The sequence below is a fragment of the Podarcis tiliguerta genome (genome assembly GCF_965153285.1).
Source record: "Podarcis tiliguerta genome assembly, chromosome: 12".
Classification (NCBI taxonomy): domain Eukaryota; kingdom Metazoa; phylum Chordata; class Lepidosauria; order Squamata; family Lacertidae; genus Podarcis; species Podarcis tiliguerta.
The window spans coordinates 54,223,904-54,368,082 of record NC_139545.1 but is presented as its reverse complement, the minus strand read 5'-3'; the positions used below and the strand labels follow the sequence as shown (position 1 = coordinate 54,368,082).

General features: G+C 47.7%; 1 protein-coding gene across 1 annotated transcript; it reads right to left on the bottom strand.

Moving 5' to 3' along the window:
* Window positions 1-75,367: 75,367 nt before the first annotated feature.
* Window positions 75,368-132,793, bottom strand: WNT9A (Wnt family member 9A). Its single transcript, XM_083406729.1, has 4 exons — window positions 132,609-132,793; window positions 86,698-86,957; window positions 85,369-85,631; window positions 75,368-77,960 (listed from the first exon to the last, which is right to left on the bottom strand). Exons 1-4 carry the CDS (start codon window positions 132,716-132,718, stop codon window positions 77,487-77,489), a joined length of 1,107 nt encoding a protein of 368 aa, XP_083262855.1. The 5' UTR covers window positions 132,719-132,793; the 3' UTR covers window positions 75,368-77,486.
* Window positions 132,794-144,179: the final 11,386 nt, after the last annotated feature.

Here is a 144,179-nt window from a genome sequence, read left to right as displayed (position 1 = left end):
GAAGGTTAGCCACTTTGAGACTCCTTCGGGTAGTGCTAAAGCGGGATATCAAATCCAAACGCCTCCTCCTCCTCTTCTTCCTCTTCTTCTTCTTCTTCTTCTTCTTCTTCTTCTTCTTCTTCGAGAACCAGGATGATGGACTAGATGGGTCCTGCTCTATTCCATTCTTACATTCCTAGAAGTTGGCAGTGAAATCTTCCCTTGGTCATGAATATCCTCAGCAACATGCCGTGGTGGAAACCAAGCCCTCGATGTCATGATCTCTAGTACAGGGTTTCCAAAGTGTGGTCCCTTGGCCACCAGTGGTCCATGAGCATCATTCAGGTGGTCTGCGGTGGTGACTTTTGCATCTAGCCCAGCATATTCCCATTAAACAACAGGCAGAAAAATCATTAGGTGGTCTGCCAGTAAGCCAAACTGTTGGCAGGTTGCACAGTGCCTGCTGTGGTTGTAGAGACCAATGCAAGAGAGAGACATGTTTCATTGCAGCTTGGGCGTCCAGTTGTTCTGCTGCAGATGCACCATGGCATTTCTTCTCTCTATGGTCCTCCCAGTGGTCATTCCTCTTCTGGTCACTGCTCTGGATGCATGACTTGTCTGCCTGTCTCCAGGCACAGCAGTCATCTGCAAGGGATTCCCATAGGGTGAGGTTGATGTTGCCAGCCTTCATGTAGCATTTGCAGACACCTTTGTAACACTTGAGTTGGTCTTCTGGTGCCTGAAGCGAGTTCCCTGTGGAGCACATCTTTGGGGACCCTAACATCTTCTATTCTTTGGACATCACCAAACAAATGTAGATGATGTAAAGACAGGAGTGTAAGGCTACTTCTTCTTCTTTGGCAATCATTCGTAGCCAAGTAAGATTGTCTTCCATAAACAAGGTTTTAACAATGAGTCCATAAGTGACTGTGGAGCCCAATTCTGGATCCACACGTCCTTCCACAGTGGGGACACTGGTTTCCGGGTGGGAGTCGATCACATGAGGGTTTGCCAAGTGTGCCTTCCTCTTAGCACGTTTCTCCCATGCGTCCTCAGTTTGAGTGTCTTCAAAGCCCATGACACCTTTGGTAAAGGCTGTTCTCCAACTGGAGCTCTCACAGGCCAGTGTTTCCCAGTTGTTGGTGTTTATACTACATTTTTTTAGATTTGCCTTGAGACAGTCTTTAAGCCTCTTTTGTTGACCACCAGCATTACTCTTTCCATTTTTAAGTTGGGAATAGAGCAGTTGCTTTGGAAGACAATCATCAGGCATCTGCACAACATGACCAGTCCAACAAAGTTGATGTTGAAGAATCAAACACTGGTGATCTTCTCCCAGTACACTGATATTAGTTCGCCTGTCTTCCAAAATGATGTGTACAATTTTTCGGAGACACTGTTGATGGAATCTTTCGAGGAGTTGGAGATGGCGTTTATAAGTGGTCCATGTTTCACAAGCATATAGTAAGGTTGGCAGTACCATAGCTTTGTAAACAAGCATTTTGGTTTCCCTTCAAATACACACAGAATGTGTATTCACACACACTCTAAGCCACCATGAAGACTAGTAACTTTTTAAAAATGTATTTTTCTTGGTTTGCAAAAGTATGTGCAATGTCTCTTTCTTTCTTTTTCAAGTAAAATTTTTTAACAGATCAGTTTCATTTGTTGAGGCATTAGGAAGAAAAGGGGGAAAGAAGTGGAGGGGGAAAGGTGAGTGGGGGTGGGGTCGGGTGGCGATGTTTCTATTTTACTTAATACAATGCAATTCTGGGCTGCATCCATAGGAGTATAGCATCTAGATCAAGGGAAGTAATAGTGCCACTGTATTCTGCTCTGGTCAGGCCTCACCTGGAGTACTGTGTCCAGTTCTGGGCACCACAGTTCAAGAAGGACACTGACAAACTGGAACGTGTCCAGAGGAGGGCAACCAAAATGGTCAAAGGCCTGGAAACGATGCCTTATGAGGAACGGCTAAGGGAGCTGGGCATGTTTAGCCTGGAGAAGAGGAGGTTAAGGGGTGATATGATAGCCATGTTCAAATATATAAAAGGATGTCACATAGAGGAGGGAGAAAGGTTGTTTTCTGCTGCTCCAGAGAAGCGGACACGGAGCAATGGATCCAAACTACAAGAAAGAAGATTCCACCTAAACATTAGGAAGAACTTCCTGACAGTAAGAGCTGTTCGACAGTGGAATTTGCTGCCAAGGAGTGTGGTGGAGTCTCCTTCTTTGGAGGTCTTTAAGCAGAGGCTTGACAACCATATATCAGGAGTGCTCTGATGCTGTTTCCTGCTTGGCAGGGGGTTGGACTCGATGGCCCTTGTGGTCTCTTCCAACTCTATGATTCTATTGATTCTATGATTCTATATGGGGTTTTGTGTCAGCGTCGCATGTGCAGGTTCTCTGCTATTCACTCGTGTTCCTTTGGTGGTGAGAGAGGTTGGGGTTGGCCTAGCGGGTGTGGGTGTTTGTTTGTGATTGGCTGTGGTGATCTTTGTTTTCATGTGTGAGTGGGAAAAGTAACCCCTTGAACCCCTTAGACCAGTGATGGCCAAACTTGGCCCTCCAACTGTTTTGGGACTACAATTCCCATCATCCCTAGCTAACAGGACCAGGGGTGGTCAGGGATGATGGGAATTGTAGTCCCAAAACACACACACACACACACACACACACACAGCCACTATGAGGACTAATAACTTTTTAAAAAATGTATTTGGAGGGCCAAGTTTGGCCCTCACTGCCTTAGACCTTAATAATGTCTGGCATACCGTCCGCCTTTTCGTAGCCCACTTTTTTTTCTCCGCTGCCACGCTGGTTGTTTTACCCTAGCCAAAATTGTTAATACAATTATGAATGAACTAAACTAGCAGGCAAGTGGAGTGGCAGGGGGTAATTCTCGAGGCCGGGAGTCGACAGGCTGGAGGTACTGCTTTATTTCCTGAAACCTTTAATAACAAGTTCCTGGCAAGGAGCTTGATCAAAAACACCCAAAGCCCAAATCCTCTCTGGGAAAAGAAAAGAAAAATATGAGGCTCTCCATATTCCTTGAGCTCGGTTTATTAGTTCGTATCTTTACGCAGCGGGGGTCTGGCCTTTCATCTCAGCTACCCTACTTCCTCATTAGAGAGGGATCAGTCGTATCACATCAGCAAAAGGATCTGACTTTCGGCGGCTACCAAAGGAAGAACTTACAGATAGGTCCAGGAGGTGGAAGACCAAAGTTGGGCTCTGCAATTAATTCGATCTGGATGGAAGTTGGCTGTTTCCATGGCTGGAGGGGGAGGAGGGCGGCCGTTCTGCATCGACATTCTTCCTTGTGTTGCCTGGCTCTCGCTTCAGCATTCGCAAGGCTGAATTGTTTTCAGAGCTTGGCATGGACTGCGACGAGCCTGCAGAATTCTCCATAGCCTGTCCTCAGCCCAGTCGATCGGGCTGAGGATCAGAAAACGGGTTCCTGAGATGACATTTGAGAGGATGGCTGTCCATTTGGATGAGGTCTGCATCCTGCTCCTGGGATATCCGTTTCCCTCCAGTATGTGAGCGCAAACTGGGAAGGTAGAATGGAGAGTCATAGAATTGCAGCGTTGACCCAATGGTCATCTAGTCCAACCCCTTGCAATGCAGGAATACAAGCCCAAGTATGGCCATCCGACCTCTAATGAAGGAGACCTCCCATGCATGAACTTTACTCAGGAAGACAGATCCAAATGATACTCTGGATGAAGGTCTGGCTTGTGTTCCTGGGAGCAACTAGAAAGCTGCTTGCTTGCTTGCTTGCTTGCTTGCTTGCTTGCTTGCTTGCTTGCATGTTTATTGCATTTGTGTCCTGCCCCTAGAATCATAGAATCATAGAGTTGGAAGAGACCACAAGGGCCATCGAGTCCAACCCCCTGCCAAGCAGGAAACACCATCAGACCACTCCTGACATATGGTTGTCAAGCCTCTGCTTAAAGACCTCCAAAGAAGGAGACTCCATCACACTCCTTGGCAGCAAATTCCACTGTCGAACAGCTCTTACTGTCAGGAAGTTCTTCCTAATGTTTAGGTGGAATCTTCTTTCTTGTAGTTTGGATCCATTGCTCCGTGTCCGCTTCTCTGGAGCAGCAGAAAACAACCTTTCTCCCTCCTCTATGTGACATCCTTTTATATATTTGAACATGGCTATCATATCACCCCTTAACCTCCTCTTCTCCAGGCTAAACATGCCCAGCTCCCTTAGCCGTTCCTCATAAGGCATCGTTTCCAGGCCTTTGACCATTTTGGTTGCCCTCCTCTGGACACGTTCCAGTTTGTCAGTGTCCTTCTTGAACTGTGGTGCCCAGAACTGGACACAGTACTCCAGGTGAGGTCTGACCAGAGCAGAATACAGTGGCACTATTACTCCCCTTGATCTAGATGCTATACTCCTATTGATGCAGCCCAGAATTGCATTGGCTTTTTTAGCTGCCGCGTCACACTGTTGGCTCATGTCAAGTTTGTGGTCAACCAAGACTCCTAGATCCTTTTCACATGTACTGCTCTGAAGCCAGGTGTCACCCATCTTTCCAAGGTGGTGGAATGTGGTTCTACCCCTTCTCATTCAATCCCCACAACAACCCGGAAAGGAAGGTTATGTGGGAATGTTCAGGGTGGCAGGAGAGGATATTTTTTTTTTAATATCCTTCCTAACTTGCACTAGCAAGTTCATTTACTTAGCAGAGTTACGTCCCCCTTTCTTACATGCACAGCATATAGCTGGTTGCAGGCTCGTGTGAGCCTCTCACTATTATACAATTCAGTCTGTCTTCAGATTGAATTGTACGTTCCTGGTAAATTCCCTTGAATCCCTCTTAAAAGAATAAAGACACCTCAATCTTGTGTAAAGTTTATAAAAAGAAGTATACTCACATCAGTTCACAGTTGGATTCCTGAAAGCAGACTTAGTTACAAATATGTACACGTAGATCTACCCCATATGTGGGAATAATCCCAGTGCTTCTGCTAGCATTCATGAGAGTGCTTCATGAGAGCTAGCAGAGCAGTCCTAGCTAAAAGCTGGTCAAATGAAGAAGGAAGTCAAAAAGAAAGGGAGGGTGCTGTGTGATTCGTCCTTTCGTTACCTGGATAGGTTAGGTCACGCCCACCTTCTATCACATGCAATAGGAAGGATGCTCCAGCCAGGAGGAACAGGAAGTTTCAACTGGCTGGACCAAACATTCCCTCGCATGTCTTCTCTAGCATTTCAAGGAACTTTGTACTTGACTGCTTCTCATGGATCACATCCCACAGGTTAGGCTGGGAGGCACTGAGTGGCTCAAGATTGTCCAGCGAGGTGGTCTTGTAAGATAGCAAAAGACTTGTGGGAGATGATGTATAATGAATTGGAAAAAATGTTGAAGGTAACTTTTACCAAAACAAAAACAAAAAACCACCCCAGAATCCTTTCTTTTAGGGATAATAGGACAGGGGATACCTAAAGACTGAGGGGGGGGGGGTTGTTTTATGTATGCAAACCATGGCTGTCAGAATGCTTTTTGTACAGGCATGGAAAGAAAACTTAGCAGGTAAAATGAATGGATTACGCAGAAATGGCAAAACGTGCAGGAAGAATAAGAAATCAAGAAGACAGAACTTTTAATAAAGAGTGAGGGAAATATGTGGAGTGTATGAAAAAAAATGTAAACATTTAACCATATTAGCAGGATGCACTTAAAATCAAGCAGTTAAAGAGATAACTTATAGAAGAATTAGAGAGTAACTAATGGAAAGAAATTGTGCGGGAGATACTGTTTTGAAAATGAATGCAAGAGAAACCACAAACGGGAAGTCAATATAACTTGGTTTTATTCAATGTTTGTTTTATTCATCCTAATGGATGACTGAAAATTGGAAAATATTTTTTTTATTAAAAAAAAAAGTTTGCCCAGTGAGCTTCATGGGCAAGTGGGGATTCAAACCCTGGTCTTGCAGGTCCCAGTCTGACACTCTAATCACCAAAGTGAATGCTTAGCTGGTTGCCAGGTGGTACCTAGCTGTTGCTGATGCAAGACCTCACCCTGCTCATCCTTAGCTGGACAGCTCCCCTGCTGCCTTGAAAACCCTGGCTCCTGACCTACTGGACAGCTCCTCAGCTTCGTTGGCAAGATCAGGATCTGAGCCACAGCTGTGGTTACTGGACAGTCCGGTAGATTCAGTGACCTAATGACCCTTCACATTCCAAGCACTGCTCATAGACCTTGGCCAAGGTTTGAGGCCGGTTGTTCAGCATGTTGGTCTAAGGACAGAGGTTCTCAAGCTGTGGGTCCCCAGATGTTGTTGGACTACAACTCCCATCATCCCTGAGCTCTGGCCTTGCTAGCTAAGGGTGATGGGAGTTGTAGTTCCAACAACATCTGGGGACCAACATCTGGGGACCCACAGCTTGAGAAAGGCTGGTCTAAGAGGAAGACCTTGGCACATCCAAGAGAGGGTATGCCAAGCCTCTGCCAGGTTTGCGGAGGTTCCTCTTGGACCTGCCCCCTTCCTGTCGCTCACTGTTGCACAAATATCTTCAGCTGTAAGAAGAAGGCAGGAGAGGCTGGGAATGATGGGAGTTGTAGTCCACTAGCTTCAGGAGGATGCCGCGTTGGGTAGAAAATTGGACTGGTGTGTTCCATGCAACCCGTCCAAATAGAAGTCTGGATATAGCGTTCTTTAGACCAATTAAGGTTTCTGAGGACTCCACAAAGGCAGCACATAGAGAGTGTATGAGTTATGGTTGTGGAGACAAGTATTTAAGGCAAGAGAGTATGAAAGGCAAGAATTGCTTCTTGGGGTTCCTTCCAAATATAATTCTGTGACTCTACTAAAACAGGCAGGCAGAGCTTCATGAAACCTACATTGGTCTTCTACTGGACTTCCAATGGTCCTTATGTGGACCTTGAAAGTTCCTCGCCTCTTCTTGCCTTATCAGCTGAAGTTCAACAATATCCATGTCCAATTTACAGAGCTTAAATATGGCTTTGCTCAGAACAAAGCATGACCATCACTTGCTTTTCTGTACAGGGTGAGACTCTTCATCATTGACCACTGGGCCTGTTAGCTAGGGATGATGGGAGTTGTAGTCCCAAAACATCTGGAGGGCCAAGTTTGTCTATGTCTGTCCTAGAGCCCTCTTGTCTCCTTCCAAACCCTGCGCAAACGCTAGGCTTTGGGAAGGAGGAAGGAGGACTCTAGGGCCCTGTCAGAGCCCTCATGCCACCTTACTAGGCTTTGGGAAGAAGACAGGAAGGGACCCTCTCTGCTCGGCGCCCTGTGCAGGGCAACCGGTCATGCTGTCCTCAATCCACGTCTATTTATGGGTCTGCAGCTAGACCAGCAGAGCAGTGAAAGATGGGAAGAGAGCATGAGGTAAGGAGGATTGTCCAGCATAAAGCAACACTCAGCCGTTTCTAAGGTGGCTTCCATGAAAGGCAACATTCTCTTAAGCCTCTTGCTGGGTTTGGGCTTCATTCCTCAGCGTTGCAAAGGCAACACCAAGCGGTTTGGGGCAATGCTCAATGAATGCAAGCCTCTCTCTCTCTCTCTCTCTTTGTGTGTGTGTGTGTGTGTGTGTGTGTGTGTGGAGGCACCACAGTCTGAATGGCCGTGCCAATGAGGCCCTGTGCATGTGTGTGTTCTCCTCGCAGGAGGTGAGCAGAAGGCCAATTTCCCCTCCCCTTTCTCAAACTCCTTTTCAAAAGACTTCTGCAGGCGTGAAGAGAGACCGCTGTGCAGCAAATGACCCCAGCAGCCCCCACGGGTGCCAGCTATGCTATTCTGCTCCACAGCGCTATTGACTGCCCATGCCAGTTCCCGGCTGGGTGGCCTGGGTGGCATTGGCTGGAGCCTGAAGGTTGTTAGGTGAGTGCATTCGATAGAACCAGTTTCCTGACGTCTTGAACTCCTGCCTGCAGCATGCAAACACATTCTCGCTTCTCCTAGCATTAGCAACCTGGGAACGATCACTCCAGCCCACAACTCCAGGCACCAGCCGAGCAATTATGTGAGGAACTGGATGATACTGATTTGATTTCATATTTGCATCTGGCTTGTCCAATGCGCCTCACCTTCAGAAGCTGGCAGGAGACGCATGATCACTTGTTCATAGCTTTTGTGCATTCTTGGACCCCAATATCATTCTAGAATCCTCTAGTTGTGCCTTTGGTGGTGGCGCTGTGGGTTAAAACACAGAGCCTAGGACTTGCCGATCAGAAGGTCAGCGGTTTGAATCCCTGCGACGGGGTGAGCTCCCGTTGCTCGGTCCCTGTTCCTGCCCACCTAGCAGTTCGAAAGCACGTCAAAGTACAAGTAGATAAATAGGTACCACTCCGGCGGGAAGGTAAACGGCGTTTCCGTGCGCTGCTCTGGTTCACCAGAAGCGGCTTAGTCATTCTGGCCACATGACCTTGAAGCTGTACACCGGCTCCCTCAGCCAATAAAGCGAGATGAGCGCCGCAACCCCAGAGTCGGCCATGACTGGACCTAATGGTCAGGGGTCCCTTTACCTTACCTGCGGTCGGACATGTACCCTTGCAAGCCTCAAACAGAGCCTTCTTTCTTAGAGAGAAGAGCCTCTGTTGTAGCGTTTCTTAGAAACCCATTCACGTAAGCAGGAGTTTTCCGGTTGCTCCCCAAATTGTCTTCTGCGTGGTGGACACCATGTTGGAAAGCCCTGAGAATCCAAGATCATGCAGTGGCGGCAGCATCTGAGGAAGAGGTCCTCTGCTTGGCTGGTCATTGTAGGGTGAGGGGGGGGGGACCAGATTCTCTCTTGGGATCAATAATAATAATAATAATAATAATAATAATAATAATAATAATTCATTATTTATATCCCGCCCATCTGGCTGGGTTTCCCCAGCCACTCTGGGCAGCTCCCAACAGAATAATAAAAACACAATAAAACATCAAACATTAAAAACTTCCTTAAACAGGGCTGCCTTCAGATGTCTTCTAAAAGTCAGGTAGTTATAATCTGACTGGTTATAAATCAAGGAATTCATCAGTGGTAGAGAGTACTGCTTCCTTGGCGGGAGAGTTGAATACCTTCTTTGCCCGATTTGTTTCCTGCTTGGCAGGGGGTTGGACTCGATGGCCCTTGTGGTCTCTTCCAACTCTATGATTCTATGAGGTGACACCAACAGTGACTCCAACAGGGATGCCAGAGCTATTGGCGTCACTACCTACAGGAAATGCTGCCAGGGTGGAAGAGGGAGAAGTGAGGCGAATATTAAAGGAGGTAAACACGAGGAAGGCTATGGGCCCGGATGGGGTGGCTGGCAGGGTGCTAAGGATTGTTTGGACCAACTGGCAGGAATCTTTACGAAGGTCTTTAACCAGTCTCTGGCCCAAGCCACTGTTCCACCCTGTCTGAAATCCACTACCATTATACCCCTGCCAAAAACATCAAAGATAGACAGTCTGAATGATTTTCGCCCTGTGGCGTTGACACCCATTATAATGAAATGTTTCGAAAAACTGGTGAGGAAGCGCTTCTTATCTTGTCTGCCAGTGGGACTTGACCCTTACCAGTTTGCGTACAAGGCAAAGAGATCCACAGAGGATGCTGTGGCAATAGCTTTACATGCTGTCCCGACTCATTTGGAGAAGCAAGGGAACTACGCAAGACTGTTATTTGTAGACTTTAGTTCTGCATTTAATACCATTCTTCCGCGTAGATTGGTGCCCAAATGATTAGACCTGGGACTTCCACCATGTTTGTGCAGGTGGATATTAGACTTTCTATCAAACCGTTCCCAAAGGGTCAAGTTGGGTTCCCACGTCTCTGGGGATCTCATCACAAATACGGGGACGCTGCAGGGGTGTGTGTTGAGCCCGCTTTTATATACGCTCTATACAGCTGACTGTGCCCCCAAATACCCCAGTAATAAGATCATTAAGTTTGCAGATGATACAACGGTGGTTGGTTTAATCACAGCTGGAGAGGGGGAGGCGGCCTATAGGAAGGAAGTTGAGCAGTTGGGGGAGTGGTGCAGGAAAAACAACCTACTCCTTAACATAAATAAAACAAAAGAGATCATTGTGGACTTTAGGAAATGTAAATTGAATATTCAGCCACTTATTATTGAGGGGAAGTGCGTGGAACAGGTCTCGCTGTTTCGATTTCTGGGAATAGAGTTGAGAGACGACCTAACCTGGGGAGAGAACAGCAAAGACCTGGTAAAGAGAGCACAGCAGAGGTTATATTTTCTGAGAATCCTCCGGAAAAACAATCTCTCAAAGGACCTGTTGATGGCATTTTACCATTGCACTGTGGAGAGCGTACTAACTTATGGTCTGTGTGTGTGGTTTGGGAGCTGCACGGCCAGGGAAAAAACAATGCTATACAGGGTTGTAAAGACTGCAGAGAGAATAATTGGGTGCACTCTTCCCACCTTAGATCAAATCTATGCTGCCAGGTGCCATAAGAAAGCAGCAGAGATAGCACATGATAGTACGCACCCAAGAAATGATCTCTTTCAGCTTCTGCCTTCTGGAAGAAGGTATAGGGTTATAAAAGCCAGGACTAGCCGCCTGAGAAACAGTTTCTACGCTATTGCAATTCTGGTTCTAAACGCAGCATAAGGGGTCTCTGTAGTATAGTGTATTTTAAAATGGGGTTTTAGAGTTTTTAGGGGTTTTTGAATGTTTTATGTAGTTTTTTATATAGTTTTATGTAGTTTTTTATATAGTTTTATGTAGTTTTGTGGTAGTTTTATGTAGTTTTTATGTAGTTTTATGTAGTTTGTCAATTTCATTGTTCCGCAAGTACAATGACAATAAAGATATCGTTATCGTTATTTCCTTGATGGGAGGGCGTTCCACAGGGCAAGCACCACTACCGAGAAGGCTCTATGCCTGGTTCCCTGTAGCTCACAGTGAGGGAACTCCCAGAAGGCCCTCGGAGCTAGACCTGAGCTAGACCAGGTAGAATGATGGGGTTGAAGACGCTCCTTGAGGTATACAGGGCCGAGGCCTTTTAGGGCTTTAAAAGTCAGCACCAACACTCAGCAACGTAAAGGTAAAGGTAAATGGACCCCTGACGATTAGGTCCAGTCGTGACCGACTCTGGGGTTGCAGTGCTCATCTTGCTTTATTGGCCAAGGGAGCCGGCTTTTGTCCGCAAACTAAGCCACTTCTGGTGAACCAGAGCAGCGCATGGAAATGCCACTTACCGTCCTGCCAGAGGGGTACCTATTTATCTACTTGCACTTTGACCTGCTTTCGAACTGCTAGGTTGGCAGGAGCAGGGACCGAGCAACAGGAGCTCACCCCATCACGGCGATTCGAACCGCCGACCTTCTGATCGGCAAGTCCTAGGCTCTGTGGTTTAACCCACAGCGCCACCCGCGTCCCGCTCGGAAACGTACTGGAAGCCAATGTAGGTCTTTCAGGACCGGTGTTATATGGTCTTGGTAATACGGTCTCCAATTCATGCACTCATGGCATACTCCATTGAACCTTCAAGTTCGTTCTGGCTTTACCTGAGGGATCTAAGCAGCCAATTCCTTTGCCGCTAGCACTTCAGACAACTGCCCTGTGCAGAGAAAGCTGCCTCACGCTTTTTTTTTCACAGTAGGGCATTGGCACGTCCCAGAGAGCTGAGAATATATTACTTCATCACCTCCGCCACACTAAAAATTAATATCCGCTCTATGACTACTTCCCTCCCCATCTCCCCGTGGGTTAGACCTTCGCCCTCCGCTGGTTTACCACTCACTTTCATATTTTCCTTTGCGCTCTCGCTAGCTTTCCCCCTCCAGATGTCCTGCAATGGTACTGGGGCAGCGATGCACAGCCCTGCTTTCCGTACCATTTGAGCCTGCGAAGGTTTCGGGGAGAATTTATCCTGCTTCGTTTCCAGTCAGAGTGTGAACCTGAAACTTCCCGATGGAATCCTGTCGCTTTATATCCCACAAACGTTCTGCTTTACTTTTTGTCCCACTTTTGATGCATCAGTGTAACCAAATTATTATTATTTTATTTATTAAATTTATATACCGCCCTTCTGGGATGCGGGTGGCGCTGTGGGTTAAACCACAGAGCCTAGGACTTGCCGATCAGAAGGTTGCGGTTCGAATCCCCGTGACGGGGTGAGCTCCCGTTGCTCAGTTCCAGCTCCTGCCAACCTAGCAGTTTGAAAGCACCTCAAAGTGCAAGTAGATAAAAAGGAGACATCACCTTGCCAACAAAGATCCGTATAGTTGGTCCGTATAGTTAAAGCTATGGTTTTCCCAGTAGTGATGTATGGAAGTGAGAGCTGGACCAAAAAGAAGGCTGATCGCCGAAGAATGGATGCCTTTGAATTATGGTGCTGGAAGAGACTCTTGAGAGTCTCATGGACTGCAAGAAGACCAAACCTCTCCATTCTGAAGGAAATCAGCCCTGAGTGCTCAGTGGAAGGAAAGATTCTGAAGCTGAGGCGCCAATACTTTGGCCACCTCATGAGAAGAGAAGACTCCCTGGAAAAGACCCTGATGTTGGGAAAGATGGAGGGCACAAGGAGAAGGGGACGACAGAAGACGAGATCGTGGGACAGTGTTCTCGAAGCTACCAGCATGAGTTTGACCCAACTGCGGGAGGCAGTGGAAGACAGGAGTGCCTGGCGTGCTCTGGTCCATGGAGTCATGAAGAGTCGGACACCACTAAACAACTAAACAACAACAACATTCTATTTTAACCAAATCAATCTTACATCTATATTTCCCTCCACGGAATTATAAACAGCTGCGCTTACTCCAAACTGACTAGGGTCTTAACATTTTTACAATCATTTTTCAGATCATCCACAAATGGTTTCCAGTCTTCTTTAAACCTTGTCTCTTCTTGGTCTCTAATTTTGCTTGTTAGATTTGCTAATTCCATTTGCCATTCCTCCTTTGCAGGGACATCATTTTCTTGCCATCTTTGGGTGTATAATATTCTCGCAGATGGGCCATTGGCCTGATCCTGCAGGCCCTTCGACTGTTCTTAACCTGGCTGGCGGAAGCTGATGGAAGTTGTTGTCCCAAAAACAATGCTGTCCAAGGTTGTAAAGACTGCAGAGAGAATCATTGGGTGCACTCTTCCCACCTTGGATCAAATCTATGCTTCCAGGTGTCATAAGAAAGCTGCAGAGATAGTGCAGGATAGTGCGCACCCCGGAAATGATCTCTTTCAGCTTCTGCCTTCTGGAAGAAGGTACAGGGTTATAAAAACTAGGACTAGCCACCAGAGAAACAGTTTCTATCCAAATGCGATTTTGGTTGTAAACACAGTGTAAGGTGGTCTCTATGTATGGAAGTGAAAGCTGGACCATAAAGAAGGCTGATCGCCGAAGAATGGATGCTTTTGAATTCTGGTGCTGGAGGAGACTCTTGAGAGTCCCATGGACTGCAAGAAGATCAAGCCTATCCATTCTGAAGGAAATCAGCCCTGAGTGCCCACTGGAAGGACGGATCCTGAAGCTGAGGTTCCAATACTTTGGCCACCTCATGAGAAGAGAAGACTCCCTGGAAAGGACCCTGATGCTGGGAAAGATGGAGGGCACAAGGAGAAGGGGATGACAGAGGGCGAGATGAGTGACTAGTGGGGTGCCACAGGGTTCTGTCTTGGGCCCGGTCTTATTCAACATCTTTATCAACGACTTGGATGATGGACTCAAGGGCATCCTGATCAAATTTGCAGATGACACCAAACTGGGAGGGGTGGCTAACACCCCAGAGGACAGGATCACACTTCAAAACGACCTTGACAGATTAGAGAACTGGGCCAAAACAAACAAGATGAATTTTAACAGGGAGAAATGTAAAGTATTGCACTTGGGCAAAAAAAATGAGAGGCACAAATACAAGATGGGTGACACCTGGCTTGAGAGCAGTACATGTGAAAAGGATCTAGGAGTCTTGGTTGACCACAAACTTGACATGAGCCAACAGTGTGACGTGGCAGCTAAAAAAGCCAATGCAATTCTGGGCTGCATCAATAGGAGTATAGCATCTAGATCAAGGGAAGTTATAGTGCCACTGTATTCTGCTCTGGTCAGACCTCACCTGGAGTAATGTGTCCAGTTCTGGGCACCACAGTTCAAGAAGGACACTGACAAACTGGAACGTGTCCAGAGGAGGGCAACCAAAATGGTCAAAGGCCTGGAAACGATGCCTTATGAGGAACGACTAAGGGAGCTGGGCATGTTTAGCCTGGAGAAGAGGAGGTTAAGGGTGGATATGATAGCCATGTTCAAATATATAAAAGGATGTCACATAGAGGAGGGAGAAAGGTTGTTTTCTGCTGCTCCAGAGAAGCGGACACGGAGCAATGGATCCAAACTACAAGAAAGAAGATTCCACCTAAACATTAGGAAGAACTTCCTGACAGTAAGAGCTGTTCGACAGTGGAATTTGCTGCCAAGGAGTGTGGTGGAGTCTCCTTCTTTGGAGGTCTTTAAGCAGAGGCTTGACAACCATATGTCAGGAGTGCTCTGATGGTGTTTCCTGCTTGGCAGGGGGTTGGACTCAATGGCCCTTGTGGTCTCTTCCAACTCTATGATTCTATGATTCTATGATTCTATGAGATGGTTGGACGGTGTTCTCGAAGCTACGAGCATGAGTTTGACCAAACTGTGGGAGGCAGTGGAAGACAGGAGTGCCAGGCGTGCTCTAGTCCATGCGGTCACGAAGAGTCGGACACAACCAAACAACTAAACAACAACAAGGTAGTCTCTTTGTGAGTATATTGTATTTAATTATGGGGTATCAGAGTTTTTAGGGGGTTAATCAGGCTGGGATAGCAGGCTTGTTCGTTTTTGAATGTCTGGTGTAGATTTTTCAATTTCGTTTACGATAATAAAGATTATCGTATTGTATCGTATCCAGTGGCGTAGCGTGGGGGGTGCAGGGGGGGCCGGCTGCACTGGGTGCAACATCTGGGGGTTAGGGTTAGGGGGCGCAAATCCACGGGTTAGGGGGCACAAATTACTTGCCTTGCCCTGGGTGCTGACAACCCACGCTACGCCACTGATCGTATCATAAACATCTGCAGGTTGCGCTAGACCATAACCAGGGGAACTGGGGTTGGGGTGGGGGGGGGAGGTCAGCTAAATAAATCCGCACAGCTCTAACTATAAAAAGCGGCCGCAATCCCCACCCCGAATTGTCCCATTGGCATCCGCCAAGGCAGAGAGGCTGAGCGAGATGATGGCAGCAATTACGCTGCTAACCGAACTCTAGGGTGGGGATGCAAAGCAGCCGAGGAGGAGGAGGTTGCTATAGGATGGAACTGAGCTATCCAAAACAGGGCAATTGCATCTGCCAAGAAACAGGAGGCTTCCCGTTGCTTCCATTTAACTGAGTGGCTGGGGAGGGAGGGGGGTCACACAGCGAGGTTGTGGTGGGGGGGAGAGAAGGCAGGGAATATCAGAGCTTTTGTTTCCCCTGTGAAACTTAAGCAGTAGAAATTTTAATTGTGGATCCTTGCGGACAAGACTCTGAAATCCTAGACGGCCGGTGGATTTTTTGGGGAACTGGCTGTGGCTCCCGATCTTGGCTTCCAGTCCCAGTCGCTCGGTTCCTCTTTCTCTCCCCCCCCCCAAAAAAACCCCTCCCCACCATCCAAACCCTGCAAAGGGAATGGATTGAGCGTTAACTGTTTGTTAGCGATGACAGGTTCAAGGCTAGCTAGCCCAGGCCTTGGGCTTAAATGCAGGCGCATGAGAACATCAGGAGAGTCTGCTGGATGGGGGCAATGGGCCATCAAATCTGGCAAGCAGGATTCAACAACAACAACAACAACAACAATAATAATAATAATAATAATAATAATAATTTATTGTTTGTGCCCCGCCCATCTGGCTGGGTTTCCCCAGCCACTCTGGGCGGCTTCCAACAAGGATTTAAAATACATCAAAATGTCACACATTAAAAACTTCCCTGAACAGGGCTGCCTTCAGATGTCTTCTAAATGTCAGGTAGTTGTTTATCTCTTTGACATGTGATGGGAGGGCGTTCCACAGGGCGGGGGCCACCACCGAGAAGGCCCTGTGCCTGGTTCCCTGTAACTTGGCCTCTCGCAGTGAGGGAACTGCCAGAAGGCCCTCGGCACTTGACCTCAGCGTCTGGGCAGAACGATGGAGGTGGAGATGCTCCTTCAGGTTTACTGGGCTGAAGCCGTTTAGGGCTTTCAAGGTCAACACCAACACTTTGAATTGTGTTGATTCATGCACAAGAGGCCACTCTGCTCTTGCAAATTCCAGCTTCTGGCATTCAGAAACATTGCTGTCTCCAACCGTGGGGCAGAGCAGAACCACCCTGACTAGTAGTCATTGGTAGCCTTCTCACCCTCAAATTTGTCTAATCCTGTTTTGAAGCCATCTAGGTTGATGGAGACCACTTCCTCCTGTAGCAAGAAGTTCCATAATTTATCTCCGTGCTGCAAGAAGAAGGATCTCTGTTTCTGTTTCCTGAATCTTCCCAGTTGTCCACAAGTTTGAGTGTTATCATCATCATCATCATCATTTTTAATTTGTATGCCGTCTTTCTATCTTGAGGTGGTTTACAAGCTGAAGAATCAAAAAATGTACATCTTAAAATGATCTAATGCAATACGAAAACGCGATAATAAAACATAACTTTAAATTGTCAAACCTTAATATTCCAATCTTTTGGATTGACTTCTGTCCACCACCTCAATTTGAGTCATTCTTTTATTTCCTTAACTGCCTTCTTTAAATGTTTCCCATTTCTTGGTATTGGTTTATTTAATTATGATAACTGTTTTGTCCTTTGCAAAAATTAATCAAAGCATAATAAAGGTTTTAACTGGGAACAATGTTTTTCTAGGTAATTTTTATAACACTCCCATTCCTTATTGAACTTTTGGCTTGTTCTGGTCCTCATTGCCTCTGTCACTTTAGCCAGCTCAATATATTCAAATAGCTTTACAAGCCACTCCTCCAGATGTATATCAACAGTACAATTATCATCATCATTGCCATTTTCTCAGCTCCTGGAGAGAGAGAGAGAACAATTGTTTTTGTTTCTGCAAAATGCCCCCCACATGAACTTCAGTTTAATTAAAAAAAAAATGGGGGGGGAGCCATTTTGCAGAAACCAAAACAATGCAATCTTTTCCTTTTCCTTTTGCTTTTTGCCCAAGGGAGTCTCTATATCCCCGTGGCAAGTGCTCGCAGCGATTCCCTCGCTGACTGCAAACACCTCCTGCCCCAAATTCCCCATTGTCCTGATTCTGTAAGCCCTGGCCATAAAGGCAGGTTTCTTCGTTGATCTCCCTCTTCACCTTTATAGGTATTCCTTATGGTTTTCTATGTTTATTTTTAATCAAAAATGCACCTGGGATGGGGGGTGGAGGGGTGGGGAGATGGCCAAAGACCACCCGTTTGTGAGGGTCCCATTTTGCTAGCCTGTAAGTGGGCCCAAAATCAGTTGTGGAGGGGAAGGTGTTTTGTGTCGCCATAAAGGAAGGGGGGTGAACGCAATCTGTAGGCACTCCAGACGTCTCCCCCCATAGCTGTGCTAAGGTGAGACCTGTTCCTACGGCAACCGAGGGGGCATGAGGGGAGGTGGAATCACGCTTCAAACTCTAGCTCATGGGTAGGCATACTAAGGCCCGGGGGCCAGATCCGGCCCAATCGCCTTCACAATCCGGCCCGCAGATGGTCTGGGAATCAGCGTGTTTTTACATGAGTAGAATGTTTAGACCACAGCACCACCCGTGTCCCATATTGTAAGTAGCTTTGTGTAATCTTGGTATTAAAAAAAAAAGCAACCAATACATTATTATTATTATTATTATTATTAAATAATATTTTATTAAGTTTTACAATCAATAAACAGAAAGAAAAAACACAATACACATTAACAAATAATACAAAAAAGACAACACAACAACATACAAACACCACACAGCAAAAAATGTTTAAAAAAAAAGAAATAAAAAATATTAAAAACAATCATTATCTCCTTATAATCTTTACATTAACTTGTTTCTGCGACTTCCCCAGACCTTCCCTCTCTGTATTCCAGATCTTATATTCTGACAGTAAATTCCTTCCCTCAGTCATATTTTAGATTCATCATAATCTTAGTGTCTTAATATAGTTACATTTCCATATATCTTTAAACTTATTAATCTTTCTTATTAAGTTTTTATACTAATAGTCTTTTAGATTCAATCTGGTGTCATCAAACATTCATTATCTTGTAGTGTTTCTGTAAGTAGTCTTTAAACTTCCTCCAGTCTTTATTATTATTATTATTATTATTATTATTATTATTTACAATTAACCCTAATATAATCACATGTTAAAACTACACACCTGGGTAAGCTTGCTGAAAGGAAAAAATGATTTTACCGCGAAGGTGCCCATCTCATAGTAACGGGCATTCTTTCGTCAGCAAACAAATGTGCAATAGGATTTTCTTTTTTTAAAAAAATTAGATCCTGTGGAACATATATGAAACTCAGCATAGCAGGAGGAGGAGGGGACGGAAAAGCATCTCCAGAGACATTTAAGATCTTTAACCAGGTCATCCGCTGGCTCTGGCATCCCGGCGATATGCTAAACACATACCGTACCACCTTGTTCTGTGATCCTATCTGATTTCACGTGCTAAGTAGGGTCAACAGAGGTCGCAACCCAGATGGGAATTCTTGACATTGAACCTTCCTGGCTTCAGGAAGTGCTTTGTGGGGTCGTTCACGAGGTGGCGCTCTTTTCTCCAGCAGTCAAGAGCCAAGCCTTGGTGTTTGTGGGAACGCACAGAAAAGGGAGACCCAAAAACGTAAATGTCACTGTCTTAGCCAGTAGTCAAAAAAAAAGGGGTCATCAAGTCCATCTGTTTTTGCTACTTTTCTCCTTGGCATACAGTATGAATGAACGAATCTTTATTTGCATCAGCCATAGGCCATAGCAATAAAAACAACAATACAATATGCAAAGAATAGAAATAAAAAGTCAATTATATAAAATGCATTTTAGGGTTTTGAATCAATAGTCAAATAGTGGATCTTATTCTGATTGCCCCGGCTGAAAACCTTGCAACCTTTTTTTATAGCTGTCAACTTTTCCCTTTTCTTGCGAGGAATCCTATTCGGAATAAGGGAATTTTCCTTAAAAAGGGGGAAGTGTTGACAGCTATGCCTTTGGTGTCACCTGCTCATCTTGATCTGCCAAGAAGAAGGACACTGTGGCAGTGGTTGGGCAACCCAGAATGGACAGTAAAAGAGGGTAATAATCTCATTCCTCAAATCTTTATAAAGAGTGCAAGCCAGAAGGGGTGTGCCACCGATTTGGGACTGCCATCTCCACAGGGACATAAGCGGTTTTCGTGTGGAACCTGTTGGAATCATCCCTCAAGAACAGCCCTCAAGAACAGCATTGGGGGGGGGGAACCTTTGGAGGGAGCACTTTGCACATGCTCAAAGTTGCTCAGTCACTACATTTTGTTTCTTTTGAAGGGAATTACTAGGATCAGCAGCACTTGGTCCTCAGATCCAGTGGCGTAGCGTGGGGGGTGCAGGGGGGGCCGGCCACACCGGGTGCAACATCTGGGGGTTAGGGTTAGGGGGCGCAAATCCACGGGTTAGGGGGCGCAAATTACTTGCCTTGCCCCGGGTGCTGACAACCCATGCTACGCCACTGCTCAGATCAGTTACAGAAATTGATAACTGCCTAAGGTTCAAAGATCCGACATGTGTTCTCAGCCATTTAGGCTCAGGAGCCAGAATTTAATGAGACAGGGAATAGCGACTGTTAACACTGAACACCTCTGGATTTGGTTTGCTCATGCCTCAGATGGACCCAAAGTTCTTTGGGGCACAATGACCCTATCAGCTTATTTTGTTGTTGTCATTCGTCTGTCAATGGAGTACACCTCTGGGGGTGAAGACAAACCAAATTGACCTTCCCCAGGTGCAAGCCTGGGCAGTGTGTATGGAGGTCCTGGGCTGCCCAGGCAACAAGACCCCCCTCTCGACCTCGCTTAAAGGTAAAGGTACCCCTGACCATTAGGTCCAGTCGTGACCGACTCTGGGGTTGCGGCACTCGTCTCGCTCTATAGCCCGAGGGAGCTGGCGTTTGTCCGCAGACAGTTTTCACAGGTCATGTGGCCAGCATGACTAAGCTGCTTCTGGCAAAACGAGAGCAGCGCACGGAAACACCGTTTACCTTCCCGCCAGAGTGGTACCTATTTATCTCCTTGCACTGGCGTGCTTTCAAACTGCTAGGTGGACAGAACCAGGGACCGAGCAACTGGAGCTCACCCCGTCGCGGGGATTCGAACTGCCAACCTTCCGATCAGCAAGCCCTAGGCTCTGTGGTTTAGACCACAGTGCCACCCGCTCGGTCTGGTCCAAAAGAAAGCAGAGCAAGACATTGGGCACCAGCTTGGATTCAGGAGTTGCGGGAAGGAAGCGGACAAGGTGCCATCCAACCGTCTTAGGGACTACACTCCAGATTTCTGTAGGGTTTACTCCTTAGCCTTTTCTTCTTCCAAAGATGTCACACAAGGCAGCGGAGGTTTAGGAACTTCTTCTTCTCCTAGATGGGCTGCCTTGAAACCACCTTCTTGATTATTGGACACACGCTTGGTCTCATCCGCTCCATCCACCAGAACCTGACTTCGCATGTAATAGTAATAAATAATAATAATAATAATAATAATAATAATAATAATAATAATAATATATTACTTATATAAAAAACATAAATAATGAAAAACTTCCCTAAACAGGGCTGCCTTCAAGTGTCTTCTAAAAGTCAGATAGTTGTTTCTTTCCCTGACATCTGATGGGAGGGTGTTCCACAGGGCGGGTGCCACTACCGAGAAGGCCCTCTGCCTGGTTCCCTGTAACTTGGCTTCTCGCAGGGAGGGAACTGCCAGAAGGCCCTCGGAGCTGGACCTCAGTGTCCGGGCAGAATGAAGGGAGTGGAGACGCTCCTTCAGGGGAAGTTCATGTAAACTTTGGAAATAAAATGAAACAAAAAGTATCACGGCTGCTGCCTCTGAGAATGTGCAAAGTGCTTCTCTTTCCTCAGCGAATATCCACAGACAACAAACAAAGGGGAAAGGATTCCTAACCAGAGAACATAACATCTACAGGGAATAGATGCAAAGGAATAGGTCATTTTGGGCAGGTGTGGCTGTAGGGAAGGACTCAGAAATGCTCTGCCCGCCTCAGCTGGTGCTCCTTCGACAGTGTCTTTAAAAGAAACACAACCCCAGTGTTCACTTTACAAGGGAATGGCTCACCTAACCAGTGGCTTAAGTCCTCAGGAGAGAAACGTATATGAACAGGTTAAAAGGCACAGGTCAAAATGTGAATCTTTTGGGGAATCTGTTCTACTTCTCTCCATTTGGACAACTGCCTATTTATTCCTAGAGACATCACCTTGTCAACAAAGGTCTGTATAGTTCAAGCTGTGGTTTTCCCAGTAGTGATGTATGGAAGTGAGAGCTGACCATAAAGAAGGCTGATCACCAAAGAATGGATGCTTTTGAAATCTGGTGCTGGAGGAGACTCTTGAGAGTCCCATGGACTGCAAGAAGATCCAACCTCTCCATTCTGAAGGAAATCAGCCCTGAGTGCTCACTGGAAGGACAGATCCTGAAGCTGAGGCTCCAAGACTTTGGCCACCTCATGAGAAGAGAAGACTTCCTGGAAAAGACCCTGATGTTCGGAAAGATGGAGGGCACAAGGAGAAGGGGACGACAGAGGACGAGATGGTTGGACAGTGTTCTTGAAGCTACCAGCATGCGTTTGACCAAACTGCGGGAGGCAGTGGAAGACAGGAGTGCCTGGTGTGCTCTGGTCCAGGGGGTTACAAAGAGTCGGACACGACTAAACAGCTAAACAACAACAACTGTTTATTCCTGCTCTTTGCCTCCTGCAACTTAACCAATTCCCGATCCACACGAGCACCTCTGCTTTTATTCCTTGACTGCTAGGCTTACTCAGGAGTCACGGGTGAGGTGCTTTGTCCGAAGCTTTGTAAAAATCCAAATGCACTGTGTCAACCGGATCAATGATAGGCCCTGCCACGGCACTGGAAGCCCCAGCAGCTGCCTGACAATGTCACTCAGATGTAAAAGTGGTATATAAATATATTCTTGAGTCACAAACCCAGCAAACCTTTTGCGTGTGTCATTCCCAGGCTAGATCGCTCATCATCAGCAAGCGGCTCCATCCGCCATCTGGCTCAGAGCTGGTGAAATCACAAACTCTCCAAGCCAGCTCATTATCCTGGTAAGCCTTCAGAAATGCCAGCCGTTTTGCAAAGGATCAGCATCCTGAACAGGGAGGGAATTTGCTGGATGGATGCAGGAAGCCAGCTGAAAAATTGTAAAAAATAAAAAATTACGAGGTGGTTATTAAACTATCGTGCCATGCCAAGTGTTCGGCGAGGTTGCCAGCTTGTCTGCATAATGGCTGATCCTTCTCTCCTCGCCATCTGCAGGGTTTCATCATCCTCGTTGCGGTTGGCGGAAAGATTGTCCCGGCAGCCCCACCCGTTGAGTGATGCCTCTTCCAGATTGGGTGTAGAGATAATTCTGTGGTGCACACAACCCCTGGGATATTCTGGATGCTTCGAACCACTGCCCCCATCTCAAAAAGGACACCATAGAGCTGGAAAGACTGCGGAGAGAACAATTGGGTGCACTCTTCCCACCTTGGATCAAATCTATGCTTCCAGGTGTCACAAGAAAGCTGCAGAGATAGTGCAGGATAGTGCGCACCCCGGAAATGATCTTTTTCAGCTTCTGCCTTCTGGAAGAAAGTACAGGGTTATAAAGACTAGGACTAGCCGCCTGAGAAACAGTTTCTATACAAATGTGATTTTGGTTTTAAATGCAGTGTAAGGTAGTCTGAGGGACGCAGGTGGTGCTGTGGGTTAAACCACAGAGCCTAGGGCTTGCTGATCAGAAGGTCGGTGGTTTGAGTCCCCGCGACGGGGTGAGCTCCCGTTTCTCGGTCCCAGCTCCTGCCAACTGAGCAGTTCAAAAGCACGTCAAAGTGCAAGTAGATAAATAGGTACCGCTCCGGCGGGAAGGTAAACGGCGTTTCTGTGCGCTGCTCTGGTTCGCCAGAAGCGGCTTAGTCATGCTGGCCACATGACCCAGAAGCTGTACGCTGGCTCCCTCGGCCAATAAAGCGAGATGAGTGCCGCAACCCCAGCGGGAAGACTACCCATAAACATCGGGGTAGTCTGCCCTAAACAAAATATGTTTTCAGTAGGCGCCAAAAAGAGAACAGTGAATACGCCTGCCTGAAATCAAATAGTCCAGACACTGTCGGAGTTAATGATCGAGCTCTTACAAATACAAAAAATCTTCTGCCTACGGAATCAGAAGGATTCCCGAATGCTGTGGGATGTTTTTGACTGACCCTCCTTTCAAGCCTGTGGTCTTACCACTGAAGGACAAGCTGGTCAATGCTCTCAAACTGCTGCTCCAAAGAGACCTCTCTGCACCTGGTTTTTGGGTGGCATTGTGCCCTGTCTTTTAATTTTATTACCTTGTATATTTTTTGCAAACCGCTTTTCGGTTTTGGTTTGGACCAAATTTGGCACCGATTTCATGACCTGAAGAAATAAACCTTTCCGACAAACAAACAAATGCTAAATATATAAACCTGCCCTGAATGTTTTGCATAAGCAGCTGTGTGAACAGGACACCCTGAAAAACAGGGAACAAAATCCTCACCAGAATCGGTGATGGATGGTGGGGGAAAGGGAACCCGTGGAAGAAGGATATTACATATGAGTCCGCAGAGAATTCTCAGTACCAGGGAGTGCAATAGCCTCCTGGCTTCTGAGCAGAACTGGATGCCAGCGGATTTGATGGGAATGTGGCGTTGATGTTGGGGAGGGTGTTAGACCGGGATTAGTAACCTGGCGATGTTTTGACTGGCCCAGAATCCATGTTTTGACTATGACCCATGCCACCGGGGAGCAGGGCTGCTGCATTTTCACTAGAAATGCCTCCGTAGCTTTCAACACCGGGTGTGGGGAAGGCAGTTGGCTGCAGGAGAGGGCATTCCTCTGACACTCAATGCCCTTTTGCTCCTGCCATGGGCACCCTCAAGGCGTTGGGTGGACGTGCAAGAGAAATTCAACGTCCTGCAGCTTTTGACAGACATTCAGAAGACGGCGGTCAGTGCAGGGGCCGACATGGCGACTTGACAATGGAATATAGTGCTGGGTGGAAATTTTATTCTGCATCCCTCCCACCTACCCCATCTCTATGTTCCATAATATGCCAGGTAATGATAATGATAATAATGATAATAATGATAATAATGATAATAATGATAATAATTTTATGGGACGTGGGTGGCACTGTGGGTTAAACCACAGAACCTAGGACTTGTCGATCAAAAGGTTGGTGGTTCGAATCCCCATGACGTGGTAAGCTCCGGTTGCTTGGTCCCTGCTCCTGCCAACCTAGCAGTTCGAAGGCATGTCAAAGAGCAAGTAGATAAATAGGTACCGCTCCGGTGGGAAGGTAAATGGCGTTTCCGTGTGCTGCTCTGGTTCGCCAGAAGCAACTTAGTCACGCTGGCCACATGACCCGGAAGCTGTACGCCGGCTCCCTCGGCCAGTAAAGCGAGATGAGCGCCGCAACCCCAGAGTCACCCATGACTGAACCTAATGGTCAGGTGTCCCTTTACCTTTATAATAATAATTTATTATTTGTACCCCGCCCATCTGGCTGGGTTTTCCCAGCCAATCTCGGTGGCTTCCAACAAAGATTAAAAATACATCAAAATGTCACAGCCCCTGAACAGGGCTGCCTTCAGATGTCTTCTTAATGTCAGGTAATTGTTTATCTTTTTGACATCTGATGGGAGGGTGTTCCACAGGGCGGGCGCCACCACCGAGAAGGCCCTCTGCCTGGTTCCCTGTAACTTGGCTTCTTCTCACAGGGAGGGAACCGCCAGAAGGCCCTCGGGCTGGACCTCAGTGTCTGGGCAGAATGATGGGGGTGGAGACGCTCCTTCAGGTATACTGGGCCAAGGCCCTTTAGGGCTTTAAAGGTCAACACCAACACTTTGAATTGTGCTCGGAAACGTACTGGGAGCCAATGTAGGTCTTTCAAGACCGGTGTTATGTGGTCTCGGTGGCCACTCCGAGTCACCAGTCTAGCTGCTGCATTTTGGATTAGTTGTAGTTTCCGGGTCACCTTCAGAGGTAGCCCCATGTAGAGCACATTGCAGTAGTCCAAGCGGGAGATAACTAGAGCATGCACCACTCTGGCGAGACAGTCCACGAGAACAGAAATTCCATTCAGAAGTCATCCAAGGAGGAAGAAAACCTCAGTGAAATCCCTGCCAAAATTAAATTGTGGAACTCACTCCCACACCAGGCAATGATGGCCACCAACTTGGGTGGTCTTAAAAGAGGACTGGGCAAATTATTGGAGGATAAGTTTGATAGTGGCTACTAGCCGTGGTGGGGGCCATGCTCCACCATCATGGTTAGAGGCAGTGACGCTTTTGGAATATCAGTTTCTGGAAACCACAGAAAGTGATGGTGCTTCTTGTGCTTAGATCCTGTTTGTGGGTTTACCGCAGGCATTTGGCCGCTCACTGTAAGATCAGGAAGCTGGGCCAGAAGGGCCATTGGGGCAGGGCTCGCCAGGGTTGCACACTGAGCAATGCACTTTCTTTCTTCTTAAAAAATAATTTTTATTGATTTTCTTTTCTCATAACAAACATTCAGTATCATCAGTTAACATCCATTTTCTTGTTTCCCCAATCCCCGTCGACTTCCCCCAACTTCCATTTCTGGTTTATTACACCAAACGTTACATTCTGCTGTTTATACATAATGTTCTGTTATCACTAATTATGTTTCTTGTTCTCTGTAAATAAAGCTGCAAATGTTTATTTAAATCCTGCCAACGAGTCCATTTTTCGTTTTGTTTCTGCAAGCGTGTTGTAAAAGGTTCCCATTCTTTCCCAAAGTCACTATTGTTCTTTTCACACAGTTTGTCCGTTAACTTTGCCAATTCTGCATAGTTCGTCCATTTTTCTTGCCACTGTTCTTTAGATGGTATTTCTCCAATCTTCCAATTTTGTGCTATTAGAGTTCTTGCTGCTGTAGTAGCGTACATAAATAACGCCCGATTTTTCTTCGGCATTTCTTGTCCTAAAATACCTAACGGAAAGGCTTCTGGTTTTTTCACAAAGGTTATTTTAAATATATTTTTCAATTCGTTATATATCATTTCCCTTTTAAAAAAACACAGTGGTACCTCGGGTTAAGAACTTAATTCGTTCCGGAGGTCCGTTCTTAACCTGAAACTGTTCTTAACCTGTGGTACCACTTTAGCTAATGGGGCCTCCCGCCACTTCTGCCACCGCCGTACAATTTCTGTTCTCATCCTGAAGCAAAGTTCTTAACCCAAGGCACTATTTCTGGGTTAGCGGAGTCTGTAACCTGAAGCAAGGTACCACTGTAATCTTACAATCCCACCACATATGATAAAATACACTTTCTGCCCCTCTACACATTAGCCGTCCGCATGGAGACCACACCTGGGTAGAACTTATGGTGGAGACCAGTGGGGTGGTTTTGTGCCGGTAAGGCCAGGGAGAAGGCATGTGCTCTGCTTCCAGATTTCCTGCATTCCTAAGCTGAAGGAAATACGGCAAAGGCGGAGGGGGTTGAGACGTTCCGAGAGGCATATGAATGCCTTCCCAGGAGGTCCCACACTGATTTTTCCACGGTTCGTGGCCCCGTCACTGAGAAGCCTCGAGAAATCAATAGAGAGCCTTGCTCTGCCTCCTAGCTCAGCTATCCTCCCCAACGTAGCACTTTAATTACTCGCTGCCTCCTGTGCATTTTGGACACTGAAGTCTATCACCCCTTAAGCTGCCCGCCCGACTCCTCGGTTCGCAAAACAAGGTAGACACCAGCTCAGGCGGCCGATGGCAAGCCGGTCACACAAGTATTATGTTTTTCCTCTCGCGGTCTACAGTTTCACCACCGTCGGAATTATACGGCCAAGACTACCCTAGGAAGAATGGCTCCATTCACTTTCCCCTGAGACCAAGTCTAATGCAGATGGCAAACACCAGAGCGGGGGAAATTAGCTTCTTGTTTCATGCGACGACTCCCATCCAGAAGCAAATTTTGTTTTTGTTTACTGGGTAGGCCCGGCCGTGGCTCCAAAGAATGCAGCTGTCTGTCTGAAGGAAAAGGAGAATTCCACGCTGGTGCCTTATGAGGGGAGGCATTCCGAAGTCACATCGGGGAATCTGGCAGCATCTTGAGAAGTTCGCCTCTCATTGTTCCTTCCTTTTTTATTTTTTAAAAGCAATTTTTTAGCCCTTAAAGCTGTGGGGGTTAGTTTGGAACTGTGCAAGCGAAGACAGTTTCAGGTGGAGGCTGAGCGGAATTTCCACAATCTGCTTTTGTTCGTTTCTCGGGGGGGGGGAGCAGAATAACTTGTCCCAAATGAACCAATATTTTACAGATTTGCACCATGTGCCTGATCTATCCATGTCTGCAAGTTCGGCTCCCCACCCCACCCCATAACAGTTGTGGGTGAAATTAACCTCCAGCAGATCAGAGCACTTCACCTGTGCCTTTCGCAGAATATCAGGATGCGTTCCCGATATCAGTCTCCATCAGAAGCAAAAGGATCCCTGAGCGTCTAAGTCAGGCACCCCCAAACTCGGCCCTCCAGATGTTTTGGGACTACAATTCCCATCATCCCTGACTACTGGTCCTGTTAGCTAGGGATGATGGGAGTTGTAGTCCCAAAACATCCGGAGGGCCGAGTTTAGGGATGCCTGGTCTAGGTTGTAAGAACATACACACTCTGGAGAGCCAGCGTGGTGTAGTGGTTAAGAGCGGTGGACTCGTAATCTGGTGAACTGGGTTTGCTTCCTCGCTCCTCCACATGCAGCTGCTGGGTGACCTTGGGCTAGTCACACTTCTCTGAAGTCTCTCAGCCCCACTCACCTCACAGAGTGTTTGTTGTGGGGGAGGAAGGGAAAGGAGAATGTTAGCCGCTTTGAGACTCCTTCGGGTAGTGATAAAGCGGGATATCAAATGCAAACTCTTCTTCTTCTTCTTCTTCAAGGCCTGGTCAGAAGCCTCTTTGAGGATGGGAGGCTCTGAGGACACTGACGAGAGCATACCCTCCAACATTTCTTCAATGAAAATAGGGACATCCCATTCCATAATGATAATTTTACTATTTATACCCCACACACCTTACTGGGTTGCCCCAGCCGCTCTGGGCAGCTTCCAACATACAGTGGTACCTCGGATTACAGACACTTCATGTTACAGACACTTCGGCTTACAGGTTGCTCCAGGTTAAGAACTTTGCCCCAGGATAAGAACAGAAATCTCACACCAGCAGTGCAGCGGCAGCAGGAGGCCCCATTAGTGAAAGCACGCCTCAGGTTAAGAACTGTTTCAGGTTAAGAACGGATCTCTGGAACGAATTAAGTTCTTAACCCGAGGTACCATTGTACAGCGGTACCTCGGAAGTTGAACAGAATCCATTCCGGAAGCCCATTCGACTTCCAAAACGTTTGGAAACTGAAGTGTGGCTTCTGATTAGCTGCAGGAAGCTCCTGCAGCCAATCAGAAGCCGTGGAAGCCCTGTCGGATGTTCAGCTTCCAAAAGAACCTTCAAAAACTGGAACCCTCACCTCCAGTTTTCGATCATTCGGGAACCGGAACATTCGACTTCCAAGGCATTCAGGAGCCGAGGTACAACTGTATATTAAAACATTATAAAATATTAAACATTTTTTTAAAAAAAACCTTCCCTATACGGGATTGCCTTCAGACAGCTTGGGAGTCGAATAACTCCATACTCTCCAACATTTCTCCAATGAAAATAGGGACATCCTAAGGAAAAGCGGGACATTCCGGGGTCAAATAAAAAACTGGGACAGCTTCTCTAAATCCAGGGCGTCCTGGAAAATAGGAACACTTGGAGGGTCTGCGATCGCTATCTTTTAGTTATAGGTTGCTCAGCGATTGTGTGAGGAGGGTTTATCAGCTCCCCTTTGCTCTAAAAATCAGAATACTCACCCTTTGCTTTACTTTTCCGCCTGGCCTTTGGCTTGGAATCAACTTGATCCCCTCTCCCTCTTTCCTTTTCCCTTTCTCCTCCTGTGATGGAACTCCTATTTGGGGACTTCCCTGGCTTTTTTATGGCCCACATAGGACCAGTCTGGATAGTTGGCCTTGGTGAAGATTTGACGTTTTCATCCCCCAAAAAGTTTCTGATTTGAGTTTCTACTGAAATGAGGCTGCATTTTAATGTTGTATTTTAATCTTGTTTTTAAGTTGTATTTCAATCAATTGTTTTTATACCTGGTGTTAGCTGCCCTGAACCCAGTCTTGGCTGGGGAGGGCAGGATATAAATAAAAATTTATTATTATTATTATTATTATTATTATTATTATTATTATTACTTGTGATTGGGGCATAAAGGTAAAGGTACCCCTGCCCGTACGGGCCAGTCTTGACAGACTCTAGGGTTGTGCGCCCATCTCACTCAAGAGGCCGGGGGCCAGCGCTGTCTGGAGCTTCTTCTGGGTCACGTGGCCAGCGTGACGAAGCTGCTCTGGCGAGCCAGAGCCGCACACGGAAACGCCGTTTACCTTCCCGCTAGTAAGCGGTCCCTATTTATCTACTTGCACCCGGGAGTGCTTTCGAACTGCTAGGTTGGCAGGCGCTGGGACCGAACGACGGGAGCGCACCCCGCTGCGGGGATTCGAACCACCAACCTTTCGATCGGCAAGCCCTAGGCGCTGAGGCTTTTACCCACAGCGCCACCCGCGTCCCTGATCGGGGCATATTCAGGTTTAAACAAGCAGGCCTGCTGCCCCAATGATGCATTTGAGCCTCTGTCAAACTACATTGGTATCAGATGCTGCTACCAGGTCATGGAGGTCATGGAGGTCAAACGCAGCCTGTCTTCTCAGGTGTGTCAAGGAGAGGTCAAAGAGGATAAGGAGTGTGTTTGTGTGGGTTGCTAGATACACTCTCTTGAGTTACTTGAAAAATGCAATACAGGAGGGCCTTCTCTGGTGTAGGGGCTTCTGAACATAGGAAGAGCCTGCTGGATCAGGCCAGGGGCCCATCTAGTCCAGCATCATATTCTCACAGTGACAAATGCCAGCTACCTTGGCCTGAAAGCGAGATGAGCGCCGCAACCCCATAGTCACCCTTGACTGGACTTACCGTATTTTTCGCTCCATAAGAAACACCTGACCATAAGGCGCACCTAGTTTTTAGAGGAGGAAAATGAACAAAACAGTGGTTGTATGATTTTTGTGGTCCATGCTGTAGCCACAGACATGTGACCTGATGGTGAATTTGGGGTGACCCAATGCAAAAATCCTGAGGATCCATGTGGATCCATGCTTTGTAACCACATTGTTGCACCATTGCAGCCCCAGGAAACAGCGGGTGCGTGATTTTTTTGGTGCAGGCTGTAGCCACGGACATGCTATGTGATCTGATGGTGAATTTGGGGTGACCCAATGTAAAAATCCTGAGGATCCGTGGGCTTTTACCTCCCCCCCCCCCAGGCAGCCTCACTAGCATCCCTTATCTCTCTTCCGATCCCACCGATCAGCTGTTTCCTTTCAACACTCCCATCCCTCTTAGTGTCTTTCCCCTTAGTGTCTTTTCCTTAGCTGGAGCAGTTTTTTGCTCCTCCTTTTCTTCTAATTTCTCTCCTTATTGCTTTAGTCTTCCTGTTTCCCCCCTTTGCAAGTTTACTGTCTTTACCTCCCCCCTCCCAGGCAGCCTCCTTTATCTCTAGCGTCCCTTATCTCTCTCCCCGATCAGCAAATGATCAGCGGCTTTGTTTCAACACCCACTTCCCTCTTTAAAAAAAAAAAAAAGCATGATCTGCTTTTTGCCCCTGGGCAATTTGGCTCCAGGGACCTCACATTTGCTCCATAAGACACACAGACATTTCCCCTTACTTTTTAGGAAGAAAAAGGTGCGTCTTATGGAGCAAAAAAATATGGTAACTGTCCAGGGGTCCTTCACCTTTTTACCTTTACATTAGGAAGGACCATAGCTCAGTGGCAGAACACCTGCTTTGCATGCAGAAGGTCTCAGGTGCAATCTTTGGCATCTCCAGTTTGGACTGAGAAAGCCCTGCCTGCAACCCTGGAGGCTGCTGCCAGCCAGTGTAGACAGTGCTGAGCTAGACAGAGCCATGGTCTGACTCAATGCAAGGCAACGTGTGTTGCAATGTCAGAAATCACTGCTGAAAAATGCCCTGGGGAGGAGATTCCCCCCCCCTTGTTCCTCTTACAGATCTGTGTGTAATGCAGACGTTGGCCGAAGGCCGGCGATTCCACAATCACTCCGACCAATTCTTCACGCTTGCGCTGCCAGCTCCCGCATCACCCTGAGAAAACGCCTTCCCTTGGCATGCCCTTGCACTTTCTTGGCATGGCGACCCCTTCCATTTCGTTAGAGCTTTTTGCTTTTTTAAAGAACGATGAAGAAAAAAATCTCCCTCGTATCAAATCGCAACCCCAACATCATCTTGCGGTGAGAATTCAATCCCTCCTTTCCCTCTTTTGTTTATTCTGTGGTTAGTGGAAGAGCCAGCGTCCCCTTCTCCTTGACGCTCCCGGCATCCCATAGATGATCCACGCCCCTCTCTCCGCAGAGGACGGCAGAGCAGAAATTAAACGCTTTCGGCCTGCGCTTGTTTACAAAAGCCGAGCTCTGAGAACAAATAGCTCCCTTCAGCCAGCTGCAATAATCATATTTGTTTGCGCTTGGCACGTGTCCTGTCGCCTTGAGGGCAAGTTCCATAGCTGTCAGGTGTCCCTTATTTGAAGGGACAGTCCCTTATTCCAGCGCCATGTCCCGCTGCTGTCCCTTATTGATGGATGTCCCTTAAATGTCCCTTAAATTTCAAAGGAAGCAGCTCCTCTCCCTCCCTCCCTGCTGGCCAGGGAGGAGGGAGGCTCCAACTGTGTTGCTTGGCTGTGTTGCTCACCCAATAAGAAGTCTAAGAATGACTGGGGGTTGGAGCTTGCATGCCTTGTGCTGATCAAATCAGCTGCATTCCCTGGGGACTCATCTTTGCTCAGCGCTTCCCAGCGGAGAGGTGACGGTGGTTTTGTTGACTTGAGGCTTCGTTTGGCTGCTGGCTGGGCTTTCTGCCTTTGGCTCAGAGGGGCTCAGAAGTTGAGCATACCTGTGCTCGGATCGGAATCGGATGGATATGTCATTGACGGTCCACTCACCCTTGCCAGCGAAAAGGTCTGTCTGAAGTGGGGGCATTTGGTGGGGGGAAAGGAAAGGAGATCTCGTGTGTGGCTAGTTAATGCAAGCTGAGGGGTTTTTTGAATGCCTGACGCCATTTTGTTGCACGTGCTGCTGCAAACTTTGCAGTGCAAAGCCAGGCTGGGGAGCCATCTTAAGTGGAGGCTGCATAGGCCTTGTGATGCATGTGATTCAGATTCTATTCAGTTGAACCTCTGGCTACAAAGTTGGTTGGACAGTGTTCAGACTGCAGGAGGACAGGAAGACTGGAGTGCCTGGAACAGGTGAGGCTGCAGGTCCCTTATTTTGGCCGCTGGTCCCTTATTTTCAAGGCTGCTGTTCCCTTATTTTCAAATCTGTAACTTGACAGCTATGGCAAGTTCGCCGGGGCTCCCGAGACTTTGGGAAGGACCTGGAACCAAGGCGAAGGGGGAATGGGCAGAGGGTTTTTCTGCAGGGACATGCCTCTCAGGATGGCTTCAGGACAAGAGCATGGAACTGGTCTGCGTCAATATGCTGCATGGATCCATGTACAGTGGACGCTTAGGTTGCAAATGTGATCCGTGCGGGTTGCGATTCGGCGCTTCTGTGCATGCGCAAAGTGTGATTTAGCATTTCAGCGCATGCACAACCGCCAAAACCCGAAAGTAACCCATTCCAGTACTTCCAGGTTTTGGCGGTCTGCAACCCGAAAAAACGCAACCTGAAGCGTCTGTAACCTGATATATGACTGTAGTTCATGCATTGAACATAAGAATGTCAGAAGAGCCTGATGGATGAGGCCAGTGGCCCATCTAGTCCAACGTCCTGTTCCCACACTGGGAAACCAGATTCCCTAAAGGGGAACCCACAAGCAAGACCTGGGCACAAGAGTCCTCTCCCCTCCTGAGGTGTCCACAACTGGTCTTCAGAAGCACTGCTGCCTCTGACTCTGGAGGCTTAGCATAGCCAATGTGGCTGGTAGCCATTGATACCCTGCTGTCCCATCAGCTTGTCCAATCACTTTGCTAACTGTTGGCAAGTAACTTCTGAGTCTCCTCTCTTATGGTTCTTTACCAGGGGTCAGCAACCTGTGGCCCATGGGCCACAAGCGGCCCACAGGGGTTGTTTAAACGGCCCACAAGCCACCCCTGAACCATGCTGCCTGCTTGGCGAGTCCCCACACGCTGCGCTAAACCGGTGCAGCGCAGAGCGGGGACTCGCTTCCGCAGCGCTGAAAATTGCATCTGTGCATCCACCGGAAATTGCATCCGCGCAGACACCGGAAAACGCATCTGCGCAGACACCGGAAAACGCATCTGCGCAGACACCGGAAAACGCATCTGCGCAGACACCGGAAAACGCATCTGTGCAGACACCGGAAATTGCATCCGCGCAGACACCGGAAAACGCATCTGCGCAGACACCGGAAAACGCATCTGCGCAGACACCGGAAAACGCATCTGCGCAGACACCGGAAAACGCATCTGCGCAGACACCGGAAAACGCATCTGCGCAGACACCGGAAAACGCATCTGCGCAGACACCGGAAAACGCATCTGCGCAGACACCGGAAATTGCATCCGTGCAGACACCGGAAAACGCATCTGCGCAGACACCGGAAAACGCATCTGTGCAGATGCGATTTGGCCAACAAAGCAATCTCCGCAGGCGTGAACTGGCCCAGGTGAGGCAAACCTTGCCGACCCCTGTTCTTTACCATTAAACCAGACAAACCTTAGAATAGAGGATGCTCTCAAAGGTGGCTGCCATTTTATGGCAGTCAGTGTGGTGGAGTGGGTTGAGTGTTAGACTAGGACCCGTGAGACCAGGGTTCGAATCCCCTCTCGGACATGATGCTCACTGAGTGGCCTTGGGCCAGTCACTGCCTTCTCCCAGCTTAACCCACCTGATAGGGTCATTGCAAGAATTAAAGGAGGAGGGGGAGAACCGTGTGCGCCACCTCGATGGAAAGATACAACGACCAAGGCATTGTGGGTAAATAAAATGGTGGCCTTCCGAAGAAGCCACAGAACTTATCTCTGCTGCAGCTCCCACTGCCAGGGAGACAAAAGACACGGCCTGCCAGCACCCAAAGGCACGAAACGACCTTGACAGATTAGAGAACTGGGCCAAAACAAATAAGATGAATTTTAACAGGGAGAAATGTAAAGTATTGCACTTGGGCAAAAAAAATGAGAGGCACAAATACAAGATGGGGGACACCTGGCTTGAGAACAGTACATGTGAAAAGGATCTAGGAGTCTTGGTTGACCACAAACTTGACATGAGCCAACAGTGTGACGCGGCAGCTAAAAAAGCCAATGCAATTCTGGGCTGCATCAATAGGAGTATAGCATCTAGATCAAGGGAAGTAATAGTGCCACTGTATTCTGCTCTGGTCAGACCTCACCTGGAGTACTGTGCCCAGTTCTGGGCACCACAGTTCAAGAAGGACACTGACAAACTGGAACGTGTCCAGAGGAGGGCAACCAAAATGGTCAAAGGCCTGGAAACGATGCCTTATGAGGAACGGCTAAGGGAGCTGGGCATGTTTAGCCTGGAGAAGAGGAGGTTAAGGCGTGATATGATAGCCATGTTCAAATATATAAAAGGATGTCACATAGAGGAGGGAGAAAGGTTGTTTTCTGCTGCTCCAGAGAAGCGGACACGGAGCAATGGATCCAAACTACAAGAAAGAAGATCCACCTCAACATTAGGAAGAACTTCCTGACAGTAAGAGCTGTTTGACAGTGGAATTTGCTGCCAAGGAGTGTGGTGGAGTCTCCTTCTTTGGAGGTCTTTAAGCAGAGGCTTGACAACCATATGTCAGGAGTGCTCTGATGGTGTTTCCTGCTTGGCAGGGGGTTGGACTCGATGACCCTTGTGGTCTCTTCCAACTCTATGATTCTGTGATTCTGTGAAATAAAACAAATGGTTATCTTGAATGGGAGTTCAGAAATGCCTATTCATTCATCTGCACAATCTTTTTGGGACAGATGAAAAGTGGACCAAAAGGGGAAGCAAGAATAAATATCGACAAAAGAAGAATGGCAGACAAAATTAATGGACTACGCAGAACTGGATAAAATGACAGGAAGGATTCGAAACCTGCGGGACCTGAGATTCACAGAAGATTGGAAGAAATATACGAACAATTTGAAGAGCAACTGTAATCAACAAATTACGCCAGTAGGACTACAAGAAGTTTTGTAAGGAGAAATATTTGAAATATTGCAAAGAAGAGAAAGGAGAGAGATATTAGTTATGAGTTTTAAACGTAATAGTGAGAATAAGAAATGTTAATCAAGTAAATAGGTTGGAAAATTTTCAGATGTGATTGATGGAAGTCAAAAAAAATTGTATAAGATGTTAAAGTACGTTTAATTATTGTTGAAAAAGATATGTTGAAAATTAATTTAAAAATTATAAAAAAGAAAAGTGGACCAAAAGTGGGCCAAAAAATTGACCCTATGGCTCAATTCTACCTTCACTTCAGATGTTTTTAAGTAGACCCTCAACAGTCGTCCATCAGGGGCTTTGCAGCAGCGAATTTCTCAGAAATTCCGGGTCCCTTCCACCTCTGTGATTCTGCAAATGTCAGTCCAGACAAAGCTGCCTGAGAAGGCCACGTGGCCTGACTCTGTACCCTCCGTGTGTTCCCCTCACAGAAAGCAGATTCCTCTGAGCTCGCAGGCAGCCCAACAGTGCCCCCTGTCGCCGGTCATCCCACCCCACAGCAGGCTGTCATCTGGAAGGAGCCTTCGGACTTTGCTACGGACAGAGACAGCTGTGGAGAGAAAATGCGCCACGTCAGGCCCGAGGCCTGCTGGGTATTTGCCTGCTTTCTTTAGGCACAGAGTCTGAGGGCTGCACGGAATTTGTTTGGGACGCATCCCTGGACATTTGACCTGCCTCTTGTTGAGTGAGGAAACATCAGCTCTGGGCATGCTGGCGATGATCTGCTCTTTGGGAAATGTTCAGCGGAGATGTTGAACTTCCTCCCGGATGGACACCAGAGAGAGGTTTTGGGTTTAATGGCCCAGATGGAGTTACTCATAGCGTAGCTTCTTGCAAGGGTGGGCAGGCAGTGGAAGGGAGGCCGGTTGGGGGGGGGAGGAGAAAGTCCCAACTATTTAGCTTGCATTGTATCAGTGGGGTTGTATATCTATTATATGAGCGCGTTCCGCCAGACCGGCAAGAATAGAAATTCTATGCTGGGGGACACTGAGGGATGGAGAGAAGTGCCTTGCCCCAGGGCAGCGAGGGAAAACCACTTCCACTTACAAAAAAGGTGGTATTGCGAGCTACATGCCCCCAGCACGCGCACGGCGGCTGGCTCTCAGCCTCCACTCGATTGAGGGAATCCCCTGCCGCGTCATCCCCTGAACAGCCAATCGGCTGGCTCAGGGGGAGTGGCCTGCTCTATTTAACGCAGGCGCGGCCGGGGATCTCCCTCTTTGGCCGCTTTCAGCTGCTCCAGTTTCCCACCCTTTAAGGTTTTCATTTTTGACCTTGCTATGGACCTTGGTTGGTCGCCGTTAAGGAGCCTGGTGGGAATTTTTTCCACTTGGCAAATTGGCACCAGCCAATTGGTTTTTCACCTACCTCATAGCAAATCGTCTGGGTATTGGCAGTTAGGCATTGGTATAGTTCTGTAGATGGAAAAAGGGGTGGTAGCGCCATCAACTGCCCCACATATTGAAGGGTAGTATGATAAAGGATTCCAGGGGATGTGGCCCTGTCCGAAGCCTGGGGAGGTGAGGGCCTAAGGCACACCCCCTATCAGTGACTCCAGGGGAGAATTCCTAGTTGATGTGCATCAGCAGGACTCCCCCTACTGGTGGTTAATCCTTCCTGGACTTCAACCGGATGGCTGAAGCCGGATAGTCGGTTAGGATCAATGCCTAAGCCAATACCACTCATCACCTGTAACCAATAAAGTTGTGGCCATATTTAGCCCATTAACCTTAAATAATTGTGTCATGTGTCTTCATTTCCACTGGGGGGGGGGGGCGGGAACTCGCCACACAATACTTAGTTCTCCTTTGGGCCCATTAGGCCCATTTTACAGATGGGGATCACTAAAGCCAAGTAACTATAGCCATGGCAGGGGGTTCTTATGCTGCCCAAACTGAAAGCAGTCCTTGTTCACAGCATGGATTGACTTTGTTTTAACAACAACAACACAATCAGGTGTTGTCTTAATTATATTTTGGGTTTTGAATATTTTTTTAAAAAAGCAGTTCCTTATACAATATCTACATGCCTAAGGCTGTAATCCTGAGTGCATACAATTACCTGACAGTAAATCGTATTGGACTCAGTGGGTTTACTTCTGAAGTCATATGGATACGGTGGTGTTGTAAGCGACCCTTTAAGTCCAGCTGGTTTAAAATGGTATCTGACAGAGCAAGCCTGTGCGTTGTTTACTCAGGTGTAAGACCTGCTGAGTTCAGGGAAGCTTTCTTGCAGGGAAAATGTGCACAGGATTGCAGCCGGAACTTAATACAAGTAGCTCTATTCAAGGCTGTATTCATAATTTCTAAACTTAATCCGCAACTCGCTATGTATCAGACACGTTGAATTTGAAGTCTGCTTTTCTATACAAAGAAATAGTGAATTGGGGGGAGAAATGCCCAACTCTGGAGACCATTATACATACGACACAATGGACCTCAAACTGCGTGTATTATTGTGTAAATTATGAATATTTACACCCCATCATCCAAACGACACTCACTTTCAATGGATATAAAGGCATGTGGAGTGGGGAAATGATTAGACCAGGCTTCCTCAACCTTGACTCTCCAGATGTTTTTGGCCTACAACTCCCATGATCCCTAGCTAGCAGGACCAGTGATCATGGATGATGGGAACGGTAGTCTCAAAACATCTGGAGGGCCGAGGTTGAGAAAGCCTGGGTTAGAGGTTTGGGATTATACTCCCAAGGGCCTGTTAAGTTGCAAGTAGATGTGTTTTAGTTGTTATAGCCATTGGTTCACAGGTTAAATAAATGATATGCATTGTGTCGGGCTGAAAAATCCCATTTTGCACGGTGCAGCCTTTGTATCGCCTGGGTGCAAAACTGTCCTTTTAGTTAATTTTTGCGTGGGTGGCGTTCTCACATCCAAGTGTAGAAGCTGTTTGACAGTGGAAGGGAATCCCTCAAAAGGTAATGGACTCTCTTTCCTAGGTGGTTTTTAAGCAGAGGTTGGATAACAACAACAACAATAACAACAACAACATATTATTTATACCCTGCCCATCTTGCTGGGTTTCCCCAGCCACTCTGGGCAGCTTCCAATGGAATATTAAAATACAATAACCTTTTAAACATTAAAAGCTTCCCTAAACAGGGCTGCCTTCAGATGACTTCTAAAAGTCTAGTAGTTGTTTTTCTCTTTGACATCTGCTGGGAGGGAGTTCCACAGGGCGGGCGCCACTACCAAGAAGGCCCTCTGCCTGGTTCCCTGTAACTTGGCTTCTTCTCACAGGGAGGGAACCGCCAGAAGGCCCTCGGCTCTGGACCTCAGTGTCCGGGCAGAACGATGGGGGTGGAGAAGCTCCTTCAGGTATACAGGACTGAGGCAGTTTAGGGCTTTAAAGCTCAGCACCAACCCTTTGAACTGTGCTCGGAAACGTACTGGGAGCCAATGTAGGTCTTTCAAGACCGGTATTATATGGTTTCAGCGGCTGCTCCCAGTCACCAGTCTAGCTGCCGCATTTTGGATTAATTGCAGTTTCCGAGTCACCTTCAAAGGTAGCCCCACATAGAGCGCATTGCAGTAGTCCAAGCGAGAGATAACTAGAGCATGCACCACTCTGGCAAGACAGTCTGCGGGCAGGTAGGGCTCATCCTGCGTACCAGATGGAGCTGGTAAACAGCTGCCCTGGACACAGGATTGACCTGCACCTCCATGGACAGCTGTGAGTCCAGAATGACTCGCAGGCTGCGCACCTGGTCCTTCAGTGGCACAGGGACCCCATTCAGGACCAGGGATGGCCCTCTGCCATGGATTCCCCATTGCTGGAGGCAGCAAGGCTTCTGAATCCCAGTTGCTGGAAACCACCGGATCGGAGAGTTGCTACTCAGCTCCTGCTTACTGGTTTCCCACTGGGTTCTCTGGTTGGCCACTGTGCAAAGACTAGACGGGCCATTGGACTGATCCCAGAGGCCCTTCTCATGTTCTTAAATAGTAGGGACAGTTCCTGGAAAATAGGGGCTACTGGAGCACGTGCAGTGCAGAGACCCCACCCCATCTAATAGCATCATCGCTTTAAAAAGAGATGACTCCTTTGACCTCCCCCATCGGCCTTGTCTATCAAGTTCCTTATAGCCTCCATCCGGCTGCTGTTTCCATATCCCGAGCAGCGAGAGAGAGTTTGTATACAACACTGTCAACACCCGTACGAGTGGGCGGATTTTCCAAATCATCAGTAACCCGAGTGCCACTCCGAGCCCGAATTCTTTCTTCCTCAGTGTCAACAGCACACGGCCCCGGGGGTATCCCGTTACAAATGATCTCCCGTCCACTTGATGGGCAGAAGGGAACGCTGCCAGCAGTAACTGTGACAGGCTCGGGTGTTTTTATAGGCGCGGTAGTTAATAGGCTGGATAATGTGAAGGATTATCCCCTTTAACCCCAAGACGTCGGGGGCAGGGGCAGTCGAGGGAGAACCCTGTCACAGAAGCCCCTTTAAGGAAGTGGTGGCCAAAGAAACTTCCGCTCCCAAGTAGGAAGGGGCGAAATTCCCGTTTCAATTTCACCCAGTTTCTCGTTTTTCAGATCTTAAATTAGGTCCTTCATGTTGCCACGCTAGTTTTTTAGCCATTCGTTTTTTAAAAAAAATGTGTTTTATTGTTCATAAACATAGTGCAATATGCAACAACAATAGCAGCTGGTCTGTTGCTTCTTCTCATTCCATTCGTTTATTTTTAAAGTCCTTGTGAAAGTTCGTCAACATCATAGTGCGAGTTTTCCCCAATACAGTGGTACCTCGGGTTAAGTACTTAATCTGTTCCGGAGGTCCGTTCTTAACCTGAAACTGTTCTTAACCTGAAGCACCACTTTAGCTAATGGGGCCTCCTGCTGCTGCCACGCCGCTGGAGCACGATTTCTGTTCTCACCCTGAAGCAAAGTTCTTAACCCGAGGTACTATTTCTGGGTTAGCGGAGTCTGTAACCTGAGGTGTCTGTAACCTGAAGCGTATGTAACCCGAGGTACCACTGCATACACTATTTTTTTCCAGGGTGGCGTAGTGGTTAGAGTGTTGCACTAGGACAGGGGGGACCAGGGTTCAAATCCCCATTTGGCCATTGGGTGACCTTGGGCCAGTCACTGCTTCTGTCAGCCCAACCTGCTTCACAGGGTTGTGGGGACTGAAGGAGAACTTGAGCTCCTTGCAGCATCTTAAAAAGCAGAGACATCACCTTGCCAACAAAGGTCCGTATAGTTAATGCTATGGTTTTCCCAGTAGTGATGTATGGAAGTGAGAGCTGGACCATAAAGAAGGCTGATCGCCAAAGAATGGATGCTTTTGAATTCTGGTGCTGGAGGAGACTCTTGAGAGTCCCATGGACTGCAAGAAGATCAAACCTATCCATTCTTAAGGAAATCAGCCCTGAGTGCTCACCGGAAGGACAGATCCTGAAGCTGAGGCTCCAAGACTTTGGCCACCTCATGAAGAATAAGACTCCCTGGAAAAGCCCTGATGTTGGGAAAGATGGAGGGCACAAGGAGAAGGGGACGACAGAGGACGAGATGGTTGGACAGTGTTCTCGAAGCTACCAACATGAGTTTGACCAAAGTGCGGAAGGCAGTGGAAGACAGGAGTGTCTGGCGTGCTCTGATCCAGGGGGTCACGAAGAGTCGGACACGACTAAACAACAACAACAGTGAGCTCCTTGAATAAAAAGCTAGGATATAGATGCAAAAGCTAAATAACGTGCGTTTTTTGTAAAGCGATTTCCCCCGCATGCAATACATTTTTCTATGCCATTGTCACAAATTATATTCGCTGTTCATGCACACTTGACCCCAGTTCAATGCAATCTGTGTTCTCATTACTTGGCCTTGTCTCTTCCCAAGGCTAGCAGAATTAAGGGATGCCAACTATGGAGATGCAAATATTCTTAAATTGCATGATTTGCACAGGATGTGGATATTTTGTGATGATTCAAATTACAAGAAAGGAGATTCCAACTGAACATTAGGGGGAACTTTTTGCCAGCAAGAGCTGTTCAACAGTGGAACAGACTCCCTTCGGAGGCTGTGGACTCTCCTCCTTGGAGGTTTCTAAGCAGAGGTTAAATGGCCATCTGTTGTGGATGCCTTTGTTGAGATTCCTGCACTGCAGGGTTTGGACCCTCTGGGACCCATCCTACCCTACAATTCTATGATTCTAAGAAGAGCCTGGCTGTTAGATCAGGGCCAATGGCCCTTCTAGTCAACCAGAGCCAGGGCCTTTTCAACACTGGCCCCGGCCTGCTGGAAAGCTCTGTCTCATGAGACCAGGGCCCTGCAGGATCTGATTTCTTTCCATAGGGCCTGTAAGACAGAGTTGTTCCGCCTGGCCTTTGGCTTGGAATCAACTTGATCCCCTCCCCCTCTTTCTTTCTTTTTTTCCTTTCTCCTTCTGTGGTAGAATTCCTATTTGGGGACTTCCCTGGCTTTTTTCTGGCCCACATAGGACCAGTCTGGATAGCTGGCCTTGGTGACCATTTGACGTTTTCATCCCCAAAAAGTTTTTGATTGGAGTTTCTACTGAAATGAGGCTGCATTTTAATGTTGTATTTTAATCTTGTTTTTAAGTTGTATTTTAATCAATTGTTTTTATATCTGGTGTTAGCCGCCCTGAGCCCGGTCTTGGCTGGGGAAGGTTGGGTATAAATAAAATTTATTATTATTATTATTATTTATTAGTCCAGCATCCTGTTCTCACAGTGGCCAACCAGATACCTATGGGAGGCTGACAAATAGGACATAAGATCATCAGCTACTCTCCCCACGTGGTTCCACCTAGTATTCAGCAGCAGAACATGGACCTTTTAAAGTCTTGAAAGTTGGTAGCCGTCACTATCTCTTGTGGGAGCGAATTCTACCAGGTAGCCATGCGCTGCGTGGTAGGGCTCCACAAATATTTTAGCTGAATTGGCTTTTGAAAGCATCTAACGGTGAGTTTGATTTTTATTTTAAGGGGGGGGGGACTACTGAAAATTCATCAAGAGTTAAGTGCGAATTTCTTAATGTGTGTTGCATGCAATTTTGCATGATTTTTGCAAAGCAATTTCCCCATCTAAGATGTATTTTTGGTGCGTTGTTTTCATGAATACTTGCATTTTAATGCACACTTTATAGCCTAGTATATGTGTTTATGTACACATTAGCTGGGGGACGTGGGTGGCACTGTGGGTTAAACCACAGAGCCTAGGACTTGCCTATCAGAAGGTCGGCGGTTCGAATCCCCGCGAAGGGGTGAGCTCCCATTGCTCGGTCCCGGCTCCTGCCAACCTAGCAGTTGGAAAGTATGTCAAAGTGCAAGTAGATAAATAGGTACCTGTCCGGCGGGAAGGTAAACGGCGTTTCCTTGCGCTGCTCTGGTTCGCCAGAAGCGGCTCAGTCATGCTGGCCCCATGACCTGGAAGCTGTACGCCGGCTCCCTCGGCCAATAAAGCGAGATGAGCGCCTCAACCCCAGAGTCAGCCATGACTGGACCTAATGGTCAGGGCTCCCTTTACCTTTACACATTAGCTGGAGAATGGCATTGCAAAATTCAGAGAAGTGCAGATTTCGAGTAACAGGAGTGTTTGGGTTCACATATTGTTTTGGAAGATGCCAATTGGGTAGGCTTGCCTTCCATTTCTCCTCTATGCCAAGGCTCTTCTCTCTCTCTCTCTCTCTCTCTCTCTCTTTCCTCTCTCTCTCTCTTTCTTTCCTTCCTTCCTAAGATCTGGGTATGCTTTAGGATAATTAAGTAATGAGGGTTGTCAATGGCTTGGAGCCGGTTTCTGCACTCTTTGCCAAGACTAGTGGAGTGGGAAAGAACTAGGAAAGAGAAGATGGGGATAAATTTGTCCCATCAGGTTTTAATAAAGCAGCCTGAGGCCGGGTGAGAAATTTGTGGGGCAATTGCAGCAACTCGCTTGATGTCATCCCAAAGCCATCGCCTACAATTTGAGGGAGTTGGAACGCTCCCTTTGATACAATTCTTGGGCCTCCCTCGACAGGGCGGGGGAGAGGAAAGTGTGGGCATGCAGAATGGTCAGGGTCACATATAGTCTCAGCTTAAGAAGAGGGGGTGGGAAAGGAAATGGGTTTGCTCCCGAAATTTCTCAGAATTCACCTTTGTCACTTTATTATTTTATTTATTGCAATTATATACAGTGCAATCCAGCCAGCCAGCCTTTCCTGGTGCTTCTGGCCTCCTAGGCGATCTCTGATACCGATGAGAACCTCAGCGTACCCAACCAAACTGTGCCTGGGCACAAGTTACTGGCAGTGCGATAATAATATAATAATAATAATTTATTATTTGTACCCCGCCCATCTGGCTGGGTTTCCCCAGCCACTCTGGGCGGCTTCCAACAAAGATGAAAAATACACTAAAATGTCATGCATTAAAAACTTCCCTGAACAGGGCTGCCTTCAGATGTCTTCTGAATGTCAGGTAGTTGTTTATCGCTTTGACATCTGATGGGAGGGCGTTCCACAGGGCAGGCGCCACTACCGAGAAGGCCCTCTGCCTGGTTCCCTGTAACTTGGCCTCTCTCAGTGAGGGAACCGCCAGAAGGTCCTCGGAGCTGGACCTCAGTGTCCGGGCAGAACGATGGAGGTGGAGACGCTCCTTCAGATATACTGGACTGAGGCCATTTAGGGCTTTAAAGGTCAGCACCAACACTTTGAATTGTGCTCGGAAATGTACTGGGAGCCAGTGTAGGTCTTTCAAGACCGGTGTTATATGGTCTCGGCGGCCACTCCCAGCCACCAGTCTAGCTGCCGTATTCTGGATTAGTTGTAGTTTCCGGGTCACCTTCAAAGGTAGCCCCACATAGAGCGCATTGTAGTAGTCCAAGCGGCAGATAACCAGAGTATGCACCACTCTGGCTAGACAGTCTGCAGGCAGATAGGGTCTCAGCCTACGTACCAGATGGAGCTGGTAAACAGCTGCCCTGGATACAGATTTGACCTGGGCAAAAGACTTTGGGTATAATATACAGCTTGAGGAATGGGAAAGGTTGTGGAATGAAAGGATAAAATTTACAGCCTGTAATACTTTGAAAAAGAATTTGATGAAAATGATGTATAGATGGTATATCACACCAGTGAAATTAGGTAAAATGTATAAGACAAATAATAAATGTTGGAAATGTAAAGAAAAAGAATGAACATTTTGTCATATGTGGTGGGAATGTAAAAAAGTAAAGAACTTCTGGGAAATGATATATAATGAGATGAAAAAGATGTTGAAATACACATTTTTTTAAAAAACCAGAAGCATTTTTACTTGGTATTATAGATCAGGACATCAATAGGCAAGATGTTAAATTGTTTTTATATGCAACAACTGCGTCAAGAGTATTGTTAGCCCAGAAATGGAAACAAGAAGAGGAGAATGGCAGACGAAATTAATGGACTATGCAGAATTGGACAAAATGTCAGGAAGGATTTGAAACCTGCAGGACCAGAGATTTACAGAAGATTGGAAGAAGTATATGAACTATTTGAAGAGCAACTGTAATCAACAAATTGCGCTAGTAGGACTACAAGAAGTTTTTTAAGGAGAAATATACAAAGTGTTACAAAGTAGAAAAAGACAGAGATATTAGTTATGAGTTTGAAATGTAATAGGGAAAATAAGAAATGCATTCTAAGAAATTAGATTGGAAAATTTTCAGACAGGATTGATGGAAGTCAAAAAAATTGAGTAAGGTGTAAAAGTATGTTTAATTACTGTTGAAAATGATATGTTAAAAAAACTAATAAAAATATCTATATATAACAAGCTACTGGCAGTGGCCTCCCCACTGGTGCCAAGCATGGTGCCAGGCTGGCTAACCTCCAGAGGCAGGCAGACTCTTCAGGCAAAGGCCTCTGAAGCCAATCTCAAGTGGAAGAAGTCCATCTGGAAGAAGACTGTCCTTTAGATAGTCTGGGCCTATGCCATCTATGGAATCTAAAGCAGAGATGGGTAATAATTCTCCTGTTCACCTAGAAGTGACTCAAGGCTTGTTGAGCATTTGGTGAACCCTGAGAAAGCTCTCCTCCTCCTCTGCCTCTCCAGAATTTACCTCAGACGGAACATCCTTCACCACCCAGTGTCCCAGCATCCACAGCAGGAAACAGACAGATTTTTCACGAGGGAAAAAGCAGGCGGGAAATTGAAACTGTGCACCTATATAGACAAAAATAGTGAACCTTTTCAAAACTGAAATTTGTTTGTTTCAAAGTAAGTGGGTTTCTGTTTTGTTTTTTAAACCCAATTCTTTGAGAATTTCGCCTCTTTCTAATTGCAAAGGGTAAAGGTAAAGGGATCCCTGACCATTAGGTCCAGTTGAGGCCGACTCTGGGATTGCGGTGCTCATCTCGCTTTACTGGCTGAGGGAGCCGGCGTACAGCTTCCGGGTCATGTGGCCAGCATGACTAAGCCGTTTCTGGCGAACCAGAGCAGTGCATGGAAACGCCGTTTACCTTCCCGTACCTATTTATCTACTTGCACTTTGACGTGCTTTTGAACTGCTAGGTTGGCAGGAGTAGGGACCAGGCAACAGAAGCTCACCCCGTCGCAGGGATTCGAACCGCTGATCTCCTGATCAGAAAGTCCTAGGCTCTGTGGTTTAACCCACAGCGCCACCTGCGTCCCTAATTGCAATATGTACGGGCTTGCATTTAAGGACTGTGACCCTTCTTTATTTCCTTTCACCCGCGAAAGATCTCGAAGGAGGATCCCCGGTGGAAAAAAATATCCATCTTGACTCAAGCGAGGAGGACCTCTTTGGAAAAAGTCACGTCACGTCGGGAGATATGGCGCCTCCCTCCCTCTCCTGGCGTCTGTCCTCCCACCTGCTCCTGGAGGTGCAAAATATTCCATGGTCTTTAACAGAGGCATTCTCCACAAAGGGAGAATGGGCTGGAAATCTCTTTGGGGGAGAAGTCTGCCATTACCGACGTGCCGAAGGGATGGAGTAGGAGGCAAGTTTGGCAGGCAGTTCAAGGGACAGAACAATAGACCAGGCACGCAAGTGGAAAGTCTATTTCATTTTATTCCCTTCTCTCTTTTTCCCCCCTGGTCTTGGTCTGCCCCTGAGCGTTCTTGGGGTCTCAAAACGCAACTGCTGTGCCTTAGCATCAAGGCAGGAGTGATATCACCGCGCTGATTCATCTCTCTGCAGTTGTTCCGAATCTGAATGGAACTAGGGTTTCCCATCCTCAGAGGATTTGGGCTAGTCAGACAGGATTGCTTGGTATGCAGGGCAGTTTGCCAGCCCATCACAAGTGTTTGCGCTGCTGGCTGCTTCGTTCCCGGACCTCCTCCCCCCCCCCCCTTCTTTCCAGAGAACCCTCGCCTTGCAAGCAATATTGGATAATCTTTAATTAGAGTTCTTTACTGCTCTGTGCTTTAGAGAGAGGGGGAGGCTGCCGTGACTCGCAGCGTAAGCCTAAGATGTCTAATCAGAAGGCCTACTGAATTCAATGAGGCTTCCTCCTGGGTAAGCGGGGTCAGGATTGCAGCCAGGCAAGGCTGAGACAGCTACATGGACGTATCACACAGGGTCCCCGGACGTTTGACGGTCTATTGATCCCTGTGCCACCACTGTGATTGCTTCCCCGCTGCCACCAACCCGTTTCTCTCGGGTACACACGGAGTCCAAACAGTTGTTAACATTAATCCAAATACAGTGGTACCTCAGATTACATACACTTCAGGTTACAGATGCTTCAGGTTACAGACTCCGCTAACCCAGAAATAGTACCCCGGGTTAAGAACTTTGCTTTAGGATGAGAAGAGAAATCGTGCTCCGGCGGCACGGCGGCACGGCGGCAACAGGAGGCCCCATTAGCTAAAGTGGTGCTTCAGGTTAAGAACAGTTTCAGGTTAAGAACGAATTAAGTACTTAACCCGAGGTACCACTGTAAACAAGTTTATTTTATAAGCATTAACAAGTTTATGGTTTCGGATAATTTTTCTTGTCAGTTTCTTAATCTTAGTTTCATTACCGGCCTATACCTTCCTAATAACTCCTAACTGATTATCCCAACTGTCTATCTGACTCCTGTTAACAGATTGTCTCACTCTCTCACAGAGGCAACCTCAGCTTCCTCTGATGGGGCTGAGAGTGGAGCATCTGCAGGCAATTGGTCCTCCATCACCTCAGGAGCCAGAGCAGATTCAGCTGGTGCCTGCACCTGAGGATCCAGCACAGGTGAGGACCCTTCAGGCTCAGGCCCCAGCCCCAGCCCCAGCTCAGCTGGTTCTGGAGGTGGGGAATCCTGTGTAGGCTGGGATTCCTCAGGTTCAGCCTTTGAGTCCGAATCCCAGGCCATCACACAGCCCTTTGCTTGGTATCCATCTGTCTCAGGAGACAATGGAAAAGTGTGCCTTTGTGGGTGAGGTCAAGCTGTTGGAGGGTTACAGCGCCTGCAGTGGCTGTAGAGCCCAATGTGGGAGAGACATGTTTTGTTGCAGCTGGAGCAGATGAGGGCATCTGGTTGTGCTGCTTAAGTTGCACCATGCCCTTCCTTCTGTCTCTCTTTTTTATTATTCATTTTTCTTTTTCATTCATTACATACATCTCAAAATCTTAACACTTACTATATATTCCTCCCCCCCTCCCCTCCTAGGCTTCCCCCAAATGGTTTCTTTCTCTTTTCAACCACTTTGCTACCTCTTAACAGAAAACGTTATTAACAACATAGCATCAAACTTAAAAACATAAAAACAAAAGTAAATACACCATAATACTTCTCTATCTTCTAAACAATTTCTAAGCTATGGTTTTCCCAGTAGTGATGTATGGAAGTGAGAGCTGGACCATAAAGGTGGCTGATCGCCGAAGAATTGATGCTTTTGAATTATGGTGCTGGAGGAGACTCTCGAGAGTCCCATGGACTGCAAGAAGATCAAACCACTCCATTCTGAAGGAAATCAGCCCTGAGTGCTCACTGGAAGGACAGATCCTGAAGCTGAGGCTCCAGTACTTTGGCCACCTCATGAGAAGAGAAGACTCACTGGAAAAGACCCTGATGTTGGGAAAGATGGAGTGCACAAGGAGAAGGGGACGCAGAGGATGAGATGGTTGGACAGTATTCTCGAAGCTACCAGCATGAGTTTGACCAAACTGTGGGAGGCAGTGGAAGACAGGAGTGCCTGGCGTGCTCTGGTCCAGGGGGTCACAAAGAGTCGGACACGACTAAACAACAATAGTGTGAATGTTTATTTAAATCCTGCCATCAAGTCTATCAACTTTCTTTGTTTCTGAAACTATAATATAAATGGTTCCCATTCTTTTCCAAAGTCGCTGTTGTATTTTTCTCTTAGTCTGTCATTTTTGCCAGTTCTGCATAGTTCATCAACTTCTCTTGCCATTGTTCTTTGGTTGGTATTTCTCCAGTTTTCCAATTTTGTGCAATCAACATTCTTGCTGCTGTAGTGGCATACATAAATAAAGTCCTCTTTCCTTTCGGTATGTCTTGACCTAAAATACCTAGTAAGAAGGCTTCTCATGTCCTTCCTTCTCTCTATATTCCTCCCAGTGGGCATTTGAAAATGGCTAACGTATATCCTCTCCTCTTTCCTAGACTGAACTCCTTCAACCTTGCCTCCTAAGGCTTGGTTTCCAGACCCTTGGTCATCAAGGTTGCTATCCTCTGCACACCTTCTGACTTGTCAGTATCCTTCTTAAATTGGGGTGCCCAGAACTGGACTCAGGACTCCGGGTGTGGTCTAACCAAAGCAGAATAGAGAGGGCCTATTACTTCCCTTGATCTGGACACTATACTTCTGCTGATGAAGCCTAGAACAGCATTAGGGTTTTGGGTTTTTTGCTGCTGCATCACACTGTAGACTCATGTTTTGCTTGTGGTGCACTTCAAAATTAAAAGACAGTTAAGCAGAGTCACAGAAATAAGTTGGCCCTGGAATCAAACATCGCAGGTGTCCCAGGTCAGGTGCATTCTTAGCATTCGCTGAAACCTGTACAATGAGGAAGGATTTCCACAATTTAGGGACTGCCGCAGAGAATGCTCTCTTCTGGTCCACCACCACCTGAATTTCTGAGGGAAGGTAAAACTAGCAAGAGGGTCCCTTCCGCTGGTCTTAGCACCCAGGAGGGTCTGTAGTGAAGGAGGCAGCTTTTCAGATATTTAGGGCGTAGGTCGTGTGCAATTTGGGTGTAATCTTTGACACCTACCTTTCCAGGGAGGCGCAGATTGCAGCTATAACAAAGGCAGCATTTTTTCATCTCCAACAAGCTAAGCAGTTGGCTCCTTACCTCTCTCGCCCTGATCTAGCCACTGTGATCCACATGACGGTCACCTCCAGACTTGATTATTGTAACTCACTCTACGTGGGGCTGCCCTTCAGACTGACCCAGAAACTCCAGCGGGTGCAGAATGCCACTGCGAGGCTCCTTATGGGGTCCTCGCCACGGGATCACATTCACCCAGTGCTATACCAGCTGCACTGGCTCCCGGTGGAGTACAGGATCAGGTTTAAGGTGCTGGTTTTAACCTTTAAAACCCTATACGGCCTAGGACCCTCATACCTACAGGACTGCCTCTGCTGGTATGTCCCACGGAGGACCTTACAGTCTTCAAATAAAAGCATCTTGCAGGTCCCAGGCCACAGGGAGGTTAGGCTGGCCTCAACCAGAGCCAGGGCTTTTTCGGCCGTGGCCCTGATCTGGTGGAACGCTCTGTCCCAAGAGACTAGGGCCCTGCGGGACATGACATCTTTCCGCAGAGCCTGCAAGACAGAGCTGTTCCACCAGGCCTTTGGCCAAGGCACAGTCTGACCCCCTCCTTTGGTAATCCTCACAGAACTCTAGCCCAATGGTTGCCATGAATTTGACTCTAAATTGATTTTAGAATGAGGAGTTTGGATTTGATATCCCGCTTTATCACTACCTGAAGGAGTCTCAAAGCAGCTAACATTCTCCTTTCCCTTCCTCCCCCACAACAAACACTCAGTGAGGTGAGTGGGGCTGAGAGACTTCAGAGAAGTGTGACTGGCCCAAGGTCACCCAGCAGCTGCATGTGGAGGAGCAGGGAAGCGAAACCGGTTCACCAGATTACGAATCTACCGCTCTTAACCACTACACCACACTGGCTCACTGAATTGATTTTAGAATGCATTTCAATTAAGTGATTGTGATTTTATGTAAGCTGTGTTATTTTTGCTGTTGTTAGCCGCTCTGAGCCCGGCTTCGGCTGGGGAGGGCGGGATATAAATAAATTATTATTATGATGGCCAAAATGCATGTCTTTGAAAGAGGATAGGTAAGTTCACAGAAGATAAGACCATCAGTAGCTCCTAGCCACAAGGGCTAAGTTATGTCTCCACTGCCTCTGAATATCAGTTCTAGGGAATCACAATGCTGTTGCATTCAGGTCCAGCTTAGCGGCTTTCCAGAAGAGATGCCTGGTTGACTGCTGTGGCAACCAATCGCCAGACTAGATGGACCTTTGGTCTGATCCAGACACACTCTCCTTCCCTCGACGCTACCAACATCTCAAGCGAGAGCCTCACATAAATCCAGCAACTTTGTCGCTGCCTGCTCTCCGCTGCTAACCCCCGCGGGAGCATCGACCCTTTTCGTTCTCCGAGAAAAGCATTTCGGCTTAGATAACATGCTTTGGATAGCTTGATACTGAGCGTCAGTGTTTCCAATTACAACTCCCCGTTTTTATCTCCTTTGTATAATCTATGCAATCCCTCCCGCTAATTGGATCCTTATTTTCCATTTTTTTAAAAAAGAAGAAAAAGACTGATTTATTTATTTTAAAAATGCAATGTTTACCCTTCATATTGTTCCTCGCATCTCAGCTGAGCTCCTTGTTATCTTTACTTCTGAAAGATACATTTAGGTTTTATTGGCACAGGCCGGCGTTCAAACCCTCCAACTATTCATCAGAGACCCCGCAATTTTCCATAGTAAATTTGCTAGACAATCAAACACCGATCAACGTTCGTTTACTTTTTTCATCCCATTCCACATACTTTCAAAGAGGGGTGGCGGGGGAGGACAGATTCTTACCTTTCATTCGCAACGTGCCCTTAGGATTGGTTCGTATCTGATGATATTCCAATGGCACCGTGCCCAGACATTTTCTTTTGTATATCATACTTGGCTCTCTCTTCCAGACTGCGTCCAGGCTATCCTCTGATCTCTCAAAGGTTGTTCAACAAATTCTATAAGGGAGACGAGTTATGTTATGTGGAGAGATGTGACATTAAATCAAGGGAGTCGAGATACAGCCTGGTGAGTGATTCTGCAATTTAGTATCCTGTCCAATATGCATATAAAGCAAAACTGGCTGTAACATCTGAACTTGGGGGGTAATTGTGCCAAAAAAATTCAAGCGCATGCATGTGCGCGCATGTGCACACAGCCCGTTGTGGGAAGGAGAGGTTGTGTTTATTTTACACCCTGAATGGTGCACACACAATTGTCTGCAGAATTCTGCACATTCTTATCGTAGAACCATAGAACTCCTCCATCTCCTCCAACCCACTGAAATGTAGGAATCATATCTAGTTCTTGTATACTAGACTACACCTCCCCAACTAGGGATGGGGGTAGATTTGATTTTCATGAGAAACTGTTGGGAGCAGGTGCCTGGAGCATGTCAGCAATAATAATAATAATAATAATAATAATAATAATAATAATAATAATAATAATTTATTTATACCCTGCCCTTCCCGGTTCAAAAACCGGGCTCAGGGCGGCTAACAACAAATTTAAAACACTTAATTATAAAAGCAGCATAAAGTACAGTATAAAAGCATGAATAACAATAAAAATAAAAAATCAATTAGATAATCCCCAGGGCTAGCTGGCTGAATTGGTCCTACTTGGAGCAGTGAGGAGGCCGGGGGAGAATTAGCTTTGGGGTCTCAGAGCGGGTGATCTTCATAAAAGGGGGGGGGGGAGAGAAGGGAAATAAAAGATCAGGCTGAATTCAAATTAAAGGCCAGGCAGCTCTGTCTTACAGGCCCGACGGAAGGAGGTTAAATCCTGAAGGGCTCATGGGACAGAGCATTCCACCAGGTCGGAGCCATCACTGAAAAGGCCCTGGCCCTGGTGGAGGATACTCTGACTTCCTTAGGGCCCGGGACCTCTAAACTATGGTTATTCATGGACCTTAAGGTCCTCTGCAGGGCATACCAGGAGAGGCAGTCCCATAGATACATAGAAATAGCTCACACAGTGTCAGCGAAGTTACGTAACTCTTTATTCAATGAAACATGACAGCTCAGGAGACCAGCCCAAGAGAGCGCAGCAACTCTCCCCAGTAAATTTTGCCCCAATGAGACTGTTCTGGGGACAGAAGATCCCTGGCTTCCCAGAGCTGCCTAAGTCCCCTCCTCCCCTAGTTCCTTCCCAACTAATCTGAGCCTCCGTCGTCTTGCCTGCCTTTACTCCACTCTCTTCATACCTCTTCGTGTTCTGGGAGATCAGATGGGAGGGGAGCTGGTCGCAGCAGGAGGGAGAGACAGCCTGGCTTCCTCACCAGCCAGACTCATCTCTGCCTCTCAGCCTCCCTTCTCTCCAGCCTCCGCTTCTGCCTCTAATTCTAGACTGCTCTCTGCCCCAGCCTCTCCCAGCTCACTAAGGACACCCCTAATGATAAGAAAAGAATATTTTTATATGCCACGGCTGCTGCCAGGTTGTTGATAGCTAAAAATTGGAAAGGGGACATCGTCCCCACAATAGAGGATTGGTTAAACAAATTATGTGAATTTATAGAACTGGCTAAAATGACAGCAGCCATGAGATGTTTGTCGAATCAAAAACTTAAGAAGGAATGGAACTGCTTAGAATAATATATGACAAAGTATCGTTCCAAAACCCAATTCCCACTTTTCAAAGCAATGTGTGATCCGGAACACATCTATGTTTTTAGATCTGCCACACACCCCCACTGTTCCCGGGCTTCTGCCTGAGATGACGGCCTCACCAAGGCTAATGGGCCCTGCTTGGGCCATTGGCTATGGTGTGATGGGATCTGGAGCCCCACAAGATCTGGAGGTCCCTCGCATCTCACATAAGGATGTGCAGGTGGGCTTGTTCTGTGCATCCTCGCCTCTGTTGCATGCGCCAGAGTGCCTTCCTTCCTGCTTAAGCCTCCATTGTATCGCAACCAGGAATATTGTTTGCTGGGTGAAATGTCAGGAGATTAGCATCTGCCTAGCTGAAATTGGGAGGGGGGGCAGCCAGCGGACAGAGGAGAATTCCCACCAGATGGCACGGCCGTGTTTCGGGGACAACGGCCCTCCAGCAACTCAGACCTCTAGGCTCTCTCGCTTTCCCAAAGCCAAGGCAACGTTGGACAGTGTGAGAAGGTCCTCTTTTGCCTCCTGATTAAAACAAGTAGAGCGTTTTCCTGCCCTTATTGAATTCAGTTAGCAAACACTCTCCCAAACAAAACCTCCAAGCCGGGGACCATTGAGGCCTGCACTGTCTCGCATTTGCCAAATGGATTAAGCTACTAAATTGCCGGCTCCGTCAAATACTAAAGGGTTTTAATGCATTGGGAAAGGGATTTTTTTAATTATTATGATGTTGTTTTCCTTTGTGAGGCCTCGAGATCTTGTTCTTAAATCCCCCTTTTTCATTAGGAAAAGCAACAGGGCCTTAAAAAAAAAAACACAACGCCACTGATTTGGGGAACTGAGTTATTACTCTGGAAGGTTCTTTTAGTGCTGCATTACAAGAAATAATCCCACATTCCACAGCATGTTGGGAAATACATTTAAAATAATATAAGTGAGGGCAAAGATCAGATCAGACATTGTGCAGAATTTACATAGGGCAAAAGAAAGGAAAGGAAGGCAAGCATTAAAACCAGGCCAGAGAGACAATCAGCTTCGGTTTGGATTTTGCTGCGAAACTATGTTTTACAGGGACATTTCTGGAAGGCTGAACAGTCTCTCCAGCGAAGGCTGTCATCAACTGCACAGTGCAAATGGATACGTTCCAATTAACTAGGGGCAGAGGCGGAAAACCAAGGGCCACAATCCCTTCTGGGCAACTTTCCCGAGGCCACAGGTTAGCGGTTGGTGGGGCCGGAGGCAGGACAATGAAGATCATGTTTGCCTTTTAACAGTAGGCTGGTTTCCACAGACATTCACACTCAGCTCTCTGTCCTCCATTTACGCAAGGAAGAGGCACCTTCAGAGTCCAAGGATGCCCCCCCAGCCAAGCAAAAACCCTCAATGAGGGTGAGAAGCATTGCCAGTAAGGTTGCCACCCGTTGCTAGAAAAATGGGATGGGACCGTTTTTGTGTGGGATGTGAAACACAAGAGCAGTCAAGTACAACATTCCTAGAGTGAACATGTTTACACATGGGGAGGAAACTTCCTGTTTCCTTCTGGCTGGGACAGACTTCCTCTGCATGTGACTAGAGGTGGGCGTGGCCTCACCTGTGCAGGTAACGACAAAAGCACAGGGCAGGGCAGCCATATCTCTCTCTCTATGACTACTTTCTTCGAAGAAGCAACATCTGCTTAGCCAAAGATGCTCTCTTCCAGCTAAGAGAGGACAAAGGGTCTGTCTCCTTATGAGATAGTTTCCGGGTGTATGTTACTTTTCTAAGCTAAGTCTGCCTTCTGGGATCTGATTGTGAACAGAATGTGAGTAAACTCTTTTTATACTTTTATAGAAGACTGTGTCGTGTCTTATCTTTTATGAGGGAATAAGGGGAAAATACCAGAACAGTTATCATAAAGGATTTAGCAAGCCTGAGCTAACGCATCCGCTGTGAGTTTAAAAAAGGGAATGTTACTCTACTAAATTGTGAACTTGTTTACACAAGTTGGAAAGGCTATAATCAAACAATATATCCTATCCTGGACCCCTGAACATGCCCACATTTTGAACAAAAGTGTCCCCTGCCTGGTTGCACTTCAAGCAGGACGCCTTCCCCCCCAGATTAAAGCTTGGCCAGCCCAAAATAGTGGTTGTGTCTCTGTTGGTGTGGCTGACAAGGAGCCCAGGCCGGCATGAGGAACAATAGAACAAAAGGGGAAGGAGCAACCTCTTCTCCCTCCCTCATTCCTTCCCTCTCACTGGTGCTCAGCTGATGCCACCAGTCTAGCATGGTGCAGGTCCACTGCTGCTTGGCTCCCTCCATGGCCCCAACATGATTTCTCCTCCTCCTTCTTGCCTCTCCCTCCACGCCTGAGTCTCTTCTGGCATCAGCATGGGCAAGAGGCTGGAGCTGCAGCTCGCTTCGCCCATGGGAACCAGCCATCTCCCCTGGCACCTGCCCATCTACGTGAGTCAGTGTGGTGTAGCAGTTAAGAGTGGTAGACTCGTAATCTGGTGAACCGGGTTCCGTCTCTGCTCCTCCACATGCAGCTGCTGGGTGACCTTGGGCCAGTCACACTTCTCTGAAGTCTCTCAGCCCCACTCACCTCACAGACTGTTTGTTGTGCGGGAGGAAGGGAAAGGATATTGTTAGCCACTTTGAGACTCCTTCGGGTAGTGATAAAGCGGGATATCAAATCAAACTCTTCTTCTTCTTCTTCTTCTTCTTCTTCTTCTTCTTCTTCTTCTTCATGGGCTTTGGTGACTCTCGAACTCAGGACGCAAGGGAGAAATGCGCTAAGAGGAAGGCACACTTGGCAAACCCTCACTGTGATCAGCTCCCACCCGGAAACCTATGTCCCCACTGTGAAAGGACGTGTGGAACCAGAATTGGCCTCCACAGTCACTTACGGACTCACTGTTAAAACCATATTTATGGAAGACAATCTTACTTGGCTACGAGGGATCGCCAACGAAGAAGACGACGTGAGTTGAGGGGAAGAACAGGGCTGGTAAGGTGGTAAGGGAGGTGGGAGGCTTACTGTGGGGAACCCGCCTCCACAAAGAGGAGGGAGGATTTGGGGTGTGTGCCCCCCAATCCCCACCCCCGACCTGTCCTGTATTTTGCCCAACCTTTGGTGGCAACCCTAACTACCAGTACGGGATATGACTTGAGAAGAGATGTGAGGGCCAGACAGAAAGCCCAGGGGGGCCGCATCTGGTCTCCAGCCCTGACGTTTCCTAGCACAGACATCAAGCAGACCTCCCTCCTTTTAATTAATCCACTATTAATAGATAAGTAGCAAATCAGGCTCACTTCCCTTCATGGAGTTTTGCAACAAGAGGTCTCTGGCCTGTTCCAGCTCTATGAAAACTGAGGGAGGGATACAGGAGGGAGCAGATTAAGTTGCCATCCTTTGGGAAGGGTGCGACGGCTGGCAAAGATCAGTTTCCTCTGCCCTAAGCACTTCTCAGAGAGAGGAAAGGCGGGCGCTTTTTCAGCGAAGAACAACAGGCCTTATCTTGACCCGAAAATATTATTCTGAAATCTCCCCGGATTGTTTTGCTAATTCCAAAAAGAGAAAAGAAAGACAGAGAAGGGGGGGGATGATCAAATAGTGAGCGATTCTTCTTCGTCTGCCAATATTTTTAATAAGCAACTTAGTCAATGTTAGCACAGCTGTTTGTCCAGATCGGTTCTCGGGATGACTCACTTTTGGAAGCGGGCGGCTTCCCGGAGTTTATCTGCTCTTTTTAACACGTGCGGCGAATATATGTCCCCGTCTCCCGTCGCCCAGAAGAGCGAGAGATGCTACCGGATCCAAAGCACACAGGCTGCAAGGCCGAGGGCGAGAGAAAGTGGATCAGAGTAAGCAGGGAAGCAGAAGGAAGGGATCCGGCTGAGGCTCGGTCTCTGGATTTCGACGGGACGTCTGAAACCGGGTTGCGTTTCTCCAGAGGCCACCGTGGCTGCTTTATTCATGGGGAGCTTTGCATCACCTGGTTTCCCCTCTGAGTTGTTGTTTCCAAAGAAGACGTTGACTTCCTGAAGCCGCGCCAAGAGAAATCTCAGCTACAGAGGAGTTTTCAAACGAAACAGGAAGGAGGAGTCTGGGCGTGGCAAAGAGCGGAGTGGGGACTTGGCTCCCTGATGGATGCTGGCTGAGGATCCAGAGATGATTCAAGGCTAAGAAGGGAGAAACGCGGCGAAAATATGTGGACGCAAGAGGTAGCCCTTGTGGAGGAAAACGCAGGCGGGGAATCAGAAGAAGCTGCGCTGGGGGGATGTGTGTAGTGGTTAAGAGCAGTGGACTCGTAATCTGGTGAACCGGGTTCGATTCCCTGCTCCTTCACATGCAGCTGCTGGGTGAACTTGGGCTAGTCACACTTCTCTGAAGTCTCTCAGCCCCACTCACCTCACAGAGTGTTTGTTGTGGGGGAGGAAGGGAAAGGAGATTGTTAGCCACTTTGAGACTCCTTTGGGTAGCGATAAAGCGGGATATCAAATCCGAACGCTGCTTCTTCTTCTCACATAATCAGAGAGGGGCGTAGCTCGGTGGTAGGGCATCTCGTTTGCATGCAGCAGGTCCTAGGTTCAATCCCCGGCCTCTCCATTTGGGATGTGTATAGATGCTAAGGGAGGATATTTTTATATTTTTATACTTTTCAGGTTTATACATTTCATCAATTTTACAATCATTTTAACATTTCAAAGCTTGACTTCCTTCCACCTCTTTCTGCAGTTCCTTAAATTTATTTTTAATATCTTCTGCCTGGGACGTGGGTTAAACCACAGAGCCTAGGACTTGCCGATCAGAAGGTCAGTGGTTCGAATCCCTGTGACAGGGTGAGCTCCCATTGCTCAGTCCCTGCTCCTGCCAACTTAGCAGTTCAAAAGCATGCCAGTGCAAGCAGATAATTAGGTACCGCTCCGGCGGGAAGGTAAATGGCGTTTCTGTGTGCTACTCTGCTTCACCAGAAGTCCTTAGTCCTGCTGGCCACATGACCCGGAAGCTGTACGCCGGCTCCCTCGGCAGGTAAAGCAAGATGAGCACCGCAACCCCAGAGTCGTCCGCGACTAGACCTAATGGTCAGGTGTCCCTTTTATCTTCTGCCGACCCAAATTCATTTAATTTGCTCATTTAATTATCTACTTCAAATACTGTATATACTGCTATGAAACTGCAGGTTATTACAATAAACCTGCTAACGTTTTCCATTCTTTTAAAAAAAGTTTGTTATCTTTATTTCTTATTCTTCCGATAAGTTTCGCCATTTCTGCATATTCCCTCAGTTTTTGTATTCATTCTTCCTTTGCTGGGACTTCTGCTTCTTTCCATTTTGGGGCTAGTAGCATTCTTGCTGCTGTAGTAGCATACACAAATAAATTTCTATACAATTTAGGTAGTTCTGTCCCTATAATTCCCAAAAGAAAAGCTTCTGGGTTTTGTTTTTTTACAAACATTTCAATCATCCTTTTCAATTCATTATATATCATTTCCCAGTAAGCTTTAACCTTACTACAAGACCACCCCATATGATAAAAAGAACCTTCTTTCTAATAGCTAATAAATATATCCTCTCTTAAAGAAAAAAGAGGATATATTTATTAGATATTATCATTCCTCCCTCACGTTTGCGAGTTCAGCAGAGTGTATCCCTTTGCAGCTTAAAAGGGGAAGCTTAGATAGGCTAGATTAAGACTTTTGGTTTAAGTAATTCAGGATGCTTTAAGACAGAATGGGTTCTCATGACATTTCACCCTTTTCTCCCCCTTAAAACAATAATCACACAAACAGTCTTGTAAAAGGTAAACATAACATTTACTCAGAACACTTGCTGAAGAATAACAGATAGCAGAAGCTTTGTTTAGGCAGGCTTAAAATGGTAATCTACTTACAGAGACATTATTTAGCTTAAAGTGGTGTCTGCGCTATGGAGCTCAGACATGCAGATGTTCTGCATTGCTAGAATGAGGTGGAAGAGCAAAGAGGAACTTGCCCAGCCAAGTGAGGAGATTATATGTATGGCTTTGCCCTCCCCCTGACAGGGCACAGTGGGATTGTCTCTCAGAGTCCTCTCTGGGCTGATGCTGGAAGCTGGAGATACAGTGGTGCCCCGCAAGACGATTGCCTCACAAGACGGAAAACCCGCAAGACGAAAGGGTTTTCCGTTTTGGAGGCGCTTCGCAAGACAAATTTCCCTATGGGCTTGCTTTGCAAGACGAAAATGACGAAAATTTTTGAGGTTTTTTTTTCGCTCCCCAACCCCTTTTTCTGAAGCGCTAAGCTGCTAATAGCCTTTTAGCAGCTAAACCGCTAATCCCTTAAGCCTTAAAAAGCCGTTAATAGCCCTTAAACTGCCAATAGCGCTAATAGGGCTAATCCGCTAATGGGCTTGCTTCGCAAGACGAAAAAACCGCAAGACGAAAAGACTCGCGGAACGGATTCTTTTCGTCTTGCGAGGCACCACTGTACTGAGATATGTCTGCTCTGTAGTGGACCCCAACCTGCGACTTAGGGCTTTCCTGGAAACCTAAAGGCGAAGCAAGATCTGCTGGGGTGTTAATGCTCAGAGCTCCTCCATCCTATGATCAGTGTGTGTGTGTTTAAATACAACCATATATCCTAAAGACACCACGTTGACTTCCATTCAAAGGAAACTGAGCCTTGGGTAAGTGTTGGAACCCCTGGTGTGTCTTGCCACTTGGAGATCGGGGTGTATAAACATCATAGGAACTTAGGAAGCTTCTTTACACTCACTCAGACCACCATTCATCTAGCTCTATATTGTCTATACAATATGGCAGCGATTCTTCAGGGTTTCAGGCAGGGCACATTCCCAGCCCTTCCTGGAGCATTGGATGCTTATGGTGCAGTCAAACCAACAATGCATGTTTGCTAGATAGGCACATGATAGGACTGAAGTGCAGAGTTTTCCTGTAAGTTTCCTAGAGAGGGGGAGTTTCTCCTGATACAAAGGTATGCCAACAGCATCAATAGAATATAAAAGGCCAGTTCTGAGTCCTCAAACAAAGTTTTGCGCTCCCTCATTGCTACACACCAAAATTGAAACGGTACCTCTCTTAAAAGGGACGTGGCTGGCGCTGTGGGTTAAACCACAGAGCCTAGGATTTGCCGATCAGAAGGTCGGCGGCTTGAATCCCCGCGACGGGGTGAGCTCCCGTTGCTCGGTCCCTGCTCCTGCCAACCTAGCAGTTCAAAAGCACGTCAAAGTGCAAGTAGATAAATAGGTATCGCTCTAGCGGGAAGGTAAACGGCATTTCCATGCGCTGCTCTGGTTCGCCAGAAGCGGCTTAGTCATGCTGGCCACATGACCCGGAAGCTGTACGCCGGCTCCCTCGGCCAATAAAGCGAGATGAGTGCCACAACCCCAGAGTCGGACACGACTGGACCTAATGGTCAGGGGTCCCTTTACCTTTACCTCTCTTAAATTCAGAATGGTGTAGGAAGGAATATAGGAACCTACAAAGCTGCCTTATATCGACTCCAACCACTAGTGTAGTTACCTCAGCATTGTCCACACTGACCAACAGTGGCTCTCCAGTGTTTGGAACACCGTTCTGGGTCATAACTACAGATACGGGATAAGAATCGGGGACCATTCAAACCAGCCTCTCTTCCGCAGAGCCACAACCATTCACTCAACTGGTGTGGCCACCCGTCCCTTGCCGTTCCCTCACTTGACCAGAGCCAGTGGTGGCCCACTTCCGTTCCTGTTCCCAGGTCACCACTTGGAGACCTTGCGAGTGCCTGGCCTAAGCACCTTTTAAATTTGGAAGCACAGTTGCAACTCCCGCCTGCATATAGGCTCCTTAAATCCCATTGATGTCAACAAGGTTTAAGGAGCTTGTGCTGAAGACTGCGCCCCAGTTCCCTAATGGCCGGGCTGTCTCTGTTCTGACACACGGACAGGCATGATCTTCACAAGGCTTGAAATCCTGGCCCAAAGCTGTCCTTTGAAGCCAAGTCCCATTACGCATTCTTTGCGGGCTACGATTTCCTGCATTGATTAATCAAGTCGTATCCCCACCGTTTGAAGTGTCAGCTGTGTAGTATTGATTAATAGGTCTTCTTCTCTATACGGAAAAGAGCGAGCGGTTCCAGTCTCGACAGTCGCCAATGAAAATAAAACCCATGCTAACTGCTCCCCTCAGATTTATCTGGAGAATTCAGAAGGGGCTGGCAGGGTGTGGCAGAGATGGGGATCTTGAGTGACAATCGATACCTGCAAGGAAAACCAAAACAAAATCAAAGTTGGATCCTTCTCAACAGATGGAATAAGCCTAACACGTTGAAATGTGGAAGGGGCAAGCGGAGGGAGGGGGCAAGGAGGGAACGGCAGACGTTATACTTTCCAGGAGTTTAGAAAAAAAGGACAGGTTCTTTCCACAGTGCGAAGGGGAAACGGGTTTACTAAACAGTGTGACATAACTTGTTTGCCCAGCGCTGAGGCGACAGCTGCTTTTATTACCCTGCGCTACCTCGCAGAGTACACCCCCCCCCCCCGAGCCTTTTCGAGAGAGGGGCTGGAAAAAAGGATAACGTTTACGTGGAGCTGGGTGGCATCACTGGGAGCAGGGAGGGGGCCCCAAGCAAAGCAGACCCACCCACCGTGTGGAGCATAAACAAACCCTGCGGAGGAGAGAAGGGTGAGCTGGGGGGGAGAGAGAAGGGAAGAAACTCCATCTCCCTTTGCTCCATGCCAGCGAGAAGTTGGGCATAACGTCGACTGACATATGACAGGTACGCCCAAGTTGAATTTGCCTTCCCCACGGTGGTCGCAAAGCCGGTGGAAAGATGGCAGTCCCATCAATGCCTCCTTGTTTGGGTGCGAGAGTTTTTTCCTTTTTTGCAGAAAGTATGCACACCAATTAACAGGGGTTGTCGAAACAGGGAGATGTCTGCAGCTACAACCTTTGATGGGATGCGGGTGGCGCTGTGGGTTAAACCACAGAGCCTAGGACTCGCCAATCAGAAGGTTGGCAGTTCGAATCCCCGCAACGGGGGGAGCTCCCGTTGCTCGGTCCCAGCTCCTGCCAACCTAGCGGTTCAAAAGCACGTCAAAGTGCAAGTAGATAAATAGGTACCACTCCGGCGGAAAGGTAAATGGCGTTTCCGTGCACTGCTCTGGTTCGCCAGAAGCGGCTTAGTCATGCTGGCCACATGACCCGGAAGCTGTACACCAGCTCCCTCAGCCAGTAAAGCGAGATGAGCGCCGCAACCCCAGAGTCAGCCTCGACTGGACCTAATGGTCAGGGGTCCCTTTACCTTTACGTTTACCTTTACCACCTTTGATGCTGTTAGAAGGGCCCATCGTAGAGGATTTGTCTCGCATCTCAAAGCTTCCAGGTTCAAGTATTGGCATCTCCAGTCGAAAAGGATCATGGGTAGTGGCTTTCTCTGCCAGGAAACCAACCAACCAAACTGTTGGGAGCTTTTGATCCAGATGTGGCAAGCAGCTGTCCTCCAGAATAGCCCCATCTGGGAGCAAAGGTCACTTCAGACCAATGGTCCGTAGCTCAATTTTGGCTACAGTGAGAGCTGCCAAGGGACGCGGGTGGTGCTGTGGTCTAAACCACTGAGCCTCTTGGGCTTGCTGATCAGAAGGTCGGCGGTTTGAATCCCTGCAACGGGGTGAGCTCCCATTGCTCGGTCCCACCTCCTGCCAACCTAGCAGTTTGAAAGCATGCCAGTGCAAGTAGATAAATAGGTACCGCTCCGGCGGGAAGGTAAACGGCATTTCTGTGTGCTGCTCTGGTTCACCAGAAGCGGCTTAGTCACGCTGGCCACACGACCCAGAAAAACTGTCTGCACATAAACACTGGCTCCCTCGGCCAATAAATTTGGAGATTTTAGAGGACACTAGTTTAGATACTCCTGAACAAGGGTCAATGGCTTTCCAGAGTTTCAGACTGATTTTATTTAGTAAGGATTGCATCTGGACATTTCTACATGCAAATAACTTTTTCTTCCACCAGAAGTGTTCACCCAGGCCTCAGTTGACAATACTGGAATCTAGTGTTGATCTGGATTTTAGAAATAGTGGTCCCTTTTATGGGGTGGGGTGTGTTATATCTCTTCTGATGTACAGTGGTACCTCTGGTTAAGAACTTAATTTGTTCCGGAGGTTCATTCTTAACCTGAAACACCACTTTAGCTAATGGGGCCTGCCACGCCGCTGCCACTGCACAATTTCTGTTCTCATCCTGAAGCAAAGTTCTTAACCCGAGGTACTATTTCTGGGTTAGTGGAGTCTGTAACCTGAAGCGTCTGTAACCTGAGGTACCAGTGTATAAGAATGCTGCAGGTGGACGCAGCAAAGCTTCTGAATGCTTCTGAAACCACAGGAGGGGAGAGGGCCCTTCTGTTCGAATCCTGCTTGCTGGTTTCCCACAGGCATCTGAGAACAGGATGCTGGACTAGACGGGCCATTGGCCTCAACCAGCAGCCTCTTCTTATGTTCTAGCTTCTATTCTGTTTCAGTTTTAGGTTAGTTGTAATTTTTGTACTATCATATAAGACACATGGAGCTGTCTTTTTATTTTAAAAATGACTAATTCATATAAAGGGACCCGGGTGGCGCTGTGGGTAAAAGCCTCAGCGCCTAGGACTTGCCGATCGAAAGGTCGGCGGTTCGAATCCTCGTGGCGGGGTGCGCTCCCGTTGCTCGGTCCCAGCGCCTGCCAACCTAGCAGTTCGAAAGCACCTCCGGGCGCAAGTAGATAAATAGGGACCGCTTACCAGCAGGAAGGTAAACGGCGTTTCCGTGTGCTGCGCTGGCTCTCCAGATGCAGCTTGTCACACTGGCCATGTGACCCGGAAGTGTCTGCGGACAGCGCTGGCTCCCAGCCTTTAGAGTGAGATGAGCGCACAACCCTAGAGTCTGGCAACACTGGCCCGAACAGGCAGGGGTACCTTTACCTTTACCTTTAATTCATATGAATGAATGAATGAATGAATGAATGAATGAATGAATGAATGTAATAATAACGTTTCTGCTACTGCACCTGACCTCAAATTCAGGGTATGTCAATGGATTCCATCAACAAATGAACTACAAATGAACATATGATATTGTGTATGTGTGGTGCTTTTTTCCTGGGGGGACGCAGACCCCTAACCATCTTGTGCACCTAAATTTGGCCTCATTGAAGGGCAGTGTTTCAATATGAGTAGGAAAATGAGAGTACCCCTAAATATTTTTTAAGGGGGAAAAAGCACTGCGTATGCATACAAACTTCCAGCTGCTTTTTAAATGAAAAAACCCAGCATCTTGAGAACTGATCCAAGCTCTTTCCAGACATTCCGATGCTACGTTCAGTAAAGATACGGGAAAGATTACGGCAGGCATAGGCAAACTCCAGCCCTCCAGATGTTCGGGACTACAATTCCCATCTTCCCTAGCTAGCAGGACCAGTGGTCAGGGATGATGGGAATTGTAGTCCCAAACACCTGGAGGGCTGGATTTTGCCTATGACTGGATTACAGCCTTCGTCGCAATCACTCTCACCACCCTCTATGATTGAGGGGGAGGGCGCTGTCCAAAGTGAGGACCTTTTCATACTCGTGAAGATACATTTTAGAAGGTGTGAGTTTCTAAAAGACACAGGGAGCCTCTGCAATTGCAGGAGGCTCCCCGCTTCAGCCATTTATTCTCCAGTCTACGGAAAGTCAGGTAACCCAACCACTACTGAGAAGTGAAAGAATGAGAGCATGAGAGCCGTGGTTGTGTCCTGATTAGTGTTGGACTAGGACCTAGGAGGAGGACTAGGACCTAGGAGGAAGGGACGCGGGTGGCGCTGTGGGTAAAACCTCAGTGCCTAGGACTTGCCGATCGTATGGTCGGTAGTTCGAATCCCCACGGCGGGGTGAGCTCCTGTCTTTCGATCCCAGCTCCTGCCCACCTAGCAGTTCGAAAGCACCCCTAAGTGCAAGTAGATAAATAGGTACCGCTTTATAGCGGGAAGGTAAACGGCGTTTCCGTGTGCTGCGCTGGTTCTGGCTCGCCAGAGCAGCTTCATCACGCTGGCCACGTGACCCGGAAGTGTCTCCGGACAGCGCTGGCTCCCGGCCTCTTAAGTGAGATGAGCGCACAACCCTAGAGTCGGACACGACTGGCCTGTACGGGCAGGGGTACCTTTACCTTTACTTAGGACATAGGAGACCAGAGTTCAAGTATACAGTCATGGGGTAGGAATCATAGGAAGCTGCCTCCTACTGAGCCAGACCATTGGGTCATCTAGCTCAGTGTTTCTCTACACTGACTGGCAGTAGCTCTCCAGGATACCTAAGCTCACTGAGTGACATTGAGGCAGCCACTGCCTCTCAGCCCAACCTACCTCAAAGTGTTGTTGGGGCAGTGGTTAAATGAGGAGAAGAACCTAGAACTCCTTGGAGAACTCCCATCATCCCTGACTACTAGTCCTTCAAGCTAGGGATGATGGGCGTTGTGGTCCATCATCATCTAGGGACCCAAGGTTGAGAAAGGCTGCTCTAGGGCCAATCCACAGCCAACCAATGTTTGAGGCCTGTGGAAGATGCTCAACCATCTCAATGGTTGCACCAGGGCTGCGGAACTCCTCCAGGTATTACAGGACTACAACTCCCATCATCCCTGAACATTGCTGGTGGGGGTTGATGGGAGATGTAGTCCAAAGCATCTAGCTTAAGAATGGCCATAGGCATTCTACACAGCCCTCTAGATCAGGGATTGGGAAGCTGCTGTCCTCCAGATGTTTCTCCACTGCAGTGTCCATCTTCTCTGACGTGCTGGTTAAGGTTGATGGGAGTTGGAGTCAGCCAGAGGTTTCCCCATCACTGCTCTAAGGTGGTAGCCAGCTACAGAGACCAACCACCATGAGGAACTGAAATTCATTAAAGGGTTGAGTGATCCTGTTCCCAGCCTGAACTGGAAAGACTTTTGTTTTGTTTTAAACAAGCACAGTTGTGGTTTGTGAAATAAATAGGGTGCTTTAACATCTCGGCAGTATGAGGCCCATATGGCAAAAGCCACATTAAGGGAGAGATGGGTGTTCTGTGTCTGTCGTCTTAGTCAAAGAGCCAAAGTAAACAAAGGCATCGCAATATCGGCCTGTATAAAGGCAAGACAGCAAATGACAGGAGGAGGTCTGGATTAAGGCTTAGGGTAAGTACACTGCAGCAACGAAGTCTCGATTTAGGCCCAAAATGGCCCTCACTTTCAATGCATAAATGGATATTTGACCCAACTCAGTCTCATTATGCATTTCTGAGAGCAGGTAGTGTCTGCCTTATATGTGGAACTCATTTTCCATTGGAGCTCAATGTCCAGCCATTCAAAGTCAACAACCCTGAAGAGATATAGATAAGGGAATAAATTCCATCAGCTAAATGGAACTTTGAAGTGAACAAAGAATCTACAAATGTACTGAGTCCAGTTCTGGGCATCACAGTTTAAGGAGGATATTGAAAGACTGGAACACACACAGGATGAGGAGGACCAAGATGGTGAAGGGTCTGGAAACCCAGCCTTAGGAGGAACCATTGGAGGAGTTGGGTATGTTTAGCCTGGAAAAGAGGAGACCGAGAGGTGCTATGACAGGCATCTTCTGATATCCGAAGGGGGAGATGGAGCAAGCTTGTTTTCTGCTGCTCCACAGGGAAGGACTCAACCCAAATTGATTCAAAGAATGGAGGTTCGGACTAAACATCTGAAAAAACATTCTGACAGAAGCTGATTGACTATGGAAGAGTCTACCTAAGAAGGTTGTATCTCCTCCTATGGAGGTTTTAAAAAAGAGCTTGCATGGACCATCTGTCAGGGATTCCTGCATTGCAGGGGGATAGACTAGAGAGGACCCTCTAGGACCCTTCTAACCCTACAATTCTATGATTCTAAGAACGTAAGTGGAGCCTGGCAGTTGGATTAGGCCAATGGCCCATCTAGTCCAGCATCCTGTTCTCACAGTAGCCAACCAGATACCTAGGCCTGCAAGCAGAGCATGAGTGCAACAGTGCTCCCCACTTGAGTTCGCAGCTTGTATTCAGAGGCAAAACATGGCCTTTCCCTCCATATATTCACCTAATCTGCCTTTCTAAGACACCAGAGTTGGTGGCTATCATTTTCTGCTGTAGGAGCAAATTGTTTTTATTTTTATTGAAGTTTTTATCTCTACAAAATAACAGAAAGAAAGGTTTACACATATGTACATGTTAGTACATATGTGGGTTAAACCACAGAGCCTAGGACTTGCTGACCAGAAGGTTGGCGGTTCAAATCCCCGCAACTGGGTGAGCTCCCGTTGCTCGGTCCCTGCTCCTGCCCACCTAGCAGTTCGAAAGCACGTCAAAGTGCAAGTAGATAAATAGGTACCACTCTGGCGGGAAGGTAAATGGCGTTTCCGTGCGCTGCTCTGGTTCGCCAGAAGCAGCTTAGTCATGCTGGCCACATGACCCGGAAGCTGTACGCCGGCTCCCTCGGCCAGTAAAGCAAGATGAGCGCCGCAACCCCAGAGTCAGCCACGACTGGACCTAATGGTCAGGGGTCCCTTTACCTTTTACATGTCAGTAACACAAAGCATCCCCCCACCTCACTCCCCCACCACCACCATTGGTTCAACATAAGTTGAAATGTTATTTAAAATTAAACTTCCCTCCATCATTGCTTGACCTTAATTCTATAACTTAGCTTTACAGTTGTGTTGTTATATTGTATTTGACAAACATTCTGATTTTACTTGCATTTGTAACCTTTTCCCCTTACAAACCTTCTTTACACATCAATATTTCTGTACCGGAGCAGTGTTTTTTCATATATTCATTCACACAACTCCATTCTTTTATTAAATTTTGATTTGTTTGACCTCCGATAGCTGTCGTCATTTTGGCCAATTCAACAAATTCAGTAAGTTTGATTTGCCAATCTATTATTTTGGGTATTTTGTCTCCCTTCCAGTTCTTTGCTATGAGAACTCTTGCGGCAGCAGATGCATATAAGAATATCCTTTTCTTATTTATGGAGGTGTCGTTTGCTATTAATCCCAGAAATTACGCTTCTAGTTTCTTGTTGAATGATTTTCTAAAAATCTTTATCATCTCTTCATGAACTTTATTCCAAATTCCATAGCATAACCATGGACTGTGTGATTGTGCTCCACAAATATTTAGTTGAATTGGCTATAGAAAGCTCCTAACCCATGTTATCTGGATTGTACTGTACACCAACCTTCTATTACTGGGCAGTGAGGGGAACCTTGTAGTTCAGTTGTTGCTGAACTACAACTCCCATCATCCTTTGCCATTGGCTATGCTTGCTGGGGTTGTTGGGAGTTGTAGATGAACATCTGGAAGGCCAAAGGTTTCCCACACCTCCTCTATGATTAAGAGTTGGACACATTATCATACTACATAGACAGTTGCTCTACCGGTGGAAAGCACTCTGTTTTTGGAGACTTCTAGAAGTCTTGGAAGACCCATGGGACCCACACTCCCCCCCCCCCCCAGGGCCATCATTCCACCTCAGCAAGATATCAAGACAGGCTCCATGGTATAATTTAAAATACATTTATTGTTTCATTTGTTCTCATTTGTTATACAAAGATGTTAAATAATTTAAATACATTCTCCACAGTCACTCAAGAATCAGATTTATACCTAAACAAAGCTGTACATATGAGGTAGAGAAAAATAATTTAGGCTCCCATAAGACATTAACCACCCCAAACCCACCCCCTGGAAAATATAATAATGCATACTACAAATCCTTCATATGTCAGAATTTGCTCCTCACAACCCTTCCCAAAAGGAACTCAGTTTGCACAACAAGTCCCTGTTCATGCTTCCTAGATGAAAAATGGAATCAGAGACCATTAATAAGCTAAACAATTCTTTTTTTTTTTTTTTTTACTAAAAACCAATACACCCAAAACAGAAACGGAGGATGCTGATCCAATTCAGATGGCAATTTTAAAACTTAATCATTCATACCCAAAGGCTGGTTTTGTTTGTTTGTTTCATATTCAGGGAGATCACCTCTCCGTGTCTTTCTCCAAACCAATAAATAGAGGCTAAAACGATGAACCTTAAAATTTAAGAAAAGTGCTGCTGAACACATCTCCTGCAAAGTTCTCCACCTCCCCTCTTGCATTGGCTTAGGTAAACAGGAAGCTCTCGTACGCAGACTCAGACCTTTGGTCCATCTAGTACAGTGCTGTCTGCATGGACTGGCAACAGCTCTAGAGCATTTCAGGCAGACATCTTTCCCAAACCTACCCTGAGATGCTGGAAATTTGAGCCTGGGAGTTTATGCATGCAAAGCAGACACTCTACCACACAGCTACAGCCTTTTCGACATCATTTTAAGACTCCCCGCCCCTACAATCTCCACTCCAAATTGTGACATGCAAGGGAAAGAGATCCTAACAATTTTTGGCAGGGAGAGAAAACCAGTTGACATGGGGGTGCCATTTTGGCAGTACTTTTAGCTTCAAAAGGGAAGCATTGTACTTCCCCCTTTCTTCACATCTCCAAGCTTGGAAGTAAGACCCTAACAGGGCCTCTGTTCATAACCCTTTTATTACGGCACCTGACATCAACTTATCATATCCTGGGTGCATCTCAAGGACAACCACATGGCTGCCTTGACCATCTGATAGGACGTGGACAACTTTCTATGCACACCACTGACTGTTCCACCTTCGGCCTAGCCTTCCCCAGGTTGGTGATCTCTAGATGTTGAACTACAGCTCCCATCATGCCTAACAACGGGCAAAGCTTGCTAGGGTTGATGGGAATCGGAGCCTCAATACCACCTAGAGGTCTGCAAGTCAAGGGTTGCCTCAGGCAGTCATAGAAGACAGAACCTGGTGTGGCGTTTTGTGGGTTTGAATGCAACACTGGAAAACCTACCACAAAAGGTGTCTCAGTTGCATCAGGTTGGGGAAAGTAGTTTTGTAACTATATTATTGAATAGTAATTTATATAAATAATGGATGCCCCCCACTAGAGGAAGAATGTTGGTAAGACAAGGTTGATTGGGCAAGGAGAACCTATTGTTATTTATTATTATTATTATTACACATTTATTTATAGCCCGCCTTTTTCCCTGATAGGACTCAATGTGGTTTCCATCAAGACTGAGAGAGAGGAATAGGAAATCAATGAGATGAAAGATGGCCACCACAGCGTCCAACTCACGCACAATCCACTGGTGCTGTGCTCAACCAAGTCTGCTTTGTGTGCAGAACATTCCAGGTTCAATTCCTAGCATCTCCAAGAGGAGCTGAGAATGTCCGCCTCATCTGAAACCCTAGAAAGGGGCCACGAGTTAGGATAGACCATGCTGAGCTAGACGGACCAATGTTATGACTTGCTATGTTATGACTTGCTTATGTTCCAGCCTTCTCCATGAATGCCCCTAGCTTGCCCTGGGCTAGCACAGCTGTGGCAGGTTCTTCTCCATTCTCTCCCATTCCTTGGTTAGCTTTCATGTGGAGTCAGATTTACACTTTGCCTGAAAAAGACTGACAGTCAAAGTGTACTGTCGCTCCATGTTTTACAAAGGAGCCAACCCTTATGATTGTCACAACAGAACCAGTTGCCTTAGATTGAATCAGCCAAAAGTGTTCTAGGAGACCAGGAAAGTGTCTACCTTAAGGCATAACCAATGTGTTAAAACAACACAAGATCATTTTCAGCTTTGGGTCAATGACCTACTTTTGGGCTACAAATAGGAACAGCCCACTGCTAGGTCATAGAACAAAAAACCCACTAAGAGCAGATATTTCTTGGACCCAGTGGGAATTTGGCAGATGATGAAAAACCCATCTCCATGAAGACCATGATCATGACCCAGTACAATTCAATAGGTGGGCAACAGTCTCAACATGCCCATTTAAGTCAATTGGGGACTGCATAGACGGTCACAGGTTCTTTGCAACTTCAGTAGGTTCAACAAAACACATCTTCCTGGGTTTGTTTCATTTTGTCTGGCAAAAAAACACCCTAGCGCTGACTCTCCTGGCTTTCCACAAAGCTGCCATAAATACGCAGAAGACAGATGGTCACAAGGGCACTTGCTACAAGGCACCATGGCTGAGCAAAACATCCTCTGCAGTGTGCACCCATATTGCATATATATTACTACAAAATATCGTTGTGTGTATATCAGGAGCATTTGCTAAACATGTTAACTTACGAAACAGCCGCAAGAGATTAAGCAACAAAGAGAAGCAAAATGGAAGGTGTAGAATACAAGGGATCTGCTTGGTCCTCAGCTATGAGAGGACACTTTCATTAAAACTTAAAGGAATTTAAGGCCTCTCTTCACCCACCCATCCAGATGTTCTTGGACTGCAACGCCCAGCTGTGGCTGATGTGAGCTGCAGTCTAACAACATCGAGAGGTGGGTGAAGACTGGATTGAGGGCTCTCCCTCCCTTGTTCTGTTTCATGGGGAGCATCTGAAGAACCAACACGGCTAGCTAGTTACGCAGAACCCAGCGGGCTTTCGACTTGCAGTTCCACAAACAGAAACTCCCTCGCCAATCTCCATGACACAAAAAGGTTTTTTTCAGAAACCAAGGAGAGTCAAGAGCAGTTTTGAGATTCAGCTCAGGGGTTAAACTCGAAATCAAAAGTCTCACTGGACACAAGCCAGCCTCTGGAGGCTTCTCCAAAGGGTAGCGTGTTGGATCCTGGTCATTTGTCTCTCCACCAACATTGATAGCACGGGGAGCCAACATATTGTCCTCATATTGTGTAGAGACTCTTAACCCTCACCACACTCAGTCTGCGTGGGCCAATGGTCAGGGCTGGAGGGCAGTCTGAATCCTACAAAGTACCGTATTTTTCGCTCTATAAGACGCACCAGACCATAAGACGCACCTAGTTTTTGGAGGAGGAAAACAAGAAAAAAAATATTCTGAATCCCAGAAGCCAGAACAGCAAGAGGAATTGCTGTGCAGCGAAAGCAGCGATCCCTCTTGCTGTTCTGGCTTTTGGGATAGCTGCGCAGCCTGCATTCGCTCCATAAGACGCACACACATTTCCCCTTACTTTTTAGAAGGGAAAAAGTGAGTCTTATAGAGCAAAAAATACGGTATGTAAGACACCATATTAGTTTCCCAAGGCAAGGAAAGCACTGCACACTAGCCTCAAGTTTACTGGGGAGGACAACTTGTAATATGGCCTTGGGTTGATGAAAGCCCCATAAAAGCTAGCCCAATCTCAAAAGGATAATAATAATAATAATAATAATAATAATAATAATAAGTGTATTACACCTGCCTATACAATTCAATGCATGTGCCTCAATACTATTTATATATATATATATTTTAAAAAACCACAGGAGAATAAACCTTACTATTTACAATATATATATATCTATATATAACATGAAAGCAATAATATTTGCATTAACATAAATACATTTTTAAATACTTACAGAAACACCCGGGCTTCAGTGCGCGAATTATTATACAAAGAGGAGTCTCTCCCACTCAGTAGTTCACTCACTCCTTTGCCTCTCAGCTCAAAGGCCACAATCCTACACACGCTTACTCAGGAGGAAGTCCTATAGAATTCAGAGGGGACCAACTTCTGAGCAAAGGTGGGTGGGAAAAGACTGCAAGAGATGCTCTGCTTCTCCTTTCTTTGCACAGCTGCACATAAGACAATGTTCACACATCAGGGTAAGCCATGGTTTACTGTGCATAAGCCAATTATGTTCATTTTGCACTTCCCAGCAAGAGTTGGGGAATAACAAACCATGGTTGTTGGCTTGCATTCATTCAAACCAAGGAATAGGATTTATTTTGCTCCCCAAGCAAACCACGATCTGTAGCCAATTGTGGTTTGTTTGAGTGAGATACACCATGGTCCCTGGTTTAGACACTAGGCAAGGAGTCATGACCCTTTTCCTCTGTATGCAAGAATAGCTGTGTTCATGCAAAATCGCTGGCTGTGGTTTACTGTGATGTGTGATCTGGGACAATGTTTCAACAAGGCAAGCATGTACAAAAAAAATGGGGGCCACATTCCCAGAATGTACACCTGCAATTTCACTATTCTGCCTATCTGAAGTCCTAAAAAGTTGGCCTTTTACTACTGCAATGCTCTCAGTTCAGAAGGTTGACACATTTTCACCCACAAGGGAAATCCGTCCAGAATTTGGGGTTGGGGACCATGCCTTTGAATGAGCCTAAGACATTTGTTTGTTGGAGGCAGAAAATGCAGAATTCCTCCTTCCCCTTTACTGGGGGCAAAATTACTAATCCGAAGCTGCAATCCAATGCACGCTTACTTGTGTAAGTATCTCAATGGGGCTTACTAACAGTAACAATTCACAGGATTTTTAATGGCACACTCAAATTTGCCACCCAGTTGGAGGTTGACCCACTTTGAGATGCAATATAATTTAGGGCTGTGATCCTAAGCGAGCCAGGAGATCTGCTCCTTTTTAAATTGCACAGGACCAGTGATGGTTTCCCCCCAGGTTTTGAGGACTTTTTTGCAATAGAATGCGGGCATTTTGCAGGTTCCCCCAACTCCAATTCAAACTGGCATATCAATATTTGCAGCAAAGCTACAGTCAGTTACAGCGCCATCCTACCCATACGGGAGAGATGTCAAAGAAAGAAAAGCCCATTCACACTTTTTGCTTTCTGGTGAACACAACTTTAGCCAGATCTCCATGGCAAAATACCACAGTGGCATCCATTACAAGGGTTTGATTCCTTACAGCTAGGTTTATCACCAGTGGCAATCCATTGAGTGAAACTAGCTCAGTATTGTCTGCCTGGCAGCATCTCTGCCAAGTATCAGACTGGAACGTTTTCCAGACTGACCTGGAGATACTGAGGATGGATCCTGGGATCTTCTGTAGGCAAAGCTCTGCCACTGAGCTACAGCCATTAAGACTATCACCTAGCCAATGGCACTCGAGGTTGGGCTGCCCCTTCTTCCACTTAACTTAAAGCCAATTCATTGCACGCTGGTCTCAATCAGGATGGTTTCACTCTAGAGGAACCCCAGCAAAAGCAAGAAACTGGTGTGTGTGTGTGTGTGTGTGTGTGTGTGTGTGTGTGTGTGTGAAAGGATGTCTGCCTTTCATCAGCCAACCTGGGCAAAGATCCAGAAAGCAAGGTCATCTACAGCTGATAAGGGGGACAGGCCCAGGAGGACACAAGGCTACCCCAATCATGGGGGCCGCACACAGCAACAGGCAAAGTTGTTGGCTCGGAAATGGGGGGAAGAAATCCCCTCGCTTCTTCTTCAACACAGATCTTTGGGGTCACAGTGTCTTTGGCAAAAAGTTTCCTAGATTATACACTCGTTCTTGCCAATTGCAAGCTGGGAAACACTCCCTAGGGAGAAAAACATAAATGGTGGCCCTCCCCACCTCAACTCGCTCAAAAAGGTTTCACCTGGGGCAGCAAAATAGCTCAGTCTGGCCCTGCCCCCAGCTTAGAATGGAGCTCAACTGTAATAGTTAAGAGGTACCATAGCGAAATCAGGCATGGATGAGTCAGTACCCATAGCCCAGGCATAGGCAAACTTGGCCCTCCAGGTGTTTTGGGACTACAATTCCCACCATCCCTGAACACTGGTCCTGTTAGCTAGGGATGATGGGAGTTGTAGTCCCAAAACATCTGGAGGGCCGAGTTTGCTTATGCCTGCTCTACCTCATATCAAATTCTTAAGAATCAATCCCTATATCTGTTCTGTTCTATCCCATTTTTGCATCTGGAAATACTTTTTCAATTTGGAGACGGGCAAGATCCAAAGGAAAATTATGTCGCACATCAAACCCAGGGAGTGTAAATTCAGGTCAGTTCACTGAAAAAAATGTGGACTGACCTAAACTTTCCTCCCTGACTATTTGCGATCCATTCTTCCAGTGAGCGAGGACTGAGCTGAGAAAATCTGGAGAATGTGGCATGCGGCATGCACCTTAAATTTTGTCAAAGAAGTAATGATTTGGATAAAGTTATGTGTGCGTGCAAAACAAGGTGGGAAGGAGAGACCAAGCATGCTCAAGAGAGGACTGGACATAATACCACATTGAAACCATAAGAAGGTACTTCTGGAAGGCTTAATAAATAAATGTTCCATATTTATATTTAGGCGCGCATATATATATATATATTTATATATATCCACATTGAATAATAGGTTTCTATTCAGCCTTTTCTTAAACCAATTTGCACAGAACTTCAGGACTGGTCCATCTGGTGTGACACCCAAGGACAGAGTTCAGATTGAGGAGTCTGTTGCATGGAGAGCGCCACCAGGGCAGAGAGGGAGGGGAACATGTGTCTTTGAGGTTCAACATCTGTTGCAACTGGTCTCATCTGGCCTTCAAAAAGATGGACAAGTACCACCGTCTTCCAATTTTGCAGAATCCTGGACCAGAAAAGCAGTCCTTGTCTCTTGACCACCCTCAATCAGTTTTCCAATCTGACAGTATACAAAGCCAGTCAAATCCATCCCCTCCCAGTAGATGCACAATAATATAGCTTAGATACGAGGCGAGTGGCTACTATTTTTTATTATTATTTTAGAGAAGCGGCAGTAAAGGAAAAAAATGATAGAGAGGGCATCCTTCGAAGATTGGACAGCCCCAGGCACACAAACGGAAACCATGCAGAAGGTTTTTTTTCTTATCCAGCTCCCCACTGAAAACCAGGTCAACAGGTTTAAAAAAAAGTTCTTTTAAAAAAAAATGCTACTACTGAAGAATCAGAAATGCTGATCACTGCCTACAGTGGGCACTTTGCCAAGAAGTTAGCTAGCCGCTTCTGATCCAAGTAGTATTGTTGAAGGAGGAAAATCGTCACAGCCAAGTCATCAGATTTGTAACGTTCCAATTCTAAAAAGCAATGGAAGAATCGCAAGTAGCCCAGACCACCCTTTGGTTTTGGTCACTGCTGTTGGTTCTTCTCTGTCTTCCCTTCCCCTCTTGATGGTCGCCAGTCACTCAGAACCCAGTATTTGCACTGCTGTTGTACTTGATTCCTAAAATGCACGATGCCTCAATCTAGAGGCTCAAGGAGGGAAATGTTACAAAGATCTTTACAGAGATCTGTGCCGGTATAAACCACTATTGCTGTTGAGTGTAACTGGAATGAGATCCGAAGAGATGTAGAGTAAGTTGGGTTGTGCGATCCGGTCAAGAACGGCTTACGAGGAAAAGTCAAAGCAGCATTGCAGCCTATAAGGCAAGAGGGTTTCTCCATAAAACCAGGAAGGCATGTCCAGAAGTTAGGATTTCAATACGTACTGGAATTTAAGGCAGCATCCACAGGGTGAGTTTTGGAGCAACAAGAGGTACAAAATAAAAACAATAATAATAATAAGGAGTTATAGAGTGCTGGTGTGTCCCTGGGAAGGTTTAAGAAGGCCTCTAGTGGTTTTCATCATTTACAAAAGTAGATCGTGAAGGTGACAAGAAGTGAGAGGGGGATTGAAGTGGGGCAATGCAGTGGGACGTCTTGACATCTGGAAGGAAATCTCACAATGTCTGCTTCAAAGTGGAGGTGGTCAAACCAAAGCTTCCACGTTGAGGAACCACAACCGCCTTCCATCAAGCAGGCCACATTGAAACATCCTATTTTAGGAGATCCCAGTATGTAACTTTTTAAACTTTGACTCTCCTCCTTTAAAGAGGTGCTGAAGTCCAACATCACCACCCCTTCCCTTGATACGCTTTTGGTATCGAATTCTTCGTAAAACGGGGTGGTGCTTTTTTTCCGTTCCTCACCATGAATCTCAAGGCAGCCATGGAACAAATAGGACAATCCAGATTACAGGCCAGAAGGTTCTCTACCCAAAAGAGAATGCCTGATGTAGCCAAAGTTTCGTGAAGGTCAGTGGAGTGAAAACTGCTAGGGATCCCATCTCAGTCACCACAAATTATTTTGTTGCATTTTTCGCAACAGCGCACAATTGACACGGACTCCATGCAATAGGCACTTGTCTCCAGAAGCGTCAGCTGGGTTTGCAGAGAAGGGGGCAGAAGGTCGAGGAAACAAGAAGGCAAGAGTTGGGGGGGGTCACCTGTACCCTACAAAGTGCTTACACCATCTCGGCACATCGCTTCTCAAGTCAACTGTGAAAAACACCCTTTCAAACCCTGTTTCACCTCCCTGGGTGGGCCCTCTCCCGTCATCAGCAAAGGCAATCGGCTGGTGTGCAAAACCCCTCTGGTGCGCCACATCAGTCCTTGCACGTGTAGACCTCCTCCCTCTGCGTACACTGTTTGCACTCCACGTAGCAGCACCAGCGCACCTGGCACTGGCAGGGCCTGGTCACCACGCGGCTCTGGGTGTTGTGCCCCCGGCCGCAGCAGATGCTCTCACAGTTCTTGTCCTTGTAGCACTTCCTGCCCGAAGTGCCGGGCGAGTAGCGGCTCACCAGGCAGAAGCTGGGCGAGTCGTCAATGTAGACGAGGTCCGTAGTCCGTGGGATTTGGTCGCCGTGGCCCGGGACGGACTTCTTGGGCGGGGAGATGTCCCCCTCGCCCGTGGCCTCGTTGGTCGTGCTGCCCACTTTGAGGGCCATCTCGTACCTCTGCTTCAGCTGCTTGCCAATCTCATGGAACGGGGAGAGCTGCCGCCAGCACGTCCGGACGGTGCAGGATCCAGAGACGCCGTGGCACTTGCAGGTGGTCTCGACGCCAGCTTTGATGACCTGCAGGTGAGGAACTGAGCGTTAATGACGGGCAAGGCAAGCGAGCCGGCAGCAAAGTGGTGCTGTGGGGAGCGACTGAGTTCAGGCTTCCAGGCAAATGAACTGTGCCCTCTTTCCTTTTTAAAAAGAACATTTCTAAAAGCTACGAAGACAAGCGTTCTGTGTTAACATTGACAAGAGGTTCCCAGAGCTCTACACATGAGAAGAGAAGCATAGACTTTGGCGAGATCACACCAATGAGCCATTACGTCTAGCATCCTATTCTCACAGTCACCAACAGGGCCGGATTTAGGTTGGATGAGGCCCTAAGCCAGGGATCAGCAAAATGTTTCAGCAGGGGGCCGGTCCACTGTCCCTCAGACCTTGTGGGGGGCCGGACTAGATTTTGGAGGGGGAAATGAACGAATTCCTATGCCCCACAAATAACCCAGAGATGCATTTTAAATAAAAGCACACATTCTACTCATGTAAAAACACCAGGGAGACCCCACAAATAACCCAGAGTTACATTTTAAATAAAGGCACACATTCCAATGTAAAAACACGCTGATTCCTGGACCATCCGCGGGCCAGATTTAGAAGGCGATTCGGCTGGATCTGGCCCCTGGGCCTTAGTTTGCCTACCCATGCCCTAAGCTACTGAAGGTAATGGGGTCCTTTCTATGTCCAGCTGTCCTTTGTCAACAACAAATTGTCGCTGTTTTTGTGTGTTGAATATATGCTATATGGTAATTTATGGACCAAACAGCTATCTAAAGCCATTTGCACATGTTGCCGTGCAACCAGTCCATGCAGAATCTATATATAGAAATGAGCAAACCAGTGATATTTTAGGGAGCAGGCTAGCAGGCGGGGCCCATGACTTCCATCATAGGAGCCTACACAACACACAACACTGTTGATGTATGCAGGTTTTATTTTATTTGTTTTTTATCTTGTATTTTGGAAATGTACATCCAGTTTTTTCCCCCTTTAAATTTTTTTGGGGCCCCAAGAGAGCGGGGCCCTAAGCTATAGCTTGTTTAGCTTATGCAGTGGTGCCTCGCAAGACGAAATTAATTCGTTCTGCGAGTTTTTTCGTTCTACGAGCTTTTTCGTCTTGCGAAGCACCAATGTGTATTGACGGTTTCCCATTGGAATGCATTGGCGGTTTAAAAAAAAAAGGCGCAAGGCGTTTCGTCTTGCGAAGCAAGCCCATAGGGAAATCCGTCTTGCGAAGCACCTCAGAAAACGAAAAACTCTTTCGTCTTGCGAGTTTTTCGTCTTCCAAGGCATTCATCTTGTGAGGTACCACTGTAGATAAATCCAACACTGGTCACCAATCAGATGTCTCTGGGGAAACTCAAAAGCAGGGCTTGAAAAGTTATCCCGCCCCAATGTTTTGACTATTCATTTAACTGGTATAATTCATTTGATTTCCATTCTCTTAGAACACTTGCTCCTCTTTTGTAAGAAATCAGCATTTTTGTGGAAAGACAATTCAATTAATTCGTAGAGGAAAGGGCTCTCAGTGGCTCTGCCTCCACGGTCAGAGGCAGCAATGCTTTCGAGGACCAACTGATGGGAGGAGAGAGGGCTCTTGTTTTCGAATCCTGCTAGGGGGGTTTCCCATAAGGGGCATCTGGTCAGTCCCTGTGAGAACAGAAAGCTGGACTAGATGGGCCATTAGCCTGATACCAGAAGGCTCTCCTCCTCCTCCTCTTCTGATGAAGCCAGCCAGACTGGGAAGGGCAAACATGGATATTATCCTGCCCACGGTAACAGCCTCCCCTTTCATGGTGCCCCTCAGATTTGTAAGACACGCTTGAACAGACATACCTCACCGGGGGGGGGGGGCGGGAGGTGGAGTGGAAGGGAACGAGAAAGAAAGAAAGAAGGGGTCAGCCCTTTGGGGGATTAAGGAACTTAGCAACGCTGCAGAGAGGTAGTCAGAAAGTTATGCTTAATGATACTTTGCTGAGAAACATGGGCAAGAGGCCGGGGGGGGGGGGAGGCGGAGAGGCAGATTTAATTAAAACATCACTTAACTCTGGCCTGGTGGAACAAAATCAAGTGTGCTAACACTCTGACTTTTCATTAATGGGACACAAAAGGGAGAGCTGCAATAGAGGGGGGATTTTTTTTCAGGGGAGGGAGGAAGGTACCATATGCAGAAGAGAGGGGGGCGTTGCTGGACTTATACAGCCGTTCGTTTTTAATATACATGAAAATCATCTAGCAACCTTGGAGCATGGGAGGCCTGGAGGGTGCGAGAGAGAGAGGGGGGGGTCTTTGGTTTCTCACTCCTGTTTCTTTCTCCACTATCCCATTCCCAAGAATAGTTGAATGAACTGGGATGAATCTGGCAGGAGCCAGGAGGGATGCTTTCATTTTCTTTTTTTTAAATAAGCTGCAGAATTCTTAGGCTTTTTTTTTTTCTTCCCCTCACCCAGAAAGAGAAAGAAGGAGCTTGGCCAAGTCCTTCTGGCTAATTACCTCAACCCCCCGTGCCAGACAAGCTGGCCTTGTCACCGGCGTTGAGGTCATATCGTAAGCTCCTGAGCGAGGCATGACATGGGCACAAGAGGGTCAAAGAGGGTGATTCTTGCACACTTCTGGGGCAAAGAGACACTGCTGAGGTGGGTGTGAAAAAAAGGAGAAATGAAATCCTCACCGGGAAGCAAATTTTTAAAGCGGCGGCAAAGGGGTGGGCTGGATGGCAAGCTTGGCATTGGAAGACTTGCGTCACTCAAATTCTCCAGCGCGGGGTCAGGAAAAAGGTTCCCCTTGTCCCCAACGCAGCAAGCAATCCCGCCTGCCAATAGCTCAAAGGGTCGGGAGGGAGAAACCCGTCTACTGAGCCTCAGGAGAGCCGTTACGATCAGAAGCGCAGCAAGTGTGTGTGTGTGTGTGTGTGTGTGTGTAATGGAAAACACAACATTCCAGACCGCTGAGAGACCACCAAGCCAGGGCTGTGGAGAAGACACTTTCAGAGGGCCCAACAGACCTGCCTATTTCTAGAGCGTATTTCTCCACCGTCACAAAGGATGGGGAAGACCCCTAAAGCTCACCTTTAACGGCAAACCTACCAGATCTGCACTCCCCAAAACAATACGAGAACCAAAAAAAACCACAGCCGCGCTTGGAAATGCATACTTCTCTGAATCTTGCAATGCTGCTTTCTAGCCAAGTAACATCCATAGAAATGCATATGTTGGAGGTAAAAAGTGAAAACTTACAAAAAAATGCATTCTATTCCAGGAAACAGCTTTGCAAAAGAGTCGTTTTAGGCAACGTTATGTACAACAACGGAGAAATTTGCACTCAAAGGCTGGTGAATTTTCAGGACTTAAAAAATAAATTGCATGGTAATGTGGAGAACCAAATTTAAGCTTAGAGAAATTGACAGAGGCTCCCTAATTATCACCTGGGAGTCATACAGTGGTACCTCTGGTTATGTACTTAATTTGTTCCGGAGGAGGTCCGTTCTTAACCTGAAACTGTTCTTAACCTGAAGCACCACTTTAGCTAATGGGGCCTCCCACTGCTGCTGCGCCACGGCTGTGCAATTTCTGTTCTCATCCTGAAGCAAAGTTCTTAACCCAGGTAATATTTCTGGGTTAGCGGAGTCTGTAACCTGAAGCGTATGTAACCCAAGGTACCACTGTAGTTGTGTGTGAAGTTACAGAGCCAGAGAATTCCTCAGTCCCCTCAAGAGACAATGCCCAGGATTCTTTGAACAGGGAAAGTTCTGTGAACAGATAAACATTTGAAGTGGGATGGGGCCTGGCCACTAACTAAGCAGAGCAAGAGGCTAACAGGGCATGGTTCACCAAGCCACCATGGGCCCATAGCATGGCAGCCGCAGGGCTAAGGAAACAGATTTGGAATGGAGAATTGTGCTGGAATGGCAGCAAAGCGTAGGACAGGTCATATATCTCCTTTGACTGTTCCTTGCACCCCTAGATTAGAATTTAATCTGCACATACAGCAAGCATCTCTAAATCACCACTGCTCAAATTCAGGGTCAATCTTGCAGGGAAACTTAGAATAAACTCTATTGAGCGCTTGTTATCTGTCCCTCTGGCTAGTCATAGGCTGGGAGCTACGCAGGATACCCAAGGAAAGTCTAGTCATACATCCATCTGGTAATTTAACCCAGAGATGTCCAGCCCACTTGGAAGCATCACTCTGTAAATTTATGGGCTACAAACTTGCCTTTTTAATACCAACAAAGAGCCAAAATCCTCAAAGTGTTCTGTACACACTACCACTCCCCCCTTGGCCTGCCATATTCCCACAGAAGTGTGGGGTGACAGGTATAGGGTCACCTGGGTCCTAGTTTCACAGTTAATAATAAATAATAATAATAAATTTTATTTATATCCCGCCCTCCCCTGCCGAAGCTGGGCTCAGGGCGGCTAACAACAATTAAATAATCAAACAATCAAATAATCCAACATTCTAAAAACATTCCATTATAAAAATTAATTAAAATCAAATTAATGGCAACCGTTAAGCAAAATTCTGTGCAGGTTGCCAGAGGAGGGAGTCAGGCTGGGCCCTGACCAAAGGCCTGGTGGAACAGCTCTGTCTTGCAGGCCCTGCGGAAAGATGTCAGGTCCCGCAGGGCCCTAGTCTCTTGTGACAGAGCGTTCCACCAGATTGGAGCCACAGCCGAGAAAGCCCTGGCTCTAGTTGAGGCCAGCCTAACCTCTCTGAGGCCTGGGACCTTCAGGATGTTTTTATTTGCAGACCGTAGGTTTCTCTGTGGGGCATACCAGGAGAGGCGGTCCCGTAGGTACAAGGAGCTAGGTGGGGAGGAACCAGCATGGTATAGGGGTAATAGCATCAAAACTGGTCCCGAGAGTCCAGAGTTCAAATCCACATGAAGCCACAAAGCCCACCAAGTGAGCTTGAGCTGGGCACTCTTCTCACCTAGCCTACCTCATATGGGACATGTTCCCCATCCACACAAGTCCTGAGCTTTGAGGCCAGCCTTCCCTATCTGGAAGATGCTTAGGCCCACAATTCCCATCCATCCCAGCCAGTGGTCCAGAGCACTCTTATTTACCATCCCAGGCCACCCATCTGCGGCCACATGTTTCTTTCTTTTATCAGATCAAAATGATCAGACAACAGCAAAGGTGGCTAGGTTTATTGAGGATGCAATGAGATCAAGGGCCACTATCTGAACAATAATCTTGGTCATCTGAATGCCTTTTTTACCCATTGTTGTCCTTTTAATTGTATATATTGGTTGTTTTAGGGACGTGGGTGGCGCTGTGGGTTAAAGCCTCAGCGCCTAGGGCTTGCCAATCGAAAGGTCGGCGGTTCGAATCCCCGTGGTGGGGTGCGCGCCCGCTGCTCGGTCCCAGCGCCTGCCAACCTAGCAGTTCGAAAGCACTCCCGGGTGCAAGTAGATAAATAGGGACCGCTTACTAGCGGGAAGGTAAACAGTGTTTCCGTGTGCGGGCTCTGGCTCTCCAGAGCAGCGATGTCACGCTGGCCACATGACCCGGAAGTGTCTCTGGACAGCGCTGGCCCCCGGCCTCTTTGAGTGAGATGGGCGCACAACCCTAGAGTCTGTCAAGACTGGCCCGTACGGGCAGGGGTACCTTTACCTTTACCTTTATTGGTTGTTTTATGTTGCTATGGCCGTTGGCTAATGCGAATAAAGTTTATCTATCTATCTATCTGGAGGAGGACACGAAGCCCAGAAAGGCTGTGCCAGGAAGGGGAAAAATAGGACAGAAACCCAATCAAGATCCTTGTCAGACTTGCCAGCTTTTCTGTTCTGCAAGAACCTGCAAATGCTAGATCTGCCCTGCTCAATGTGGATGCACAAAACATTTCCGACAGCAATCTCAGAAAAGCTGCACAGACACCCATGCCCACGCCCCAAAGCCGTTCCCATAGCAACACTCCTGCGAATCTTCTCAGGTCTGATTAACACACTGCTCAAACCCAAATCTTATTAGTGTCAGCTTACCGTGATCAGTTCCCCCTCCCCTTTATCCCCCCAACCCAATGGAGGCTCTCTCTGTTTGCACTGAAACAGAATCTCAGTGACTTCAACCAGCTTATAGCAGCCTTTAAATTTGGGGTGCAACTGCACTTGTTGTGAAAGCCTAAGAGGCAACAAGGCCTTTTCGATACAGGACGCCCCTTTTTTTGGAGGGTTAGACAGCAGGGCCGGGGTGGAAATAAGATTCTCGAGTTGTTGGGAGTGCGATCCCTTTCATTCTCCCTACTTAAACTGCACCTGATTTCTATAGTGGTTGTTCTTTTCCTGCAAAAAGTTCCATTTGGGAACACTACAAAGTTCCCTCCAAAGCAACACCTCAAAGGCAAGGGGAGAATTGGCCTTTGATGCAAAACCTGACCTGCCAACTCTGCCTAGAGCAGCGGTTCTCAACCTGTGGGTCCCCAGATGTTGCTGAACTACAACTCCCATCACCCCTAGCTAGCAAGGCCAGAGCTCAGGGATGATGGGAGTTGTAGTCCAACAACATCTGGTGACCCACAGGTTGAGAACCGCTGGTCTAGAGAGTGGGGAGAGCCACATTGACCAACAAGATACCTGCAAGCAGGACTTTAGCACCTGCAATTCCTAGGAACTGGAATTCAGGAGCATTACTGCTTCTGACCTTGGAAACCATTATGGCTAGAATCCATTGATAGCCTTCTCCTCCATGAGTTTGTCTAATCCTCTCTTAATGCTATCCATGTTGGCAGTATCAGGACCACAATACCTGAAGGACTGCCTCTCTCCATAGGAACCTACCCAGACCCTGTGATCATCTTCTGAGGCCCTTGTTCATGTGCCTCTTCCTCGAGAGGTCCGGAAGGTAGCAACATGAGAACAGGGCCTTCTCTGCAGTGGCTCCCCATCTGTGGAATGCTCTCCCCAGGGAAGTTTGCATGGTGCCTTCAATATACACCTTTAGGTGTCAGGCAAGAACCAGGCCTTTGGCTGATCTGATTGACAGGCTATGCCCTTTTAAAATGTGGCTCTTTCTTAGGGGAGGGTTGTTGTTTTTGTTTTTATTATATATATTGTAGTTTTTCTGTTGATCTTTTCTGCCCTGAGACCTCCAGGTATAGGACGCTACAGTGGTACCTCAGGTTACATACACTTCAGGTTACATACGCTTCAGGTTACAGGCTCCGCTAACCCAGAAATAGTACCTCAGGTTAAGGACTTTGCTTCAGGATGAGAACAGAAATCGTGCTCCGGCAGCACAGTGGCAGCAGGAGACCCCATTAGCTAAAGTGGTGCTTCAGGTTAAGAACAGTTTCAGGTTAAGAATGGACCTCCGGAACAAATTAAGTACTTAAGCAGAGGTACCACTGTATATAAATCCAATCAATCAAGAAGAAGAAGAAGAAATAACAACTATTGCCTCCATCACTCACACAGCCTCACCTTCATGCCAACCAGGTTGTTGTGGAAGTCCACCCTGGCTCGCAGGTCCTTGTTGGACTTCTTCCCCAGGAATTCCTTGACAAACTTGTTGCTGTACTTGAGGTTGTCGCCGCAGCCACCCCACTGCCAGGCCTCCCGGTTCTCTAGGTCGGGAGCCTCGTCGCAGGTGCATCGCTCCATCCGGCCGGCACTGCAGGCCTTGGCCATGGCATGCGTAAGTCCTGCCGAAGAGATGGCGTAAAGGAAGGCTGTCTCCTTGAAACCTGCAAAGGACAATGGCATCATTACCCAAAGGAGGATGGCACCAGTTAAGCCTACAGACACACACACACACAGAGGTTTGGGTTTACATCTTTTAAAATCCTCGTTGTGTGTCTCTAAGGAGCGTCTCCACCTCCATCGTTCAGCCCAGACACCGAGGTCCAGTTCTGAGGACCTTCTGGCAGTTCCCTCACTGAAAGAAGGGATCCAGGCAGAGGGTCTTCTCGATAGTGGCACCCGCCCTGTGGAACGCCCTCCCATCAGATGTCAAGGAAATAAACAACTAATTGATGTTTAGAAGACACCTGAAGGCAGCCCTGTTTTGGGAAGTTTTTAATGTTGATCGTGTTTTAAATATTCTGTTGGGAGCCACCCATAGTGGTTGGGGAGGCCCGGCCACATGGGAGGGGTATAAGTAATAAAATATTATTATTAGAATCCTTGTGGCCCCCAGAGTGTGCACGGAATTTCATTAGGACCATGAAATTCAATAAGCTAGAAAAGGCTGACTAACATAGGTTTTCTAATAAATGAAAATTAGACATTTATGCACTGTCTAGCTTCTGCCCCGCTCTAAATGGCAGACAAAGCCAGAATCATTAAAAAAAGAGTATTCTCCATGCACACAACAGGAACCAGCTTTTGCTTAGAGTAGCTTCTCCCAATGTTCCTCAACATGGTGAGTCAGGTGATGTCTCCTCAACCCTTTAATCCCCTGGGAGATCAGGGGAGAGGGGAGCTCATTGCAGCAGGAGAGTGAGACACCCATGATTCCTCACCAGTCGGACTCATGTCTGCCTCTTCGCCACCTTCTCTCCTGCTTCAGCTTCAGCCTCTGATTCCGGACTGCTCTCTACCACAGACTCTCCCAGCTCACTAAGCCCTGTTGCCTCTGCAGCTTCTGTTACCTCCTCCTCCTAGTCTGTTCCCTCTTCTCCCTTTGACCACTCATTGTCCCACCACCAACCCCCAAGCTGTGAGAGCACTGAGAGCCAGACAGAGACCCCTGGGGGGGGTCCAGAGGCTCCCCCACTCCCGTTCCACTTCCTCCCTCCTCCGACTGCTCACCTCTCTTCAGAAGGCTGGCCCGATAGCGCCCCTCGAGGGTGCAGTTCCACCGCTCAAAGCGGAACTGGTACTGGCACTCAAGGGCGCTCATGCTGATGGCCTCCATCAGGGTCTCGGCCACACCGGGATCTCGCCGGCACATCCTCCGCTGCTTCTTCTCCAGTTTCAGGCGGTCACAGACTTTGTAATGGGCCTTGACGGCAGCTTCCTCCATTTCTGAAGTCAGAGGGAGGATGGTCAGGGGTTCATTCCCAGTCAACCTTTGGAGAGGAGAAGAAGGCGACCCACATCAGTGATCTTGAGGCTCAGACACAACATGGCCTCAAGCAACGACCTGCCATCATGTACATTAGGAAACATTAGGAAGATTAGGAAAGATTAGGAAGAACTTCCTGACAGTAAGAGCTGTTCGACAGTGGAATTTGCTGCCAAGGAGTGTGGTGGAGTCTCCTTCTTTGGAGGTCTTTAAGCAGAGGCTTGACAACCATATGTCCGGAGTGCTCTGATGGTGTTTCCTGCTTGGCAGGGGGTTGGACTCGATGGACCTTGTGGTCTCTTCCAACTCTATGATTCTATGTACGCCATATCCGTGAATGCCAAGGGGTGCGTAATATCGCTCCCGCTATTTCCAATGTCCAAGGTGTGTGTGTGCCATTCCTTAAATAGCCTTAACAGCACCATCCATGCATAAAGAGGAAGGCGGCAGCAGGCTTGTGGAAACTCAGAAGTTTGAGTAAAAATGAACCAAACCCTTGGGAAAATGGGTTTTTAAAAACCCAGTAATAAATAATAATAATTCCCCAAGCTGGTGACCCCCCCCTCCCACTCCAGAGATAGTTGGCCATAATTTATTATTTATAGCTCGCCCATCTGGCTGGGTTTCCCCAGCCACTCTGGGCGGCTTCCAACAGAACACTAAAATACCATAACCTATTAAACATTAAAAGCTTCCCTAAACAGGGCTGCCTTCAGATGTCTCCTGAAAGTTTGGTAGTTATTTTTCTCTTTGACATCTGGTGGGAGGGCGTTCCACAGGGCGGGTGCCACCACCGAGAAGGCCCTCTGCCTGGTTCCCTGTAACTTGGCTTCTCCCAGTGAGGGAACCGCCAGAAGGCCCTCGGCGCTGGACCTCAGTGTCCGGGCAAAACGAGTGAGGACTAAGCATCCTTAGCAGCCCTGAAATGCCCTACTGGGATGAAAAACCTGATACAAAGGGAGAAGATTAGGGAATGGATCAGAGTGGTTGGACTATTGAATGGCAGCACTCCACACAACAAGAGTTTTGCTGCAACTTTAACGTAACTAAGGTTTTGCATGGCATACCCCATTTTCAAAACCAACCTCGTTCAAAATTAAAAGCTGGATTTCAAGCTTGCATGCCCCTTCTTGCAGTGAAGTCCCATTTGCCCAGTATGAAAGGTCTGCTTCAGCCTTCCCCAAGCTGGTGACCCCCCCCTCCCACTCCAGAGATAGTTGGCCATAACATCCCTGGACGTGGGCTGCACTCGCTGGGGCTGATGGGAAATGTAGCAGAAAACATCTGGAGTGAAGCAAGTTGGGTGGTGGGAGAAGCCTGACGAAGCCTCAAACTCACAGTCAAATGCAAGGGTTTAAGCCAGTGGTTCCTAAAGGGGACAGTATTATCCCCTGGGGGAGTGGTGAGATTACCTGGGGGCACAGGAAATGCACATGAGCATCAGACTTCGAAAAGCTGGTACCACTGATTAAGTTCCATTTTGTCAACTCAATTAAACTAAGTAGCTGTAATTAGATTTAACAGATGAGCAATTCCTTGTTACTGTTTTGCATTTTATTTATCTTCCTTAGTAAGTCGTGTAAGCTGCTATTATGAACAATACTCTTTATAGGGTAGAGGGATGAGTTCGTGGAACCAAGGGGGCAGTGGCCACAAAAAGATTGGGAAACACTGGTTTTTAAGCTCTGTAAAGCAGGAAGTGCTAAGGAGCCACACATACTGTTATGTACTGAGTTGAAGAGGATCCAAAATGCAGCAGTCTGATTGGTCCTAGAACAATAGGACCCAAAATGCAGCAGTCTGATTGGTCCTAGAACAATAGGATTCAGAATGCAGCAGTCTGATTGGTCCTAGAACAATGCAGCAGTATGACTGGCCCGCAGGAGCCACCCAATCCGGCACCAGATGGAAGTGAATCCACAATCTGATTGGCCTGCAGGAGAATCCTGGAATTAGCCAATCACGTGCAGCCCATTGTGTAAATAATGTATATAAAGCAGATACTTTGGGGGAACTTTCATTCCTCCTCACCACTATGAGCTGAATAAAGAGCATGAAATCCACTCATATTTCACATACGCAAAAAAGCAACCATATTTCAACCATCTATTCCACCCACAGAGCAGTCCTTTCTGGAGAGCAGCTTGCTAGCTCCCCTCCCCAATTTCCCTGTACCTGCAGCCCACCCAGATGCTGACACGGCTTAAGGGCCCAACTAATTTTTGGGAAGGAAGCCTTCGAAAACAAACAAACCAACCCACCAGGAACATGGGTCCCTCCCTGTTCCTTCTCCCAGAGCTGCTTCGCACCACATGGCCCGGCTGTTCTCTCACAAAACGTGCAGCGAAGTGTAGCCAGGACAGTGTTCCCAGTGCCGGGTGACAACATGCTGGATGGGGACCAGGCTGGCACCGGCTGTGGGGGTGGGGGAAAGAGGTGAACACAAGCAGCAGAAACATCTGTTGGAACTGCGACCAGGATTGCTGGCCAATCCCCCAAGATCCTGGCTCAGGCTCTCCTCTAACCAGGTGTCAGGGAGGGTGGAAGCTGGAGAGTCAAGAAAAGCTGCCGTAAAGTAGTTTGGGTACTTTTCCCCAGCGCTAAAAAGAGGAAACACACACACACAGAGTCACTTCTGGTGCCAGAATTAGGGATTGGCTAAAACTGCCGGGAACTAAGGATGTTGAGCAAGAATCCTGAAGTCATGCTGGATTCTGGTCCTCCAGCGAGGTCTTTGGTTCCGTAAAAAGGCTGTGATCCAGCATGTTCACAAAGGAGGTGGGTGGATCAGGCCAAAGAGCTGTCTAGCCCCACATCCTGTTTTCACAGTGGCCGAACAGATGCCCCAGTGGGGAAGCTGGGCCCAAGCCACAGCTGTCAACTTTTCCCTTTTCTTGCGAGGAATCCTATTCAGAATAAGGGGACTTCCCTTAAAAAAAAGGGAAACGTTGACAGCTATGGCCCAAGCACAGGAGGCTTCTCCCCTCCCAGGGTTTCCAGCAACTAGTAATCAGAAGCGGAATGTCTCTGACAGAGACAGAACATAGCCATTGGGGCTAGTAGGCATCTAGAGCGTTCTCCTCCACAGATCTGTCTAATCCTCTTTGAAAGCCATCCAAAGTGGGTGACAAGGGAGGTCCATAGTTTAACTCTGGGCAGCATGAAGAAGCAGTGTCCGGAATCTTCCAACATTCCGCTTCAATGGATGGCACCAATGGAGAATATCCACTTTCTCCTGTTCATGCAGAATTTTAATACACGGGTGGCGCTGTGGGTTAAACCACAGAGCCTAGAACTTGTCGATCAGAAAGTCGGCGGTTCGAATCCCCGCAACGGGGTGAGCTCCCGTGGCTTGGTCCCTGCTCCTACAAACCTAGCAGTTCAAAAGCACGTCAAAGTGCAAGTAGATAAATAGGTAACGCTCCAATGGGAAGGTAAACGGCATTTCCGTGTGCTGCTCTGGTTCGCCAGAAGCGGCTTAGTCATGCTGGCCACATGACCCGGAAGCTGTACGCCGGCTCCCTCGGCCAGTAAAGCGAGATGAGTGCCGCAACCCCAGAGTCGCCCACAACTGGACCTAATGGTCAGGGGTCCCTTTACCTTTATCATGTCCACCTCCCCATTAGTAGTCATTTCTCCAAACCCCCAAAGGATTGCAACCTTTCCACGTAGGAAAGGTTTTCCTGCGTTAGGTTAATCTGCGCCTTTTTGATCTCTGGGCTAATTTATTGCAAGTAGTTCTGTGCCAACTATCCTATGGTGCTTGAAAGGGTTCAAACAACCCCAATAACTCTTCAACACAGCTGAGCCACCATCTGAAACAGCAAAATCAAAGATTACTCCCCCTTCAAAAGAGAGGGAAACACTCTCCATGGTTGCTGTGGACAAAGGTTTTGTGTACGTAAGCAGTAAGTTTTTGCTATAGAATTTTGATATTTTGTGGCCCAAGGTACTTTCCCTTTTGGAAAGTGTTCGCAAGGACAGGAATTACAAGCCAGATCCATGCCAGGGCTTAGGACATTAGTTAGGAGCAGCCTCTGCATGGCACTCATATAATCCCTTAAAACTCTTTTATGCAATTTATGAAAAGGATGGGGGAAAGGTGGGGGGGTCATGTGCGGTCACGGTGTCAAAAGAGACCCAGCTGAGCCCTCCAGCTTTGGCACAAGCTCATCGGAGTCCCCAACTGGAATGCCAAGAGCGGCAGTGTGTCCTGAACGTGCGTCCGACACGCAGCTTGCTTTGGTGTTCCAGGGGATTCAGACAGACAGAGGTCAGAGGGATTCATCAGGACAAGAGCTGCTCTATCAAAGGGTTGGGAAACCTTTCCCAGCCCGAGGGCCACCTTCCCTTCCACGCAATGTTCCAAGGGCCACATGCCAGATGTGAGAGGGGCCAGAGGCACAACTGGGAGGAGCAGCGAGTGTTAATTTACTTAAGCATGCCTGTAGATCTAGGAAGCAAAAGGCATCAGAGTTCAAGACAAGTAAAACAGTTACTGCAAGATTAGGAGCATCATCCTGCTAGTGTCTTGGAGTTCTGCAGAACTGAGGCAGCCTTCACCGTGGTGGATAGGACCGATAGTAATAAAGGTAAAGGGACCCCTGACCATTAGGTCCAGTCGTGGCCGACTCTGGGGTTGCGGCGCTCATCTCGCTTTATTGGCCAAGGGAGCCGGCGTACAGCTTCCGGGTCATGACTAAGCCGCTTCTGGCGAACCAGAGCAGCACACGGAAACGCCGTTTACCTTCCTGCTGGAATGGTACCTATTTATCTACTTGCACTTTGAGGTGCTTTTGAACTGCTAGGTGGGCAGGAGCAGGGACCGAGCAATGGGAGCTCACCCTGTCGTGGGGATTCGAACCACCGACCTTCTGATTGGCAAGCCCTAGGCTCTGTGGTTTAGCCCACAGCGCCCCCCATGTTGCAAGAGGACCGATAGTAACTGTAGTCAAAAAAACCTGGAAGGCACCATGCTGGCATAAGCTGGAGTGATGGAATTCAACAAATTTGTGGCATGCACCTATTTAAGAGGGGGAACCAAATTTGTCACTAGGGGCATCTTTTTTTAATCACGCAAGAGATTCTTGGTTGCAGTAATCCAACCGATTAGCATTCCAGCCCTGCCCACAAACTGGAAAGAGAAGACCCAGCTACAGCGAGGGACTTGGCTGTTATACCCAAAGACGAATCCTGCGTGCGATGCCTCCTGGCTTTGGCCATGTACTCCTGGGAGAACAACAAGAACTGTTGTCGCTCAGAGCTGCTGAAAGCTTACTTGATAAATCACTGAAGATAGGAAGGCTCAAGTCCTCATCGCTAGAGGTAGAGGCCAGGCAAGAAGCATCATTTGCCAACAGGAATATAGGAGGCTGCCTTAGACCACTGGGCCCATCAAGCTCAGCAATGTCTACACGGACTGGCAGCAGTTCACCAGGAAATGCCAGGGCTTAACCTGAGAACTACTGCATGCAAAAAGCAGGTGCTCTACTCATGAGCTACAGCCTTTCCCCAACAGCAGCGGGAACCCGACTGGTTGGGAGGGGAAAAGAGGATAAGACTAGCACTGGCTCATAGGCACAATGGCTATGTTCTACCTCCATTGCCAGAGGCTGTATAATAATAATAATTAATAAGAATAATAAGAATAAGAATAATAAAAAAATAAATTTTTATTTATATCCCGTCCTCCTCAGCTGAAGCTGGGCTCAGAGCGGCTAACAACAATAAAAGTAACACAGCATTCTAAAATCAATTCATTCTAAAATTAATTCAAAATCAAATTCATGGCAACCATTGGGCTAGAGTTCTATGAGGATTACCAAAGGAGGGGGTCAGACTGTGCCTTGGCCAAAGGCCTGGTGGAACAGCTCTGTCTTGCAGGCCCTGCGGAAAGATGCCAAGTCCCGCAGGGCCCTAGTCTCTTGTGAAAGGGCGTTCCACCAGATCAGGGCCATGGCCGAAAAAGCCCCGGCTCTGGTTGAGGCCAGCCTAACCTCTCTGTGGCCTGGGACGTCCAAGGTGTTTTTGTTTGAAGACCGTAAGGTCCTCCGTGGGACATACAAGAAGAGGCAGTCCTGTAGGTACAAGGGTCCTAGGCCGTATAGGGCTTTAAAGGTTAAAACCAGCACCTTAAACCTGATCCGGTACCCCACTGGGAGCCCGTGCAGCTGGTATAGCACCGGGTGAATGTGATCCCACGGCGAGGTCCCCGTAAGGAGTCTCACCTCGACATTCTGCACCTGCTGGAGTTTCTGGGTCAGTCTCAAGGGCAGCCCCACGTAGAGTGAGTTACAATAATCAGTACGCCTCAGTAGGCCAGCTGCTAGGAATCACAAGAGAGGAGAGTGTTGTTGCACTCAGGTCCCGCTTGCAAGCTTCACATAGGTATCTGGTTTGGCCACCTTGAGAACTGGGTGCTGGACTAGATAGGCAGGGTTCTCTCCATGTTCTCAGGAGGACCAGGCCTGCCACAGCCCCCTTACAAAAGCTGTTCCTCACGGTGCCAGGAAGCAGCAGTTATGGATCTCAGAGATGCTCGAGGTCTCCCTCTTTTACCTCCTTTGTGCTGGGACATGAAATTCAGAGTCTGCTCTCCTCAACAAGTCTTTTGGGTTTAGGATGGGAACTCAAGATACAGGACGATTCCACCCCCCCTCACTTGCAGATATCAAAAGAATGCCTCCCCAATTACACACGAGTTTTGATGTGCCAAGTCCCACCCAAAAACATCAAAGAGCAAAAACACCCATTTAACAGCCAGCTGGCCTGACAGGCCTGATGAGATGCTGAGGAAATATTGCATTCCTGTCCCAAACCTCCCACTCTGGAGGAGTCTTCCGAAAGAGTAAGCTTTAAGAAAATCCATAGAAGAACAACTTGGCCCACATTCACACCACACATCTAAAGCACTATGGTACCACTTTAAACAGTCTTTGTTTAAAGTATCCTGGGAGTTGAAGTTTGTTAAGGGTGCTGTGAGTTGTTAGGTGAGCCCTGTTCCCCTACCCAGACCTACAATTCCCAGAGTGATTTAACCATCAATCTTCCTAGGGAACTCTGGGAATTGTAGCTCTGGGAGATGATCGATGGAGGTCTCCAAACAGATCCCTTAATCAGTAACTCCCAGAATATTTGGGAGAAGCCATGACTCTTTCAAGTGGTATGACAGCACTTTAAATGTATGGTATGAACATGGTCTTGGTTTAAGACCACAACCTTAAACCACCATGTGCCACTTGTTGAAACAGGCCAACATAGGGATCTTCTCAGCATTAAACAGAGAAGTGACACAACAACTGGGCTGGGGATCCTGGCGCCCCTTCAGGTGTTGTCGAGTTACAACTATCGTATTTAATAAATCTTTATTGATTTGAATTAAAAAATATAAAAACGCAATGACATTTAATACAGACACAAAGCAAGAAAGAAAGAAAAAATAATACTATACATTTCATATATGTAAATGCCATATCATATTTACAAACTCACAAAAAAGAACAAAAACATTACTGTGAATTAACTAAAAAAGATTTCCAAATATTTTCATTTACATTATCTATTCTTTCCTTTATAATGCACAGTCTCAAATTAACTTAATTATTTCCTTATGTCCAAACATAATATCATTTCCACCTTTTATTTACAAGATTCACTCTAGTTCTGCCAGTAGATTCTTATTCTTACAATAATGTTTAAAGTATTCTTTATATACATTCTGTTTCGATTGATCTCTTACTCTCCCTGTCATTTTGCTAGCTGTAGATATGCTATCCTTAGGGCTTGCCACGCTGCTATTGTAGGTATTGCTTCATTTTTCCAGTTCCTTGCCACTAATATTCTGGCTGCCATCGTTGCATACACGAACATATTGCCAATAGAAATACAAGCTACAACTATCAACACCCCTAACCATTGGCCATGCTGCCTGGGGACGATGGGAGCTGGGAGCCAGCATCGCAAGCCTACCATGGGCTGGCCATGCGACGGTGGGGAGGGGGAGAGAAAGAAGAAAGAGTTCTCTAGGCTGCAAAACGACCTGCAGCATCAATGGAATGTACACAGAGCGGAGAAGGCTGGAATTTCTTACTCTTCATCTCAGGTATCTCCCCTCGCCCCACTTTGCTTCGGCTTTTTGGCACTGCGCTTGCCAAGATTTATTCCTTCCCTCCCACGACTAATGACTTGCTAGATCCATGCAAACCACCTCCAAGATTCTTTGCAGCAACATAGATACTGTTAATTCCCGCCCCCCCCATTGGATGTGGGCCAGTAAACTGAATCTGAATCCTGAAAAGACAGAGGCATTATGTGTCCCACGTTCTCACATCTGGGAGGTGGGGAGCCAGGCTGCTCTCGATGGGGTTGCTCTTCCTTGCAAGGAGCTAGGCCTGCAGCTCACGGGCGATCATGGGTTCAACACAGTCACCGGAGGCTCAGGTGACCTCGGTGGGGACTGCCTTCCTCCTGCTCCAGTTGGTTTGCCAGCGACAGCCCCTTGTATTGCCCCATGCTGTAGCAACTTCCAGATTGGATTGGATTGTTAAACCACAGAGCCTAGGGCTTGCCGATCAGAAGGTCGGCGGTTCGAATCCCCGCGACGGGGTGAGCTCCCATTGCTCAGTCCCTGCTCCTGCCAACCTAGCAGCTCAAAAGCACGTCAAAGTGCAAGTAGATAAATAGGTACCGCTCCAGCGGGAAGGTAAACGGCGTTTCCATGCGCTGCTCTGGTTCGCCAGAAGCGGCTTAGTCCTGCTGGCCACATGACCCGGAAGCTGTACGCCGGCTCCCTCGGCCAATGAAGCGAGATGAGCGCCGCAACCCCGGAGTCAGCCACGACTGGACCTAATGGTCAGGGGTCCCTTTACCTTTACCTTTACTCTACATGGGGCTGCCCTTGAAGATGACTTCAACTGGTCCAAAATGCAGTCTTCCAGATTACTGGCTGGGTTTCCATTTAGATCTCCCCCTTTAAAACAGCTGCGCTGTTTGCCAGTTCGTTTCTGAGCCCAATTCAAGGTGCTCACATTAGTGTTTGAAGCCCGAAACGACCCACATACCTGACAAATGCCTCCTTCACTGGTTATTCAGAAGCTCAAGGTGTGTGCAGCCAGGGAGAGGGCATTATCTGTGGCTGGACCTGAGCAGAAGGACTCCCTGCCCACAGAGGTGTGTCTCGGAGCTTTGTTATATGGCTTTCAGCAAATACTGAAGACCCACATCTTTACCAGCGCTTTACACAACCCGCCTTATTTCTGCAATTACAACCTGTTCCAAACTTTTTTTAGCATTGTGTTTGAGTTGTTGTAACATGCCCTGGGACCTTGGAGTGAAGGGCAGGTAATAACTTACAAACAACAACAACAACAACAATCCTTCAACCTAAACACAAGATGGGTGACACCTGGCTTGAGAGCAGTACATGTGAAAAGGACCTAAGAGTCTTGGTTGACCGCAAACTTGACATGAGCCAACAGTGTGACGCGGTACCTAAAAAAGCCAATGCAATTCTGGGCTGCATCAATAGGAATATAGCATCTAGATCAAGGGAAGTAATAGTGCCACTGTATTCTGCTCTGGTCAGACCTCACCTGGAGTACTGTGTCCAGTTCTGGGCACCACAGTTCAAGAAGGACACTGACAAACTGGAACGTGTCCAGAGGAGGGCAACCAAAATGGTCAAAGGCCTGGAAACGATGCCTTATGAGGAACGGCTAAGGGAGCTGGGCATGTTTAGCCTGGAGAAGAGGCTGTTAAGGGGTGATATGATAGCCATGTTCAAATATATAAAAGGATGTCACATAGAGGAGGAAGAAAGGTTGTTTTCTGCTGCTCCAGAGAAGCGGACACAGAGCAATGGATCCAAACTACAAGAAAGAAGATTCCACCTAAACATTAGGAAGAACTTCCTGACAGTAAGAGCTGTTCGACAGTGGAATTTGCTGCCAAGGAATGTGGTGGAGTCTCCTTCTTTGGAGGTCTTTAAGCAGAGGCTTGACAACCATATGTCAGGAGTGCTCTGATGGTGTTTCCTGCTTGGCAGGGGGTTGGACTCGATGGCCCTTGTGGTCTATTCCAACTCTATAATTCTATGATTCTATGATTCTAAACATAACCCATTTGATATTAAGTGTTTCAACTAAGAGGGTCAACACTAGGATCAGAGGGTGGTGGAGACAACTAGCCCACAAAGTCGGTTTACCTGCTTGTTCTCCATCTGCTTAAAACACTATCATGCCACTTTAACCAGAAATGGTTTCACCCAATGAATCGAGGGAGCAGTAGTTTAAGGGTGCTGGGAGTTGGTCCCCTCACAAAGCAACAATTTCCAGAGTTCCCCGGAAAGGAGGATAGGTTATTAAACCCCTCCAGGAATGGTAGCTCTGTGAGGGGGGTTCCTAACTGTGACTGGTTAAAGTGGCAATGGTACTGTTTTAAACGTATTGTACAGATGGGGCCTCTGTTACTATATTACAGTTAAAGCCTGGAGAAAAACTGGATTCTAGAGATTTAGCAATCTACCTATTCCTCCCGCTGAAAGAAAAATACTTCCTTTATTCCCCCAGCCCCTGACTACAATTTATCATCTTGAGTACCACAAAAGGTAGAGGTACCTATTTCAAGTATGTGTTTTTAGAGATATGCATTTTTTCCCTAACAGATAATTTTAAATGCTTGACATCAACAGTTGATGCCAATACATACAATAATTAAGCCTAACAGATGGTGACACCAGTCATGAAATTAGAAGACGCCTGCTTCTTGGGAGGAAAGCAATGACAAACCTAGACAGCATCTTAAAAAGCAGAGACATCACCTTGCCAACAAAAGGTCCGTATAGTTAAAGCTATGGTTTTCCCAGTAGTGATGTATGGAAGTGAGAGCTGGACCATAAAGAAGGCTGATTGCCGAAGAATTGATGCTTTTGAATTCTGGTGCTGGAGGAGACTCTTGAGAGTCCCATGGACTGCAAGAAGATCAAACCTATCCACTCTTAAGCAAATCAGCCCTGAGTGCTCCCTGGAAGGACAGATCCTGAAGCTGAGGCTCCAGTACTTCGGCCACCTCATGAGAAGAGAAGACTCTCTGGAAAAGACCCTGATGTTGGGAAAGATGGAGGGCACAAGGAGAAGGGGACGACAGAGGACGAGATGGTGGGACAGTGTTCTCGAAGCTACCAGCATGAGTTTGACCAAACTGCGGGAGGCAGTGGAGGACAGAAGTGCCTGGCATGCTCTGGTTCAGGGGGTCACGAAGAGCTGGACACAACTAAACAACAACGGAGAGAAGAAATGACATGGTGCACCAGCACAACCAACCTGCCCCAGCTGCAACAAAACATGTCTCTCCCATATCGGTCTCTGCAACCAAAGCAGCGCTGTAACTCTCCAGTGGTTGGACTTCACCCCTGAAAGCACACTCCTCCATTGTCTCCGGAGACAGATGGATGCCAACGACTGGGAATCTACAGTTCAAATAAGCAAGAGTATCAGAACTACAAGTTTCCTGAAAAACAGCTCCCCCCCCCCCACTACTCTGCAGAAGCTCTGAATCATATTTAAGCAGAGCAGATGAATGTTGCTATATCGAAATCTCTGCATATAAATGTGCCCTGTGATCTGGCAGCCCCTATGGAAGTAAAGCATGGTCACTCTCATAACATGCCACAAGGAGCCATTACCACAGCAGAGTGCTGGGATCTGGAAGTGGGGTGAGCCAGTGCAGGTTTCACAGAGAGTAGCCAGGAGGTAGGGATGGCCACTGACTCGGATGGCTCCAAACGAGGATTAGACAAATCCATGGCGCGAGAGTCTAACTGTGGCTCCTAACCACTGGTACCTTCCCCTGTTGGAAGCAGGATGCTGGGGCGAATGGAGGGTGAAATTGATGGACTATGCAGAATTGGATAAACTAACCGGAAGAATTCGAAGCCTGCGGGACCAGAGATTCGCAGAAGGCTGGTGTAAATTTACGGACTATTTGAAAAGTAATTGCGATGACCAGATTACGTTTGTAGGTTTGCAAGACGTTTTGTGAGGTAAATTATTTGAATTATCGCAAAAATGGTTAAAGAGGTGGATTGTGAGTTTAAAGGCAATAAGAATTTAAGAAATGCAGAAGAAATGATAAAAATGGTGGATCATCAGAGGTGCTGATGGAAGTACAAAAAGATTGTATAACATGTGAAGTTCTGTGGAATGTATAATTGGTATGTTGAAATTAATAAAAATTATATATATAGAGGGATGCGGGTGGCGCTGTGGGTTAAAGCCTCAGCACCTAGGGCTTGTCAATCAAAAGGTTGGCGGTTCGAATCCCCGCGGCAGGGTGTGCTCCCGTTGTTCGGTCCCAGCGCCTGCCAACCTAGCAGTTCAAAAAGCACTCTCGGGTGCAAGTAAATAAATAGGGACCGCTTACTAGAGGGAAGGTAAACGGCGTTTCCGTGTGCGGCTCTGGCTCGCCAGAGAAGCGATGTCACGCTGGCCACGTGACCCGGAAGTGTCTCCGGACAGCACTGGCCCCCGGCCTCTTGAGTGAGATGGGCGCACAACCCTAGAGTCTGTCAAGACTGGCCCATACGGGCAGGGGTACCTTTACCTTTATATATAGAGAGAGAGAGAGGAAACAAGATGCTGAGGCTTCCAAGCAGGGAGGGAGCCGCTTTTGCACTCAGGTCCAGCTTATGAGCTTCTTCCAAGAGGCATCTGGTTGGACAATGAAAGCAGAATGCTGGACTAGATGGGCCTTTGACCTGGGGCAGAAGTTGGGCTCGTCTGACGTTCTCTCCTGCCTTAAGGACAGCTTTCCTGCAACACCCGTCACGGGCCATGTGTGCGTGTCCGTCTCCAATCACTCCTGCCAGTGCCAAACAATACACACACAGCTGACTTTCGTAATCAGTCACCCATTTGCCTCCCTAACACGGCCAGCCTTTTGTTCGGTCTCACCTCCTAAATTTAAAACAGTTCCATGATGGACAGGCCGCCATGCTGCAGGCTGCCACCAGCCCCAAGAAGCACGGTCGAGGTTTGCCGCTTATGTGTCTGAGTCGGAAACAGGCCACTGCAGGCAGACAAAATGGGCAAAAGGGAGGGATTCGCCCACCAACACCCCAGCTGGAAAATTAGACGCCAAGATATATGGGGAGAAGGGAAGGAGAAGCATTTGGTGCTTATTCAAATGCTGTTTCTTGGGCTAGTTCCGCTAAGACAGACACCATGCATGGGGGAGCTGAGGCTCCAGAAGCCCAGATGTTGGACGGACTACAGCTCCCATCATCCTTGACTACTGACCACACTGGCTGGGGCTGATGGGAATTGGAGTCCATCAAGACTTGGAGGCAGTGGCGTAGCGTGGGTTGTCAGCACCCGGGGCAAGGCAAGTAATTTGGGCCCCCCCCCCGCTGCACTGTCCCTCCCCCAGATAGTCCCTCGCTCTCTCTCCGCACCGCACTGCACCGCACGCCTGGCACCCTCCCCTCCACAGTGGGCGGCGACCCGGCGGCTCGGATCGGATTTGCACAGCCAGCACTGCAGTGAGAGAGAGTGAGTGAGCCAGGGAGGGGCAGAGAGCTGCGAGTGCGAGCGCACCCCCCCCCAGATGTTGCGCCCGGTGCGGCCGGCCCCCCCTGCACCCCCCACGCTACGCCACTGCTTGGAGGGCATGGGGTCAGCTACCACTGCAAGACATGATCCTTGATGACATAAAGCAGGAAAGGGCTGCATTCCCTTCTAGGCAACCCTCCAGGGGCCACCTGCCAGTGGTGGGTGGGGCTAGAGGCAAAAGTGGGTGGAGCAATGGATGCAAATTTGTCCTTTGCACAGTAGCTTCTCCACACATTCACACGCCTTTCTCCATCCAGCCAAGAGTTTCAAAGACACATTCCAATCAGGAGAAAACAGTCAAGGAAGGAGAGAAGGAGGACCAGTGAGGGGTGTGGCTTGGGGAGAGTTCCAAGGGCCAGACAGAGAGCTGTGGAGGGCCGCACCTGGCCCCCAGCCTTGAGGTTTCCCAGGACAAAGGAAAACGAACTGTTTTTACTCCATGGCAAAGCCGTGTCCACAGCAGAGTTTGGCATGTCAATAATTCTCTGGTTCAAACTGCCGGCACCTTCAGGCGGTGGGACAGGAAAATGCATCTCTGTAGTGAGACCCTGTAGAACCCATTGGGACAAACTACCCTGGGTTCAAAAAGTCTGAATTTGTTAAGGACAAATCTGCATTGTGAAGGAAAAGAGAGCACTGCTTGTACGAGATCCCTTTGCTGGTAGATTTCTGGACTGCATGCCTACAGCCACTTTGCACTAACTATGCACTTCCTTCCTGGACAGCAGCGTGGCGCAGTGGTTAGAGTGTCAGACTAGGACCTGGGAGATCAGGGTTCAATTCCCCAGCTTTCCAGGGAACTCCCTGAGTGATCTGGGGCCAGTCCCTCACTCTTTGCCTAACCTACCTCTCACTGGGTTGTTGTGGGAAGACGGAGAGTGTTGCACACCACCTTATGGGAAAGGTGGGATGTGGAGGCAATTAAGGAATAATAAGATGCACAGAAAATGCGGTTTGGCTAGGAAGGGCTCCCATTCGAGTGTTGCATGAATGCGGCCTCCTCTGCCATCATCACTTCTTCCTCCCCCCTCTCCTGCTTTCCTTTATCTCAGAAAAACTAAGCCAACTGAGCTGCAAAGCTGCCAGAATTTGATTCTCATTAGAGCTGTGCAGAAATCCGTCCTCTCAATTTCTCCAGAGTTTCCTTCCCCCTGTGAAAAGAAGCTTCCATTTTTCTGCCTCGTTCTTAAGGTGCTTTAAAAAAAACTCACCGGCTACGGGAGTTCGAGCTTCCCTTATCCCACCAACCCTAATTTAAGCATTCCATTAAGTGACACATCACCTTTAAGCCTCAAGGCAATTTGCAAGCATGCGGCAAAAACAACTAAAAGGAGGGTTTTGCAAACCAATACAAGGGGGAAAAACACCCAAGGCAAAGAGACCTATAGAATCATGGAGTTGGAAGGGACCCTGAAGATCATTTCGTCCAACCCCCTTCAGTTTGTTTCTAGAAAGTACAAATAGTGGGGAGGGGCTGTCTTCCATCAGTAGAGATGCTATTCCGCAGGGGCAGCCACACAGAAGGCTCTGCTCTGAGTTGCCATGCAGCTGGCTCCTGGTATTTTAGTGATTTCTAGGAAATTCTGGTGCAGAATGCAAGCTAAACACAATCCAGTGAGAGGTGGATGAGAGTGGGGTGTATGTTTTTTCTTTCCAGTAAACATTACCAAATATTATTTCCCAATATTTCTTCCCTGGCTGCCCGCACTTCCTGATTTAAAAAAGTCCCTTGTGAAGAGTTAAGAACAGAACAGCCTGGCTGCCACCATGGCCACTGAAATGCCGATTATCCATGAAGCCAGTGTAACGTATGGAAAAAGTATTGTCTGACCACAAAACTGGTAAGAACCAGTTTAAAGGTAAAGATAAAGGGACCCCTGACCATTAGGTCCAGTCGTGGCCGACTCTGGGGTTGCGGCGCTCATCTTGCTTTACTGGCCGAGGGAGCCGGCGTACAGCTTCCAGGTCATGTGGCCAGCATGACTAAGCCGCTTCTGGCGAACCAGAGCAGCGCACGGAAATGCCATTTACCTTCCCGCCGGAGCAGTACCTATTTATCTACTTGCACTTTGACGTGCTTTCGAACTGCTAGGTTGGCAGGAGCTGGGACCGAGCAACAGGAGCTCACCCCGTCGTGGGGATTCGAACCGCCGACCTTCTGATCGCCAAGCCCTAGACTCTGTGGTTTAGACCACAGTTCCACCCACGTCCAAGAACCAGTTTAGAAGGACCCTAATATTGACTGTCAAGGTGGAAATGACTCCAGATACAGTACAAGGGGGGCTCTGCGTGTACAGTAAAGAAAAATGGGTTGAGCAAGCATTTCCAAGGACTGTGGTTGGATGAGAGGTGGTGGGGTGATGGGTTGGCACAAAGTGACTGGGAAGAGACTGAAACAGCCAAGATGATGTATGTTTTCCTATATGGTGTGTTCAATAATGGAATGCTCCCAGAGAATTATGGACTCTGTTGTGTAACGCATTACTGAATAAACTCCGACCAACTGGTGTGAGCTGCCTCTGTACTTGAATCTGCATGAGAAATTTATCCCATGCCACCTAGATGCCTGTGGAAAATGAGTTAGCTCAGGAAGTCTTCCCTTGGGATTTAGTCAAAGCAGGGGCACCCAGGAACAGTGCCGGATTTACATATAAGCTAAACAAGCTATAGCTTAGGACCCCATTCTCTTGGGGGGACCCAAAAGAATTAAAGGGGGGGAACTGGATGTACATTTCCAAAATACAAGATAAAAAACAAATAAAACCTACATACACCAACAGTGTTTCATGTTGCGTAGGCTCCTATGATGTAAGTCAGGGGCCCCACCTGCTAGCCTGCTCCCTAAAATATCACTGGTTTGCTCATTTCTATATATAGGACGCCTACATTCTGCATGGCAACATGTGCAAATGGCTTTAGATACCTATTAGGTCCATAAATTACCATACTTTTAAAGCCCTAAACGGCCTCGGTCCTGTATACCTGAAGGAGCGTCTCCACCCCCATCATTCAGCCGGGACACTGAGGTCCAGCTCCGAGGGCCTTCTCGCAGTTCCCTCATTGCGAGAAGTGAGGTTACAGGAAACCAGACAAAGGGCCTTCTCGATGGTGGCACCCGCTATCCTATAAGCAGCTATCCTATTTTTTAAAGACATCTGAAGGCAGCCCTGTTTAGGGAAGTTTTTAATATTTAATGCTGTATTGGGATATTTAACACTCAATTGGGAGCCTGCCAGAGTGGCTGGGGAAACTCAGCCAGATGGGCGGGGGATAAATAATATATTTTTAAAATTATTATTATACTGCACATATTCAACACAAAAAACAGTGATAATTTGTTGTTGACAATGGACAGCTGGACATATAAAGGGCCCCATTACATTCAGTAGCTTAGGGCCTCATCAAACCTAAATCTGGCCCTGCTCGGAAAACTGCAAAGTGCAGGTGGCTGGTGATGCGATTTTGCAGCATGGGAAGAAAAGAAAAACTTAAGAAGTGCAATGACACCCCTGCACCACCACCCCATGAGAAAGCTCCTCTCCCCTTGGTAATTTTTGAAGGCAATGCCTTTTGCTCATTTATCAAGGGAGAACAATCAAAAGCCATAGGATAAAATTCTGGCACAGCACTGGTTATGGTAAACAGGATTTCTTGCATAAGCCATAGGTGAATGAGAGCCTCGCTCCCTGTTAGCATTACACGCCACTGGGTCAATCTTCTGTGTTAAATATATATTGGCTAAAACATATAAGCTGCATAACGGAGCAAAGCAGCACAATGCACAATAACTTTTTGTGTATAAACGGCCGATGTGCGCTGCGTGAGGACTTCGGCACTTGAAGTCAGGGCTCAGGGGCAAATTCAAAGGGCTTCGTGTTCAGCGAGAGAATCCACTGAGCACTTTGGGCATGGCCATGATTTTGTTTGCACCACCGAGGGAGGGAGGCCGTTGGAAAAAGTGTTGGCACCTTGCTTGCCAGAGATAGCACTTTGTTTGCACCTGCAATGCTGGACATCAGCTGCACATCAGATCAAGGGCAAACATGGACTCCATTGCCAATGGTGGGCATCCCACTGAAAGGCCAACATCTAGTGCATCTTTAAGCAGGCCAGGGCTGAACACACCTCCACTTGACTCCGCATAATTGGCCAAAATACACAAAACATGAAATGCATCTTAGTATATACTAACATATACTAACATATACTTTTAAAAATGTATCCACTGAAAGGGCACGGATAAATTGAGACCACAGCATGCTGGTGGCAGGGCAGAATTGGTGCTGGGGGTGGGTGGGTAATCCCTCCACCGAAACAGTTTGCTTTGCGGGTGGGGAACCCCCCACAGCTACCCCTGGGGGTTTCCTCCCAAGGCAAATAGCACCTTCGGAGGAGCAATTTATCATCCGAGCGGCAGCAGACTGGGATCTTTGCCTTCTAGAACTTAAAACCACTCCTCAGCAAGTGTTGAGAAACGCTGGAAACCAGAACACTGGCCGGGGCAGGCTTTGCTTTCTGAAGGTGGCTCGCCTCTTGATTAAACGGGGATTTGCAACACCCAAGGCAGAGGTGTGAAAAGTTAACCATTTCACCTCCGCCTGTTCTCATGACCTCCCAAGATCAGGACAGTCCAGCGACATAACGCTCTAACTTTGGGATCGGGTTTGCAGTCCTGCCGTTCGGACAGCTGAAGGCAGCACATGCCGTCCCGATCAGCAGGCAGATTCATGGCACGAGATCTTTGTCTTTGCATAAGGAAGCCTGAGGATTGGCAAGCAATTGTAGCAGTAAGATAACTCACCCTCCCAGCTGGACATGAATAGAGAGGAACCCAGACCAAATACTATGCGTGTTAAAGGTAAAGGTAAAGGGACCCCTGACCATTAGGTCCAGTCGTGGCCGACTCGGGGGTTGCGGCACTCATCTCGCTTTATTGGCCAAGGGAGCGGGCGTAAAGCTTCTGGGTCATGTGGCCAGCATGACTAAGCCGCTCCTGGCAAACCAGAACAGTGCACAGAAACACCGTTTACCTTCCCGCTGGAGTGGTACCTATTTATCTACTTGCACTTTGACGTGCTTTCGAACTGCTAGGTTGGCAGGAGCTGGGTCGGAGCAACAGGAGCTCACCCCGTCGCGGGGATTCGAACCGCCGACCTTCTGATCGGCAAGCCCTAGGCTCTGTGGTTTAACCCACAGCGCCCCCCGTGTCCCTTACTATGTGCGTTACAGGAGACCTATCAATGGTCGCAATTCACAAGCCACATGCCGCAGGAGCAGGCAGAACTGTTTCCTGGTCCCACATATGCTGATCAGATAAAACATTTAGCAAAGGGAAAAAGAAAGGAAAGAAACAGACTGTTTTGGTGACCAAACCAACCTCCCTTTGCCCCTCAACCCAGCAGTATTTTTAAAAAGCGGCAAAGCACTTCAATCCGATTAAGCTGTGTTCAAACTGCAGTAATTGGGAGCAATCTAGTTATGTAAAGGGCTCCCCCACAGGGTGCCATGAGGGTTTCCTACCCACCTAAAAATAGATCCAAGATTTGGGCAGAACTTACCATCCTGATTTAGACTGACCCAAATACAAGCCATAAAGGAGCGTGCATTGTACAGTGAACTGGAAGGGAATGAGAGGAGAGAGAGAGAGAGAGAGAGAGAGAGAGAGAGAGAGAGAGAGAGAGACCATGATCGCAGGAGCAAAAGCCTATCCCATTTCCATTGCCTGTTAAGTACCCAGCTCCAGAGATTATGGGTGAGGGAGAAATTTGATTCAGTTTGCACTTTACAGTGGTACCTCGGGTTACAGACACTTCAGGTTACAGACGCTTCAGGTTACAGACTCCGCTAACCCAGAAATAGTACCTCGGGTTAAGAACTTTACTTCAGGATGAGAACAGAAATTGTGTGGCGGCGGCAGGAGGCCCCTTTAGCTAAAGTGGTGCTTCAGGTTAACAACAGTTTCAGGTTGAGAATGGACCTCCAGAATGAATTAAGTTCTTAACTGGAGGTATCACTATACTAAAAACCTAATTCACGCTTCCCGAAAACCATATCCGAACCAGAGAGCAGCTAAGTTTCTTCTTAACAATTTAAATGGCTTCTTTTAACAGGTAAGTGGTGGCATCGGAGAAAAAGGAGACGGAAATAACCAAGAACCATGAAGCAACCAAAGGGCATGAGTATAGCAAGTATACATAAAAGCAACAGAGCTGTGCAGTTTGGAACAATAGGAGTGTAAAACAATCACAGCATTGTAGAATTGGAAGGGACCATGAGGGTCATCTAGTCCAACCCCCAGTAACACAGGAATCTTCTGTCCAATGTGGGGTTCGGACCATGTTCCTAAGATTAAGAGTCTCATGTTCTACCGACTGAGCTAGGAAGGCATATGTGCATAACAAGGCTAGCAGAGGATGAAAACATTTCCCAAGATACGTATGGAAAAGGCAAGCAGCCAGGGTAAAAGTTAGAGGCATTTCCAGACAAACTCATGCTCAGCAGGGACCATATTAAGATGTGGGCAATGGTAAAGCAGAGACATCACCATTCCAACAAAGGTCTGTATGGTTCAAGCTATGGTTTTCCCAGTAGTGATGTATGGAAGTGAGAGCTGGACCATAAAGAAGGCTGATCGCCGAAGAACTGATGCTTTTGAATTCTGGTGCTGGAGGAGACTCTTGAGAGTCCCATGGACTGCAAGAAGATCAAACCTCTCCATTCTGAAGGAAATCAGCCCTGAGTGCTCACTGGGAGTACAGATCGTGAAGCTGAGGCTCCAGTACTTTGGCCATCTCATGAGAAGAGAAGACTCCCTGGAAAATACCCTGATGTTGGGAAAGATGGAGGGCACAAGGAGAAGGGGAAGACAGAGGATGAGATGGTTGGACAGTGTTCTCAAAGCTACCAGCATGAGTTTGACCAAACTGCGGGAGGCAGTGGAAGACAGGAGTGCCTGGCGTGCTCTGGTCCAGGGGGTCATGAAGAGGCGGACACGACTAAACAACTAAACAACAACAACAACAACGGTTGACCTATGTCATGAAAGTCCACCGGACAGCTGCATAATACTCCGGGTTTCACAGCATCCCACAAAACTCAGATGGTGAGTTTTTCCATGAAGTGCAATAGGCACAGCCAATTTTCAGTTTTAATGTTTGAACCATCTTTCCACCTTGGGCCAACACCAGCTGGTAGCTAGCAGTGGCTTCAAAACAATCAAGTAGACATTGTGACATCTAAAGTCACAGCAGACCCAAAGGTGCAAACCAATAAGTGAGATCACAAGAGATTGCAGTAAGTCCCTATAGGCAGGATGCAGCTATTTGAAGAAATCTGCATTCTTCTGAATGGTGATGCAGCTTTCCAACCCAAAAAGCAATTGCAAAAATTGCATATATTGTGAATAAAAATGCATAGTGAAGACAACATACAAATCTCAGGGGTAAATTGTTTGCAAAACAATGTATTGCAAGAAATGTGCCCTAAAACTGACAAATTTTGTGAAGGGCATTTTGTTGTTTAAATAATTACAAACTTGAGGTTGAAATGTGGTGAACTGAACTTAACATATTGGGGAAATGAGCAACTGGGAAACTGAACAGCGGCAGATTCATCAATCCGTAGCAGAGATGCAGAGAGATTTCTCTGAATATTTTGAATATTCAGCCATGTTAGCACAGGTAAAGTCCACAGGAACCAAAATGGGACTTTTGGTTCTACCACTGCACTTTGAACAGAGCCAAACAACACCATAAAAACGCTATTTGAGACATTTATATGGCGCTTCCTCATAAGTTCTAAGCTGCGCAAATAAAATAAACCACAGAGAATAAAACAGTAAGATCGCGATAAATCAGAAAGCCAAACACTGCCTTTTAAATGCCTGCTTGGATAAGAATGTCTTTGACAGCTGCCTGTAGCCTTCCAGAGGTCGCTGGACTCCAACTCCCATCAGCCCCAGCCAACATGCTTGACAGACAGGATCATGGGAGTTGTAGTCCCCAACATCTGGAGTGATGCAGGTTTCCTATTCTAGCTCAAATTTAGGGAATGAGGTTTTCCCACCCCACCCCCAAAGCAAAGTTCAATAAGATCAACAGCCACTGAAGGTGGCCGAAGATGCTGTGAATTGCAGTATTGTGATAAGTTTCTGGGGGTCTGTCCCCCCTTTAAATCTGTTGAAACTTGGAATCTTTTTGCTCTCGTCACCATTCACCAGCCTTCAAGCCGAGCGATGGGAGTCAACCAAGAAGCCTTGCTTGCCAAACATTTCTGTGTTGACAGCCAAGTTTTCACTCATCTCCATCCATCCCTGAGAGGAGAGGGGGTTTTTTTGCGGGGGGGGGGGAGAAGGATGGTAAAATCATCCTGCCCAAGAGGGCCTGGGATTTTTTTTTTATTTAATGAAACTGGAGAGGCTGGCCACAGGAACTGCCCAGGTTTCACACGGCATGTTCCAATGGAATTAGTTCTTGCCAGATTACAACATGCCAGAAGGGGAAAGTGGAGTTATGAGGCAGGGAAAACTGCTACACCCAAAAGGTTTGGCGAGGAGTCAACAGATGGGTTTTTCCTGAAGAAGAGAGCCTGGTTTGAACAGGGCAGCTATCACAGCACTGCATATAAAGACACAGGGCCGATGAGTGTGCAAATGGCACACTCCTGGAGGTAGATTATTAGCATCATTGTTGGTGAACAGGTCCGGGGACGCGGGTGGTGCTGTGGGTTAAACCACAGAGCCTAGGACTTGCCAATCAGAAGGTCGGCTGTTCAAATCCCCATGACGGGGTGAGCTCCCGTTGCTCGGTCCCTGCTCCTGCCAACCTAGCAGTTCGAAAGGACGTCAAGTACAAGTAGATAAATAGGTACCACTCTGGCGGGAAGGTAAAGGGCGTTTCCGTGCACTGTTTGTCAGAAGTGGCTTAGAAATGCTGGCCACATGCCCCAGAAGCTGTACGCCGGCTTCCTCGGCCAATAAAGTGAGATGATCGCCACAACCCCAGAGTCGGCCACGACTGGACCTAATGGTCAGGGGTCCCTTTACCTTTAGCTTTACTGGTGAACAGATCCAACATTCAAACACACAACCAAAGAACAAATTTTATAGAGTGGGCAGAACATAAGAAGCTGCCTTAGACTGAGTCAGACCACTGGGTCCATCTAGTTCAGTATTGCCTACACGGGCTGGCAGCAGCTCTCCAGCATTTCTGATGGGGACATTCCTAGCCCTACCTGGAGATGTCTGGGATTGAATCTTGGGTCTTCTGCATGCAAAGCAGATGCTCAATGCTGAGCTATGGTCCTCTCCATATTTTTCATGCCAAACTTCTGCTAACAAGGAAGACTGTCCCAAAAAACTGTCCCAAATCAAATGTATTCAAGCGCCATTGGTAACCCAGCTTCAAGTCAAGGATTCTCTCCAGGAAGACCTGGGAGTCTGTGGAATCCAAGCTCTCCCGGATTGGATTAAAACAGAAAACAAAAAGGTATCCAATCAGCATCAAAGGCGTCGTGAGATTTCGCCTTTAGCCAGCCTCTCTCTCTCTCTCCCTCTCTCTCTGCAAAAGCTTGTCAGCTAATGAAAAATACCGGGTTCTATTATATCATTCCCTCAAGGCAAATTCTTCAGCATTCCTCAGCTGGGAATGTCCCCTTGGAGCACTGCTGCCGTTCAGTGTAGGCAACCTGAGCTAGGTAGACCAATGGCCTGACTCTGTACAAGACAGTCTCCTGCGCTCCTGTTGCAATTTCAGTTTCACCAAAACCGGCACATCAGATGCAGCATGCCAGCATTTGTCCTAATTTATGGGATCCCTGATGGGCTGGACTCCAGAAGCATCGGAGGAGAAAGCAGAAGACATCAAGGGAAGCCTTAGCTTTGAACAAACACTTGTGCACCTATAGAAACATTTGTCCAGTCAACACAGTTCAGGGAAAGCCTATCAGACTCACTGGTTACAGCCAAGATCATTTAATTTTTGCTAGACTCAAGAAGATCTCTTCTCACTCCTTTGCTACAACATCTCCCAAAGCGTTCTTACAAAAAATGCCTGCACCCCAAACATCCGGCCGATTTCAAACCAATGCAACACTGTTCCAAGTCGTGACTCCTTGGAGCCAGGCCCCAAAACCCATTGTCAAACGTTTCGCAATAAAGAGGCAACTAGTGTTCACCTAGGAAAGGGTCGGGACGTGGGTGGTGCTGTGGGTTAAGCCACAGAGCCTAGGACTTGCCGATCAGAAGGTCAGTGGTTTGAATCCCCGCGACGGAGTGAGCTCCTGTTGCTCGGTCCCTGCTCCTGCCAACCTCGCAGTTTGAAAGCACGTCAAAGTGCAAGTAGATAAATAGGTACCGCTCTGGCAGGAAGGTAAATGGCGTTTCCATGCACTGCTCTGGTTAGTCATGCTGGCCACATGACCCGGAAGCTGTACACTGGCTCCCTCGGCCACTAAAGCAAGATGAGCGCCGCAACCCCAGAGTGGGTCACGACTGGACCTAATGGTCAGGGGTCCCTTTAGCTTTTAGGAAAGGGTCAGAGCTCATTGGCAGAACATCTGATCTGAATGAAGACAGCCTTGGGTTCAAAAGCGGGCATCTCTTGGTAGAACTGGGCAAGCCACGGAGTGTTGCTGCCAGTCCGTGTAGACAGTACTGAGCCAGATGGGCCCATGGTCTGACTCTGACTCAAGATAAGGCAGCTTGCTTCACTTCGGTGTATACGCATCACACTGAAAACTCTAGAGGGGTAGCAACTCTTCCAGATTCCCAAGGCAGAACCCTCTTTCGCAGCCACATCAAAATATTTTCACTCGATGGCAGGGGCCAGCAATTGACCTCTCTTGCACCCCCTGCCTTGTACAACATCTGCTCTGCCCCTGAACTGCAGGCACTCCCCACTTTTGCAACAAGCAGAGAGAGAGAGACAAAGTGGCTCAATTTGGCTCTCGCCGTGTCCACAGCTCCAGTTTCGTGCTTTGCCTCTCGAGTTCAGAGGCACAAGTCTTTTTGTTGGCTACGTCGCTCCAGTTTTTCTGCATTCGATCCAAGCTGGGTTTCTCCTCTTCCCGCGCCGCTACCCTCCCTGCCCCCGCCCCCCCCCCCCCCGCCGATCCCCTCTCTCCCCACATCCCGCACAATCCCCTCGGCTGCTGTTTTGATTTATTCCTTGCCATCTGCATGCAGCAATGTTTTCTAGCGGACAGATTATACAGGGGAGAGGCAAGGAGGGCTCTGTGTGTGTTCTCTCTAGTTAATGTTTCCTGTGCGGTTCAATCTGCTCTGCCTACAGGTATGTTTATTTCACTACTCTAGCAAAACCGGCAGACTTTTTAATGGAACTGTTGATATTTTCTCTGGCTGAACTTCCTGGAGAGGAGAGAGAGAGAGAGAGAGAGAAGCAAGCAGCGCATGGCCGAGGTCCTCTCCCAAGCTGCGGCCTAAAAAACTACAGTCCTCCCCTCCTGGAACTGGAGGTTTCCATTGCATTAGGCAAATTTCTTCCCTTTTACAAGCAGAAGGATACATAAACAGAAAGCTTGGTGGCAGCTGACAAGCAGTTCAGATGGGCCCTGCCTTGCAAGTCAGAGAACACAAGGAAGCCTTGTGGCTCTGTAGCAATGCCCATCCCTTGGCATGCATCACATTCCACGTTCAACCCCCAGGATCTCAGGTATTGGTGGGAGAGACCCTTGTCTATAACACCGACGAGCTTCTGCCAGGTAAGGTGGATAATATCAACCTTCCGACATATAAACCAGCTGCCTATTCACTGCTTCCCCACCCATGGACCTGCCAATTCTTCAGATTTCGCCCACCTCATCTAAAGTTCAGGATATGATTTGCCGTATTTTTTGCTCTATAAGACGCACCTGACCATAAGACGCACCTAGTTTTTAGAGGTGAAAACAAGAAATATTCTGAATCAAATGTTGTTGAAGAGTTTGGATTTGATATCCCGCTTTATCACTACCTGAAGGAGTCTCAAAGCGGCTAACATTCTCCTTTCCCTTCCTCTCCCACAACAAACACTCTGTGAGGTGAGTGGGGCTGAGAGACTTCAGAGAAGTGTGACTGGCCCAAGGTCACCCAGCAGCTGCATGTGGAGGAGCGGGGAAGCGAACCTGGTTCACCAGATTACGAGTCTACCACTCTTAACCACTACACCACACTGGCTTCATGAAGAGGCTTTGCACGGCTATCTCTAAAGCCAGAACAGCAAGGGGGATAGCTGCACAGCCTGCATTCGCTCCATAAGATACACACACATTTCCCCTTTTTAGGAGGGGAAAAAGTGCGTCTTATAGAGCAAAAACTACGGGGTTTTTTGCCATAGGCCTGATGCAGTTGGAGAAATACAGGGCACCCAGCTCCTGATTGCGACAGTCCCTCATCTCAGCAGCAGCAACACAGTCCATAGGTCTCACCCCAAAAGGGTGTTATAAAGCTGAAGAAACTTTCAGGAGGAGAGCAAGCAAGATGTTCAGAGGTCAAAATATGCTCCCTACAAGGAAAGGCTGAAATGGTTTAGAGGGGCAGGCAACATTTTGCACCAGAAAAGTAAACCATCAGGGCGAGGTGGGGAGATCAGAGTTGAGGTTTGTGCAGTTTTAGATTCCATTGGAACAAATGGGGGTAGAAACTAACCCCCCACCCACCCAAGCATTAGAACGCGGGTGGCGCTGTGGGTTAAACCACAGAGTCTAGGACTTGCCGATCAGAAGGTCGGCGGTTTGAATCCCTGTGACGGGGTGAGATCCCATTGCTCAGTCCCAGCTCCTGCCAACCTAGCAGTTCGAAAGCACGTCAAAGTGCAAGTAGATAAATAGGTACCTCTCCGGCGGGAAGGTAAATAGCATTTCCGTGCGCTGCTCTGGTTTGACAGAAGCGGCTTAGTCATGCTGGCCACATGACCCGGAAGCTGTACGCCGGCTCCCTCAGCCAGTAAAGCGAGATGAGCGCCGCAACCCCAGAGTCGGCCAAGACTGGACCCAATGGTCAGGGGTCCCTTTACTTTACTAACCCCTCACCCACCCAAGCATTAGAACTCTGGGTCACCATGTGGCATCAGTGAAAGCAGATCTAATTGTACCTTTCAGCTCCTGGTTTCTGGAAGGCAGCATCAAAACAATGCAGCAATATGCAACAACAAGGGTGGCTTTCAGGAATATAAGAAGCGTGTCAGAAAATTTGCTCACCTAGTTCAGCATTGCCTACACTGACTGGCAGCAGCCCTCCAGGAGTCCTTCCCCAGCCCAACTTGGTGATGCCAGAGGCTTAACCTGGAAGCAGGAACCTTTGGCATAACAATGAACCCTCTCTGCCACCAAGCTCTCTTGTCCACGGCACCTGGACAAGTGAGTGGGCGATAGCCAAACAGAATTTCTGCTTCAGAAGGCATTATATTTTGATATACAAAGCAATGGGCAGAAATTGCCTTCACACCCCACTAAGTGGGCTTCCCAGAGGCAATTGGTTGCTCAGTGATCTGGAGTGGGAAACTGGGAAACAGGCAGGAGAGGGGCATTATTTTCCTGCAGAAAATTCTGCTTTGCAAGTTCATTAGTGACAAGGGATGGACACAACTGGAAATGCAGTTATCAGGCAGGTTCAACAGCTTAAGCATTAAGCTTTGCTCACTAAACACAAGCAAAACAGAACATTCCAAATAGGATCACTGAATAACTTTCCAATGCAAATTACCCTTTGCAACTTTAGCATCATTTGCGTTGTTGTTTTTTTAAAAAACCCAAATCAAAAATTCCCATCAGGCCTACATCACTTGCTGCCAACGTCAGAGACAAGATCCTGTACTCAATGGACTCTTGGTCTGATCCAGCGAGGCTCTTCAAAGGAGCGTTAAAGGGAGACTTGCTTATACCCAGTTCTCCATTGTAGGTCTCCCATAGAATCGCTGACCTGCTTTGACTCAGCTGCCTGGCGGGATCACAGCACATAGTGGCGTGGCAATGCGCCACACACACACACACACCCCTCGCTGAAGCTATTTTCATTCATGGTTTGCTCCTTCAGAGAATAAAGCAGCCCAAGAGGCAAGTAACCAAGGTAAATAAGGCTCTAATGACCAAGGTTTAATAGCAGCCCTACACTCTCTATTACGTCCTGTTTGCATCCAACCCAGATTGGGCCAATTAGAGGCAATAGTTACTGACACAGTTCAAGGAGCTAACTCCTTTTGCCCTCCATATCCTGGGCAACCCAAGACTATTCTAACAGTCATCCATGCTCAAACCCTCTCTACCTTCACTGGGCTTCTCGGCTGCATCAGTCGCAATCACTGAATTTTGCAGCATGTTCATCCCTGAAGACTCAAGCAACAAACTGCAATGGGAGACCTTCACTGGGAGCCAAAGGCTACAGATGCACAAGTACGTTTCCGAGCACTATTCAAAGTGTTGGTGCTGACCTTTAAAGCCCTAAACGGCCTCAGCCCTATATACCTGAAGGAGCGTCTCCACCTCCATCGTTCTGCCCGGACACTGAGGTCCAGCTCCAAGGGCCTTCTGGCGGTTCCCTCACTGCGAGAAGCCAAGTTACAGGGAACCAGGCAGAGGGCCTTCTTGGTGGTGGCGCCCACCCTGTGAACGCCCTCCCACCAGATGTCAAAGAGAAAAATAATTACCAAACTTTTAGAAGACATCTGAAGGCAGCCCTGTTTAGGGAAGCTTTTAATGTTTAATAGGTTATTGTATTTTAGTGTTTTGTTGGAAGCCGCCCAGAGTGGCTAGGGAAACCCAGCCAGATGGGCAGAGTATAAATAAAAAATTATTATTATTATTATTATTATTATTATTATTATTATTACTACAAGGTGTCACAACTGCCACAGCAAGAATATAATCCAGTAACTTCGAAGGGAAATTACTTTGTTGAAGCAAACTGATGGGGATAACTGAAAAAAAGAGAAGCTGAAATTGATGGATTCACCCGTGCCTTAAGAGCAACTACTAAGTGTCTGAATAAAGGCATTTCTTCCAGGCTTCCCTGGGAATGCTGTAGATTGAATTCCAGGCCTTCCACACGGTTTGCAAACCTTTTGCAGGAGAAGGAATATCACAGGGTGTGTGCATTTTTTAAGATCAAACTTACTCAATATTGAATTGACATCAAGCTTTCCGTGTGCATGTTTTTAAAGATCAGGAAATTCCAGCGACTTGATATTTTTCAGATAGCGAGTTTCCCAGCTTTGCTTCAGAACTCAGCAGCGTATCTGCTTTAAGTTCATGAACCGACATGGTGGAGGACCTATTGCATACTCTTAATATTGCAGAGGGCTGCCAAATTTAAAGCCAGAGGGAGTAACTCAGTCTTTAAAATGCTTTCACACTCCCCAAGTTTTTCTTTATTTTTTAAACCAGAGCCATGAAGTTACCCCACCCTCAACTCTTGCTGGAAAATGAGCGATTTAATATCAGAAACAGAAGCTGAGAACCACATGCAACATGCAAGACATGAAGTTATTTCAACTCCTTGGAACAAGCGCCATAAGGAGATTTTGGTCTGCTTTTTCCATCCGGAGACCAGAAAACCTTGGCATTTGCCAGCCGGTTGAGTCCAGTGTTTCTTCCCATCAGTTACAACTGTGCTTCTGCAAACAGGGGAAAAGAAAGTTCACTGGAGAACAGACAAGATTCAAAACCAACAACAGGGCTTGCTTGTTGCCCTATTCCACAGACAAACTGCAGATGGGTCATTCATCCCCTAAAAGGAAGACCCTCAATAGTCTCATCTGCGCTATCTGCCAGAGTTTGGTTGCTATGTTCTTCTCCATGATGTCGCTGAATGCTTGCATGCTTTGTGTCATTTCCTGAAGCTTATTCAAAGTAGAGCAGTTCAGGGGGCGCTATGCATGGCTGTGACAACCCAACCCATTGCTAGGCGAAACTTGACATGATGGAGCAGCCGTGTATTTCTTTATCCACATGGTTTCGTCGCTAATGTGTACAGGTGAAGTGGACATCTGGGCTGCAACTCAAGACCCAGACATCGAGCTGAGAAGGACTGGAAGCAGAGTGGCCCTTCCAGCAGCTTATATAAAAGAGGGTCCCCCTCCATCGGCTCTGCTGAAGACCAACTCCATCAGGCTGCTCTTTTAAGCATCATCCACAGCTGCTATTCCACTGGGCTACAGCAGATGAGTCATGGTGCTACAGGGCTTCTGCATCTGCTCCGCTGAAAGACCTGCAACGTCCGGCTCCCCCTCCACTCCTTGACAAGCAATTTTTGAAGGATGGCCGTGTTTCGGTTCTCAGATCATTTTGGAAAGGGTGAATTTGATATATTCAGCTTTAAACACAAACTGAATTGGTTTCCTCAGTAGTGGCACCCACCCTGTGGAACGCCCTCCCACCAGATGTCAAAGAGAAAAACAACTACCAGACTTACAGAAGACCTCAGAAGGGTTCAATCTCCAGACAGGCTCTTGTCTGAAACCTTGGACAGTCACTACCAGGCAGTGCAAACACTACTGAACTAAATGGCCCATTGGCCTGACTCTGTATAAGGCAGCTTCTTCTGTTCCTTTGCAACTGCTGCCAGTCAGTGCCCAATGTCCAGGGATCCAGTATAAGGCAGCTTAATATGTTCCTATGACAAAATACACACAGAAGCTTTTTCCCCCTCTGCAAATGTATGTATTGCAGTTACCTTCCTCTCCCCTCCCCACTCTGAACACTCAGCCCCCTGCCTTGAATGCCAATTAAATTACCTGCTCACAGGAAATGTCCAAATAAGAGATAAAGCACGTGCCCAGTAATGATTAAACAGAAATGGTTTCCTGTTAAGGGGGTACCATGGAGGTCTGCATATTTCCCCTCTACCCCTTCAGTCTCATTGCTGCCACTGCGGCATCTACAAGGCTAAGTTAATCATTGGCCTTGCTGTCTGCCTCTTTGCACAGCCACAACTTCGTTTCATTGCAGGTATGCCCCCCTGCTCGCCCTCCATCATCACAAAAACTCCCCAAACAACTGCAGGCCTTGTTGCTTGCGAGCCCCTCCTACTGCCAGAGTGTCTATGAAAGGGGGGGGGGTTCACTTTTTATTTAATTATGTACAGTGGTACCTCGGTTGTCGAACATAAACCGTTCCGGAAAACCGTTTGACTTCTGAAACGTTCAGCAACTGAGGCGCAATGGGTGGTCAACAAATCTCATCGAGAAAAGGGAGAACCACGCCTCGGAAGCCATTTGACTTCTGAGGCGCATACAAAAATGGAAGCATTTACTTCCGGGTTTTCGGCATTCAGCCTCCGAAACGTTCAGCAGCCAAGATGTTCAGAAATTAAGGTTCCACTGTACAGTGGTACCTCTGGATGCGAACGGGATCCGTTCCAGAGCCCAGTTCACATTCTGAAGAGAACGGAACCCGCGTCTGAGTGTCACGATTTGCCACTTCTGCGCATACGCATGACGTCATTTTGAGTGTCTGCGCATGCATGAGCAGCGAAACCAGGAAGTAACGCATTCCATTACTTCCGGGTCACTGCGGAGCGCAAACGCTCAACCTGAAGCAACTTTAACCCGAGGTATAGCTATGGTTTTCCCAGTAGTGATGTATGGAAGTGAGAGCTGGACCATAAAGAAGGCTGATCGCCAAAGAATGGATGCTTTTGAATTCTGGTCTGGAGGAGACTCTTGAGAGTCCCATGGACTGCAAGAACAAACCAATCCATTCTGAAGGAAATCAGCCCTGAGTGCTCACTGGAAGGACAGATTCTGAAGCTGAGGCTCCAATACTTTGGCCACCTCATGAGAAGAGAAGACTCCCTGGAAAAGACCCTGATGTTGGGAAAGATGGAGGGCACAGGGAGAAGGGGACAACAGAGGACGAGATGGTGGGACAGTGTTCTTGAAGCGACCAGCATGAGTTTGACCAAACTGCGGGAGGCAGTGGAAGACAGGAGTTCCTGGCGTGCTCTGGTCCATGGGGTCACAAAGAGTCGGACACGACTAAATGACTAAAGAACAACAACAACAACAACAACAACTGTATTTTGTGTTTTCCTTTTGCAGTTTTATGTTATCTGCCCTGTGATCTTCAGATGAAGGGTGGTGGTGTATGAATTTAATTAATAAACAAACAAATGACATGGACCATGGGCTGAAAACATTTCCCCAACCCTGATCTAAAGCAATGTAGACACAACCCAAATCTCGACACAGGCCATCTTGACCCAGTTCTTCCTGCTTGTATTATGACCACTGCACCAGCCAGCATGCCTTTGCCATGGACACGGAAGGGTTATGTCAGCAACTGGAGTAACCCCACTAGCTTCCAAAAAAACCTGTGCTGATGTCACGGCATGACATCATGCTGGGTGGAGGCAGCTGTAGTAAAAGTGGAGGCAGCTGCAGGACTTTGGGGGCTTGTGCTGCTTATGGGCAGGGCAACCCATTTGCAAGGCTTTAGAATTAAGAGGCACTTACGGTTAGGGACCAACCCAAGCTAGAGTATCTAATAAAGCTCAGCTACATCTTGCAAACTTAGAAACCAGGAAGATGCTTGTGCCAAAATGTGGGATTCCTCCCTTTTTGCACGCAGGGCAGAGGAAGACAACAATCTCTCCCAGTCCCACCCCACCCCACTATCCACTGAATCACACCGTCCTCCAGACTTGAATCAGCATGGGGTTGTGGACTCTTTAAAGAGCTGAATTTTGCTATTAAAGATAGTAGCTCTAAGCTCACAAAGGAAATCCACACACCCAGCCAAGCATAACAATCGGGCAAATTGCTGAGTATTACGGATACTGTGGTTCAAGCATCTTGCCAAGAGTTGGCTAAACCACCAGGAAGACCGACTCACCGATGCAAAATTTTGTGCTTTGATTTAGATGGGGAAGCTATTTCAGCTTGCATTTGTTGAACACCTTTGGAGCAACTACCAGTACCAGGGGGCAAGGGGAGGAAGAAGGCAAGTCAAGCCATTCAGCGCTACTTCCGAAAATGAAAGCAAATTCTCATATCCTCTTCCAGCTATGGCAGAATTGCAGGTTGCATAGACCTTACATACTTAAAGCTAGGTGTACACATTGGTGTCAATTATGGTGCTGGAGGACATCACCTTGCCAACAAATGTCCATATAGTGAAAGCTATGGTTTTCCCAGTAGTGATGTATGGAAGTGAGAGCTGGACCATAAAGAAGGCTGATCGCCGAAGAATGGATGCTTTTGAATTCTGGTGCTGGAGGAGACTCTTGAGAGTCCCATGGACTGCAAGAAGATCAAACCTATCCATTCTAAGGAAATCAGCCCTGAGTGCTCACTGGAAGGACAGATCCTGAAGCTGAGGCTCCAATACTTTGGCCACCTCATGAGAAGAGAAGACTCTCTGGAAAAGACCCTGATGTTGGAAAAGACAGAGGGCACAAAGAGAAGGGGACGACAGAGGACGAGATGGTTGGACAGTGTTCTCGAAGCTAACAGCATGAGTGGAAGACAGGAGTGCCTGGCATGCTCTGGTCCATGAGGTCACGAAGAGTCGGACACGACTAAATGACTAAACAACAACAATGCACTGGTGTCAAAACATGATGTCTCTGCATCTAACACACAATATACCACACCCTCCCCATTCAGGTCAGAGGAGGGTGTGTTTGTGTGTGGAATATAGCTAAACACAGGCCAGACACAGCACCATCCAGGCCCACTAAGTGGGGCATCCCTACAAGGCGAGGCCAGCATTTTGCTGCCCAAGTTTGAGGCCAAGACTGCACATATACAAATGTGTCTAAATAAATGCACAGGATTTTTCTTTAATGATAATAAATGACACGCTGATGGGGAAATAGAGCATACCAATCTTTCACACTGGAAAAAAAAAATGGAGTTGACAAGTTCTGCTCATTCCTATATGCCACAATATACATAACCCTACATAATAACACTGGTGGCGCTGTGGGTTAAACCACAGAGCCTAGGACTTGCTGATCAAAAGGTCGGCAGTTCGAATTCCCGCAACGGGGTGAGCTCCCATTGCTCAGTCCCTGCTCCTGCCCACCTAGCAGTTCGAAAGCACGTCAAAGTGCAAGTAGATAAATAGGTACCACTCCGGCGGGAAGGTAAACGGTGTTTCCGTGCGCTGCTCTGGTTCGCCAGAAGCGGCTTAGTCATGCTGGCCACATGACCCGGAAGCTGTACGCCGGCTCCCTCAGCCAATAAAGCGAGATGAGCGCCGCAACCCCAGAGTCGGTCACAACTGGACCTAATGGTCAGGGGTCCCTCTACCTTTACATAATCACTCTCCTTTAAAACACACAACTGTTTACGGTTAAGAACCTTGAAAATCCCAGTGGGCACATCACCTAGTGAAGCCCCTATCCAGGCCCGCCAACCTACTCCAGGAAAAAAAGAGGACCACCTGACGTAGCCTGCTTCTCACCCAGTTGCCAACACAGCCGAGTTGCCAGACAAGCAGCATAGCTTCGGGCTGACACCATCTCATTAACAGGCAACCATGAAAGATTTGTCCCGCCGCTCCAATTCCTGGATAGGCCACACATTTGGAAAGGCCGAAAATTCTTTGCTCGAAATAAAAGAGAGAGAGAGGGAAAAGTTTGGGGTTGCTGGAGATTAGCCCCAGCTGTCTCAATTGCTTCGGCAGACCGTGAAACGGAGCATCGGTGGCTCAAGCAGGCCGCTTCACCCAAGTGACATCTGTTTAACACGGCTGCTGGTGCCCTGGATGCAGAAGAGCAGCATTAATAGCTGCTACTAGGAAGGAGTCTCGTTTCTCAGGATGCTGTGAAACAGGCAGGGAGATTTGCCTTAAAACAGCAGAGATCTCCAGGGCGTGTATATATACACAGACAGATTGCTTTGATTGTGAAGAAGAAGAAGAGTTTGGATTTGATATCCCACTTTATCACTACCCGAAGGAGTCTCAAAGCGGCTAACATTCTCCTTTCCCTTCCTCCCCCACAACAAACACTCTGTGAGGTGAGTGAGGCTGAGAGACTTCAGAGAAGTGTGACTGGCCCAAGGTCACCCAGCAGCTGCATGTGGAGGAGCGGAGACGCGAACCCGGTTCACCAGATTACGAGACTACTGCTCTTAACCACTACACCACACTGGCTATGACTGACGTGTTAAATCTATTAGAGAGCTGCCATTTACCATGTCAGGCTATCAATCCATCATTGCCTATATTCCCTCGCTGTGGCTCTTCAGGATTTCAGGCAGGATCTTTACCTGGAGATGACGGGGATCGAACCTGGAACCTTCTGCACTCAGGCAGATTCTCTACCACTGAGCTACACCTCTTTCTCAAGCCAGGGTCTTCCCTTGTCCTGAATGCAGGCCCCGCTTACACACATACCTGCTACTATGATTATTTTGACCATTATTTATTTTCTATACCATCCTCCATCCGAGGATGGTTTACAATATAAATCCGAGGTGGTTTACAATATAAAAACACAGAAATACATAACGTAATACAGTGGTACCTTGGGTTAAGTACTTAATTCGTTCTGGAGGTCCCTACTTAACCTGAAACTGTTCTTAACCTGAAGCACCACTTTAGCTAATGGGGCCTCCTGCTGTTGCACCGCCGCTGCACAATTTCTGTTCTCATCCTGAAGCAAAGTTCTTAACCCAAGGTACTATTTCTGGGTTAGCGGAGTCTGTAACCTGAAGCGTATGAACCCGAGGTACCACTGTAACAGACTAAAACAATGCCCCCCATAGATTGTTTAATTAGCCAAAGGCTCAGGGGAAAAGGAATGTTAAACTTTAAGAAGCAGATACTCTTCCACCAAACTACATCCCTGGCCTGCTAAAGTTCCCTACTGGTCCACTACTGCTCCTCTTATCTAAGGAATTCTGTGCAAGTAGAGATGTAGCCCCAACAAACTGAAGCACCTCTCATTTAATCTCACAGTTAATAAGGGCTTTAAAGCTCAGCGGGAAAACACCTGCTTTGCAGAGATCCTATACCCAATGGCATCTCCAGGAATGTCTGGGAATGTCCCCTGTCTGACAAGCCCCTACCACCAGTCAGTGCAAGATGGGCCAAAAGTCTGCCTTGGTATAAGGCAGCTTTCTGTGATGCTAGTCTGGAGAAGGGCTGTGTGACTAAGCAGAAGAGCACCTGGTTCAATCTCCAGGTAGGGGTGAGAAAGAGAAATCCCTGCCCAAAACAATAATCTGATGTCGACAATAATCTGATGTGGCAAGTCGGCTTCCTCTGCTAAGAACGGAGTTGTCCTACTTCCACAAAGAATTCCTTTTCTTGGTAGCTGCAAAAGATGGAAGGAGGAAGCATCTGCAAGGAATACATTCCAGTGGCACTGTAGGATCTGGAATGATTTTACCACGGGGCTGCACCCAAGCAGATCACATTACCCGCCCTGAGACAGGTTAAGTCCAGCACATCTGGGATATCTCCTCTCCTACTACAATCTACCAAGAACCAGGACTGGGTTTTTGTTCTATCAACCTCTGCTACATGGGTTGCCTCCTCTTCCTTTAACCCATCTCTTAGAGCAGGTGTTTTGCATGCAAGAGGGTTCAGTCCCTGGCATCTCTCATTGAAAAAGAACCAGGCAGAAAGTGACAAGAGGGGCAGGAGGGACCACACATCCCTACCCAAGATCCTAGAATGCCCTAGCTGCTGCAGCCAGAGTAGATGCTACTAGGCTTGCATTAAACAAAGTGGGGGCCCACCACAGACACACACACAAAAAAGCAGAGACATCAACTTGCCGACAAAGGTCTGTATAGTTCAAGCTATGGTTTTCCCAGTAGTGGTGTATGGAAGTGAGAGCTGGACCACAAAGAAGACTGATCGCCAAAGAATGGATGCTTTTGAATTATGGTGCTGGAGGAGACTCTTGAGAGTCCCAAGGACTGCGAGAAGATCAAACCTCTCCATTCTGAAGGTAATCAGCCCTGAGTGCTCACTGGAAGGACAGATCCTGAAGCTGAGGCTCCAATACTTTGGCCACCTCATGAGAAGAGAAGACTCCCTGGAAAAGACCCTGATGTTGGGAAAGATGGAGGGCACAAGGAGAAGGGGACGACGGAGGACGAGATGGTGGGACAGTGTTCTCGAAGCTACCAGCATGAGTTTGACCAAACTACGGGAGGCAGTGGAAGACAGGAGTGCCTGGTGTGCTCTGGTCCATGGGGTCATGAAGAGTCGGACACGACTAAACAACAACCACCACAAAGACAGCCCTGCTCTTTCTAGCTACCAGCAGAAGATCTTCGTGGTGCTTCTGAGGGGGGTTTTTTATTAACAGACACACGCTGCATCTCCAAGCACCACAACACCAATCCAAACTACCTGCTTTCAATTAAAGGGTGGAGGGGAGAAAGAGAGAGATATCAAAAGTTTCAAGCACAAGACTTCTGCATCAGGTCACGCTTGGCTCTCTGCAGTCATAGCACTTTGCGTGAAAATTTGTTTTCAGCAGCAGAACTGAACACAGTCCTTTCACACAAAAGTCCACTCCTGGTTAGCTTTGTCCGTTTCACCATCTAACTAACATGAGAGGAGAGAGATCCCCTGAAGATCTACCAGCAGATCCTGATCCACCTTCTGCCCTTGACTGCTCTACAAGTAGCACAGGGTTTCACTAGCAGGGTCTCCAGTTGAACAAAAGGGTGCTTAGCTTCCCAAGCACAGTCTAAAGTAGGAGGATTCAGCTGGTGCAACCTATGCAGGCAGACAGAGGCTTAAGGAAAGCTGACATGCCAACAAGACTCACTGGAAAAGAGCATTAAGCACGTTGCAACAGCTGCTGCAGGCCAAGCCAAAGGCTGAGGCAGGTGCTGCAGACAGCTCCCGCATTATGGCCGTCGAAACCACACAAACATCGCACAGCACAGAGGAGGATGGCCTATTCTACTCGCTTTAAGCTTTATCAGGAGATTCTGGGCCAAGCTCCATGACCATCCCTCTTAAGATGATGAGAAGAACCTGATGGACTGTTCAAATATATAAAAGGATGTCACCTAGAGGAGGGAGAAAGGTTGTTTTCTGCTGCTCCAGAGAAGCGGACACGGAGCAATGGATCCAAACTACAAGAAAGAAGATTCCACCTAAACATTAGGAAGAACTTCCTGACAGTAAGAGCTGTTCGACAGTGGAATTTGCTGCCAAGGAGTGTGGTGGAGTCTCCTTCTTTGGAGGTCTTTAAGCAGAGGCTTGACAACCATATGTCAGGAGTGCTCTGATGGTGTTTCCTGCTTGGCAGGGGATTGGACTCGATGGCCCTTGTGGTCTCTTCCAACTCTATGATTCTATGATTCTATGACCCATCTAGTCCAGCATCCTGTTCACACAGTAGCCAACCAGATGGTTGAAACAACAGAGATCCAATTGGTTTCTCCCAAGTAACCAGCACAGCTTCCCCAAGCATTTCCTTTCCGCTGTGTCCAATATTTTGCTGCTGATCACACCAAGGTAGGGTTATCAGATGTGCCTGGTTCCCGGAGACAGTCCCTGGATTTGCAAATCTGTCCCCGGGCAAATCTGCTACCAGGCTGGCTCCGGGCTGCTGACTGCCACTGCCAAAGGGCAACTGGGGACATTCGGCGGTACAGATCTCCTAGGAAGCTGACTTCTACAAACTCAGTCCAATGAGCTCAGCATTGTTTCCACCAGAGATGGGGACCTAGAGCCCCCCACTCTTCCTTGTACACCCATTAGCCTTTGCCAGCAACGGCAGTGGTCCAGAGTGATGGAAGCCATTGTTGAACCAGCCTGGAAGGATCACAGGATCCACCTCCTGTGTCTACACTAGCTAAGAGAGGTTCTTCCCAGGTTTCACTCTGGGGTCTTCTCCCAGCCCTCCCTGGAGATTCCAGGGACTGAAACTGGGTCCTTTTGCATGCAAAGCAGATGTTCTCCCATTCAGCTATGGCCCTACTTCAAACTGCCTTGAGATCCATGGAAGAAAAGGCCAAGATATAAAGATGTATAGTATAGTATAGTATAGTATAGTATAGTATAGTATAGTATAGTATAGTATAGTATAGTATAGTATAGTAAAAGCTATGGTTTTCCCAGCAGTGATGTATGGAAGTGAGAGCTGGACCATAAAGAAGGCTGATCACCGAAGAATTGACGCTTTTGAATTATGGTGCTGGAGGAGACTCTTGAGAGTCCCATGGACTGCAAGAAGATCAAACCTCTCCATTCTTAAGGAAATCAGCCCTGAGTGCTCACTGGAAGGACAGATCCTGAAGCTGAGGCTCCAATACTTTGGCCACTTCATGAGAAGAGAAGACTCCCTGGAAAAGACCCTGATGCTGGGAAAGATGGAGGGCACAAGGAGAAGGGGAAGACAGAGGACGAGATGGTTAGACAGTGTTCTCGAAGCTACAAACATGAATCTGACCAAACTGCGGGTGGCAGTGGAAGACAGGAGTGCCTGGCGTGCTCTGGTCCATGGGGTCACGAAGAGTCGGACACGACTGAACGACTAAACAACAACATAAAGATGTAATAAATGGAAAAGGGAAATGCATGAAAAACAGATTTTGGAACATGCTCCAGAACGCTTCACATTTCCCTGCATCTGGACCGTAGTACAAAGAACAAGTTCCCCTTCTGTCAGGATTTTGTGGATTGTGGCCAAGTGAGTTTTACTCAGAATAGACCCACTGAAATTAATAAACCTACGTTAGCCATGCAGGAGTGCTTTGGATTCGAATGCTGTCAAATACAGCCCTGTGACATGGATATGCTCCACCATTCCACCTCCTGGGACGTCAGCAGTGGACTGAAACATCTACAGGTGTTCTTGCAAAACTATATCCCAGCCAGAAACTGGTCTGCTGCTCACCTATCAGCAGCAAAGAGTATCATCCAGCTTCAGAAACGGCACCAGATTGCCATGTACTCTGGAACAGATGCCTTCTACATCAGAGTGAGGTTTGTCCTAGCCCAGAATTCCCTTTCTATCTGGCACCAGTTGCCTCTGGAAATGAGATGCATAAGACACAGTGATGATAGCCATCCTCCTTTTCTACCATGATCAGGTAGGTAGAGATGAACTGCTGCCAACACTGGGGACCCCAGTGACCTTGCCTGCGTTAATCCAGAAACCATCTTCCTAACCAGCTGGGACTGTTGAAGAGTTTGGACTTGATATCCGGCTTTATCACTACCCTAAGGAGTCTCAAAGCGGCTAACATTCTCCTTTCCCTTCCTCCCCCACAACAAACACTCTGTGAGGTGAGTGGGGCTCAGAGACTTCAAAGAAGTGTGACTGGCCCAAGGTCACCCAGCAGCTGCATGTGGAGGAGCGGGGAAGCGAACCCGGTTCACCAGATTACGAGACTACCACTCTAACACACTGTTGAGTCCTGTTGATACTGAAGCTCATACAATACAGTCAAATATTTGCAAGTTAATTGACAAAGGGTGATTTCCTCAGCTGCTTACACTGGGAAAGTTGTAAGAGGCAACAGTTACAGATGTTTGGCCAGACTGTCCCCTACACAATTACCACCAGGTTCCAAGGGACACTTCCGCGCAATGTGTTCCAAGCAGCTGTAGCCAGAACAGATTCGGTGGAAACTGCAAGCATCCTCGCAGCTTGCTCGTTTCTTTGCAAAGCATCTTCCAAGAGGCAACATCCATATTAAAAACACTCTTTGCCATAGCCGCCGATGTAACTTGCTCCAAATTGTGATGAGGACCTGCTCTGCCCAAGGAATTCTACACCGTCATCATGCCAAAGGCTTTCCCAGTTCCAGCTCCATCACCCAAAAACCTCCTGCCTTCAGTACTCTCTGCCAGCTCTGCCATGCCATCCCAGCAGCCTAGAACTGCCTCGGCCTTTTATTCCAAAGGTTCAACCTCATTCCAGCAAGAAGCCTCTGCCTTAGCTCCATAGCCTTCATCCCACGGCAAAACCAGGCCTGAAGAACATAAGAAGAGTCTGGTGGCCGATGGCCCATCGAGTCCAGCACCCTGTTCTCACAGTGGCCAACCAGATGCAGGATGCATTGCAATAGCGTTTACTCACATTCATCCCATGGCAATGTCTCCACTTCTCCCACCCCTCCATTCTTAGACACCTACCTCACTGCCTGGGCACTTCTTTTCCCTACCCTGCTCCATAATGCACCTTGCACAGTTGGTGCTGCTGCGATATCCAAGCCAGCTCACAACATTCTCGCCTGACATTCTGTCACACCATGTTGTGACCAAGGACAAAACCCAGCAGGAGGCAAAGCAAAGAGGAGAAGGCTTGGTTGCAAGGTGATCAGGACCCCAAAGGTTTCTGCTCCAGCCACAGGTGCATGAGGACAATATCAGAGCCCAGCTAGACCACACTAATAGTTCATTGGGTCCATCCATCCACAGCCTGGTGCTGTGGCTGGGGCCAATGGGTGCTATACTCCAAGACTTGCAGAGGGCACCAGGCCGGGGAAGGATGGACTTAGTCCAATATCCTGCTTCTGCCTAACCACCAGAGGTATTTGGGAACCCCACAAGCAGGACATGAAACCATCAGCCTCCCTCATCAACTGTGTTATAAACACTGGGCAAGTCAAGCCTTCTGCCTACAGTGGAGACCTTAATAGGCATTAACATTTCTGCAGAACAGTCTCTCTCTAAAGGCATGCCCTGAACACCCATTAATGCCCATGCCTGGCATATTAAGTGACGCTCTTTCCCTGTGGGGTTGCAATGCACCCATGCACGTCAGCCACACTGCAGGAATTTCTGCAATGCCCTGGCTTCCCCTGTTACCCTGAAAGGCATTGCGCACATGAATTAAGTGGCCTTTTCAACAGTCTTGCATGTGGAAAGGATTCTGTGGGCAAGTGCCATGCTCTGCACCCATGCACTGATTCCTGCACTGTAGGGGGTTGGACTGGATGAGCCTTGGTGTTCCTTCGTGGAACCGCAAGGGTCACCTGGTCCAACTTCCTGCAATGGAGGAATCTATTTACCTCTGCAATTGTATGATAAGCAGACGCCTATTTACCTATTCCACCATATGTGGCACCCAGACTCCTCTTGTCCATGCAGAAAGAGATCTGTGCATGGTTGTTATGTGCCTGCGCACACAAACACTTAGGAGTGCTTCTTTTCCAGGTATGATACTTGTCCAAAACATCCATTAAGAACCGAGGTTTAAGAGGAGGCAAGCGATGGCCACGCTTCAAGGAGAGGACCTCAGCAGGTTGAAGAGGTGGAAGTTACAGAGGGAAGCAGGTTAAAGCAATCTCCTTGCATTTTATTCCATTCTTTCTGCACTAAAACAGAAACCTCATCTTGCTATGGTGCTTGTGGGTTGGGGGGGTGAGAGGCTGGCTATTTGCCTCCGATCCCAGCCTACAGAGAATGGATCCTCCCAGAGAGAAACAAAATAAATAGAAATGAACAAGACGAGGGGAGGGAGGGAGAGTGCAAAAAGAAACTTTCCCATGAAACTATTTTATTTTCTTAGAGAACAGGATACACCTGCGAGTCTTAACACCAGAGGGTAGTTGGGGGTGGTGGTTGGTTTTTTTTTTAAACTTAATTCATGGATTAATGGACCCCTCTGCTGGCAGGAGCCAGAACTGCACTTAAAACCATCCGCTCCCCACCCCCCTCAAACTAGAGTGGTTTTAACAAGTGGTAAGGAAGGTCAACTTTTTACAACTGCATCCAATTGCTCCAATTGCCATCAGGCTTAATTAGAAGTAGGGGGCAGCAAAACACAGAGCCACAGGGATGCTTTTGATCAAACAGGAGCAGATTGTGCTTCTCTTTCAAACTTCATTAAAACAGGGGAAGATGTAGCAAGTCTTTGGCGGATGGGGGAGTAAGGAGGAGAGAGCAACAGCAGCCACAACAGGACACCCAGCACGCAAGAGTTTTGCTCCTTTTTTCCTCTCCGGTGGGAAGGATCTGAGATCAGAAGAACAGCCTTTCGACCCATGACAGCTCCCCACCCATTTTGCATTTCCAGAAAGGAAGCTGCAGAAATCAGAGCAGGCACACAGAGGAGGGAGGGTGGGGAGGGACTCAGACATACCAGCTCAGAAGGGTGGGGGACATACTTCCAAGACACGCCGGTGAGGGTTTTTTTTAAAAAAAGGGGGGGAGGGCACTTTCCCAGACACAGAGTCTTATGAAATACAGGAAGAAGAAAAGAAACAGCTTATTCTCGCTGTTCTCTTTGATTGCCTGCCCACCAAATGCCAGAGCTTAGAAACACATGGCAGCAGTAATCGCTATAGCTGGGGCAGGGTGGGAGAGAGAAGGAGCCACACACACACACACACACCAGGGCACCAGAAATGCACATTCCGGACCCTGAAATTGCATCTCGACAAGCTCATTCCCAGGAGCCTTGAAGCCCCTTACAGCAGAAGTCTCACACACCATCTCTGCAGCATCAATGTACGCGTACCCTGACGACTAAAGCTCATTCTCACAGCTGGCTTCCAATGCAAGATCTCACAGACTAAGTGATTAAGTTCCACCATCTCCTTAGTGGAGCTACCTACCATTCTCATGCAAAATGCCTCCCACCTGTGAACTCCAGGTGAGCAACAAGGAGAAGAAATACTTTGGTTTTTCTTACAGGAGCCTGCTCTTGTAAGCCACTGCAGGTAGGTAGGAATCAGAGGGCTACATCCTTGATTGGCCTGTAGGGTTGCAGGAGGAGCATGCATCTGGCAAAGTAGACCGTTGCCTTCTAAGTTTGTTCTACAGGGAGCCAATTCAGCCTCAAAAGGTAGCACAGCTCTACAAGCCACTCCAGCCTATGGCTATAAGGAGCAACCAGCATGATCCATCCCATAAATAAAATGTATCTTGCCATTTCCTAACAGAGTCATCTGTAAATTGCACGGCCAGCAAAAAAATCACAAGACACAGAAAGGAAGAGTGACCACAAACATTTAAAACCGATGTCAGCTTGCAGAACCCAGGCTGTTGCCCACCACTAAACGCCACGGAAAAGAAAAATAAATAGAGGGCGTCCAGATCAGCACAATGTTTTATAGCAAAAAAAAAAAAAAAAAAAACCCTCTCACCTCACTCTTCCAAGCCTGCTCAGCTTCCAGGGAAATTCAAGGCAAGCCAAGCAATGGATATTCTTCCAAAGTGCAAAGCGGAGCGGGGAAAGAGAGCTCAACAAACTGTTCCCAGCTGACAGCCTGGAACTTCAGACATGAAGTTAACATGGAAAGGGGGTGCGGTTCAAGCAAGCCAGGAGCCATGCCTTGAGCAGAAAGGCCAACTCGCCACCAGCAGCAGTCAGACTCAAGCCAATTCCTCAAGACCAGCCCAATGCCAACTTAAAGCAAATCCACAGAGTTTAAACAGGTTGACATCGCCATCATCTTTGCCCAGGACAAGGCTCATGAGTCACCCACACAAGCAGCACCAGGGAGGGAGGGAGGGGTCATTGCTAGAGTGCCAAAGTAGAAGCAAAGACCCAGCCCACTTCTCCCCAAAACCCACCACTTTGACACCGGTAGCCCAGGAACAGCGTATTGCTCTTATGCAATCTACCGAAGATTCTCATTGCGGGGTGAGGAAGACACAATACAATCTCTGGACGTTTCCTAACACACATTTAGGAAGTGTCTATGTGTCTTCTTTGGAAAGAGCGTCAGAAGGGGCTACACAGGTACTTTGCAAGGAGGGGAGGGGAGACAAAAATTGTGCATTTGTGTTTCACCCCCCCCCCCCAAGAGAGTCATTTGGTTCTGCAGGGAAAGTGGCACCCCCAAATTACTCCTCTCCCACTTCCTGTCCCTTCCAATTCAATTCAATGCAGATTCTTAGAAGGTGACTGCATGGAACAATGAATCATTTGCTGCTTGTTGGATGCACCTGACCCCAAATAATTTGGGGAGGGGGATAATAAAGGAGGGGAGGATTGGTCTACATAGCAAACAGCCCTGGATGCTGCAGAACATCCTGAACAGCCTATAATGTGGAGAAGGAAGAGCGAAAACAGGTGGTTCAGGTAAGAGATTCGTGCAAAGTGCACCCCTCATCCCTGAACATTCATACTGGGCAGGGAGGGGGGGGTCTGCAAAAACTTTGCCAGGAGATGTGGTGGGCTTTGGGTGGAGAGAGGGGGAAATACTGAAAAGGGGTTTTAGTAAGGGGAAAATACAGACTGCATAGAGGCTGGGTTAAGCAGCCTGCACGAGATTTTCTTATGCAGTATTTTGGAGCGGTGCGCTTTACGCGCCGGAGAGAAGCGCTCGCGGGTCGTCCAGCGGGCAGGGACGCCGCCGGAGCGAGCGAGCAACCTGCCGCTCTCTGCTGGAAGGTGAAGCGGGATTATGGGGCACACCTAAGGGAGACGGAGGCAGCCGGATTGCTGCCAAGTCACGCAGGGGTGGGGGTGGGGAGGGGGCACAGCGGGCGCCCTACATGAAAATGGAAGGGAGAGAGAATAGGGCAGGGCCCCGGGGCTTTGGCTTAAATGCAAAAGTTGCAAAACCTCAGGGTTTGCAAGCAGCATGTTGGAGAGGAGGAGGAGGAAGGGGCAGGCTCGACGGTACGGTGATGGGCGCACGCCACGGGCTGCGAGGGGGAACGCTGCTAGCAGGTTGTAGTGGGGGCAGAGGAAGGCACGAAGGTGAACTTGCAAAAGACAAGCCCCGTTTCTAGGGAAGCATTTTAGGAGCAAATAAAAAGTAGACAGCGGGTTGCTCTAAAGCAGGCCCCTCCCAGGTCGAGGGCGCTTTACTCGCGAGGAAGCGCGCACAGCGCTGCAGCCCGAGCCACCGCAACCAGATCCCGCTCCCCTTGCTCCTACCGGCCCCCGAATACCCAGCGGCGCTTAACTTCCCACTAAGCGCAGCGTCGCTTGCGCGCGGGTTAAGCGCAGCGCGATCCAAAGGCAACCGATCCCGGAGCAACCAGCGGCGGCGGCAGCAGCAGCAGCTCAGAACAGCCCGGGGCTGGCTTCCTCGCGAGCAAAGCGTCGCAGCGCCAGGCGATCGCCGGCGCAGAGTCCGACCCCGTCGAGTTACCTCTGGAGAGGAGATTAAGGGGGTGTCAGATAAAAAGCAGCCCCCGAGGTGAGGCAGCCGCGCCCGCCGCCGACTTACCCGAAGTAGGCAAGGGACGGTCCCGGGGCGCCGGCGAGCAGCAGCACTAGGAGCGCGCAGGAGGCGGAGGAGAAGAAGAGCCAGCGGAGCAGGCGGTGTCCATCCAGCATTTTGCTGCGGCGCTCGGGCTGACCATCTCGTTCCTTCCCCCGCGGAGCCGGATCAGCAGCCGGGCGGCTGGAGGCGGCCGCTTTATAGGGAGGCCGGCGGCGGCCCGAGCCCAGCTGCGAGCCGGGGGCGGGGCCCCGAGCAGGGAGGCGAAGGCCGGGGGCGGGGCCAGGAGGGGAGTCCCGCCCCCTCCGCTCCGCCTCCCTCCCCCCCCCCTCCCGCGCGCTCCGGGCGGAGAGCGGCGCAAAGGAGGCAGCGCTGCGCTCGGCTAGAGCGAGGCGGAGAGGCGAGCTTCGGGTCCTGAGCTGAACACGGAGAGGTGGATCCGAGAAGGGGAAAGTCGATCTTCGGCCACGGCAGCAGCAACTGGTCTCTGAAACTCCCCGCCTGTTGCCCTGCTGGCTTCGCAGCCTGCTAAAAGCTCTCCTTTCTCCCCAACCCCCTTCCCCTTACGCATCAGGAAGAACTTTCTGATGGTAACTTACCTGACAAGGTGATGGACTTACCTGGCAAGGTGATGGACTTGCCTTTGTTGGAGGTTTTCCAGCAAAGGTCGGGGGGGGGCACCTGCCAGGGATTATCCAGCAATGATTAGTGGATTGCAGGGGGTTGGACTAGATGACCCGAAGGGGTCCCTTCCAATTCTACAATTCTGTGTTTCCAAGCATTTGGAGGTTTTTAAAAAAACAACAGTTGATTTTGCCTATATCTTGATGCTTTTAATATGTGCGCTGTTTTTAAAAGCCTGCCATTTTTTTAAAATGCAGATTTGTTTATTTACTTACAGCATCTATTTATTTATTTTACTGAAGGTATACAGTGGTACCTCTGGCTGTGAACGGGATCCGTTCCGGAGGCCCGTTCGCAACATGAAGAGCGCAACCCGCAGCGGCGTGTGCGCGCGCGTGGATCGTGATTCTCCGCGCATGCGCGTGATGTCATTTTGCGCTTCTGCGTATGCGCAAGCGGCAAAACCGGGAAGTAACCCTTTCCGGTACTTCTGGGTCGCCATGGGATGTAACCTGAAAGAACATAACCTGAAGCAGACGTAGCCAGAGGTACCACTGTATGTATGTGTGTGTATATATATATATATATATGCTTTCGTAGATTTTCACGGGTACAGGAATGCAGGTTTTGGTGTCCTCGGGTGTCTTCCCGTGTAAAAGTTGGGGTGTCTAGGCGACGTTTCGACGAGGTCTCACTCGTCATCTTCTGACGAGTCATCTTCTGATAAAATCAGACTTGAAGTCACCAACATCCTCTGCTCCAGCAAACCACCCAGAAGCAATTTACACAAAGAAGAACAGAAAGCACTCACCAACCTGAGGAAAGACAACAACATAATCATTCTCCCAGCAGACAAAGGTAATGCCACTGTTGTGATGAACACATCGGACTACCAAGCAAAACTATCAAATCTACTCCAAGACCCTACCTACCAACCTATAAAAACAGATCCCACCACCTATCTGGAAAAAACCACCAAATCCAAAATAAAAGCCTCTCCTATCAGTGAAGAAATCCAGCTAAGAATCATCCCCAGAGAAAAATCATCCAGATGCCCCAAACTCTACGGCCTCCCCAAGATACACAAAGAAGGAACACCACTCAGACCAATAGTCAGCTCCATAGGCTCACCTCTACAAAATCTCGCTAAATTTCTCGCCAAGCAACTTCAGCCCTATGCAGAATCCATCTCTTCACACGTTCCAAACTCCTTCCAGTTCATAGAAACAATAAAGAAGCAAAACCTACAACCCAATGACCTACTTGTGAGCTTCGATGTTGTATCTCTCTTCACACAAGTGCCCATTAATGAAGCCTTGACAGCCATTCAAAACAAATACAATCCCCCCGAATACATCTTGGACCTGACCAACCACTGCCTAACCAACACGTACTTCATCCACAATGGACAAAGATACAAACAGATAGAAGGAGCACCTATGGGATCACCCCTCTCACCGGTCATCGCTAACCTGTACATGGAACACTTTGAAACCAATGCTTTAGACAAGTCAGAACACAAACCCAAACTTTGGCTCAGATATGTTGACGACACCTTTGTAATTTGGCCACACGGGAAGGAAAAACTGGATAGCTTCCTCACACATCTCAACAGCCTACACCCCAAAATACAATTCACTATGGAAATAGAAGCCAACAACCAACTTCCCTTCCTTGACGTCCTAATCTACAAAAAACCTGATGGCTCCCTAGGACACACTATCTACCGGAAAAAAACACACACCAACCGCTACTTACATGCACAATCACACCACCACCCTGCACAAATAAACTCCGTAGCCAAGACTCTCATCTCCAGAACCAAACGCCTGGCTGACGAAGACCACTTGACAACTGAGTTACAGAATCTCTCAAATGTGTTAATTGCCAATGGATACCAGCAAAACAGGGTTACGAAGCTAATCCAAAAAGAAACACCCCCCAAAAACCAAGACACAGAAGAAAACAATGGCATAGCCCTCCTTCCTTATATCAAGGGCACTACAGATAAAATTAGCAAAATCCTCCATAAACACAATATCAAAACAGCCTTTTGCACCAACCAAAAAATAGCCAATATCCTCAGAAACCCCAAGGATAAAATTCAGTTGGAAAACCAAGGGGTCTATGAAATACCCTGCAAAGTCTGCCCAGCCACGTACATTGGACAAACAAACAGACGAATAAATGCACGGATCGCAGAACACAAGAATGCCGTCAAAAAAGAAGAAAAAACTTCCTCTCTTTTCCAACACATGAAAGAAACAGGACACGAAATTAATTTTGCAGATTCCAAATTGCTCTTTAACATGGAACATCACCACAAGAGAATAATCATGGAAGCCATCGAGATAGAGAAACACCCTCACAACATGAACAAGCGTGACGACACATCCCGCTTGCCAGACATCTGGAAATTAGCCCTCCCCACAAAATCTGACACCAGATCCAGAGGCACACAGAACGCCATCACCAATCAACCACACCAGACCCAAACCCAGACCCTCTCCACAGATAAATTACAGACACCATCCAGTAGCCAAACCAGGGTGGCACCTCCGGATGCTGCACCCCCCTGCAATCCCTACACAGATCTGGCTGGCACAGGCCACAAAACCACAGCTCGCCCCTATACACGAAGCCAAGCCAGAGCACAGCCAAGTGCAGTACAGCCATCTTCTCAGAAAAACTCTTCACAAAGTTCAAGAGTTCAAGACACGAAGGCTTTAGCAACTAATCCACACCTAATGACCCACCTAAGTGGGATTCAGGAAATCACTCAAGAAATCACTCAAGATATCCCTCAAGTAATTAAGGAACAAAAGAAGAAAAGGCACACTAGCCTGGGAACCTCCTCTCTGCCCAGAACATTGGAGGCTATACACCACACCTCCTCAACAGTATTTATAGGAACTCAAACACTGAGATCCTGCTCTGTTCCAGTAACAAGAAGCCGAAAGCACCAGCCTGAAGATGACGAGTGAGACCTCGTCGAAACGTCGCCTAGACACCCCAACTTTTACACGGGAAGACACCCGAGGACACCAAAACCTGCATATATATATATATATATATATTTCCTCCCAGGAGCTCGAAGTGCTTCACCTCATTTAATCCCCAGAACAACCCCATGAGGAAGGCTAGGATGAGAGGCAGTGACTGGCCCCAAGTTACCCAGTGAGCTTCATGGCCCAGCGTGGATTTGAACCTGCTTCTCTCATATCCTAGTTCCACACCCTAACCCAGGCTTCCTCAACCACGGCCCTCAAGCTGTTTTTGGCCTACAACTCCCATGATCCCTAGCTAGCAGGACCAGTGGTCAGGGATGATGGGAATTGTAGTCTCAAACCATCTGGAGGGCCGAGATAGAGGAAGCTTGCTCTAGCTACTACACTGCATCATGTTATGTAACCCCCTTAGAGGTATATTTTGGGGAGGGGTTTAATCAAGCACTGAGACCTCCGGGTATAGGGTGGTATATAGATTCAATTAATAATACAGTGGTACCCCGCAAGACGAATGCCTCGGAAGACGAAAAACTCGCAAGACAAAAGAGTTTTTCGTTTTTTGAGGTGCTTCGCAAGACGGATTTCCCTAAGGGCTTGCTTCGCTAGACGAAACGGCCCTGCCTCTCGAGTCATGGCGACGGTCACTGGACGCACGCACGCTCACTTCCCCGCTCCTCCGGCTCCCTCCCACCTTCCCGCTGACGGTGCCTCGCGCCGCTGCCCACCCCCCTTGCGCGCTCCCCTCAGAGAGCCGTTGCCGCCAGCGCCTCTCTCTCCCTGGAGTCGCGCTCCTGAGCCCCGCCGCCCTCGAGCAGCAGCGTCGCACAGTGGCCACAACGAGTGGGTGAGTCTGAGGTACCGGCTGCGGCAGCTGTCCTGCTTCTCCCCGCCCCTCCCCGCCGTTGTCAGTGTTTAAATGCAGTGGTGCTTCGCAAGACGAAAAAACTCATAGAACGAAAAAACTCGCTGAACGAATTAATTTCGTCTTGCGAGGCACCACCACCATAATAATAATAATAATAATAATAATATATTGTATTTTATTTGCTGTTTTTATTACAGGTTGTTCTCTCTTTTTTTGGCATTTATATCTCACCCTTTTTCTCCAAAGAGCTCAAAGTGGTGTACATGGGTTTTTTTTGCCCCCTCTCCAATTTAATACCCGTGTGAGGCAGGCTATTGGCTGAGAGCCAGTGACTGGCCTAAGATCACCCAGTGAGCTGCATGGTCAAGTGCAGATTTGAACCCTTTACATTGCCTGGAGACGTGCATGTGGAAGGCGATTAACAATTAAGAATAATAGTAATTAAATGTTGCATAAATCTTGTGCGGCAGCGGCTGTTGGGGGGAAAGGCAATCTCAAGGCAGCTTGCATAAAACAAGAACAGATAAAATAAGAATAAGATAATATAAGAAAGTGTGCAGACAATCTCAACAGAAACAGCATGACCCTCGTTCAAAGTGACCAGTTCCCAAAAACCTCTTCACCTGCCAGCAGAAAAACTGTGCTGTGGGTGACGATTAGATTAGGCCTGCTCTGCAGAGCGAAGGGGTAGAAATATTGAATGCTCCCCCATATATAGGGAAGAAGGAATTGGGAAAACTCCTTGACAGTTTAAGGTTCATAGAATCATAGATAGAACTGAAGAGTTTGAAGGGACCCCAAGGGTCATCTAGTCCAGCCCCCTGCAATGCAGGAATCTCAACACGTGTTCCCCCATCCAATTTATAACCAGACCAGACTCTGCTTAACTTTGTAAATGTGCTAGCGGTTTTATTGCTGCACCAATAAGAGGAGAGTTCTGTTTCCTGCTGTGCTAGATTTCTTCTTGCAGGGAGGGTTGTTTTTATGGGGTGGGGAGGTAATGCAAGGAACCGTTCAGAAATGGAATCTCCCGAGACAATGCATGTAAACCAAGAAAATCTTTAATGAACAGAATTTTTAAAAAAGAAAGAAATGGAATCTCCCCACCTGCAGCCTGGTGTGATACCATTTGCAGAGTTTGGTTTATTCATTAAGTAGTTTCATTTGCAGCATGTTTCATTCATGGTTGCTAGCCACGATGGCTATGCTTTTCCTCCACAGTCAAGAGGCTGCTTGCTTCTGAATAGCAGTAGCTGGAAACCACAAGATATTTATTTATTTATTTATACATACATACATACATACATACTGGACATACATATGAGACGCGGGTGACGCTGTGGGTTGAACCACAGAGCCTAAGACTCTTCGAATCCCTGCAACAGGGTGAGCTCCCATTGCTCGGTCCCTGCTCCTGCCAACCTAGCAGTTCGAAAGCACATCAAAGTGCAAGTAGATAAATAGGTACTGCTCCGGCGGGAAGGTAAACGGCATTTCCGTGCGCTGCTCTGGTTTGCCAGAAGCGGCTTAGTCATGCTGGCCACGTGACCCGAAAGCTGTACGCTGGCTCCCTCGGCCAATAAAGCGAGATGAGCACCGCAACCGCAGAGTCGGCCACGACTGAACCTAATGGTCAGGGGTCCCTTTACCTTTACCACATACATACATACATACATACATACCCTGCCCATCTGGCTGGGTTTCCCCAGCCACTCCGGGCAGCTTCCAACAAAATATTAAAAATACATTAAAACACCAGTCATTAAAAACTTCCCTAAACATGATGGTGGAGCAGACCCCTGCAGGATCACACACTTGGTACATGGCTCAATATCAGCTGTCACTATTACAAAGGAGGACAAAACCAATGGTGAGAGTTCTCTTTGGAGACATTCACATCAGCACAGTTTGGAACTGCTACCGCAAATTGGGCAGTGATATATACAGAGGCATACAGATTAGCACAGTTTGTAACTGTTTGGTCCACCAGCCGAATTCAAAACAGTGTCTGATGGCATTCAAGCACAGGCCAAAATCCACTCCTCTGTCTTGGAAGAAGAAGAAGAGTTTGGATTTGATATCCCACATTTCACTCCCTTTAAGGAGTCTCAAAGCGGCTAACAGTCTCCTTTCCCTTCCTCCCCCACAACAAACACCTCTGTGAGGTGAGTGGGGCTGAGAGACTTCAAGGAAGTGTGACTGGTCCAAGGTCACCCAGCAGCTGCATGTGGAGGAGCAGGGAATCGAACTCAGTTCACCAGATTACGAGTCTACCGCTCTTAACCACTACACCACACTGGCTCTTGGGAACAGACCTACCTAATTGGGTAGCAATATTTCCAGAGGCATCTGAAGTGGTGGAGTTCAGAATGTTTCAGTCCACCATACTGATTCAAAATAACATGCAGTATCCAAAAACTGTCTCCTCCCTCTCGGGAACCACCGTATCAGGTTTGTTCGTGGTATCTCAACGGCGGCAAGAGTCTTAACAGCACAAGGATAGGGGAATGAGGAAACCCCGACTAAAGAACTGTGGCAAGAGAAACTGATGGACTATGCGGAATTGGCGAAATTGACACATAAACTACGCGACAAGGATAACTGTGATCTTAAAGAAGAATGGGAACCTTTTACGAAGTATTTAAAGAAACAACAAAATGAACTGGACTCCTTGGCAGGTTTTGAATAAACACTCACAAATTTTTTATTGGTAACATACAGATAGATAAATTGAGGATCTTCACAATTTTATAATATGCAAAGAATATAATATGTGTTAAGAAACCAGAGAGAGGAGCTGAGGGAAGTCGGGGTGAGGTGGGGGGTGGGTTTTTCTGAAATATACTCGGAGTCGAGAGTGGATTTCATGCTCTTTATTCAGCTCATAGTGGTGAGGAGGAATGAAAGTTCCCCCAAAGTATCTGCTTTATATACAGTATTTACACAATGGGCTGCATGTGATTGGCTAATTCCAGGATTCTCCTGTAGGCCAATCAGGTTGTGGATTCACTTCCATCTGGAGCTGGATTGGGTGGCTCCTGCAGACCAGTCATACTGCTGCATTGTTCTAGGACCAATCAGACTGCTGCATTCTGAATCCTATTGTTCTAGGACCAATCAGACTGCTGCATTTTGGATCCTATTGTTCTAGGATCAATCAGACTGCTGCATTTTGGATCCTATTGTTCTAGGACCAATCAGACTGCTGCATTTTAGATCCTATTCAACTCAGTACATAACATTTTCCTTTTTAGGGGGGGAGAGGGGAAATGGGGGTAATGTGGATGATGTATTTTGGATAAATTGTTACGTTGAAATCCCTAATAAAAAATATTTATTTTTTTAAAAGGGGTTGATCATGGTATCTCATGAGGCTCTGCCTGCCTGCCTGTGCTTCTCTGCCCCCCTTTTCTCTCACCGTAGAAGGCCAGTTCCCAAACGTTGGTATCTACCGAGAGGCCATGACAGGAGATCCAGCAGGTTCTTGTATTGCTGATTGGTCTCCTCCCGCCCTTTTCTTCCACAGGCCCTGTATTACTTCCTATTCATAAGAATAGCTTTGGATTCTGCACTACGTGACTGGAGCTTGCTCCATGGTAAAGGTAAAGGGACCTCTGACCATTAGGTCCAGTCGTGACCCACTCTGGGGTTGCGGCACTCATCTCGCTTTATTGGCCGAGGGAGCCGGCGTACAGCTTCCGGGTCATGTGGGCAGCATGACTAAGCCACTTCTGGCAAACCAGAGCAGCACATGGAAACACTGTTTACCTTCCCGCTGGAGCGGTACCTATTTATCTCCTTGCACTTTGACGTGCTTTCGAACTGCTAGGTTGGCAGGAGCAGGGATTGAGCAACAGGAGCTCACCCCGTCGCGGGGATTCGAACCGCCGACCTTCTGATTGGCAAGTCCTAGGCTCTGTGGTTTTAACCCACAGCGCCACCCGCGTCCCTTGCTCCATGGTATCCTCTTGAAAAAGAAGGAGAAGAGAAGATGAGGAGAGGGCTCTTGCACTCAGATCCTGCTCGCTGGATTCACACAGGCATTTGGTTGGCCACAGGTTGCTGGGTGGATGGGCCATAGGCGTGATCCAGTGGGCTGTTCTTTAATCAGTTGTTGATTCCCAGCAACTGGTCTATAGAGGAATTCAGCCTCCGGCAGTACTTGGCGGAATCCCATGCCAAAACTTTACATCCATAGGCTAAATTTTCAGAGAAGAAAATAAAGGTCAATGCCACCTTCCTTAACAGCCCCCGCACTTCAGACTTTTCTCCTTCCAAGAAGACCATGCATATTTTTTTTAATTTCTGCATGCCATGCGGTTGTGAAAGGACGGTACACTCAGCCAGCAACCCAAAATTAAAATGCATTTCATTTTCGGAAAACAATATTGCCCTGTTTTTGGAAGCGGTCCCTCTCTGTGTGCCTGGAATTCAAATATTTGTTTCCTTTACCAAAAAGAACTGAAAGGGTCTCAAATATTTAACCTTTCAGAAATTTGCTATTGTGTGTTCAAAAGAGAGAGGTTTGCCTCTTAGGATGATTAGGCGTAATTCAGTTTGAACGCATTAATTTGATTTAACTGTAGGATTGCTTTCATAGGCAATCCTAGGGTGAATGATTAACGATTTGGGCTGAACAAACTCCACCAGGGCTGAACTTGCTTCTGATAGATTTTGGAGCTGGTGCAATTCACTTCAGCCTGATTTCTCTTAAGATTGTGTTGAGCGGCCTGTCTACACCGGTTCCCCTTTGTTGGATTTAATTTGATCAGGTAACGCAGTGGCGTGGGACAGGCTCACTCAGCCAATAGCTGAGCTTGATCGGTTGCCTGTTTAAACCAAACATCCACGCAATCCAGTATCAGCCACCAACAAATTCCACAAAGGGTAGCCTGACGCCTACATCATCAAATCAAAGGTGTGTCGGCTGCTGATGTCTTGATCTGTGGCATTGTTGCAACGGAATTGGTTTCGGAATCTCAGGCATCCATGCTTGCTCCATTTTAAGAAAGAACTTTGGGTTAAATGTAAAATCTTCCAGTCCGGGACTTGAATCTGGTTCGGGGGGGGGGGGATAGTTTTACAAGTTGTGTGTCCTTGTTTCTCAATTTGATCCTTTAACGTGGTTTTGTATGTTTTGTGGTATTTTATGCATTGTGACTTGCTGTTATTTTTATTGATTAAAGGTAAAGGTACCCCTGCCCGTACGGGCCAGTCTTGACAGACTCTAGGGTTGTGCGCCCATCTCACTCAAAGAGGCCAAGGGCCAGCGCTGTCCGAAGACACTTCCGGGTCACATGGCCAGCGTGACATCGCTGCTCTGGCGAGCCAGAGCCGCACACGGAAACGCCGTTTACCTTCCCGCTAGTAAGCGGTCCCTATTTATCTACTTGCACCCAGGGGTGCTTTCGAACTGCTAGGTTGGCAGGCGCTGGGACCGAACGACGGGAGCGCACCCCACCACGGGGATTCGAACCGCCGACCTTTCGATCGGCAAGCCCTAGGCACTGAGGCTTTAACCCACAGCGCCACCCGCGTCCCATTTTTTATTGATTATAGATTGGTATAGATTGGTAATTCTTTATTGTGGCTGATAAGTGTAAACCGTTTAATTATTATTTGCTGGTGTCTAATTTTACTATTCACAATTAGATTCTGGGAGTTGAATGTTGCTTTGTCTGATAAAAGTTGTTTATTTTAAAGTTATCGACACTTTTTATATTGGATCAGATTGTTGCTGTTTGATGTTTTATTGTGTTTTTTCTATGTGTTGGAAGCCTCCCAAAGTGGCTGGGGCAACCGTGCCAGATGGGCGGGGTATAAATAAAAAATGTAATAATAATATAAGGTCCTCGTACAGCTCATCAGTGGATAGGGCTGAGGACACAGATGCTGTTCAGAGATGTGGGAGGGCTCTGCTCACTTGTTGTTGTTGTTTAGTCGTTTAGTCGTGTCCGACTCTTCGTGACCCCATGGACCAGAGCACGCCAGGCACTCCTGTCTTCCACTGCCTCCCGCAGTTTGGTCAGACTCATGTTTGTAGCTTCGAAGACACTATCCAACCATCTTGTCCTCTGTCATCCCCTTCTCCTTGCACCCTCCATCTTTCCCAACATCAGGGTCTTTTCCAGGGAGTCTTCTCTTCTCATGAGGTGGCCAAAGTATTGGAGCCTCAGCTTCACGATCTGTCTTTCCAGTGAGATCCTAGGAATTGGAAGTGGAGGAGGTCCTATAGTTGTTGAATGCTGGGGAAAGTGTATAAATCCCAGGTCAAAAATAAGAACTGGATCGGGCCAGTGGCCCATCTAGTCCTGCGTCCTGCTTTCACAGTTGCCAGCCAGATGCCCCAATGGTTAGCCCAAAAGCAGGACCCGAATACAACACCATTCTCCCCACATCTGGTTAGAGGAGAGGATAGTCAGTGCAGGATTTACGTATAAGCTAAAGAAGCTACAGCTTAGGGCCCCACTCTCTTAGGGGCCCCCAAAAAATCTAAAGGGGGGAAAAACCTGGATGTACATTTGCAAAATACAGTCATAGCTTGGGTTACAGATGCTTCAGGTTGCGCGTTTTCAGGATACGGATGCGCCAGAAACCAGAAGTATCGGAACAGGTTACTTCCGGGTTTTGGCGGTCACTCATGCGCAGAAGCACGAAATTGCGCTTTGTGCATGTGCAGAAGTACCAAATCGCAACCTGCATGTGCGCAGATGCGGCGCTGTGGGTTGCGAACATGCCTCCCACATGGATCACGTTCACAACCCGAGTGTCCACTGTGTAAGATAAAAAACAAATAAAATAAAACCTACATACAGCAACAGTGTTTTGTTTTGTTTTGTGTTTTGTAGGCTCCTATGGTATACGTAATGGGCCCTGCCTGCTAGCCTGCTCCCTAAAATATCACTGGTTTGCTCATTTCTATATACAATGGTTCTCAAACTTAATTACCATATACCATATATTCAACACAAAAAAAACAGATACAATTTGTTGTTGACAAAGGACAGCTGGATATATAAAGGGCCCCATTACCTTCAGCAGCTTAAACATAAATGTAAAGGGACCCCTGACCATTAGGTC

Coding starts and splice junctions, on each gene's coding strand:
- WNT9A (XM_083406729.1), bottom strand. CDS start 132,718: ATGCTGGATGGACACCGCCTGCTCCGCTGGCTCTTCTTCTCCTCCGCC. Junction 86,958..132,608: donor CCGTCCCTTGCCTACTTCGG/GTAAGTCGGCGG, acceptor TCCTCTCCAAAG/GTTGACTGGGAATGAACCCC. Junction 85,632..86,697: donor GGCCAGCCTTCTGAAGAGAG/GTGAGCAGTCGG, acceptor TGTCCTTTGCAG/GTTTCAAGGAGACAGCCTTC.